The 144,179-nt window shown below is 33.9% G+C and overlaps 3 protein-coding genes across 15 annotated transcripts in view; 1 reads left to right on the top strand and 2 right to left on the bottom strand.

Annotated features, from left to right (window-relative positions):
* Window positions 1-7,997, bottom strand: part of LOC115886812 (glycine receptor subunit alpha-4) — a 440,445-nt gene extending 432,448 nt beyond the window's left edge. For all 11 annotated transcript variants that reach the window (XM_030906104.1, XM_030906106.1, XM_030906108.1 and 8 more), the window contains exon 1: window positions 7,790-7,997. The gene's annotated coding sequence lies outside the window, so the exon portion shown is untranslated. The remainder of the gene's footprint in view (window positions 1-7,789) is intronic.
* Window positions 7,998-38,309: 30,312 nt separating this feature from the next.
* Window positions 38,310-55,738, top strand: LOC115886818 (RNA polymerase-associated protein CTR9 homolog). Of its 2 annotated transcripts, XM_030906121.1 has the most exons (18): window positions 38,310-38,411; window positions 38,469-38,598; window positions 38,665-38,763; window positions 38,866-39,105; window positions 39,161-39,383; window positions 39,446-39,915; window positions 42,159-42,469; window positions 43,307-43,525; window positions 43,920-44,091; window positions 44,152-44,344; window positions 48,157-48,293; window positions 48,353-48,615; window positions 48,667-48,874; window positions 49,291-49,430; window positions 49,491-49,615; window positions 50,920-51,090; window positions 51,627-51,783; window positions 55,105-55,738. In XM_030906121.1, the coding sequence occupies exons 2-18, from the start codon at window positions 38,557-38,559 to the stop codon at window positions 55,601-55,603; spliced, it is 3,669 nt and encodes a 1,222-aa protein (XP_030761981.1). In that variant the 5' UTR covers window positions 38,310-38,411; window positions 38,469-38,556; the 3' UTR covers window positions 55,604-55,738. The 2 variants fall into 2 exon arrangements, with proteins under 2 accessions (XP_030761981.1, XP_030761980.1); XM_030906120.1 differs by having other exon boundaries at window positions 38,385-38,598.
* Window positions 55,739-64,138: 8,400 nt separating this feature from the next.
* On the bottom strand, window positions 64,139-139,296 carry LOC115886869 (fatty acid synthase-like). 2 transcript variants are annotated; one of them, XM_030906194.1, is made up of 28 exons: window positions 139,225-139,296; window positions 138,973-139,140; window positions 134,413-134,562; window positions 134,166-134,333; window positions 133,909-134,109; window positions 122,961-123,199; window positions 122,656-122,903; window positions 114,441-114,612; window positions 114,260-114,388; window positions 113,336-113,566; window positions 112,622-112,811; window positions 111,254-111,785; window positions 110,941-111,199; window positions 107,325-107,424; window positions 104,914-105,248; window positions 102,173-102,412; window positions 97,048-97,200; window positions 96,543-96,767; window positions 92,910-93,551; window positions 90,931-91,110; window positions 90,561-90,726; window positions 88,647-88,857; window positions 75,984-76,111; window positions 71,801-72,346; window positions 69,602-69,861; window positions 68,924-69,157; window positions 66,151-66,384; window positions 64,139-64,295 (listed from the first exon to the last, which is right to left on the bottom strand). In XM_030906194.1, exons 2-28 carry the CDS (start codon window positions 139,115-139,117, stop codon window positions 64,188-64,190), a joined length of 6,426 nt encoding a protein of 2,141 aa, XP_030762054.1. In that variant the 5' UTR covers window positions 139,118-139,140; window positions 139,225-139,296; the 3' UTR covers window positions 64,139-64,187. The 2 variants fall into 2 exon arrangements, with proteins under 2 accessions (XP_030762054.1, XP_030762053.1); XM_030906193.1 differs by having other exon boundaries at window positions 138,973-139,290.
* Between the last annotated feature and the right edge of the window lie 4,883 nt (window positions 139,297-144,179).

Genomic DNA, 144,179 nt, shown 5'->3' with positions numbered 1-144,179 from the left:
CAGAGGAATCGCTGCGACGTTCAATGAGAAGTTTGGGCGTGTCGGAGAACTACGCCGACAGGATCCAGAGGTTGGAAGCGTCTTGAGGCTAACCGACAATGCACATGGTCAAGCAAGGCACATCTTCTACCTGGTCACCAAGGAATGGTCCCCGAGTAAGCCGACTTATCTCAATCTATGGAAGACCCTGATTGAACTGAGAGAAGCCCTGCTAAACAACAACATTGCACGATTAGCCATTCCGAAGCTGGCGTGTGGACTCGATGGTTTGAGTTGGCGTACAATCCGGAACATGATTGAAGTCTTGTTCAGATTTACGGGAATCGAGATCCTCGTTTGCTGCTACAACCCAAAGCTGAGATCGGGAGAGAAAACTGTAGACTGCTATTTCTACCAGACTTCGCAATGTACCAGGGGCCAGCTTTGCAAATACCTTCATTCACCGTATACATCTCGGGACGAGCATGTGCCTAAGAAGGGGGCAGTGTTGCGAGCCGGTGTGGACTCGACCTAACCTCACAATATGGCCCGCCCTCGGATGACCTTAACATCGCATAGACACCGCAATGATTCATTCGTTCGAGAAGAATCGAGACCCACTAGAATGGACTAGTACATACGAGAACATTCGAAAACCTTCTCTATGCGCCTAACGATCTTTGGACTATTCTAGATTTCTTTTACCTGTCGGTATAAAAGCCGGCGGCAGTGGCCTAGAGAGGGCAGTTATAAATATACCAGTGCAGTTGACGCGCTAAAATTCAAAATAAATTCTTAGTTATAAATCGTTTGTAAATAGTTCTATAAGTCTTTTATCGTTATTGTTTTTGTTAATTAGTGTTAAATAAATAGTGTTTAAATAAATTGTGACTTTCTATCCACACGGAACCGACGAAAAACGTAACAGTATTAAGATATTTTTGGAACCAGAATTTTATATTAAATTCACTTCACAAATATAAAGCAGTTCATTTGAAAAACTAAAACTTATTTATAAAAATATATTTGACTCACCCTGTATACCTATAAAAATATTTGTGAAATGTGAACTACCATTAAACACATATTTTGTAAAAGATTTGGAGTGAAAATCTCAAATAGGAATCCTGATACAGAGCTTTTTCGGAACACGGAGCCATCTTGTATGTGTGCATTTGTATATGTGTGTTTATTTAAATACTAAAGTGAAAGCAACGGATTTAAATGGGTAAACTTTGTAATATATCTTATTAACAATACAATGCAAAAAGTTTTATAAAAATTCGTTCACAGTAAATGAATTCCGAGGTTTGTATATCCCATAAGGGCTTAAGGCACTCCACTATATAATTTGGTATTATACACTTCGTAATAAAGTTTTAATACCCATAATATATTGCAGATGTTAAAAAAACTTAAAAACTAAACAACTGATTATTTATTATTAACTCGAACTGTTAAGCTATAAGATATATACACAGACAATTATATACCTAGTACAATATTTAAATATTTAAATTGCAATAGCAGGTTATAGTCGCTGCAATTTAAAAATCGCAATCGCTGTTTCAATTGCGACTGGAGAATCGCAGTTTTGCTCATCTCTAATATTTATTATTACCTTACATACAAAACTATAAATTTTTACATTTTTACAAAAACAAATAATGTATTTCTTTTGAACAAACTAAGTAACCATGTTGTCTATTAATCATCAGCTAAATATTTTTTGAAAAAAGATTGTTCAACTTCTAAAATATACTCTGTTTTTTTTCTCAGGTAGGATTTCGACAGACGATGAAAGAAGAAAAGCAGATGACATCCCATACCAATCTATTTATTTTACTAAAAAAAGTTTCTAATAATTTTTACGTTAACTATGGATGGGGTTTAAATTTAAATCCGTCATGCGTCGTCTCTTGTTGTTTTTAACCAGTTTTATTGGTTTATTTCAAAAATGACAGATCGTATTTCAATTTTATTGGTTTGACGGAACGATGAACGACAAACGGACCCCGATGCGTATGAACTCGCCTTTAGATTTTTTAGATTTTTGACGCTTGTCAAAGTCTTGCCAAATTATGGGTTATAATTTTATGTCAACTTTTGTCAAATACCCTGCGTTTTGGAAGATGGTGCATTTTGATTCGTGTTATTACGTGTGTTTTGTGTCTTTTGAAGTCAAGTAGAGAGAAAATTAACTGTACACCCAGAGCACAGTTTATGGTTAATACTCGCTGCCCAGACAGAAAGTCTTATACACCAATAAAGTTACCATCAATAAAGTTCGTATACCATCTCGTCGTAGATAAGTGCATCTCGAATATGGTAGAAGGATCATACTAAAGACATACCAAAAAACTGGAGTAGCTGTAAAATATCGACATCACACTATAGGTAAATAATGGATTTTAGTACTGCAGAAAAATAATGTCAAAATGTACTGGTTTAAAAAAAATTAGATTAAAGTTAATTAATCAACCTTTAAGGTATAAAATTTGGTAAGTGTTATTATTAATAAAATAGTTTGATTTATTTATGTTGTTTTATTTATTCCTGTGGAATATTACAAATTTGTATTTGTACATAAGTTATATTGATAAATAATATAATCATAAATGCGGGAAGTTTCATAAAGCCTGAAAGTAAGAAATCGTTTTTTTTATATTTTTTTGGTATGTGGTATCTTGTTCCTGTTTGTTTTGTATTAACACATACAATTTTTTATTAAATAAAATAACTCGATTACATTTTTTCAGTTTTATATAGTTTTTTTTTCACAATATATTGAAGTAATCACTTGTCAGTCAAATATCAAAAGTCAGTTTAAATATATTAATTTCCTGCTATGCGTTCCAGTTGTACCAACTTATTTCTTTGTAAAATAAAATAAACTACTTTGAAATTAAAATGACAGACACATCTATCACTGTCAAGGATCTTCTCGTTGGACAGACTTATACCAACTATTGCTATGAATCAAAAGAAGACATCTGTAATTTGTTCAAACTTAAAGAACGTGCGGGCTCTATTTCCGCAATTTCAGTCTAGCAAAACACGCAGCGCCTGAATAAGCGCTAGTTAGACACTAATTAAAAGAACTAGGAAGCTGCTTTACTGAAAATCTTTCAGACTTCACACTGATTTTATTTGGAAAAATATCGGTCGGATTGTAAATTAATATATTTATGGTAAGATCACAAAATTTTATAAGTTATAGCGTTTGTTTTGCCGACTTAAATACCAGTGTGCTGTTCTAATTTCATTCAAAACACGTAAAAATATAATATAGAGTAGACTCAATAATTTGTTTTATTTTACGTTGTCAATAAATGTTAGTAGTTATTAAAATTGATATAAAAATACAGTATGTCCCCGGATTGTCGTTACAAAGGATTTTTTTTATTATTAACATTTTGATACAAATACGCATAAAAATATGGTTGAATTTTTTCTTGATCCTAAAAATCGAAACGCGTTTCTATGATGATGTAGTTTCGTTTTCATTCTTTGACGGATTGTTGTTGATAGAATTTTAATTAACGTCATATTTTCTTTGTTGTTGGTAGAATTTTAATTAACGTCATTTCGTTTCTGTTTTAAAATGTTTAGTTTAGTGTATTATTTTGCTTTTTAACATCAATATGACGTTAATCAAAATTACTAATAACTATCTATCAAAGATTGAAATCGAAGTTATATTACCATAGAAACACGTTTGAAATGAAAAATCAACTATATTTTCATGTTTTTTGTTAATTTTCTCTAAAACGGTATGGAAATTTCGAAGAAAAGTATAAACGGGATTAACCGTTTTAGAACAAGCAAAAATGTTTACGACAAATGCATTTTCCGAAAAAAGTCAATAATTATAAAATGTTTCCTCTTGTAAAGACAATCCAGAGACATACTGTATATATTTCTAATAAAAATAGATTAGTTACATATTAGTTATATTAATTATTTACTAACCACAAACATCAGATACGCTACTGAAGCATGTAAGTCAAATTGACGTCTCTAAATTATTTTTAACTGTTTTTTATTTTATTTTTAAGTAGCAAATAAAAAAATGCAAGAAAATTCAAGATAAAATATCAATTTTAATTAGTCAATTGTGAATTTTGAAAATGATCGGTTTACTACACGTACCTTTATAAAATATAGTCACTTACCAATGAAGTCAGTCCATTATTTCCCTCGATTTTTAACCAAGGTTTACGGCACGCTACACAACCAACAATTTTACACTCATTTTTGATAAATCACAATGGCGTCACTGCTCACTGTTTAATTTTTTCCTGGCATATTTATTTTCTTCTAGATTTACTACCTCTAAACAAAACCAATTTAATTGTAGAATTAATAATAATAAATTGTTTGTCTTAACTCAGTAAAGACAAACAAATTCAGAAATCTCAAATCAAATTCAAACTATTCAATTTGTCAAAAAAAAATCGAAAAAACGCCAAACAGAACTGTCAAATGATGGAGACCGATGATGTTGACTCCGTTCACCATGCATAAATACATAGAGTTCATACCAAATAAATTTGTGTTACGTAATTAAGCTTGACCGGCACAGCGCGGTAGCGTTGCCCATTTTTATATATATTCTTAATTTCTTTATTAAAATATTTTAAGAAACAAATATAAATTAATTATCTACATAAATATCTTATATAAAATGCTAATGTTTATCTGTGTCATCTCTACTGAAATAACGACTTGCTGAAACAAAATCTACATATTATAAAATGCTAATGTTTTTCTCTGTCGTCTCTACTGAAGTAACGACTTGCTCTAGAAAGTTGCTTTTTTAATAAAAGATAGCTAATTGGCTCTTCTAAAATCTGTCGTCGCCGGATTTTTTGTTTTTCATTCAATTAAAAAAAAATAAAAAGTATTTTTTTTCCTCATATCGTGGCGGAGGCGCCAAGCTTCAACTAGTAAAGAATATATAAACAGTTATTATTTACATTAACAAAACTCACCTTCTTGACAGCACTTAAGAGACATAAAGGGCATTACTACCGCTTTCCCGTTCAAAATATTCTAATAAAGTTGCGATGAGTTTTACGGCTAGTAAGCTATTTTTAGCTAGACTGCAAGGTCTGCTAGTAAATATATTTAAGCTTAAAGTATCACAGCACTATTTATTTAAACCAAAAACTCGTAATACAAAACTAAAGTGTCAAAACAAATGACAATGTCAGGAAATAAATAAATGCGGCAACTGGACATTTTTTACAGCAGAGCTACCACCTGAATCCCCAGCGCGAAATTTAAAATCCAGTTAGTCAGTGCGGCGCCGAATATGTCCATGGTTAGCGCGCTCGATTACGTAACTAAAAGTTTAATTGATATCAAATATAAATAGTATTATACTCCTTCCTTAATCTTCTTATTCAAAAGTTAATCTGTCTCAAAGTAGTAAATATAATAGTAAATAAGTTAAAGCTGTATTCCGTTGTAAAACCAGGTTAACCAGGTTAGTAAATTATGGTAAGGATCGGTTCGTGGAAATTATTAGTAAAATACAGAACACTTTGACTTAATTGTAGAAATGTCAAATATTGACGTTTATTGAATATCAGTTTTCTTTATACTCTATACAAATGCGCTTCGTTTGTCCGCTAGAGGGCATCAAACTTTAAAAAAATTCAGATATTTTTTCACCCTTCCCGTACTTTTTTTTTGATTTTTGTGAAAGTCAAGTATTAAAACACTTAGCAAAACATAGAACTACTAGAAATACACCCCAAAATCTCATTCAAACTACGGTTCTTAAAATATCTGAAAAAATGTGTTTATTAAACGGACAAACAAAGCACCTTTGTATAGAGGTAAATTATGTCCAATAAAACTTATTTTGATTGTAAAAAAACATACGTAGTAGTTCTAGATCCACGGAATATTGAGACATCCTGTATATAACATATAAAGGTGGGTCCGACATATAATAATTGATTATTATTTCACTGCGATTAAAACCTGTTAAAAAAAAGACTTGCAGAGTCTTGCAGCAAGACAAAGACTGGACCTGGCAAGACCAAGACCAAGACTACTTATTAACAGCAAGACTAAGACCAAGGGTGATTTAGTCTTGGTCTTGCATTTGTTCATCACTAATCATTATCAGAACAGATACAGCCCGACCAGTGAAAAATATAATGGCAGTGAAATTTACTATCTTTAAAACTGTCTTTAAAACTAAATTGGTTTTACTGTTATTTTTTTATATGTCATCTGTCGAAATTATATGAACTAGCGCGGGAAACAAATTCAAATACCAAGTACAAGTATTATAGGGGTGAGCCACTTTTGAGACGCACCCTATGCATCTCAAAAGTGGCTCACCCCTATAACTTTCTTATTTTTCAGTAAAAAAAACGAGATTTGTTATTTCAGTATATGACATAAATTAGGATTGATTGACGTATTCAATTGTTTTCGGTCATTTCCTGTTTCACCGAAAATTACTATTACTTCTGATTTTTAAATGGCACTCTCGGTATTTTTTTGCTTTATTCGATATAGAAAACGACATTCTGAATAGAGTGTCATATCATATGTCAACTTTTGACATTTTCGCTTAAAAGAAAATTGTATTTTAAATTTCAATCTAGAGTGCCATGCCTGTGTTAAAAACACTATTTTTTAATCAAGGAACCGTGGAAAAATAGATTTGAGTGTCTAATGTTTTTAGTGTCTTGTCCTGGCCGGTTAAAAATGCCCAAATCGTATTTTTAATCATATCTCAATTTTTTCAAATGGAACGAAGGTGGCTCATTAGCATATTTGGAAAAAGCATTTTTTTACGAATAATTTTGTTCCACACACTTGGTATTTCGAGTCAAAGTGTCGTTAGGAACCGCATGTTACAATTTCAAATAAACCATATGCGGAAATATCAAAAGTTGACATATAATATGTCATTCTATCCAGAGTGTCATTTTCCATCGAATAAAATAAAAAAATACAGAGGGTGCTATTTAAAAATCGAAAATTGTAGTCATTTCCGGTGAAACAGGAAGTGATCGAAAACAATTGAATACGTCAATCAATCCGAATTTATGTCATAAAAGTACTAACATACCAAATCTCGTTTTTTATCTCAAAAAATAAAATAAAAACTTATAGAGGTGACTTTTAAGACGCACCAGGTATTTCTTAAATTATTAATTTACTTTTTGTTATGACGAAATTTTGAAGAATTAAATAATATTTTTATCAAGAGGAGCGTATATTAATTAAGTACACTATAAATTTTTATACAAATTTTAAATCAGATAATTAAAATACAATAATATTTAGTACTTTAGTTTCAAAAATTTTAACAAATAAGGGAACAATAATATTAACATTAAAACTGAAGCGCTTAAATTTATTAGAATTTCCTTACTAACCGCAACATTAAATTTCCCAAAGAAACATATTACAACGTTTAGTGCATTTATTTATATAACAGAGCATAGTTGAGTATATAGTACGAACTTTTGTGCTACAATATTTAACTTGTGCGCAACCAACTGCAATGCATGCTAGTGCATAGTAATTTATTCTAAAAAACGCAGATTACTTTCGCTTATATTTATTTAAAAAAATATCAATAATAATTTATTTTTTGTTTATATCTTTATTTAATTTCCTGTAAAAAATTATTGTTTATTGATGATAATATAAAATTAGTTGTTTCTTTGTTTGGAAGTTGTTAAAAGTAACGGTTTTTTTTTCTACAAGGCTAAGGATAAAAAAGATCGTTGAAATGTTTGTTTCGAGGAAGTTTTGAATAATTAATGGTGCCTACCTTTGTCCGTTACGTCACCGGCGCCGCATTAGATCCGAATAAGGGCGAGAGAGCGATTTTGGCGAGAGAATTTCACCGGGAACTACGCGAGTTTTGTTGCTACTGGTGGGAAACTAGGAAACTCGCGTCGCGTCGTCGTCGGCCCGTCGGCGAAGGAAAAGCGCACTTGGACGCGCATCGCGGCCGCACTGTCTCCGCGGTCGGTTCGACTAAGTGCCAGCGCCCAACTTTTTCGATCAGCCGATTAGCGACGCTTTGTTTTTCGGAGACACAATTATTTTCGGTGTCCAGCGCCTATTTTTAGCCAGTTTGCGATAGCTCACTAATTCACAAAACGCAAAATTAGATGCAACATAATTCTTCGATTGTAACTCGTTACTCCTTTTGCGCTTCTTATGCAGTATTGCATATACAGGGTGGCGCCTCTCATATCGACGCGAATACTCGAGGAAGAACGGTAGTTTATAGCGAAATATAATTTTGGGAGCATATGTAGGTTAATTGAAAGCATTTTATAAAAGTACTAGCGTATACCAGCGACTTCGTTCGCCTCGAATTAATCATTTGTAATGGTGATGATAAAGCAAAGCAAGAATTTCCATTAACATACAAACTGGATAAAATTTTCTCACATTTATGTTGGCATGAGAAAAATCAATATGGCGATATTATTATATAACTTGGTAATATTTGAGGGGTAGTTTCATCTCGTTGGAATTTGACTTTCAAAAAATCCGTTTGCCAAAAATAAGCTTTTTACGTCAAGCAGTTTAAACAGAATCGTGGTTAAGAAATTACCCCACTTTTTGGAACAACCTTTATGATTTTTTAAAAAATTTCAAAATATGTAAAAAAACCAAATAAATTATGCTTGTCCAAGCGTTTTCCCGAAAGAGTAACCGTTTTTTAAATTACGAATATTGTAATATTTGAGGGGCGTTTTCACCCTCTTGGAATTTGAGATTCGAAAAACCCCTCCTTATCGAACCTCTACACCCCACAGTCAATCCGTTTGCCAAAAATCAGCTTTAAACGTCAAGCAGTTTAAGCAGAATCGTGATTACTCAATGGTCATATTTTATGAAACAACCTGTATAAATTTATAAAAATCTTAAAATAAAAAAATATGTAAAACAACAAAATAAAATATACGTGTTTAAGAGCTTTTCCGAAAAACTCACCGGTTTTTAAATAAAAAATATTTTAATATTTGAGGGATAGTTTCACCCTCTTAGAATTCGAGTTTCGAAAATCCATTCTTATCGAACCTCTACACCCTAAAGTCAACCTGTTTTCCAAAAATCAGCTTTTTACGTCAAGCGCTTTAAGCAGGATTGTGATTAATCAATGACCAGATTTTTCGAAACACCCTGTAAACATTTTTAAAAATCTTAAAATATGTAAAAAACAAAATAAAATATACGTGTTTAAGCGTTTTTCCGAAACTTGACCGTGTTTTAAATAAAAAATATTGTAATATTTGAGGGGTGGTTTCACCCTCTTGGAACTGGAATTTCGAAAAATCCCTTCTTATCGAACCTCTACACCCTAGAATCAACCTGTATGCCAAAATTGAGCTTCTTACGTTGAGTGGTTTGAGCAGGATCGTGATTAATCAGTATGTCAGTCACTTAAGGATTTTATATATTAGTATAGATATATACCTATATGTATATATAGTTATACAGGGTGTCCCCAAAAAAAGTTACACATCAAAGTTGTGTTTTTTGTAATGGATTGAATTGTGCTTTGACAACTAGTGAACACAATATACAGGGTGGTCCGAATTGTTTCGAAAACTTCGGAAGCATATTCTGCAGACTAAAATAAGTAAAAAAGTTCGTAGAAATGTATTTCCTAAAATGCTTAGTTTCGGAGATACAGGGTGTAGAAATTTCATTTTTATTTCGATTTTTTCCATATAATTTAAGAAGTAACGTCAATATTTGGATGAAAATTGGTGTCTGGCAGTTTTTGGACATGAGAAATTTTATTTTCATGTCAATATGACTCCTATTTGTAGAGGGCGCCACTACATATGCTTTAACTGGTTTGAAGACTAATAACTTTTCATCCATACCTGTATCAAACTACTGAGTAAAAGATATACATTTACAACTTTTTTTACATAAAAAAGGTCTCTTGGTAAAAATCGCTACGAGTAATGGTTCTCGAGATATTTGAAATTGAAATTATCAATACCTGTCATCATTGACAAATTAAACATGTTGACCAAATAATTATTAGACTGAAATCTTAAATTTGAAATCTTTTTGTGCCAAAAGTTCAACAGAAACTGTTTAATCATCATTTTCTCGCAGAAAATTTATGATTAATTTAAAAAAATAAACATTTATTATTTCAGTCAAATAACTATATTCAACGTGTGCTTATGTTTTGTCAATAATGACATGTATTGACTATTTCCATTTTAAATATCTTGAGAACGGTTGCTCGTAGCGATTTTTACCAAGAAACATTTTTTACGTAAAAAGCCATGGAAATGTATATTTTTTCAGTCAGTAGTTTTATACAGGTACCGTCGAAAAGTTATTACTCTTCAAAACAGTCAAAACGCATGTAGGTGGCGCCCCCTACAAATCAAATCAAATTTCTCGTATCACAAAACTCCCAAACACCAATTTTCATCCAGATATTGACGTTACTTCAAAAATTATTTAGAAAAAATCGAAATAAAAATGAAACTTCTACACCCTGTATCTCCGAAACTAAGCATTTTAAGACATACATTTATACGAACTGTTTTACTTATTTTTATCTGCAGAATATGCTGCCGAAGTTTCCGGAATACAGTTCGGACCACCCTGTATTTGGAACAATATCTAGGTCAAATATACCGGTTGCATCTCAAAAGTGGCTCACCGCTATAACTTTTTTATTTTTTCGGATTAAACAACGATATTTGGTATATTAGTATATGACATAAATTGGGATTGATTGACGTATACAGTTGTTTTCGGTCACTTCCGGTTTCACCGGAAATGATTACAATTTCTGATTTTTAAATGGCACCCTCGGTATTTTCTTACTTTATTCGGTAGAAAATGACACTCTGAATCCAATGACATATCATATTCAACTTTTGACATTTTCGCATATGGTTTATTTGAAATTGTAACACGCTCATAACGACAATTTGACTTAAAATACCAACTGTGTGGTATCAAATTATTCGTAAAAAAATGTTTTTTCCAAATATGCTAATGAGCCATCCTCGTTACATTTGAAAAAATTTAGATATGATTAAAAATACGATTTATATACAGGGTGGGGCACCTCATTCGCCTCGGTTGATTATAAGAAAATTGAAAGATGTAGAAACAAAATATTTTATGGGTATATGTGGGAAGGCAATATGCATAATTTAAAATTATTTTGAAATGTACAGGGTGTGTCAGAACTAAGATCCATACCAAAGTTATAATTTTTCTTATGGAACACACACCCGGTGTTATATTTAATCTTTGGATTCTTGGACATAAAATAAGATATTTATTATAAAGGTTTAATATGTTTAAAAGCTTTGATTTTTGAGATTAAAAGATATTTAAATATGCATGTTATAATAAAAAAAGTTTGTCAACACCTTTTACATTACTTTTCAGAATTAATTCTTGTGCTGACTTTCAAGCCAGAGAAATAAACTTTACTAAAAAATGTGGTTGCTTCCTTAAATGTATACAGGGGTATCAGAAATTGCTGGTCTATTTTACATATTTATTTTACATAAAAACTTAGTTATTTCAAATGCAACACTATGTATTTTTTAAATAAGTCGAAGCAATTTTAAATGCCTTTTCAAACTATATTAGAGTTTCCTATACCCATCTGGCTCAGATTTTTAATAAAAAGCGATTTTTCAATAAAACTCTAATCAAGATGGCTGGTGTCGCCATGGTAATTTTCTAGTGAGACTTAGTAGCTATATTTTTAAAATCGACCTTAGTTTATGGACTTTATTTAAATTTATAACAGGTTATTTTTATTTAATTTACCTACAATAATGTTAATAAGTAAGTATTTATTATTTTATCAAGAAAAATGAAGCAGTATCTGCTGGCGGAAGGATTGGATATGTTACTAGTGATTTTATTTTGTGAGGACAATTACTTGTTGGCCTGAAGGGTTTATGCTCAAAGATATCCAAATAGGAATTTTCTTGACAAGCGTTCCTTTGAAAAACTACCTTTCCTATTTCGCAGAGCTGATAGTGTGGTATATGAAAAACCTATTAGGCAGAAACCTGTTGTTGGATGTGAAAAAAATGAATTTGCCTTAATTGGTTCTTTTATAGAAAATCCAATATATCTAAAAGTCATCGTAATAAAAGAACTACTTCTTCATATTTCTTGATAAAATAATAAATTAAATAAAATAAATTGTTATTAATTTAAATAAAGTCCATAAAATATTGTCGCTTTTGAAAATAGCTACTAAATGTCACTAGCAAATTGCCATGGCGACACTAGCCATCTTGATAGCCATTTTATTGAAAAATCGTTTTTCATTCAAAATCTGAACCAGATAGGTATAGAAAAACCCAATATAGTTTGAAAGAGCATTTAAATCTGCTTCAACTTGTTTTAAAAAATACATAGTCTTGTATTTGAGATAACGAAGTTTTTATGTAAAATAAATATTTAAAATAGACAAGCAATTTTTGGTACCCCTGTATACATTTAATGAAGCAATACAATTTTTAGTAAAGTTTATTTCTCTGGCTTCAAAGTCAGCACAAGAATTAACTCTAAAAAATTTAGTACGAGGTGTTGACAAACTTTTTTATTATAGCATGCATATTCAAATATCTAAATATCTTAAAAACCAAAGATTTTAATCATATTAAACCCTTATAATAAATGCCTTATTTTAGGCCCAAGAATCCAAAAATAAAATAAAATACCGGGTGTTCCATAAGAAAAAATATAACTTTGGTATATGGATCTTAGTTCTGAGACACCCTGTACATTTGAACATAATTTTAAATTATGCACATTGCGTTTCTACATATACCCATAAAAAAATTGTTTCTACATCTTTCTGTTTTCGTATAATCAACCGAGGCGAATGAGGTGCGCCACCCTGTATAAAATACAATCTTTTAACCGACCAGGACAAGACACTAAAACATTAAACAATCAAATCTATTTTTGCAAGGATCCTTGATTAAAAATTAGTGTTTTTAACACAGCCATGGCACTCTAGGTTGAAATTTAAAATACAATTTATTTTTAAGTGACTATGTCAAAAATTGACATATGATATGTCATTCGATTCAGAGTTTCATTTTCTATCCAATAAAGTAAAATATGTAGGTACTAAAAAAATACCGAGGGTGCCATTTAAAAATCAAAAGTTCTAGTCATTTCCGGTGAAACCGGAAGTGAGCGAAGACAATTGAATACGTCAATCAATCCCAATTTATGTCATATACTAACATACCAAATCTCGTTGTTTCATCTGAAAAAATAAAAAAGTTATAGGCGGTGAGCCACTTTTGAGACGCACCCGGTATATTAATAATTGATTTTGGGATTCTAGGAAAAAAATAAAGGTGAGTTTTATTAAAGAAGCATATCCCTAAAATGTAAGGATTTTGACATATTTCACATCTTGTGAAAATGAAGAACAAAATTTAAATTTCAAAAACAGCTGTCTAAATTGTAATTTACCTGTATAGCCTGATATTTAGTTACAATAACCATTGTACGTTAAACCAAATTAAAATTTGACTCGAAAAGTTATACAGGATGAGACAAAACTAATATTGAACATTAGTCACTTTTAAAAGCAAGTTACTCCTTTATTTTAAATGGAGTACCCAGTATATTATTCCGGTGTTCAATGGGGACCAAACCAAACTCAAACAAAGATTTTCCTAGATACTTTCATTTTTATGATTTTACGTCAGTAGATCTTCATTGTTTGACAAAATCTAGATGGCTGTGTTAATTTAAAAATTATGATATGAATTATGGATGTAGGGTAAAATCCAAAAATGAAATAAAATACCGGGTGTGTTCCATAAGAAAAAATATAACTTTGGTATGGATCTTAGTTCTGAGACACCCTGTACATTTTAAATTATGCACATTGCCCCTCTACATATACCCACAAAAAAATGTGTTTCTACATCTTTCCGTTTTCGTATAATCAACCCAGGCGAATGAGGTGCGCCACCCTGTACATATATAGTCATGATAGATAGATAGATAGATATTCATTTATTTGTTCCGATTAACAAAAGTTACAAGAGCCCGCAGGCATGGAACATTGTAAAAATAGCAAAAAAAACAAAACTTAAGACTTAATATAAAACACACATAAATACACTTAAATAAGGAAAAACCTAGAATAACACTCGACAACAAAAAAAATATAAAATATATGTTTCGAAAATCATTGTTCAGTTTAAATAATAGTCTTTCTAACCGTACTATATATATATATATATATATATATATATATATATATATATATATATATATATATATATATATATATATATATATATACATATATATATTCCCCTCTGCGGGGAAACTTAAATATTTTTATAATCGAATACTCAGCATTCTTTTGTATATAAGTAAAATTGCATTTCCCAGGTATAAGATTATATCTATTTCTGGTATCATACCTGTGATCACTAACAAAGCCTGCAAAGAGATCTCTATTACCGATCACAAACATATAGGCATCAACATATAGGTAAACATACATGCCTGTCAGCGTCAATATACCCTTCTCTACAAAAACACTCTTGCAACTGTCTAAACGGCTCATCCTAAATATATTACTAATACATTTTTTTTGTAGCAGAAAGATTCTACCTATATAAGTACAATTTCCCCAAATTACCAAGCCATATCTCATTTTAGATTGCATAAAAGCATAATAAGCTGTCAATGCAGCTTCTTCGCCCACATTCTCCGAGACAATGCTCAAACCAAAGCCGTGTCTTGATACCCCCTTTGCAACACCATCAACGTGCGCTTTCCAATCCAATCTGCTGTCAACGACAACACCAAGCAGAGAAACGTTCTTAGTTGTAATAATTTCATCATTTTTATATTGAAGTGTAAACGCATTATCTGCTCTGTTACCAAAAGCTACACACTGCGTTTTAGATGTATTCATAGATAAACCCATTGATGAAAAATATTCTACCAATATATCACACATGTTCTTTTAATTTTAACTCTCATTAATTCTGCATTCACTGCATCAAAGATCAGCGTAGTGTCATCGGCATAGAGAGTTGTATGTTCTCTCGTTACATTAGGTAGCTCGTTCGTATAAATTATATACAATAATGGCCCCAAGATTGAACCCTGAGGGACACCTTTTATTACTTTGGTTTTATTCGACACTATAACTCTACCCTGACTGTCATATTCAAAAACCTGCTGGGTTCTATTAACTAAATAAGATTTTATTAGCTCCAAAGCCATACCCCGGATGCCATACCTATCCAGAACCCGGCATAGTATTTTATGGTTTACACAATCGAACGCCTTTGATAGATCAATACACATTGCTACAGTTAGCTTTGTTTCATTCAATGAATTTAGTACTTTTGTTAGTGATTGGTAAATCGCTCTTACTGACGATTTCCCTTTTCTAAAACCGTTTTGACTATCCGAGATAATGACGAGGCTTTCTAAGAAATCTGATATTCGACATGTATTCATATTTTTTAAACCTAAAGGTACATTCAGGCTGAGATCGTCGAGTGACGCGTCGCCTTTGCGTCGGGTCCGCGTGTCGAAATGGAATCAATTCACTTAACTTAAATTAGACCATTCAGACAGACAACGTCGCGTTTGCGTTGCGCTAGCGTCCGCTGAGCGTCCGCTGAGCGTCCGCTGAGCGTCCGCTGAGCGTCCGCTGAGCGTCGGGGTTCTAATTCAATGGGGCGGACGCGACGCTCTCAACCTGAATGTACCTTTAGGCAACGTTTGCGCGGTATAGCAAGCCGAAATTTCATTTTTGAGATTTTTCGATCCACCCTAGTGTACAAATAAAATACGATAACATTTTTTCTTAATCTGTGTTTATATTGCTAAACCCGAAAATGTTACGGCGATATAAAAACTGGCATAACTTCGATGCGTTATTTCTGACTTAAAATAAATTGAAAATTATTACAAAACCGTTTTTTTACTGTAGTTATCGTTCACTCTCGCAGATATATTCATAACGTGCTTTAATTAACGGAATTATCATCATCTAATATTTTCCTATGAAATTTAGCAATCGCGCCTGGGGGGGGGGGATCAAATGATTAAAACTTATCGCCTAAAACCATATTACATAATAATATGCAATATAAAGTTAAGTCACGTAAAATTTTGTCTAATGGTATCATTTACTTTTACCTTAATAAATTGAATGAGTTTTAAACTCGTTTTAAGGTCTAATAAAGGTTTTAGATTATATTATTCTGTCGACGTATTTTTAATTCGTTATAATAAATAATAAGTATTACTCTTACCCTTATTTGTTTTAATTCTCACAATAAGCGTTGGCTCTCACATACAGGGTAATTGAAATTCGACTCCCATCATCTAAATAACTATAAATGAGATACCAGAATGGTTAAATTACATTTAATGGTTAAACATTTAAAATTCTAAGTAATTCATAATAAAATACTGAAATTGGAGTAGTCATTCAAAATTAAAATTAATTAACTAAAATTTCTTGATAATATGGTGAAACAATTTTATTACTTGTTATAAATTTTTAATATAACGCCACATCGCATAGTTCTTAAGGAAAAAAATTAGAGATTAATTAGAGACCTAAAAAAGCGAGTAAAAAATATACAGGGAGTACCAATATTCCGTGGACCTAGAACAACTACATAATTTTTTAAACAAAATAAGTAAATTTCACACAATTTATCTCTATACAAAAATGCTTCGTTCGGTCCAAAAATAAACCCGAACGTTAATTAACTTAAAAATTATACAGATCTATTGTGTGTCCCCCTTTCTTGAGTTATAACGAGTCATAACTCATCATACAGTCGAAAAGTTATACAGGGCTTTGAGAAAAGCCAGTATCCATCTCCGACATCAGCCGTACCAAAATTTATGGCACAAACGGTTGTCGTCTCGGCGCACTCAGTGATCAGCTGTTCTGATCGTGTTTCCCCAATTTTCCCCATAGAATCTGATGCATTCGCCGTTGATTCTCATCCTTAATCTACAGAGGTGTTTGTTGAGGAGACAGTGTCCTGTTAGAAAACCAGTGACAATCCGAAGATTGTTCTAACTTAAATCAAGGAAAATCTTTGATTTTTCTCGGTGGTAAATTCTGAGAAATTCCTTCGAGTGTCTTAGGGCACAAACATAGTGAGGCATCTCGATGCGATGCTTGCCAAGATGATGGCCGGAATATGGTGGAATAAATCGGGTGGAATAAAATGTTCACAATACTAATATTTAATTTATCACCAACAATGTAGAGGTGTATAGTTCGTGAACGAACTAGTTCCAATGAACTATTCCGACCCCGGAATGAAAGGAACTAGTTCCTGGTTTCTCAAAGAACTAGTTCCTCAGAACCTGTTCCGGGATCGAGACTGTGACCGATATAGAATAATATGCGACGGCAGGAGTGGGGAGTGCCAGCCGTACGTTATCGGATCCGGACCTAGAGGAACTAAACTAAATAAAAGACTAGTTTACGTACGAACGGATAGGGCCATAAAATAATTAACTAGAAAGAAGTGTCAACTCTGTGTTAAATCGTGGAAACACAATACGCCACCGAAAGCCTTCGTTGTCGTCTGGAGAACTAATTTTTCATTTGACAGGTTGACATGATGGCTTCATTTTTATTTCCGTTTCCGGTTATTCAATGGCGGGCCCTCTTTTAGTTTAAATGTATTTTGTACTCTTTCTTATCATAAATAAAACAAAACAAAATTTTATTCAAACATATTTATTTGAAATATGAGACAACGTGACTAAATAAAGATAAAAAATAAAGAATTGAATGATTTCTACAGCAATTACTTAATTATATGCAATTTTAACGTAAATTAGTAAGGTATAAGCACGGCATATAAATCAATCGGCAGGCTAACTCGCTTTGGCGAGAACGCTACGCACATATCCTCGCGCACGCCGCCATTTGCGTTTCCATCAGCAGAAAGTAACCAGTGTCGTAGTTTTTTCAGCGACAACACACAGTTACGGCCATTGTTATGGCAGATTCGAATCAGTAGCGTGCGGCTTAATTTATTTTGATTTTTTCTTGAGTGATATATTTTGTTTTTGTTGTTTTATTTTTGTTTATTATGCGATATATTTGGTTCTTCTAGTTTTATTTTCGTTTCTTATGTAATATGATTTGTTTTAGTAGTTTTATTTTTGTTGTTCAATAAAAGTTTCTTTCTGTTTCCTAGAGATCCTACTATGTATGTATATATGTGATTAATTATTTTAACATATTTTAGTTGTGAAAAAACAGTAGTATACATATTAGGACATTCAGCTAAATATGAAGACCTAATTAAAAATCTTAACAAACTTTAATATTAGTAAGATTTAATGTTAAATATTTAGTAAAATTTAATGTTGTATCTAGACATTAAAAATTAAATTTAAAAATCATTATATTAAGTTAAATATAATTATAAAAGTAAATAAAATGAGTATATCGAAAATAAGTTAACAATACATTTTGAAGATATAAATAAGGCCCACAAAAGGTACAAGTTGTGTTCTGTGTTTTGAATTTAAAATGTTTACCAATTCATTTTGTAACAGTATAAAATACAATGCGGTACCTACTTTGTTTCCTGCCATGAAAAAAATGCCTGTGTGGATTTGTTAATTTGTGAAATTTGAATATTAATAAAATTTGCTACGCCCATTGATGGGCATAATTTGTACGTAGCCTCTTTATATTGTTCAATAAATATTTTATTGGTATTTCTTTAATTCTTGTATTTTTTTAATACGACCCTGTCTAACAATAGTTTATTTTCTGATAAATTTTTTGATATGTTTTAATCCGGCCCTGACTAGGAAACGATAATGGCGCCGTCAAGGTCAAATTTTATAGAAATTTAAAACAATGTAATCTGAGCAGAGTTAGCCTGCCGTGTGATTTATATGCCGTGGTATAAGCATGACTTACAGTAATTTGTAAATAAATACACGTAACTGGGGCAGGAACATGAAAACGGGAGCCTTATACAAAAACGTGAAAACAGAAAAACAATTTTTTTATACTAAAATTAACAATGTAAAAATATCAATATAGGTATAAGGTATAAAATAAAAAGTATAATAAGGTATAAAATATAAATATACTGTTTAAAAAAAGCGTCCATTATTCCCAAAGAGACATGGCTTATAAATCAAAAAGAAGCAAAAAGAGACTTTTAGTCGGATAACATAATCAAATTATCAGTCCGATTTATTGCAATACTGACAATAAATCGCACCTACTGGAGATAACTAATGTTGGCTATAGTTAAAAATGATCTTACCTTGCTGTAAATTGTTTCCATTTTCAAAAAAATCGCCGATCAAAGAGATTATAACACCATTTTCTTGCATCTAAAAATGTAAAAACAGTGTTTATTTACTACCTATTTTTCATTTACATAGGACCAGGGCATAGGACCATAGGACATACCTACTACTGCCGAAACGTCATTTTCTCCAGGATTCTTCATGTAATACATATTTTATATACTTTATTACCTTTATATTTATAAATTTCAGCCGGAATATTAAATTGAACTTCCAAAACGAAACTAACTGGGGCAGTCGAATATTTTCAAATTTGTTCTAGAACAAATCTGAAGTTGTCTCTGAAACTGAAATCTGTCAATTCTAAACTGTGAAGTTAGGCAATAGTTAGACAGAAACATTGCTGTCCTTTTCTAGGCGGCCATACTTGTCGTCAGGAGAATGACAGGAATGACACTAATGACTGTTTCCAATTTTCCTATTTCACTGTCACCCCCCTGGATCGGGCCAGCGCGATCGATGCTAGGCAGGAGTTGGGAGTGCCAGCCGTATGCCGTATGTTATCGGATCCGGACCTAAAGGAACTAGAAGAACTAAATAAAAGACTAGTTTACGTATGGATCAGCCAGCGCAATTGATGCTAGGCAGGCGTGGGGAGTGCCAGCCGTATGTTATCGGATCCGGACATAGAGGAACTATTAAAAGACTAGTTCACGGGAATCTATTCAGTCGGCAGATCCGAGATATAATACAAGGCGACGACGATGTATTCGGCCTTGTCTATTGCCACAGCCGGCGCGGCGCGGCGTAATTACCACAGAAAATTGTCGCGATGATTTTTACTTTTTTTTTAAATATGTTATGGGAATGTTTCACTTTAGATCCCTAAAATTAAGAAATATCTTATAAGATATTCTGAATTTTTAGACAAAAACAAAAAGCTTGAAGTGAGGTAAAATACATTTTTTCGTAAATTTTTCGTATTATTTCCTCCAATTGATTTCTGATATAGTTTTTAAACTCTGATTTGAATTTCTTTAATTTTTTTATCAGCTATAAAACTTACCTATATGTTTTTAACATACGCAATTACACGTCTTCTTATATTTCGTACATTATAAAAATTATAATGATCTGTATAATTTTGAATAGTAAACTGGGGGTGAATAGTTCTGACTGAAAACGAAATCCATTAGCAAGCAACGGGGATGTCAATGTTAGTCGGGAACTATTGTGAACTAAGGACCTAGTTGAAGGAACTATTCCTCTTGAGGAACTAGAACTACGGAACTAGTTCCTCCCAAGGAACTAGAATTCCCACCTCTACAACAATGTAATAACCTTGATTCTTCAGGGTCCGGCAATATAGTGCGTCGGGCATCTGCAGCTCCTATAATAAAAAAACTTAAGAATTTTGTAGTCCAGACATAAAGTATGTATTAGGATGTATTTGGGGAAAATGTAACTTCTAAAGGGTGGCTCAAAAAAGTGTGAGTAGATCGCGAATATTTTTTTTAAATGGAACACATTTACGATGTACTATATACGGGGTGGCGCAACTCATTCGCCTCGGTTGATTATACGAAAACGGAAATATGTAGAAACAAAATATTTTATGGGCATATGTGGGAAAACCATGTGCATCATTTAACATTATTTTGAAATATACAGGGTATGTCAGAACTAAGATTTACACCAAAGTTATATTTTTTCTTATGGAACACCCGGTATTTTATTTCATATCCATATATTTCATAATCCTTGGACACAAAAAAAGGCATTTATTATAAGGGTTATTATATATTAATATGTTTACAAGCTTTGGTTTTTGAGATATTTAAAGATATTTAAATATACATGCTATAATGGAATAGATTATCAACACCCTGTACAGAATTAATTATTGTGCTGAGTTTAAAGATAGAGAAATAAACTTTACTGGAAAATTGTATTGCTCCCTTAAATTTATACAGGAGTACCAAAGATTGATGATTTATTTTAGGGTATCCTATACTTATCTCGCTCAGATTTTGAATAAAGAACAATTTTTCAATAAAATGGCAACAAAGAGGGCTGATGTCGTCATGGCAAGTTTCTAGTGACAGTAGCTATGTTCAAAATCAAAATTAGTTTATGGACTTTATTTATTTATAGCAAGTACTTTAATCGCTAGTTGATTAAAAAAAGTATACCATTAATATTGCAAATTATATTTTATCCTCTCATAGTATTGTTACGTTTTTCGTCGGTTCCGTGTGGATAGAAAGTCACAATTTATTTAAACACTATTTATTTAACACTAATTAACAAAAACAATAACGATAAAAGACTTATAGAACTATTTACAAACGATTTATAACTAAGAATTTATTTTGAATTTTAGCGCGTCAACTGTATATTTATAACTGCCCTCTCTAGGCCACTGCCGCCGGCTTTTATATCTACAGCAAAAGAAATCTAGAATAGTCCATAGATCGTTAGGCGCATAGAGAAGGTTTTCGAATGTTCTCGTATGTACTAGTCCATTCTAGTGGGTCTCGATTCTTCTCGAACGAATGAATCATTGCGGTGTCTATGCGATGTTAAGGTCATCCGAGGGCGGGCCATATATAACGAGGTTAGGTCGAGTCCACACCGGCTCGCAACACTGCCCCCTTCTTAGGCACATGCTCGTCCCGAGATGTATACGGTGAATGAAGGTATTTGCAAAGCTGGCCCCTGGTACATTGCGAAGTCTGGTAGAAATAGCAGTCTACAGTTTTCTCTCCCGATCTCAGCTTTGGGTTGTAGCAGCAAACGAGGATCTCGATTCCCGTAAATCTGAACAAGACTTCAATCATGTTCCGGATTGTACGCCAACTCAAACCATCGAGTCCACACGCCAGCTTCGGAATGGCTAATCGTGCAATGTTGTTGTTTAGCAGGGCTTCTCTCAGTTCAATCAGGGTCTTCCATAGATTGAGATAAGTCGGCTTACTCGGGGACCATTCCTTGGTGACCAGGTAGAAGATGTGCCTTGCTTGACCATGTGCATTGTCGGTTAGCCTCAAGACGCTTCCAACCTCTGGATCCTGTCGGCGTAGTTCTCCGACACGCCCAAACTTCTCATTGAACGTCGCAGCGATTCCTCTGGACATCCGCAAATCTCGAGCCACACAATGAGCGAGCGAATAATCAGGAGGCACGGAAAAGAGGTCTCGTTGATCTTCTTTGGTTACACCATAGCGAGCCTTCTCACTGCTGTTGTATCGGGCCATGAAATCGTCAAAGGACATCTCCGAATCAGGGGGATCAAAGCTGCAGGTTCTCACGGTCCCAGCACGATCTTCTATTTCGCCTTGGTAGGGGCTCAAACGGTTGAAATGGACTACCCTCGGTTTTCCTTTTGGCAATTTTCTGATACGGTATACGACGTCATTAATTCTATCCATGACTTCGTATGGCCCTTCCCACGAGGATTGTAGCTTCGGAGATAACCCACGACGTCTCTGCGGGTTATATAGCCACACCAACTTCCCTGGTTGGTATCCTCCATGCTCAGCTTGAATGTCGTAGTGTTCCTTCATTCGGTCACTAGCACTTTGAATATTTAGGCGGACTCTCTGATGAATGTCGTCCATCCTTTGACGTAGTGTGTGGACATAATCTTCTCCGGCGACTTCTTCTCCCGGTCGGCAACCAAATTTCAGATCACAGGGTAGGCGCACTTCCCGTCCCATAACGATGCTGGCTGGAGTTTGCCCTGTAGATTCTTGGACGGATGAACGGTAGGCCAACAGGAACAGGTGAAGAAATTTGTCCCAGTCTCTTTGGTGGTCAGAGACTACTTTGGCCAGATAACGGTTGATAGTTCTGTTCATGCGTTCAACCATCCCATCGGATTGTGGATGTAGAGCAGTCGTCCTGGTCTTGCGGATGTTCAGGACTTCACAGACGCCTTGGAACAGATTGGACTCAAAGTTTCTTCCCTGATCTGAATGAAGCTCCATGGGAACACCAAACCTGCAGATCCATTCTTTAACAAGGGCATCAGCAATCGTGGACGCTTCTTGATTTGGCAACGCGTAGGCCTCGACCCATTTGCTGAAGTAATCCATTACTACCACAATGTATTTGTTGCCATCGTTCGTCTCCGGGAAAGGACCAGCCACGTCGATCGCTATTCGTTCGAAGGGACTACCAACATTGTACTGGCGCATAGGGGCTTTACCACGCTTTTGTGGCCCATTAATGGCTGCGCAAATGTCACATTTCTTACACCAGGCCCTCACATCTTCTTTGCAGTTCACCCAGTAGAACCGTTCACGCAGCTTGCCAAGTGTCTTGGTAACACCAAGATGTCCTCCGCTGGTTCCATTGTGAACTTCCCCCAAGACTTCTGGGACCCTCTTCTTTGGAATGACGATCTGCCTTCTCTCTTCTTGTCCCTCCGGTCTCTCGATCACACGCCGAAGTAGTCCGTTATCTATTACCAAGGAATTCCACTGGGCCCAGTACGACTTTACGTTCGGCGAATATCTGCAAACTTCTTCCCACGTTGGTCTTTGGCCTGCGTTTTTCCAGTTAATTACTAAACCTAATTCTGGGTCACTGGTTTGGTCATTTGCAAGATCTTCGGGTTGCCAACTATCATTAACCACAGTTGTTCTTAGGAGTTTCGCTTCTTTCTCTTCTGCTCGGGAACAATGCTTACAGTCCTTAGCGCAAGGTCTTCTGGAAAGTGCGTCGGCATTCCGATGGATTGCCCCAGTTCGATGTTCTGTGTCGAAGTCAAATTCTTGTAATCCTTCAATCCATCTAGCTACCTGCCCTTCAGGATTCTTAAACTGCAAAGCCATTTCAAAGCAGCATGGTCTGTTCTTAACAAGAACTTTCTTCCATAGAGATACTTGTAGAAGTGTTCCACTTCTTTAACTACTGCTAGTAATTCTCGTCTGGTTACAGAGTAGTTCCTTTCCGGTTTTGACAAGGTCTTACTAAAATAACCAATGACTTTTTCTTGACCATCCTGGATCTGAGACAGAACAGCGCCTAACGCAACATTGCTAGCGTCGGTATCCAATATTAAGTTTCCGTTGCCTAGAGGGTAGCTAAGTATGGGCGCACTAGTCAGTGCCTTCTTCAATTTTCGGAATGCCTCGTCAGAATCTGAGTCCCAAGAGAAACGCCTCTCGCCTTCGGTAAGTCTGGTCAATGGTTTTGCGATGGTGGCGAAACACTGTACATAGCGGCGATAGTATGTGCATAGTCCCAAAAAGCTTCGTAGTTCATGTTTATCTTTAGGTATTGGCCACTCTTCCACTGTCTTGGTCTTCTGTGGATCTACCGCAACTCCTTGGGAGGAAACTACATGGCCCAAGTAGTGTACCTTTTCTTGACACAGATGACATTTCTTGGGGCTAAGTTAAGTCGTCAAAGGATTTCCCAACCACTATGATGTCATCCAGGTACACCAAACAGGTAGTCCAGGATAGTCCCTTTAACACAGACTCCATTAGTCTTTCAAAGGTAGCTGGCGCGTTACACAATCCAAAAGGCATGACGGTAAATTGCCACAGTCCAGAGCCCACCGAGAACGCTGTCTTCCCTCTGTCTTTCGGCGCCATGTCGACTTGCCAATATCCACTCTTCAGATCTAACGTAGAGAATATCGTTGACCCCGCCAGCGTGTCTAGAGTATCGTCTATTCTCGGCAGGGGATAACTATCCTTCTTGGTAACATTATTGAGCTGCCGATAATCAACACAGAACCTGGTGGTACCGTCTTTCTTCTTTACTAGTACTACCGGCGATGTCCACGGGCTGTTAGATGGTTCGATGACACCCTCTTCTTTCATTTCTCGAAGGATTTTATCAGCTTCTTCACGTTTGGCGAGCGGAAGTCTTCTCGGATTTTGTTTGATTGGTCGTGCATCTCCGGTATCAATTTTGTGTTGTACTAAATTGGTACGACCTCTCTGTCCTGCTTCTCCTTTATCAAACACATCTTGATACTTGATTATCAGGTTTCTCAATTTTCTTCTATTTTCGGGAGATAATCCTTTAACGTTTACTAACTCCTTCACCATTTTGTCCGGAATTTTTGAAGTCGAAACTTTGGAGGCTTCCACGCTTCGAATGACTGAGGAGCCGAACAACAGTACCCTAAAAGGGTTCCCTTCTTCAAGGATACAGAATAATAATTTGTGTTCATTACTCTCGCCGGTACAGTTTTCTTCGCTCGTAGCAGGGCTTTTCCAACAGCGATCCCCCGTCCTATTTCGCTGTCATGGTTCCTTGGCTCCAACAGAATAATACTCCCATTATTCATTTTATCTTCCAGGCAACCATCCAAAAATATCTCACAGCGCTCAGGGATCGAAACATCTTCTGCTACCACCACGCGAAGCGTCTCCTCACATTTTCGATGTAGAACCACTTCTTCTTCATTTATTTTCAAAATTCCCTGTTTGAAGTTTAGTTCAAAACCTCTAGTGGCCATGATGTCCATTCCGAGAATAAGTTCATCTTCGATATCTGCTACTACCACTGGATGTTCAAAACTGGTGCTCCCAATAACAAAATTAAGGTTTACTTCTCCATGGACAGCAGCAGAGCCCCCCGTAGCAGTACGTAGTCGCCATTGTGTTGTTTTAACCTTCTTCGATGTTTTAAGAATGTCCGGTCTGATAATAGTTTTCGTCGCTCCTGTATCCAACAGCATAGTCCGGAACTCTCCATCAACAAAACCATCCACAAACATGCTGTTGAATTTGTGTTGTAGCGAGGCGACTCGAGCAGTTTTCGTTGGGGCATGTTGGGTACAGGTCGACGTGTGCCCCTTCATTTCGACCCTTAGTAGTTTTCCGACCTCGACGAAGCCGGTTCTTCGTTCTTCTCCTTACAACGGCTTCGCACGTGTCCTACCTGTCCGCAGTTCCAGCAATGAATCAGTCCCTTCTTGCCCATGTACTGGTCCATTACTTTCCGAACAATCCCTTCCACGGATTCGTCGGAACATTCGTCGATGGCCCGTACTCTTCCTAAAGACCGAGAACTTTGTTTCGCGGCCTCGAATTCTAGGGCACGTGCTAAGCATCCACCAAGTGCGTTGGGTGGGCTAGGAGAAGTGCTTGTCTTGTCTCGTTGTCACGTAAGCCGTCGGAGAATGCCTGTACTGCCAACCGCTCCATAACATTCTCGGGCGTAGCAGGGTACGCAAGGCGAACGAGGCGGGCTACGTCGGCTTCAAACTCCTGTAGAGACTCATTTGCCTTTTGAATGCGATTTTTTAGTTGGGAATGATAGACATGTTCCAAATGAGCTTGGCCGTACCTCATTTCTAAATGTCGTACCAATTGCTGATAATCTCCCTGTTCCGATGGTGACAGTGTCTGCAGGATATCAGTCGCATCTCCCCGCAGTGCGATAGTCAAAGCGGTAGCTTTTTCAGCGATTGTCCAGCCGTTTGCTTTCGCAGCGGCTTCAAATTGGCAAAAGTAGTTGGCCCAAGCGGTTTTTCCGTCAAACTGCGGAGGTTTCATAACTGATTTTGAGGTATACCTATTTTCGACTAGTTTCGGTCCCTCCGATGTTTCTTGACATTTTGGTGAATTTGACTTCGCTATTTGTTCTTTCAAAATTTCGATTTTTCTATTTACATCTTCCTCAATCTCAGTTATTTTGTCTTGTGTATCTATTATCTTTTCTTCTAATTCCTGTATTTTATTATTAAAGCTGGCCTGTATATCTTTAGAATTTTCGATGATCTTATCTTCTAATGTATTGATTTTAGTATTCAAACTTTCTTCTAAATTAATTATCTTACTGTTCAAATTGTCGTTTAAATTTTCTTGCAAATTCTTCAATGACGAGTCAAGATCACCTTCTAACTCAAAACAAAATGTGTCCGGATCCTCACCTTCCTCGATCAGAACATCTCTTAGTCTTGCTTGTAAAATGCTTTTTTTCCCATCTGTCTCACATTCTCTCTCTTCCAGTATGCATTTTAATTCCGACACTTTCAAGTCCTTCAACAATTTTTTCGAAGCCATTTTCAGTCTTATTTATTTTTTTTTTAGTCTATCACACACGCCACACTTGACACCAATTGTTACGTTTTTCGTCGGTTCCGTGTGGATAGAAAGTCACAATTTATTTAAACACTATTTATTTAACACTAATTAACAAAAACAATAACGATAAAAGACTTATAGAACTATTTACAAACGATTTATGACTAAGAATTTATTTTGAATTTTGCGCGTCAACTGTATATTTATAACTGCCCTCTCTAGGCCACTGCCGCCGGCTTTTATATCTACAGCAAAAGAAATCTAGAATAGTCCATAGATCGTTAGGCGCATAGAGAAGGTTTTCGAATGTTCTCGTATGTACTAGTCCATTCTAGTGGGTCTCGATTCTTCTCGAACGAATGAATCATTGCGGTGTCTATGCGATGTTAAGGTCATCCGAGGGCGGGCCATATGACGAGGTTAGGTCGAGTCCACACCGGCTCGCAACAGTATATATGTCAATGTTAATTTTTTGATGATGTAACGAGCACTTTGTTTACTCACTTGTTTCGTGGAACTGCTTCAATCCATTTTTGCTTTTGATCAAATCGGTGTGAGAAACCTGTGGAGAAACTATGACGCTATATAATTTTGTTTCGGGAGAGTTGAATATCCGGGAAAGTTGAGTTATTGAATGTAATTGCACCCAACAACGCCCTAATTACGCTCTCCTTTACGCGTTAACATTTTTTCGGCAATTTTATTAACATTTGAAATTGCGACAACCACAGCACGACGCCTAGTTCGAATTCTTTTTCATTTATTTTTTACTACCCGAAACAGCGTTACATCACACAAACCTCGGACCTGAGTGTTTTATCTCTTTTTTGTCTCAATAACTGCACTAGCAAAAAACTAAAATACTTAAATATTATAACAAAACCACGATTTCAATATTATTCTGTGCGATCAACATGACGGCGACGTGAAATAGATAGGTATAATTTATGATTTTTGCCATTGAAGCGCTGCGGTAGGAATTTGTTGAAATCAACTGAAATGCACCAAGCCTATACTAATTAATAACTACTATTACATAAACTGGTGCTTAATAAAACGGCGCCGGCGATGGTAAATGCTTCAGTATGCCTACGCGCACCTATTCGCCGTTTTAAAACAGTGCGCGTAGGATGCATCGCGGCTACCATCCTGGCGAGCAGCGCGGCCAGCATCTTGGCGAGCATCGCATCGAGATGCCCCACTATGTAGCCGCGATGCATCATCCTACGCGCACTGTTTTAAAACAGCGAATAGGTGCGCGTAGGCATACTGAAACATTTACCATCGCCGTTTTATTAAGCACCAGTTTATGCAATAGTAGTTAATTAGTATAGGCTTGGTGCATTTCAGTTGATTTCAACAAATTTTTGCGAGTCAATGGCAAAAATCAGAAATTATCCCTATCTATTTCACTTTGCCGTCATGTTGATCGCATAAAATAATATTGAAATCGTGGTTTTTTTTTTATAATATGTAAGTATTTTAGTTTTGGGCTAGTGCAGTTATTGAGAGAAAAAGAGATAAAACACTTAGGTACCAGGTTTGTGTGATGTAACGCTGTTTCGGGTAGTAAAAAATAAATGAAAAAGAATTCGAACTAGGCGTCGGCGTCGTGCTGTGTTGTGACAATGTGAAATGTTAATAAAATTGCCGAAAAAATGTTAACGCATAAAGGAGAGCGCAATTAGGGCGTTGTTGGGTGCAATTACATTCAATAACTCAACTTTCCCGGATATTCAACTCTCCAGAAACAACATTTTATAGCTTCATAGTTTCTCTCACCGATTTGATCAAAAGCAAAAATGGTTTCAAGCAGTTCGACGAAACAAGTGAGTAAACAAAGTGCTCGTTACTTAATCAAAAAATTAAAAAGACATGTACTACGAGAGGATAAAATATAATTTGCAATATTAATGGTATATTTTTTTAATCAACTAGTGATTAAAGTACGTGCTATAAATAAATAAAGTCCATAAACTAATTTCGATTTTGAAAATAGCTACTGTCACTAGAAACTTGCCATGACGACATCAGCCCTCTTTGTTGCAATTTTATTGAAAAATTGCTCTTTATTCAAAATCTGAGCTAGATAGGTATAGGACACCCTAATATATTGTTACGTTTTTCGTCGGTTCCGTGTGGATAGAAAGTCACAATTTATTTAAACACAGTTTGCTAAGGGCCTAAGGCTGAGTTCACACGGCACGGGTCCGCAACAATATGTAGTTTGAAAGAGCATTTGAATCTGTTTCGATTTATTTTAAAAAATAGGTAGTCGTATTTGAAATAACAAAGTTTTTATGTAAAATAAATATTTAAAATAAATCATCAATTTTTGGTACCCCTGTATAAATTTAAGGCAGCAATACAATTTTTCAGTAAAGTTTATTTCACTATCTTTAAACTCAGCACAAGAATTAATTCTAAAAAGTAATGTACAGGGTGTTGATAATCTATTCCATTGTAGCATGCATATTTAAATATCTTTAAATATCTCAAAAACCAAAGCTTGTAAACATATTAATATATAATAACCCTTATAATACATGTCTTATTTTGTGTCCAAGGATCCAAATAAGAAATAAAATATCGGGTGTTCCATAAGAAAAAATATAATTTTGGTGTAAATCTGAGTTCTGACATATCCTGTACATTTTAAAATAATTTTAAATTATGCACATGGTCTTTCCACATATGTCCATAAAATATTTTGTTTCTACATATTTCAGTTTTCGTATAATCAACCGACGCGAATGAGTTGCGCCACCCCGTATATAGGTGTTCCATTTAAAAAAATATTCGCGATCCACTCACACTGTTTTGAGCCACCCTTTAGAAGTTCAAATATTTTCCTCAAATACATCCTAATACATACTTTATGTCTGGACTACAAAAATCATAAGTTTTTTATTATTAGAACTACAGATGCCCGACGCACTATTGCCGGACCCTGTAGAATCAAAAGGTTATTACATTGTTGGTGATAAATTAAATATTAGTATTTTGAACATTTTATTCCACCCGACTCTAGTTCGACATATGCTCAACGAATTGTGATCCTAAACCGACTAATCAAATGTAAAGTTTCAGGCATCCGCGTCCGCTTCTTGCAAAAAAACAAAAATTTTGTTTTTTAGGAAGCATCGCGCTGAACATCTAGGTGCGTGGCGAGGTGCGAGGCTCCAGTATGTTTTGACGCATAAATTTGTACATGTTTGATTCAGCATCGCCGGCCGGCGAGGTGAATGGCGCGCATCGCATCGAGATGAAATGCCCCGCACTATGTTTGTACGATAGTCGCGATGCATCCTACGCGCACTTACTCGCCGTTTTAAAAGAGTGCGCATAGGATGCATCGCCGCTAGCATCCTGGCGAGCAGCGCGGCCAGCATCTTGGCGAGCATCGCATCGAGATGCCTCACTATGTTTGCGCCCTTAGACTGTTGGAGGGGTGAGCCACTTTTGAGACGTACCCGGTATAGGGTACTTCAAAAGTGTTGCTGGTATAATATATATTTTTTAATGGAATACCCTATTTTTTATTTTATTATTAGATTCTGCGTACATTTCGGTAACTTTTTTGCATATGATATTATACAGAGTGTCCCAGAAATAAGTGCAAGTATTTTAAGGGGTGGTGTTTATTTATATTTAAACCCATCTATAGTAAACTAAAAAAATATTAGAAACTTTTTTTACTAAAATAAATAGATTGGTATGGCACGTCATCTGCTTTTCTTCTGTCATCGTTTGTCGAAATCTTACCTGAGAAAAAAAAACAGAGTATAGATCTCGATAAAAGAAACATATTTTCTATCGTTTTTCAAATAAGTCCAAAATAACGTAAGTTATTTTACTTTGAAAATTTTAAAAACTAAAAAAAATCCAAAAAATTCAGAATTATCAAAAAAAAAATTTCGCGAAAAAAGCCTCATAGGCGTGTTTCTGGGGTTGAACTATACCACCAGTTAAAATACTTGCACTAATTACTGGGACACCTCGTATATCTAAAATTAATAGATTTTGTAATAATTCAATTATTGTTTAAAGAAATGTTTGATTTCGGTACGGAAAAATTATCAGTGACACAAAATTTGTAAATTCCTAGTAATTCCTGTAATACCTGGGCGACAAAAGCGAGCGGGTCGACGCGTGTAACAACAGAGATCGATGAGCTCGACTCGCCCGACATATTTCAAACGCCTGCGATGCCGCTTAAAGTCCCGTTCTCAGAACTGCGTCGTGTCGCGGGCGACACAGTTTGACATTTCAAACAACCAATGAGAACTGTACTAAATTTAAAATTGACAGTTATTTGAATTTTGTACAAATCTGATTGGTTCTTTTGTCGTGTCGCTGGCGACAGTCGCAGTTCTGAGAACGGGACTTTAAGTCGCCCGACATCGCGCTCACCTCCTACCTAGGACAGCTAGTTTGATAAATAAGCGCACCGCTCGGCCCGAATCGCGCGCTTTTGTCTTCCATGTAGGACGAAATGTTAGCGAATTTCTTCTTCTTTCACTCTTAGGCTTCGTCCTACGTGGGAGACAAAAGCTCACGATTCGAGCGGTGCGAGCGACGCGTATTTATCAAACAACGTTTTCTTACGAAGCTGTCTTTAAGGTAGGAGATGCGCGCGATGTCGCGCGACTGAAGCGGCATCGGAGGCGATTGAAATATATGGTGCGAGTCGACACGCGTCGCCCGCTCGCTTTTGTCGCCCAGGTTGGACGAAACGTAGCTCTGGTCTCGTCAGATGACGCACCATTAACAAGAGATAGATACTATAAAGAATACATGCAAGGACAAATAACACCCGAGAGCAAATTGTTATCTGTTAACAGTACCGTGGCACATAATTTTCTTAACTTAGCTATTTGAAGAGATATTTATATAGGATAATTATATTTTTTGATAAATGTTTTAACTACGCCTATGGTGTATGCTGGGGTATTATACTAATTAATTACGAAAAAAACGTATTAAAATGTTAACAAAAGGTACAAAACTAGTATTGACGTATAGCACACATCAAGTACATATAAAGGGGCCTCCAGACCAAATGAGCGAGCAGGAGCGAGCAAGAATTCGGGTATGTTCTATGGGAACTGGTATGGACGGCTCTGCGAACGAGCGAATGATTGCTTGCTCGCGTTCGACGCTGTTCCACGCCGTGTCGGTACATCAAAGAAAATTCGCGCTATTGCACGTTCGGTTTGGATGAGATTTTGTTTACCACGTTTGCGATCGAATATCAAAAATGGAATGGCCGAATGAAGTTGTTTTAGAACTAATAGAGGAGTACAAAAATCGCCAAGACCCGTAAGGTTATAGCTAGCCTTTCTCTAGGTGAAATTGCTTTTCGGTAATTCGTATCACTTTTCATTATTTTTATTTTTATGTCAATTAAATCTAATAAGGTATTAAAATCTCTAAGTGACATCCTACAAAAGTTCTTAAATTTTCCAGAATCTTCTGTTTCAACATCGTTTAGTAAATTATTACCACCATGAGAAACTCGATTTTTAAAGAGTTATGTTCCATCATCTCCTCTGCAGTCGTTTTCTCTTTTGACGTTTCAACAATTTATAAAATACAATGAAAGACGCACAAGCAATCATTTTTTCCGACATTATGAACATGAAGTGCCACACACCGTTCAACGCCGAATACACGAATAATCGCTAGGTCTGGACTATGTCTGGACGGAAGCTGATCATGTGCTCGAGAGCGGCAGAAATCACGAGCATCACGAGCGAATTTGAATAAATGTTTGCTCGCCCTCGTTACTGCTTGCTCATCTGGTCTGGACGCCCCTTAATATCAAAAAACAATTATCGAATTCATTAAGAAAACTAAGGAAACACTAAAAAGGTGGAGTGGACTGTTTATTTACCTATGAATCAAAACTCCTGGCTCTTTCTTATCGCTGCGGCTTTTACCCTTGAAAGCTGAACAACTAATCACCATTGTAATAAAATTTATACAAAGTTCACTACACACCAACTATTAAAAATCGCTAAAATTTTTACTGGTGACCAGCTGATGACTCATTCGTTACAACCATAGACTTAAAATAAAATATAGACTGAGCATCTCATTCATAAATAGCTGGAACATGCGGTCAGACAACGTCTTGTTATTGTTGTGTTATTGTTTTAGGTTATAACGAGTGCGACACGAGCGATAGATAGGTTGTCTCTGTCATAACGGTCGTTCCCTAACGACTCTGCCGAGAAACACAACACTGTCCTTCGTTTCTCAAGTACACCTGAACTCTCCGTATCATAGCCGGGTAACTTTTTTATTTTAATGAAGCTATAATTAAATTAAAAATATATCGTATTTAAATATTTTATTAAGATTTAGGACAGGTTTTTTGAATAAAAGTTTAGAAAAAAACGTTTTAATAATAAACACGTTATAGAAGAAATTTTATAATCGAAATTACGTAATTTTTGAAATTAATAATAAATTATTAATTTTAGTCAAACATTTACAACCCCTAATATTAATCAAAACAGGATCTATTTCACAGATATAATAGAATCGGCGACAGGGAGAGAAAAAAAAATATGATTTTTGTAATTTTTTTTCTGGTTAAGTGACGTCTTATTATGTAAATTAGAGAAAACATAAATCTGTTCCATTAAAGCAAGGAAGGTGATAGGAAGTGGATAATATGAAAACTACATTTATTTAACTCGGTACTGTCTTTATTATACCGGGTGCGTTCCAAAAGTGACTCATCCTCATAATTTTTTTATATTTTCAAATAAAAAATTACATAAATTAGGATTGATTGACGCATTCAATTGTTTTTAGTCACTTCCTGTTTCACCGGAAATGAATATAACTTTTAATTTTTAAATGGCACCCTCGGTATATTTCTACTTTATTCGATAGAAAATGATAACAATTTAATTTTTAATAATAATATTGATTTCTGAATAGAATGACATAGCATAATATGTCAACTTTTGACATTTTCGCATATGATTTAATTGTAATTGTAACACGCGGTTCACATAACGACAATTTGACTCGAAATACCAAGTGTGTGGTATCAATATATTCATAAAAAAATGCTTTTTCCAAATATGCTAATGAGTCTCCCTTGTTCCATTTGAAAAAATTGACATATGTATGATTAAAACTACGATTTGTACATCTTTTAACCGGCCAAAACAAGACACGAAACCCATTAGACGATCAAAACTATTTTTCCAAGGCTCCTTGATTAAAACTTAGTGTTTTTAACAACACCATGGCACCCTAGATTGAAATTTAAAATACGATTTGTTTTTAAGCGACAATGTCAAAAGTTGACATATGATAGTCATTCTATTCAGAGTGTCATTTTTTATCGAATAAAGTAGCAATATACCGAGGGTGCCTTTAAAAATCAAAAGATGTAATCATTTCGGTGAAACAGGAAGAGACCAAAAACAATTGAATACGTCAATAAATCCTAATTTATGTCATATACCTACTAACATACATTTTTTTTTGTATCTGAAAAAATAAAAAGTTATAGGGGTGAGCCAATTTTGAGACGACCCGGTATCCTAAAAAATATTGTTTCATAATGAAATATCATTTTAAAATTCTTGTATGTTATTTTAGATTCTGAAGATAATTTTAGAATAAACCGGAATATATTTTTAATAAAAACGTTATTAATTATTAACAGGGTTATAATTATGATTTTGTTACAATGTAAGTAAGTCAATATTGTAATGTAAGAGAAAAAATTCAGATTTTACATTTTACTAAAATATTATCTAAATAAGCGCCTTTCTACAACAACGCCACTGACTCCTAATGGGTAAATTAAGAGTTGCCTAAAGGTCGAAAGTCGTTTCAAGACTTAATTGGATTATTTAAGTCAAATTTCATGCAAATTAGGCACTGGCGAACCATATTTTATAGTTCTTGAACAAAAAAAGTCAATAAAATAAACACTTAAGGACTACAAGCTAAGAAAATGCGTTAATACAGCCGGGGAGATAGCGGCAACAAAGCTTTACCGCACACGTGCAACACGTACTACAAGCAGGGTTCGGAAAACTACATGTTACTTTTAAAAACTACATAAACTACATTACATGTAGTTAATGTAGTTTATGTAGAGGGTGTAGTTTATGTAACGTATGTATGTAACTTTCAAATATCATAGAATTGAGGTGAGGTTATAATAAGTTGAAGCTTTAAAAACACATAATGTATTTAAGAAAACAGAAGAAATATGGCTTTAAATATAATATTTACATCATATTATCTCTATTACACCTCATACAAATGAAAATTATTCATAATATCAATACATAGTTTATTAACGTAGTTTTCATGTAGTTAATCAACGGAAAAAGTCGTAGTTTTTGAAGAAAAACTACACGTAGTTAATCAGGTAAATTACGTCTTAATTAACTACTTCCGAACCCTGACTACAAGGCACGGGGGTGTCACTTGTATGGGAAAACAGGCAACAGTCAAATTTAGACGTGCCAGGACCAGGGTTCGGAAGTAGTTAACTAAGACGTAATTTACCTGATTAACTACGTGTAGTTTTTCTTCAAAAACTACGTCTTTTCCCGTTCATTAACTACATGAAAACTACGTTAATAAACTATGTATTGATATTATGAATATTTTTCCTTTGTATGAAATGTAATAGAGATAATATGATGTAAATATTATATTTAAAGTCATATTTCTTCTGTTTTCTTAAATATATTATGTGTTTTTAAAGCTTCAACTTATTATAACCTCACATCAAACCTTTGACATTTGAAAGTTACATACATAGATTACATAAACTACACCCTCTACATAAACTACATTAACTACATGTGATGTAGTTTATGTAGTTTTTAAAAGTAACATGTAGTTTTCCGAACCCTGGCCAGGACCAACGACAAAGAAAGCAACATCTGCCAGGCATTGGCTTTCTTTGTCACTCACATTGCTTAAATCATGATACCGCGGCCATTTTGTCAACAAAGAAGCTGGCCGGGCTGTCCTGGCAAGTGATTTAAAACAATTTTGCTTTTTTACAATATTAAATTACCATTTGGATGTATTTAATGCGATTATTCAATTAACTGGTAAGTCAGAAATTACACACAAATACTTTATTCGTAAATACAACTAAGATGTAAACGTAGTTTTGTATTTTTAGATTTCAACTTTTGCAAAGACCCGCCGATAGAACTTGCCTGGCAGCGTACCTGTTTAACTAAACGTATTATTTCCTGATAATAATATCAAAACACGTAAGTACCTCTATAATTTATGATGACAAATGATTTTGATTATGTTTTATGTTATTTAAATACTTTCTAACCTCAAATAATAGTAAGATCCTTGTTTATATCGCACAGCCCGTTCAAAACTGTATTGTCTTCAAAAAATGTTTACAAAACAAACAATTATTACAAAAACAATGTCCTTTTAATCTGATTTATACCTCAGAAGGATGCCAGTAAAATTTTATTAAATCAACATTATATTATTTGGCCATTAATATCCAAAAAGGAGCATATTGCCTTAACTTAAATTTTCTTTTACTTCTCTTAACAATGTTCTCTATATTCTCTATTTTGAGTTAGTAAACTTTTGAACGGGATGTGCGATATATAAAATACATAATATATCCAAGGGTATGATCTGATAAAAGTATTTTTTGATGCATTTTTTGGTTTTTTATGCACGTTGGCTTGGTTTATGTTTTATTCAGCTTATATTTATTTGTATAACAGTTTTTTGCCTTTGGAATGGCATGCATTGAGGCTAGATAGTGTTTCATTAGATCATTAAAGGAATTTAAATTAGCATATATTTTTTGTCATATTAGTGTGTTATCATGATACAGGTAGTTGTATCATAGTGCCTTATGCATGTTATTTACCTATTATATACTTATGCAATGTATTATCAGTAAATAGATGATAACATACTACTAAAATGTCTTTTTAATAGTATGTTTATTTATCTTTCCAATTCACTAGTTATTTGCAAAATGTATTTTGAACTAATTTAAGTCATTAATTGATCATCTTTCTTTTTCAGGTTCCGGGATATTCTTTTTCATTCTTAAAAAAATATATATATTTCAATATTATTGTAATATAAATCGCAGCTCTAAAAAATAAATGATATTGTTTACTAATGTGTAATTTATTTACTATGAATTTTCTCTGAAAATAATAAGTCTTTAATAATATCATTGATTTGCTGTGTAAAGTTAATAGACATATTTTTTAATACATTAAATTATATTAAAGTAATAAAAAATATGTTTATTAACTTTAAACAGTAAGTCAGTGATACTTATAAAAATATTTTTTTAAAAATTTCCCCTCTTTTAAGCCCCGCCCCTCCAATTCCCCTCAATTTAGCTAGTACTGCCAGGCGACACCAGGTGGCGTTTGTTTCCATTTTTTAACATGAAGTTAGCATTTCTTTAATGTACCTATTCTCTGCTACAAGGTAATAAATGAATGAATAGGCTCCCTCGCCTCTAATCGGTGTTGTCATATTGTAAAGAACTTATCCTTTTTAAACAGTATCTGACTTATAATTTAGTAGTATAAGGACTATTTAATACATCTCTGGAATATTAAAACCTACTTTATTAAACTGTAGTATTAATATCTCAATATATGTGTATAACAAGAAAAAAAATATTGATAATATTAAAGACGTGACAACATAGGCTAGATGAGGAAGGCTCGGTCGACTGTACCCAGAAGTAAACATGTGTACAAAAAAGGTTGTTTGTCCGCGTTGAGATGTAAATAGTGTAGTCTATATTTCATTTTAAGTCTATGGTTACAACCAAAAAAATGGCCTCAAACGTCACAAATTCTGCTGCAGCCCGTACATGGGCGTTACGTGTTACGTGTCCTTGTATTCTTTAGTCATTGGGACAACGACCATAGATAAAAGAAGTGATCACTACTTTTTGAACAAGTAATCTTGTGAGTAATCTATGGACACTTGTCAAACGTCAACCTGTTGTCAAGTTGTCAACTCATTTTTTGTTTTGTGCGTGCTTGTTTTGTGGTTAACGTTTAAATTAATTTCCAAATAATTGGTTTTTAGATTATTTGCAACAATTATTTCGTTGATTATTTTGTTGAAAATATGAGAATGGGAAGTTAAATCTACAGGAAAGACCAACATATTACAAATGGCGGCCTCAATAGAAATTCCTCTCCGTGATACGGACGAGGTACGTTAAATTTGTTTACTAAAAATTTCATTGAATGTACTATATCGGTTTTATTTGGTATTTTAGGTAATCGAATTATACTCAGATCAACTTCCCGATGGAGAAGAAGTTTTAGGAATTTTACGACAAGAGAATACCCAACTTTCTATTTGGGTTAATCTTGCAGTAAGTAAATTTTTAAAATTAAATACATGAAAAGATCTACGTCTACAGACTAAACTATTATCGGTATACCCTATTATTTATCTCTTCTGTCGTGTTTTTTAGTTAGAATATTATAAGCAAGGAAAAATTGAAGATTTTATAAAAATATTACAAGTATCCAGAGTTGACGCAAATGTTGAGTATCGTGACTATGAGAAGGACCAGATGCGTGCCCTTGATATGCTTGCTGCATACTATGTGCAGGAAGCAAATCGAGAGAAAAACAAAGATAAAAAGAGAGACCTTTTTACTAAGGCAACATTGCTGTATACTACTGCTGATAAAATTATTATGTATGACCAGGTATGTGTTTTGATAAATATGCATATTGGTACCATTGGAAAAATTTGTTTTTTAGAATCATTTACTGGGTCGAGCATATTTTTGTCTTTTGGAAGGAGATAAAATGGAACAAGCTGATGCTCAATTTAACTTTGTTCTTAATCAATCTCCAAATAATATACCATCTCTGCTTGGTAAAGCCTGTATTGCCTACAATAAAAAAGATTTTCGTGGCGCTTTAGCTTTTTATAAGAAAGCATTGAGGACTAATCCTAACTGTCCAGCTGCTGTTCGATTAGGTAATAATATCTTAATATTTTCTAAATGTTATTGAAAATTGTAAATTATCTTATTTTGCTAGGTATGGGACATTGTTTTATGAAACTAAGTAACCAAGACAAAGCTAGGCTTGCATTCGAAAGAGCTTTGCAATTAGACCCTAAATGTGTTGGAGCCTTAGTTGGTTTAGCTATATTAAAGTTAAATTTACAACAACCAGAGTCCATTAAAAACGGGGTGCAGATGTTGTCAAAAGCATACACAATTGATTCCTCAAATCCTATGGTTTTAAACCACCTAGCTAATCATTTCTTTTTCAAAAAGGATTATAATAAAGTTCAACATTTAGCTTTGCATGCGTTCCATAATACAGAGAATGAAGCGATGAGAGCTGAAAGTTGTTATCAGCTTGCTAGAGCATTTCATGTACAAGGAGATTATGACCAAGCATTTCAGTATTACTATCAAGCAACTCAGTTTGCACCTATTGCTTTTGTTTTGCCACATTTTGGTTTGGGACAAATGTATATCTATAGAGGAGATACAGAAAATGTAAGTACCTGAAATTTTTATTTAAAATTCTATTTAAATATTTGCTTTTAAGGGATTTTTTTATTAATCAGTTATTGAATAAAAATTTTATTTAGGTTTTGGTACCTTGGCTTTAAATTTTTTTTAAAGCTTATCAGTGGCATACTTTTTTTTAGGCTGTACTTAAACTGCCGTTAAACGGTAGATTACTAAAATGCCGTTAATAGGTATGACGTCGTTGATGTGACGCACTTGACGGCTTTATGAAATATAGAAATTTTATAAGGACTAACCAACGCTATCCACCCAACCAAATAACCAACGCAACTAACCTCGACACTGATAAAAAAAATATAAAAAACAAATATAAATTAGTAAAAACCAACCAACCCCACCAAATAACTAACTAACCAATGAATTAACACCCTCCAAATATCCACGCTAACCAACCCGCCAAATAACTAAACCAATCCGACCAAAAAGAGTGAAACCAATGCAATAAGATCAAGCTATAAGCAAAAAAAAATATAAAAAAGTCTTGGTCGGCGTGAGATTTGAACCACGGACCATTCGCTCACGAAGTGATAGCCTCACCCACGGAGCCACAGGTGCTGTTGCAAAATGCTTATTGCTAGGCATTACTTTCCGCCGACATGAACGACGTCAGAATATCTATTAACGGCATTTTAGTAGGCTACCGTTTAACGGCTGTTTAAGTACATCGTTTAACAAATTACCCAATGTAAGTATCACATCTACGCCACTAGTTGAAACTAAAACCTCTTCTTTTTATGTTTAAAATGTCTGTTAGGTAGACTCCTATAGTAAAATTTTATAACGATACCTTCAACTGTTAAAGAACTATATTAAAGAATATATTTAATTTTTCAAAACTTTAACACCCAGTATCTTGCGGCGAGAGCTATCAGTGTGCTATATCAAAATTAATATTTCGACGTTCCCGATCGTTCCCCGAAAGCATGACCCACTTACAGGAATCACCCTGTATATCTACACCATTTTGTAGGGAATTTTATGAGCAATAATTTTGGTAACTACCAATTTTTTAATAAAATTGACCGTATTGGAGGTATTTAGCAAAAACTAAAAAATTGTACATTTAGGGGTAGTTTTGGGGTGGTTTGCACGCTCGGAAGGATGGGGACTTTTAGTATGTTAATCTGGATCCTAAGATATGAGCAAATATATTTCGTTAATTTCAGAAATTATTAAATAAATAAAAAACATATACAGGATGGCGCACCTCATTCGCCTGGGTCGGTTATACGAAAAGGGAAAGTTGTAGAACCAAAATATTTTATGGGTATATGTGGGGAGGCAATGTGCACAATTTAAAATTATTTTGAAATATACAGGGGTGTTTCAGAACTAAGATCCATACCAAAGTTATATTTTTTCTTATGGAACACCCGGTATTTTATTTCATTTTTGTCTTAATATCTTTAAATATCTCAAAAATCCAAGATTTTAAACAAATTTAACCCTTATAATAAATGCCCAGGGGGCAAATTTTGAGGTCCAGGAATCCAAAAATCAAATAAAATACCGGGTGTTCCATAAGAAAAATTATAACTTTGGTATGGATCTTAGTTCTAAAATACCCTGTATATTTCAAAATAATTTTAAATCGTGAATATTGCCTCCCCACATATATCCACAAAATATCTTGTTTCTACAACTTTCCGTTTTCATATAATCAACCGAGGCGAATGAGGTGCGCCACCCTGTATTTTTCAACCTTCCTGAATTTTTTTTACAAGTACAAGAACTATCCTGAAATCAAAATTGTTATTAGGTACTTACTTTAGATGGTCTATACTTACTTTGCTATAAAAATCATAATCTTAAATCATACAGGCTGTTGAAAATTCTACACCAAACTTTCTAAAATATAAAATAATTTTTCTTTGTTTTTTTTTTTAACTACCCGCTGTATAATAAGTTAATTTGTTTTCTAAAGAACACCCTGTATAATATTATCTTATTAGATGGAGAGTATGAACATTTTTTGTATTTAAAGTATTTCAGAATTTTTAATGTTTCGACTTTTAATGTTTTCAAATCATTAAGTTTTTCAAGCTGAATGTGCACATCTCAATGCTGATAAACTTCTGCTCTCCTTGCATCTGGAGCACATATTGGAGTTGACACGCCGGCTTTTTATATTTTCAATATCCACAAACTTACCCCACTCTGTCACTATCTTAATGAACATAACTAAATTGGAACGAATATTGTTTTAGGCAGCTCAGTGTTTTGAAAAAGTTTTAAAAGCTCAACCAGGGAATTATGAAACAATGAAAATTCTAGGGTCTCTTTATGCAAATTCATCGTCTCAGTCAAAAAGAGATATTGCAAAAAACCATCTTAAAAAAGTAACTGAACAATTCCCCGACGATATTGAAGCCTGGATTGAGTTGGCACAAATCCTTGAACAATCAGATCTTCAAGGATCATTAAATGCTTACGGAACAGCAATTAACATCTTGAAGAAAGATGTCCAAGCTGAAATACCAACAGAAATTTTAAATAATGTTGCAGCTTTACACTACAGGTATACTTATATTTTAAGTTAGGGATTTGGAGATATATCATCATTTTGAGAAAGTGTACTATCAGAGCAGTCAATATTTGTATTTTGATTATTTTTATACAAGGTGTCCCAATATTCCGTGAACATGAAACTACTACGTATTTTTGAAATCAATAAGTTTATTGGACACAATTTACCTCTATACAAAAGTGCTTCGTTAGTCCGCTAGAGGGCATCGAACTTTAAAAAAATAAATATATTTTCAGATATTTAGACAGTTGTTCCGATTTCATTGAGATTTTGGGTGTTTTTGTATTGCTAAGTGCTTTAACATTTGACTATCACAAAAATCAAGAAAAAGTACGGGAAGGGCAAAAACTACCCGCACCCCTACATAAATTTTAGTATAAATATTTTCCACAATATTTATACTAAAATTTATGTAGGGGTGGGGTAGTTTTCACCCTTCCCGTAGTTTTTCTTGAATTTTGTGGAAGTAAAATTTTAGAGCACTTAGCAAAAAATAGATACCCAAAATCTCATTCAAATCTGAATAACGGTTAATATTTGATGCCCTCTAGCGGACAAACGAAGCACTTATGTATAGAGGTAAACTATGTCCAGTGAACTTATTTTGATTCTATATAATTAGAATATTGGGACACCCTATATAATAATTTTACATTAAAAAAATTAAGCAATAAAATATACAGTTTAATTACCATAACATCATCTAGTTGGACGTGAAATAGGTAAAATAATAAAGTGCCAAGTAATAAATATTGAAAAAACTTAAAGATGCTAAATAAAAAGGGATATGTTTATATACTAAATATATATTTTTTAATTTTACTTTAGGACAAATAACTTGGAAGAAGCTAAGAATACTTTAGAGGAAGCCTTACAAAGGGCAAAAGTCGAAGCAGAACATGATCCTCAGTATTACAATTCAATTTCAGTTACCATAACGTATAATTTAGCTAGACTAAATGAAGCCCTATGTTTATTTGATAAATCAGAAAAATTATATAAGGACATTTTAAAGGAGCATCCAAACTATGTTGATTGTTATTTAAGGTAAATATATAAAATTATATTTTATTGTATCTGCATTAAGATCTTAAATGCCCAGAGGAGACTTGTAGCTAGTTATAGTCTGTCCAACAGGACGACAATGACAGTTTACAAAATAATCTCTGGAGACTATGTTTTACTAAACTTATTTAGCATAGGGGAGGGGGTTATTCTATTTTTTAATAGATATAATAATTTTGTTTACAAATTATATTTGTTATACCCACAATTTATACTTTTTCTACCTTCTACTTCCATTAACTTGCCCCTCCTAGACCTTTGACTGGCGACACCCTTGAATAAATGAGTTATTATTATTATTATAGTTTTTCATAAATCTTAAATCCAAGGACATAAAGAGACTAAAGTAATTTGAATTTTACAATTAATTTTTAAGGTTGGGATGCATGGCTAGAGATAAAGGTCACATATATGAAGCGTCAAATTGGTTTAAGGAAGCCTTAGGTATTAACTCTGAACATCCTGATGCTTGGTCGTTATTAGGAAACCTTCATCTAGCTAAAGCAGAATGTGGGCCTGGTCAAAAGAAATATGAGAGAATATTGAAAGTATACCTAAGGTTGTTTTACCTGTATAGTTTAGTTTTCTAATAAAACATTTCCTTTTAGAACCCTGCTACTTCACAAGATTCATATTCTTTAATAGCTCTTGGAAATGTCTGGCTTCAGACTTCACACCAACCTTCAAAAGACAAAGAAAGAGAAAAAAGACATCAAGAAAGAGCGTTATCCATGTTCAAACAAGTTTTAAAAATTGATCCGAAGAATATTTGGGCTGCTAATGGCATTGGTGCTGTTTTAGGTAAGGCACTAAATGATTTTGTATTTAAAACATTCGAGATACTTCCTTCATACAGTTGTATAAGTAGTTGTCTCCTCATGTTGTGAATATGAAAATTCCAGCGAATATACTTTCCATCAATTTCTCTCATCCGGTTTATTTTATATGTATATTTTATCCAAAAATTGTACGATAAGTAGGTTCTGAGATACAGCCAGCGTCCATTCTTATTTGGGCACTCATTTCCAGTGGCGGCTCGTGACCCGTGTGATTGGGTAGGCGACAAAATTTTAGTTGCGTCTATTTGCCCCCCCCCCCCCCTAATATACATAATACGTTTACAAAATTACATAATAATAATTACCCTAGCCCAGTTTGTAAATATATGTTATCTCGGGGTAAAAATATAGCTCAAAAATATTTAGGACAAAACTAAAGCAAAAATAACAGCATTCAACGTAATGACATAATGATTGACATTATGTTCAAGTATAGTTTTTATTCTTTTTATTAATCTATTTTATCTATTACTATGGAGTCACTATGGAGTACATCATAGAATTTTATTTTATCTTTATTTATTTACGCAAACTTAAAAATTAGTAGTATTGAGAGAAAGAATAATTATGTTTTATATATTAAATTGATGAGTCGGTCTCTTAATAAAGAAAAGTTATTTATTATTGATGAGTCAGTCTCTTAATAAAGAAAAGTTATTTATTATTATATCAGTAAAATCATCAGATTGTTGAAGAGCTGTGAAAAGATCTTTTTAGATTGAAAGTAAGGCAAGTGGCGATAAACGTTTATTTTTCATGGAATCTCTACTATAAATTTTAATGCATTTCAAACATGAAAAATGTCTCTCAACCCAAGTACTTGTAATTGGTGTAGTAACAAACAAAACAAACAATTTGAAAGCCTGTGGAAATATATTTCCAGGATTATTCTCCTTAAATTATTTTATGCTCGAAATTATCATATCTATTATTAATTAACCTGCAATTTATTCATTAATTTATGTTGGTCAATAACATTTTTGTTTGTTAAATCACTATTAAATGCGTTGGAGAAATATTAATATAACAAATTTGTTAATTCAGATGTTAAATGCGTTGGAAATTTTTATAGGATTCTTTAAATTTCGGATCCGCAAGAGATAAATAAAAATAATTGAGACATACGATGAGTACCTATCTGCAAACCTTATTTCTAAATGTATAACAATGTTATCTAATATTTCATGAAATAAAATTCGCAAAAATATTTGACTTTGATAGACCGCTTTTATTAACATATCGAATTGAAATAGCACAGAGATTTTTCTGTAATATCTGTTGTATCGTCTTCTTGCACCGAATAAAATAACGCGCTTTTTTATATATACTCTTTTATTTCTGTGGCGTGTTCTGAAATACAACCGGTTATATCATTTTTAATAATCTCTGACAAGCCCGAAAAAATGTTTTGAATTTGCTTTAAACGTTTTTTGAATTTTCATATAAAAGTTTTAAATGCTACGTATAATGAATCATATGAAATATCCCCTTAACGAAATGTAATATATCTCCTTATGAAATATCTGGAATATCTAAGCCTACCGAGCCTCCACGACTTCATGCGAAGGCGACCGGAAATTTCGCCTAAGCTCCACCTTAATTTGATACAAATCCGACTTACGTCTCGTCGTTACCGCACGATGATTAAAGCTCCGCGCGCACTGAATAGGTATCGGCGAGAGCAAGCGGCACGTAATTTTCAGTTTACGTTGAAATAAATGTAAGCCCGCGCACCGCATCAGATCGGTGCGCTTGGTGCGCTTCGAGCTATCGGCGTTACTCGCGCCATCAGGCGAAATCAGAGAATGCATGGGAGGGGGCGAATAGTCTACGCCGAGCGACTGTTTTTAGTGGAGCGGTTTTACATTAAACATGTCCGATGAATTATTAATCGAAAGTGTACGAGACCATATCATACTTAATATGCGGTTTCTGATAAAAATTTCTTACAAGCACGTAACCTATATTGTTTACTACACTAATTCAATAACTGAATTAGAAAACCTTCCGATTAAACCCATTTATTTCTCATCTCGTTTTGATTATCTCACATTATTTTGAAAATCGAATTTAAATATCGTCAAAAAACTTATCATATTATTTAATTTTTGTGGTTTGTTTTGACGTTAGTAATAACAGCTGATAAATAGTCATCCTATGTTATTATGTTGATCGCTCCGTAAAAGGTACAAATAGAGAAAATAATATTTATGTTTGAATAAAATATTTGTACATATATCTACCGTATGATAGAAAAAAACGACGTCCAGTTGGATGGGAAATGACGATTGATGACATTTCCTATATAAATTTACATATAAAATAGCACCGACCTTCATTTCATGGTCATCGCTGATGCCGTTCCTTTTCAATAATACGGTACTATAAAAACTATTTATATTTTTTATTTTTCAATTTTCTTTGACTTTTTATTCTATTTTAAGTTTTTTAAAATCTTGTTTTTAAGTCAGTAGTGAATAAAACGAAACTTGTTGTTTAATGATTGACGTTTCGACTAATTTTAATTCGGTCTTCTTTAGAATCTATAATATACAATACAATTTTATCACTAACAATGTGTTTAATATATATTTTTTCTTACCACAAACGTAGAAAATTATTTATACGTATATTATAGATTCTGAAGAAGACCGAATTAAAATTGGGCGAAACGTCAATCATTAAACAAAATGTAAACACAAGTTTCGTTTTATTTACTACTGACTTAAAACAAAGATTTTAAAAACCTAAAATAAAAGCTATATATAAATGTTTGTAATGACACTTCTTTAGATTAAAAAACTAAAAATAGAAGTTTTATTTGACTATTTTTCATATCTAGCTTTGTTTTTAAAGAACAAATTAAACCCTTTTGAATTATACCAAATTTGTTAAAATCGGTCAAGCTAAGAGTCATGTAGTATATTTTATCCCCATCTTCCACTCTATTTCATTAATTTTATGTGGTTTCTTAAGATCTAAATATATTAATGTGTTTTTGGTTAAGATCTAAGTAATATTAATTTCCATCATAGAGTAAAAAATATAAAAAGTTGCATAAAAATATAAATAGTAATAATTCTTTATAATTTTTTGAAATGCCGAATGAATTTGACTAAATTTGAATAAACTTTTCCTCGTCTATGCTCAAATTTATGCTGGTGACGTACTCTCGACCGCCGATCGTGCGACTCCAGTGCGCGGCTACAATCGACTTTCCGACCGGTCGTGTCGGTCGCGCCTCTTGCTCTCGCCGATACCTATTTAGTGCGCGCGGAGCTTTAGACAGGGACAGAAGACTGCCGTACGTCGTGCATCGGCTCTGATAGTAGGCGATATAGAAATCGCCGAACAAAGGCACTCCAACGGTCAAAATTATTTTGTTTTCTAACGCAGCGGCCAGCGGCACAATCAGCGGCCAGCGGTAGTGAATATGTATGTTAATATACAAGACCACAAATATTAAAATAATATTGATTATTAAAACACACTTCCGTGTATTAACAGTATTTTTATGTATTGGCAACATTAATAGTAAATAATGTAATGTAATAAATCGCTTAAATTCTGGCAAAATCTTAGGGTAGGCGCCGCCTACCTTGCCTACCCTGACGAGCCGCCACTGCCCGATATATATCGAGTTAGATCAAGAGACGTACATATATACCAATAATTCCAGTCAAGTTGTAGATTTTTAATAATACATGATCATAAAACAATTTGTTTCTATTTATTCCTAATAATAAGTGATATTACATTATGATTTCCTTTTAGCCCATAAAGGTGCTGTAAATGAAGCAAGAGATATATTTGCCCAAGTCCGAGAAGCGACAGCAGATTTTTGCGATGTTTGGCTAAATATTGCCCATGTTTATGTAGAACAAAGACAGTTTGTTAGTGCTATTCAAATGGTAATTGATGTTATTTATTTTTTTTAATCTATATTTTTTTTACCGTCAAATAATTTCAGTATGAAAATTGTCTTCGAAAATTTTTTAAATACAACAATGTCGAAGTCTTACAATATCTTGCCAGGGCTTATTATAAAGCTGGAAAGCTAAAAGAATCCAAGATGGTTCTTTTAAAGGCAAGAAGAGTGGCTCCACAAGATACCGTTTTGTTATACAATATTGCATTAGTTCTGCAAAGACTAGCCACACAAATTCTGAAAGATGAAAAATCAACCTTACAAACTGTCCTGCAAGCTGTTCATGAACTTGGATTATCGTTAAAGTAAATCAAAATATCCGAGTTGACAAGTAAGAGGCTAATATAGATTTTTAGGTATTTTACATATCTGTCAGAATTTGGTGACAAAATGCGATATGATGTTAATCTGGCTGCTTTGGAAGCTAGACAATGTAAGGATTTGTTGTCACAGGCACAGTACCACGTGGCCAGAGCTCGTAGAGTAGATGAAGAGGAAAGATTACTTAGAAGAAAACAAGATGAGGAACGCACAGCATTTAAAATGCGACAAATCGAAGAACAGGTAAGTCAAAAGTTTGATTTCTATAATTTTCCAATTAAAGTTGCAATATCACTAACATTAATAAATTAGTTTCGATTGACTTTTCTTTAGTCAAATTTAAATTTTTGCAAGTTTGTGGCACTTTTCTGTGTTTATTTTATATTAGTAGTTTTTATTAATTTAATAATATATTGGTTTTATGCTGTGTATAATTTTGGAGATACATTGTGTCAGGACTTGAATTACAGTGAGATGATTACGAATCTATTTATAATTTAACAAAAAAATTGAACACCATTGATAAACTGAAGTTTAAGTCAACCACATTGAAATCCCTTTACGGTTTCGCTAATTTTGTTGATAGATAGATTTTTTTAGTGTTCATTGAAATACTTTTTATTTCATATAGTTAGTTAAAAGTTTATATATAATTTTAGAAAAGACGTGAAGAAGAAAGTAGAGTAACAAAGGAAAAAATGTTACAACAACGTCAAGAATATAAGGAAAAAACCAAAAATGCTTTGGTATTCCAAGATATGCCATCTGAAAAGAAATCCAAAGGTGGAAGGGGTAAAAGGTGGGTTTTATTGTTTTATATTGGTGTAGTCCTGTTCATATTTTAATTTGATAATTTTAGAGATGTTTATGTATCAGACTCTGATAGTGGCCAAGAAAACAGAGAGGATGGTGCAGAACCAAGACCCAAGGAGAAGAAGGAAAGAGGAAGGAAGCGTAAAAGAAGTGGAGAAAGGAAAAAGAGAGGTATACATATACAATATGATAAAAATATTATGATCACATTCTTTGTATGAAGACAAAAAAGTAATTCTTATGGGGGAATTACATTATTAATATTTTAATTGTTAACAAATGGGGCATACCAACAGATGCAACAGCCACAAGGTATAGTTAGTTTAAAATAACTATACCAGATAAAGAAGACTGGAAAAATGGTGTACTTATTCAGGCTGAGGCCATCTAGTATGCACATGGCTCAAGAACGTTAGAGGGCGCAGGAGTTGGAATGATGTTAAATAAGTGTTGAAACAAGAAATACCTTGTAAGCCTATCCAAGAATATTATCACTTTCCATGAGGAAATAACGGCAATCTGTTATCATATGGAAGAAATAATAAGGCAGGACAGGACACACTATTGTTGCCATCTTTACAGAGAGTAGGCATTTGATGCCAATGAGTTCTAGACAAGTGTGGAATTGTGTTTGTGCTCTAAATGCATTGAGGGAATGCAGCAATGCTCTATTAAAATGGGTGCTGGGGCATGAGATTATCGAGGTCAACAAAACAACATTGCGCAAGCATATTTTCGGTTTTGGGTCGGGTATTTGGCGTATTCAATTTAAACAAAAAAAAATAACGCCGGAGATAAAAAACACAAACAAACCACGCCTGCGGCATGTTTCGATTTCAATTACCGGCAGCTGTAGAAAAATTTAAAAAATTCTATATTTGTTGAAATCGAACATAGGACCCCTCGGTCCCGAAACAACCGCCTTACCAATGGAGCCACAACTGCTTTTGTAACCAGGCGATAGCTAGGCATTACTTAGTTTCTCCGCAAAAACATTAAAGTAAGGTTATGGCTAATGCCATTCGCACGTATTGCACAAGCCCCAAGCTTTTCGGCATGTATTGTTGGGGTGTATCTAAACGCTCCTCAAAAATGGGCACAAAACAGTAGATAGCCAACAAATTTCTGGTTTGGTGGTAAAGTTTGCCAGGACTGATTGACCAGACAGGCAAAACGGTTGATATTAGAATACACTAAAATTTACGGTAGACCTGATTGGCAAAGACAGTAGAGTAGTAGGTTTACTAACACATTGCAAACTCAATATCCAATTACATCTGTTGGGATTCTCAGAGGAGCGATATACAGATTCTATCCGCCAGAAAGAGAAACGGAAACAGTTGGTGTAATAGGTTTTATCTAAATCTCATAGCCTATTTGATTAAAAAACTTATTCAGAAATCAAAATGTTAAAGCTTAAACTAAAAAATATGTAGTATTTTTATGTTGCAGCTCTAATTTTATCATTTGTATAGGTGGAAGAAAGAAAGGCAGCGATTCTGATGGGAGTGGGGATAGACCCAAGACGAAAAGGAAGAAGAAACCGGAAAAGAAGAAAAATCGGGACGAGGGTCTCACCGCTAAACAAAAAATGCGGATTGTTTCAAAGGCCACTATTTCTACCAGTGAAGATGATAGTGATACTGGTAAGTGTAAAATATTGTCTAAATAACATGTAAATTACTTTTCTTAACATAGTAAAACACGACTCGTCATTCTAAACGTCGAAATCAAAATTGGTATTTTTGTGTTTGAAATAAAGATAAGTTGGTATGCGGAAAAACCGAGTTGAATTATAGAAAATATTTTAATTATTTGAACAATTCTATTTCCATTACTTTTTTAAATGTTATATAACAAGAAATATTTTGCATATACATAGTTCAAAATATCTTAATAAATTTTAAATTTTTTGTCTTTTAAAAAATGGATGAATAATAATTGCATTCTTAATAAAAAAATATTAAGTTAGAGGAATGGAGAAATTTATAGTAAAATTTTATTGACTTAAGAATCCATGAACATAAATTTCTCAGTCACCACTCAAACCTATATTTAATCAACAAAAACACTTAACGCTTAACGTTTCAAGGGGTGTAAGTTATAATTTTTACTGCACATTATTTGGGGAAGGACTCCATTAAGATCTATTTGACGTAGCATAATGTAATTTTATTTATAGAAAAACGGCTTAAAATTGGCAGCAGCGATGAGAGTGATGGCGGAAAAACCAATAAGAAGCGAAGAATTTCATCCGGTTCCGATCGAAGCTCCAGATCAAGGTCTAGGTCCAAAAATAGATCACGGTCAAGGTCATCTAGTAGAAGCGGAAAATCCAAGTAAGTGATAATATAATATTACTACATTTGTAAAGTCTATCCATTGACAACCAAGAAATGACACAAACTAAAATGGAGTCGACTACTGTCACTGTCATATCTTGTTGGACGGGCATTAGTCATATACTGAGTAACAACAAAATTATTGTGCAAAGGTCCAGTGGCTTAATTTTAGTGTGAATATATTTGAAACTGTAATTTTAATTTCAAAATAGTTTATTTAATTTTATAAACAAATAAGTTGGCACAATTGAAACGCATAGTATGAAATTAATATATTAAAATTTGAGTGACAAATGATTACTTCAAAATATTGAAAAGAACTATATAAAACTGAAAAAATATAATCATGTCATTTTTTTTAATTATGCTCTGTATTAGAACAAAACAAACAAGGGTGTATTAAAGAAAACACTACATACCAAAAAAATATTAAAAAGAACTATTCCTTTCTTTCAAACTTCACTGGGCACCATATATTAACTATAAACTGTGCTCTGACTCAACAGTTAATTTTCCCTCGATTTTTCCTCCAAATAACACGAACCAAAATGCAACAGCAATCGTAAAGCAATTCGCAAATATTTGACATAATTTGACACAAATTATAATCTATAATTTGGCAAGAGTTTGACAAGCCTCGAAAATCTAAAGTCGAGTTTATACGCATGTGAGCATGTGCATCGTTCATCATTCCGTCACTCCAATAATATTGAAATAAACCAATAAAACTGGTTAAAAATAAGAAGAGACAACGCTTGAGGGATTTATATATAAATCCAACTATAGTTAACTTAAAACATATTAGAAACTTTTTTTTAGTAAAATAAATGGATTGGTATGGACGTCGTCTGCCTTCTTTCATATCATCGTCTGTCAAACTCTTACCGTAATTAAACACAGTATACTAAAAGATACAGTATGCCAATTACAGCTCTCGAAAGGTTAAATAAAAATAAAATAATTTGTTTATTTTTGAGAACATTGGTTGATATACAGAAAGGTCCACAGACTTCGAGACATAGGAAAAATCAAGTCCATTTAGCGTGTGTTGCAATTTTCACACCTTAAAGAATTAGTTTTGACATTAATGTATGGCCAATTGCACCGCGATATTGAAGATCTTCTTAGCTTAAGTCGAGTTATAACGGTGACTTTTTCTTTAAAAACGTAATGACTATGAAACTATGAAACTAAGAGAATAAAGAGTGTCTCTATTCATTTATTTATGTTTTTTATAGCAACTGCAGCGACTATGAAAAAAGCTGTGTGGTTTTCATAGAAAATAAGGGCACCTGTAATTCATTTCAGAATGTTATAAATCGCTAAAAGAGGTTTCAGATCTATTGGATTTCTATTAATATTAAATAAATTTTATTAAAAATTGAACTAAAATTGTTAGTATCATTAAAAACAATTCAAATTCAAAAATTGTATCAGCCAAATTTCCGCTCATTTAAGGTGAATATTAAAGTAAATATAAATACAGCTCAGTCTAAGTTCTCCTTATCTTTAAGAAAAATTTTAAATAATTGGTGCAATTGGGCCTTAATGCCATTTCAAATGAATAATAGTATTAATAATGTACATACATTATAATAATAATAAATTTTATATCATAGTGTGTATTAAAACTACTAAAACACTTTTAAATTGGTATTATATTAACAACTTTTGTTTTTTTAATCCAAAAAAAATAAAAGTAACAAATTTCTCAATCAAAATATTTGTGGTCCTGAAAAGGACCTTTGTTTTCCCATGTTCGTCAAGGTAGGTAATGGGTAAACGGTAAAAAAAACAGGATAATGAAATTTAAAAAATTACAAAAATTGTTCAAAAATGCCTCCCTCTTGCATTAAACAATAACCCAAACGATCATAAAATCCCCTCCTCACATTGGATAACATATCAGAGGTGACAGTATCAAAGGCATTAAATATTTTCTCTCTTAACTGCTCCACGCTTTGAATTTCTTCATGTCCGTAAATTTTAGATTTTATGTACCCCCATAAAAAGAAATCATTCACCTAGAGGTCAGGTGACCTTGGCGGCCACAAGATGGTTCCATGCCCACTAATTAGTCTATTGCCAAAAGTATTGTTTAAATATTCTTGCACAATACGACCATTGTGTGCTGGACATCCATCTTGTTGCCACCAAATATCACCAAATCTCTCGCCAAATAATCGTCAAATCGCCGGTAGAATTTGCTGTTGCAATAAATCCAAATATTTCGCAGTATTTAAATTGCCCTCAATAAAAAATGGTTCAATAACGTGTTCCCCTACAATACCCGTCCAAACATTTAGTTTTTGTGGATATTGGGTTCGCACATTATAAAACCTATGCAAATTTTCTTTTGACCAATATCGCACTTGCGTGGAGTTTTGCCGATTTAATAAGAAAAAGGACGACTCATCAGTAAAAACAATTCTACTAAGAAAATTTTCGTCAAGATTTACCTTTTCCATCATTATTTCGCAAAACTCTATACGGCGAAATTGATCGTCGGGGAAAATTTCATGAACCTTTCTGGCTTTTCTTGAACGATAACCATGTTTTTTGAGGACCCTTTTAACTGTTGTTGTACTTGAATTTACTGCTTCAGCAACTTGTACACAGCTTCTATTTGGATTTTCCTCAACTGCAGCGCATATTAAGCTTCTGTTTCCTCACGAGAATTTTCTTCAATTTTTAGTTTCTTATGCATGTGGGGAGTAACGCAGCTATATTTTTCAAAATTTTCTTTTATCCTGTGAATGGAGGCTTTTGAAGGCACCAGTCTATTCTGAAGAAAAAAGGAGTCTAAATCGAAAGCTTCTCTGAATCCCGTTTTTATTTCTTCATTCGACTTGTTCTGATAAATCCACTTATTTGATTTTCCTATGTCTCGAAGTCTGTGGACTGTTCATACATATTTACATGTAACCGTTTTTCTTGATATTTGGTACTCTTACACACGTTTTCTATCGCCAAAGCGAATGGCTATGGTGTAAAATTCCGTAATAGCCCTGAAAGGGTACTTTCGAATACGGAATTAGGGTACAGAGTACTACTGGTGGTACTTCTTTTATCCTTATAGATACAGTACCAATACAGTTTACCAATGTCCTTAAAAATAAACAAATATATTATTTTTATTTAACCATTCGACGGCTGTAACTTCTTCAGGAAGCATTTAAGGGCATATGTTCATAGGAACTTTTTGTTTTATTTTTATCTGTAGAACGACCCACTAAAATTAGATACATTATTTTTTGACATCCTGTATTACGTAAAGATTGTATTGGTGTTTTGTAAACTTCATATTTATTTTTTCAGATCACGATCCAAAAGTCGATCAAGATCCAAATCCGGATCTCGTTCAAGTTCCAGATCCAGTTCCAGATCAAGATCTGGTTCCCGATCAAAATCCCGTTCCAAATCGAGATCAAGATCAAAATCTGGATCCCGATCAAAATCCCGCTCCAAATCGAGATCAAGATCAAAATCTGGTTCTCGATCAAAATCCCGCTCTAAATCGAGATCTAGATCAAAATCTGGTTCCCGATCAAAATCCCGCTCCAAATCGAGATCAAGATCGAAATCGGGTTCTCGTTCAAAATCCAGATCAAAATCTCGATCGCGATCCAGATCGGGTTCAAGATCAAAATCCCGTTCCCGATCGAGATCAAAATCTGGCACGCGTAAATCTCATTCGAGATCGAGATCAAAATCAAAATCCAGATCGCGATCTAAGTCTCATTCCAGGAGTAAGTCAAGATCAAGGTCGCGATCTAAATCAGCCTCAAGAAGTAGATCAGGAAGTCCAAAAACTTAAGTTTAGTGTAATTGGTAACAAACCGGGTAACAACAAAATCTTTATTCAAACCATAGCCGCCGTTCAGTTACTTCTAATGTGATTAATTATGTAATAAATTTAAAGCTTCTTTTAAAATGTGTTAGTTTTTTAACATTTCTGTGTTTAAATCAATTGATATCACTTCCTTTTTCTGCGGAAGTAGCACTAGGACGATACTTTTAAATAGTACCTTGTATCTTGTATGTTTTTACATATACAGGGTGTCCCATAAATAAGTACAAATATTTTAAGGGATCTCGATAAAAGAACATATATTTTCTCTTTACTGTTTTTCAAATAAGTTCAAAATAACTAGTTATTTTACTTTAAAAATTTTCAAAAAAAAATATTTTTGCTTATATTTTGAGAACCACTAGATCTTTTCTGGGTTTTCTTTCTTGTAAATTTAATCTACTACCTATGTATCTAGTCATATTATCAAAAAATAATGATTTTTAACTAAAAAAAATTCCAAAATTTTTTCAAGAAATTCCAAATTTAAAAAAAATGTTTGCAAAAGAAACCTCGTAGGCGTGTTTCTGGGGTCGAAATATACTACCAGTCAGAAAAATATCTGTACTTATTTCTGGGACACTCTGTATATACAGTGCACTTAATTTTTTTTTTTCAAATGATGGATTTGAAGTTAGGATTGTTTTTTTGAATATTAGCTTAGAGTGCTTTAATTCCAAATTTCTTATTGTGGAAACTTATGTTTCAACAATATGTATTAGAACAAAACCATTACTTTAAACATATTTCTAAGAATTTAGGAAATTAGACGTGTGCAATTTGATCAAATAGTCGTACAATCGAGCATGCTTTGTATGATAGATAAACAACTGTCAAATTCAAATCCAATTTAATCATAGACTTTTTTGGTCGTACGGTATTAGTTAGCATTACTTCTCGAAAAAAACGGAAATTATGCTCAATTGTTTTTAATAGGGCATACAAATTTCGTCGATAAAAAGCAATTAAATGTCGCTTTATGTTTTATATAACTATTTTGTTAGGCGGTATATACAATATATGAAATTCTATTAGATAAGCTCACATACTATTTTATTAAGTGATTATTTTCAATGGTTGAGCCTTAAAGAAACTACCGTGCGATCAAAATATTTTATAATCAAACGGGCTTTAACTTTGACATAAAAAAATCTGTTTTAATTTCCATAAAAAATATTGATCTATCATAATATAATGCTCGCTTGATCATAAAACTTTTTGATCATATTGTTTTTGACGAAAATACACCATTTGTAACCTTTAAGAGGTTAGGGATTGTGGTAATAAATTTTAATATATTTAAAATATTAGATGTCTTCAATTTAGTAATCATCCTTTTGTTTGCTTAATCGCCAAATAAAACTTCTCGGACTTCCTATTTCTTATTTATTTCATTTTTCAAAACTATTCTGTGCACGAATCACAAACTTATGTAAATCCAATCCAACAAGAGAACGAAAAAAAAAACGGAAAATACTACAGAGTATTGGGGGACCTACTAAGAATGGACGTCGGCTGTATGTCAGAATAAACTACTTATCGTATAACTGGGAAAAAAAATTCTAATAAGTCGGCCAAGAGAAATAGCTGAAAATTATTTTCAAGTTCAAAAAATGCCTGATAGGGGCTCATCAGAAAACGGATTTTTTTTTCAAAAATATGCAGGTGAAGAAGTATTTTAAATATTGCTAATGTAATTAATAGAACATTTGTAATTTTTTTATATAATATATTTGGTTTATCTCGTAAAATAAAAGGGTTGGGGTAGGTTAAACCTGCTTTTATTAAGATAAGGATAACTCTGGTTTCTGGTTACATACCTGCGGTTTAACCGAATTAAACAAATTAAAGCTCGTTTACAAGAGCTTTTTATTCTTAATAATCAACTATATAAACTTTGTTTCTAAATATTTTGCCGTGAAAGCTAGAGTGCGGTGTTTGGCATCATAATAGATATTGTGCGTTTTCATAAAAAAATAAATAGCGGGCTATATTTATTTTTGTACAGTTATAGAGAATAAAGTTTCCAAAAAGTCAGCACAAACCGCAACCAGAGTAAGTAGATCGCCGAGTAGTGACCGAAACCGTCGGCTCTTTTGATGTAGTGGGACCAAATACGTTTAAATTACTTAACTTATTTAACTCAAACTTATTTGGGTGGGACCAAATTTTCTTTCTCTCTCTTTTGACGTGTTTGACAGATAGACTACGTATTTAACTGCTCAACTTATGAAGTGGTCCTATAAACATGGGCAGTGGTCCTATAAACAAATTATGAGCAGTGTAGCTCATAATTTGAAGTGGAATTAATTATCAATAATTATAAAGTTTTATACATATTTTTTTTGTTTTGTTTTATCCTTATTTCTAAATTTGAATGTATAAAATATCTTACAGCTAATAAATAATTAAAAAAATGATTTGTTGCCTGAGGCATACTTGAAATAAAGTATATAGTGTCAACAGTGGCAACTTTGCTTCTTCATATGTCAGATAGACTACTTATTTCGCGCAGCCGCAAAGAAAATTGAAAGCGGAACTGTCGCTACTCGGCGGTTTACTTACTCTGCCGCAACTTTCTATCTTTTCTCTACCGTACAGATATTAAGAGATTAATCATGCGACACTGCCGCCTAGGTCTGTAATGGCCTAAAGATTAGAGTATGTAGGCTAGAAAACAAAAAATTATGTAGGTTACGTCAAAATATTAAAATATTTAAAAATGAATTATTATATTTGAATTTTTACACATCCGAATTTCAGGCTTTTTCTGAGAAAAAAATAGATCAAAAATTTTAAATCATGTTTAACATTTTTATGTATCCACCGCGGTATCCACATATTTTTTTACGAATTTTATTAATTGTATGTCGGTAGTTGTCAGTTAAAACGTCCCAAATTCGGATAATCAATAATTATTCTTTAACTTCCTACGAATTTCGTGCCGCCATATTACTTTTCACAAAAATCGTCCCAATTTCGTATGGGCAGCATATTCGTAATTCGCCGACACATTAGCCGCTCGGATTAGGTCGGGTACAGCGACGGGCGGTTGCTAAAGTACCGACGTATTAGACTAGTTCCAACCCTTATGCGTCGGTGATTTACAAAAACGAAATACTGTTGTCTGCATATTGCATTACAGTATAGGTTATGGTAAATCGCGAGAACTGTTAGAAAATTATACAAAACAGACTTGAACAGAAATTATCTTTAATACTAAAATTAAACTTTACGGTGTATTCCATTTAAAATAAGCAATATGATTTTCAAAAATTTTATGAAGCAATTTTCAATTTGTCATTTTTAGTATAAAATTCTAACTAAAATTTTATTAACTTAAAAAAATACTTTCAGTTAGATAAATATTAATGGCGAAATGATGGTGGATTAGGTACTCTGTTTATAGAAAATACTAAACAACTTAATTCTAAGAAAAACATATTAGCAAAAAAATATATGAATAGAAAAAAATTAAGACATATTTTTATTTTTTGGACTTACTACCTCCTAATCCCATATTTTTTTTTAATTTTGTGTCTGGAAGAAATTGTTTGATAGTTACTAATAATTTTACTGGACAGTCTATATTTCGAGGAAGTTCTTTTGCGGCTCGCTTCCCTATTTTTCTTTTGTTTGCCATCAAAATGGTAGTGATAAAATCTCCTAAATGCTTATTTAGACGTAGTCTCAGAGCCAATTTTAAAATATTTTTGAAACTCTTTCAAAAATTTCTCTTCTAACATTTACCAAAGCAGTTATCCACTCTACAATAAAATAAAAATAAACTAAAATTTACTCGGTAAGCAGTTTTAAGCTTCCATGCCGATAATAGAATGATTTGAGCCTTAATAAAGAGTAAGTTAAGTTTTAAGACTTATCGCAAGTACCGTATGATCGAAAAAAAACAGCGTCTAGTTGGTTTGGAAACGACGATCATTGACATTCCTTATAAAATTTTACATAAAAAATGACAGCTATCTTTATTTCCATGCCAGCTCTGACGCCATTTTTTTCAATCGTATGGTAACTCTAGCATTCACATGAAAGCGCATAAGACTTTAGCGCAGTATAAACAAAAGCTGTGCTATTACTATTTATTTTATATTAATGATACATTAATAACATTACTGTTATTTTTTAATTTCTCTGCAAAAAGCAGCATCTACAATCTAAAATCTGTTTCGATCAGTAATCTGCAACCTCAGTTTATTCGAGACTATTTATTTATCAGGTACAGCCGGTAATGTCTGAAAATCCATGTTTTTGAATTAGCAATCTGCTCGAAATGTGCTAATTACTGGAAAACAATGAAAACCAATACAGACGATTACTGATTGATCATAAAAAATTACGAATACCCATTACAGACGCAAATCAAATTAATCCGATTTACAAACTTGCGAAGAAAGTAACAATATTTTGAGCGCATCGTAAATCGCCGACGTATTAGTCTAATACGTCGGTACTTTACGCAGCACCCGAACTAGTGTCGGCGAATTCCAAACATGCTGCCCGGAAAGTAGGCTTTGGTTTCATCTTAATGTCATTTAGTTACTATTTATTCAAGTTCCTCCTCGATTACGCTTTTTTTCGTATTTTACCAGTTATTTAAATTTGTTGCACGTGTAAAAATTGTACTGAGTAAAAAATCATGGTACAAAGAATACAAGGTATGATATTGCGCAGGTTGGTCGCTACGTCACAGGTGATAACAGGCGCTATTGGTCAGCACGCTCCGCGCGCCAGTTCAAATAGTCAAGATATTGTTATAAACCTGTTCTTTTTGTTTATATACCGTTATTGAATTATCGCTAAGCAAGTGACTGTGGAGCAGTGCATAAGGAGTCGGGCTAGGAAGCGAGAGACCGGAGTTCGAATCTCGGCCGGAACATAACTTTTTATTTATTTTTTTAAATACTGCTGTAGGTATTCTATAGTTTATTTTTGTAGTATAAAAAAAAGAACTATTTATTCTGTTATTTTTTAATCTCCGTTATTAATATAAATTGATTGTTAGTACAATACCTCATTTAATATAAAATAATATTCTACTTTTTGAAATGTATCGGGCCCTAATTGTACCTAAAAGTAATATATTTTTAGTGATATACCATATTGTAAACTATTTAATATTTCAGTCACTTAAAAAGTTAATTTGCATTGAATAATTGCCTACCATTAAAGGAAATTTGAGCTATATAATCCTTGATGGGCATATTCTGGGTATGCAAATACTTCCTTTAAATTTTGGGTGTCGTTCAACCGATTTATTCTCAAAACCAGAAACATCTACATATAAAAAGAAGCACAGGTCACTAATTATAATAAACTTCACCCTTGGTATTACTTCCACTAATTATAATAAACTTCACCCTTAGAATTACTTCTATCACAATTACAATACGTTCATCTGCATTGGCATTTTCTACTTTTCGATGGGAAACAATAAACTTCCCAACATTTTTTAAATGATGTAACAATTCCTCTTGTGGTTACTTTTCCATAGATATCCTCAACTCTGTCCTCATGTGAATTCAGAGGCAATGAAAATGAAAATTATTTACCATAAACATCGCAAACTAAAAACCTAATAAACAATTTTATACCGAATATAGAAATAAATTTAGTAATTTTACCTATTATCGTCCAAATCCATGTTAATAGATAATTATTATTTTTAAATATATTTTTGGAACTGCTGGTTTTAGTAATTATTAAATTAAACGAACTAAAAAGTCTTAAAAATAAACATTCTTAACCATAACCTCAAAAATGCAGATCTCCTGTCAACTTTCTTTATTTTTTATTTATTCATTATTTTCCTAGTGACGTCACAGGTGGTATGCGCGAACTGAACGAAATTGGAGCCGCTATCGATCATACCTTGTATTCTTTGTACCATGGTAAAAAATATACTGAGTAAAAATATATCCCAAACTAAGCATTTTAGGACATACATTTATACGAATTTTTTTACTTATTTTTATCTGCAGAATATGCTGCCGAAGTTTCCCAAATACAATTCGGAGCACCCTGTATAATGTATTAAATTCTATTATTATCTATAATTTTTATTTTAGTGTTTCTATGTGTCTTTTTTTGGTGGCTCTATGTCAATTTTTCCATATGTTAGTAAGATACATCACCAGCTGTTAGTGCTAGTTGAATTCTGCACCGAATTTCATCCTCACAATACAATGTCTCAAACTATTTTCATTGGCTCTTAGGTAAAGACATCAGTTTAATATTTTACAGCGACTAATATATGTTATATCTGCTAATATTTTATTTTTACTATTGTTATTTTTACCATCAACAATCATGACTTTAGTGTTGGTGTAATTATCTCACTGAGCCCGTAATAAACACATAATTTCCACTCTTTCCTGTAATAAAATCTTTACTCCTCATGTTACAAATCCAGTGTTTTTATCTGATTTTGAATCGTAAGTTTAATTATTGTAGCTAATAGCACAGCCTGTTCACTAGAAAGTCAGTCGACCTTTAGTCGTTTACATGGAACTCTGTCGGATTATGAGCTCCATTGAAGCACCGTTTATAAAAACTATCGAGACTCTACTTGCATATGAATACAAGAACATGCGCGGCAATTGAAGTGGGGATACTCAAAAACTAGCGAAGTTGACTTGCTGTCTAATGAATGGGCTGTGCTAATAATAGAATGTCACATAATGAGTGTTGTAAAAGAATATTAATTACGGATAAAAAATTGCACAGGATCCGCATACACTAACGAGTAATAGGCTTGGTGCGCATTCAACCGATTTTCTAAAATTCCGACAGTAGCGCTCGTTACGGCAAAAATCAGAACTGTTCGGCCACTTTATTTCACACTGTCCCGGTACCGTTCATGTTATTGAAATCGTGGCTATGTCATAATATTTAAGTATTTTAGTTTTTACTAGTGATACTGTTTTGCATAGTAAATATTAAGCGAAAAAGAACCCAAACTGGATTTCGTGTTCAAAAAATGTTAACACTAAGAGAAGGGTGTAATTGTGTGGTTGTTGGGTGCAATACAACACGCAATACACGCAATACAACTCTCCCCGAACAACATTTTATCCCTACCTTTATCACTTCGATTTTATCAAAAACAAAAATGGATTCAGAGTGCATCTACACCATCGTAGGCAAAGCAGAACTATTGGCTAAAATTTTTCAAAAATTCAGCTGTCAAAAATTTCTGCCAATAGAATTGCTGGAGCTCGAGATCGATACGCCGATCCGTCGGCGTCGTTCTACATTTCCTGCAGCCACAGTGGATTCGCAGTTCGACGAAACAATTTAGTAAACTAAGTTCCTATTATAGTCAAAAGATTAAATAGACAGTACATAAAAAATCATATTTTCGCAGATTCAGGTCAAAAACCATTTCCTATGGGCTAATAATTGTTCATTTTTTCATATTTTGTATTGATTTTGTAATTTTAACACATATTGAATAATATTTACAAGCAAAATAATTTTTGTGGCCCTTTTTGGACCTCTGTGCGGCGTATTATTACTCATCTAAAAAGTTTTATTAGCTTGAATAATAAATTATTGTAATTTGTTATTCAACGTTAGAACTTCTGAAGATATGGATTTTTTTTGATTATTTTTTATAGAATTTTTCCATCAGTATTATTGACAGTATTTTCAAAAACTGCCAGTAATATTGACCGTGTGAAGGCAAAAATACTGATGGGACTGTCAGTAGACTGATATACTTTGGCAATTCTGAAGTCATTTTGGGATAGTTGGTTGGTTGGTTGTGGCGAGTGCGACAATTAGCAAAATTGCAGTTTTGATACCACTCACTCTGAGACCCTATCCCTAGGGATGGAAAAGTTGGACTGTTAACTGTTTATAACCATTCGATGGCATTAAGGTAACGGGTGACTTCCATTGTGCTCTTCCCGGCAACATCTTCAAGATTTACAATTTACATATTGTATTTTGGGATACTAACAATATCCAATACTGTCAAGAATACTGATCGTGTGAGGCCCGCTTAATACCTTTCAAATAATATTATAACAAATTTTTCGTGTATTTGGTATCTATGTGTTTCGTGTTTTTTGCTGGGTTGTATTATAACTCGGTTGTTTGCGGGATTCTACGATGGTGGCAGCACTAGCGGAGAATGCACCAAGGCTATATATGTTTTTGCAAAACGAATTACTATCACAATATAGTAGGTATTACTATATTTTGCCTGCGACTAATGAAATTAAATGATATTTTATTATTTAGTTTAATGTCAAACGGTTAATTGAATTTGACTGTTGCTCACTTCATTTCTGGGGCAAAAGTTGTCCCCCTCACAAACAAAATTGACGTGTTTTTGGATTTTTTGAGAAAAAAAATATCCTGGCCGTTATGCCTTGCAGAACGTTTTCAATGGGCCACCCTGTATATTGGTAGTATAGTTTTCTCTGCTTTGCATAATTAATACTTTATTTCAAAACACTTAATTCAAATGAAACGCTTTGATATTAAGACATATACTCTTTTATTTTCCCCAAATCATTACTTAATAATCTCATCTTAACTGAAAGGTTTCGTTTATATAATCTGCAGTTTCTCGCCTACTTATTATAGTAAGATGGTCACCTGGAACTAGGAGAACTTGGGGTGTCTGTTTGCAGTACTGAAAATGAAAATAAGAAAACTAGTTAATCGATAAATTTAAAATTTAAAATGGATTCTAACATATCAACTTCATGAGTAGTTTAGTTTTCCCGCTACGTGTGTAAGATTTTTTTTCTGACAAGTATTACTAATTCAGTAATAGAATTAAATTAAAATTGTCATAGTGAGTGGGGGGTTCGGATATGGTAACTTGCAAATACTTCATTAGGTGATTCCTATTCGTCCCCCAATATAGGAGATACGAGAATGGTTAATTCTATGCCGATTAGAATCATTTAAAAACCGAGTACCTAGTTCCAAAAATATTCCAGAAAATCCGAAAATTAATGATATTGTTTTTCTGATGTTATTGGACAAGGTATCCTAAAATGAAAAGCACATCTCCATTGACACTTATTACTTGTTACACAACAGTGTTTACAGATTTGTCATCCGATGTTTCGTCTTTTCACCAACATCATCAACTTTATGTTTTCTTACAAGCGCCATATTAGATTACACAATACACATTACACAATATAAAGAGATAAATTCATTGCGATTCCAGCGATGTACAACAAGTTATGCATAGTAACTTTTAAATGTACTAACGGCGATCAGTTTACTGACCTTACTATAATTTTAGCGTAAATTAAAGGATTGTCTACTATTATGTCTGTTCTAGTCTCCATGTCTTCCATGGCTTTCATGTCATCTTAGTTGGTTTTTAAAAGGCGCAAAACTATACTATATGTTCAGTCACTTTACTATACAGCTTTTCAAATGGTATTCTGTCTTGTTATATTTCCGGATACGTTTGTAAATATATTTTTGATGTTCTTGTGTTATCTCTGTCAAATTTGTAATAAGTTTTAACATATTGCGGTTTTCTAATCTAAAAACTAAAGCCGCCTATTGAAAAAACAATTTTTATAAATTATTGACATTTAAACGCCACTATACATAACTTGTACGTCGTTAAAATCGCAATAATGTAATCTATATGTAAAAATCTAATAAGGCACCTTTATTAAATTATAAAGTTGATGATGGTTGTCAAAAGACGAAACGCCGGATAACAAATCTGAAAACACTGTTGTGCATTACAGGTTTAGATAGCAATGTTAAAAGTAAAGTGTTTTGTGTGTATTGTGGTGAATTAGTGTTGTACAGCCGAAAAAAGTGGCAATGAAAATCTGCTTTTAATTTTAGGATACCTTGTCAAGTAACATCAGAAAAAAATAAAATGGAAATCTTGAATTTTCGATTTTTCTTCAGTATCTCCCGAAATACTCGATATTTTAAATCTTTTTAAACGGCATATTATTGACACATTAATGCACAACTTTACCCTAATTTAACCATCCTCGTAATTCCTATAGTACTTTCGAGATCCCACTGATGGATGGGGTCGAATATGAATTACCTACCTGGACGTGCTTTTCATGATGCATGATGAGAGATAAACAATTCGGATGTGCAATTGCCTTAGTATTTTTTTAATTGTCAAACTCCAGGCCCGCTTCATCATAAATTTTTTTTAAAGAATTTTAAAGTTAATTTTCGATAGTTTATTATATTGATCATATTACTATATTGATCAAACAATATCAGGATCCATTTTTTTTTTATATATATATATATATATATATATATATATATATATATATATATATATATATATATATATATATATATATATATATATATATTATATATATATAGTATTTTTTTATATATAGTATTTTTTATATGTATAAACAAATAATGTAGCTTATTTAACACGTTTTCTGTTACATTCTGCAGTAAAAGCCCGGGAATCGCTTTTGAATGATTCTTAGCTAATAGAGTTGTATAAAAACACAATAACTTACCGAAGTTAATTCACAATTATCAAATTGACTGCAATCTGTTGATCTTATGAGATGAATAGTACCAGTAACTAAATGTTCATCAGGTCCATAAGTTATAACATCCATCAACCTGTTTCTCAGCAACGAAATACTCTCTTTAAGAATGTTATTGTCAATGGCATCGTTTTTATAAATATTTATAAGATAGTTCACTCTCGATACCCAATCAGGAGCCGACTGAAGTTTTGATACCACCTTAAAAACAGGAAGTTTAGAAACAATTAAAAAAATATTGAATGCATTTTGCGAGGTTCTTGTTGAAATGCCGCCTTTTTACAGAAATAGGCATTTCAGTAATATTAAAAATTGCAGCTACAAAACTGTTAAATAATATAAATTTGCTGGAATTTATTGTTGTACCAAGTAGCAGATATTTTTTACTTTTTTGTATAGTTATTCTTGTAATCACATTAGCCTATAAAGCGAGCCTCACACGATCAGCATTATTGACAGTATTTCCAAAAACTGTCCGTAATATTGACCGTGTGAGGGGAAATACTGATGTGCCTGTCAGCAGAGTGATATACTTTTACTCTCCTGAAAGTATTTTAGGCGGAGCCAAAATATTGATGAAAATATTGATCGTTTGTGGGTAAACCATCAGTATTCCATATGCAACCATGGATTAAACGTCATTACCTGTTCTGTCGCTAATAGGTTCATCTGTCGGACAAACACAAATTACTATCAAGAAAATTATCGAAAATAGTTGAGCTTCATTCAGAACCTCGCAATTAGTGGAATAAATTAGTGGTTTTAATTAGCGTAAAAGTTTATTGTTCCTCTAATTTAAATGTAAGCATTCATAACGTGGTAAAATTAGTGGTAGGAATTTTAAATTAGTGGAAAACGTTAACAAACTTTGAAGTTTTCCACTAATTATACTTCAAAAGTTGCGAAGAATTTAATTTTCGTCTGAGGTCTTTGATTATATCATCCGTCAAGAGAAAATGTGGTTAGAAATCAAAAGTTTATTGTTTTATAAGTCAAAGTTTTATAAGCTAAATATTAGGATTTCTCTATGGATACAACTGATTACTGTGAGCTGTTGCTAGGATATTATTTTAATTTTAATTTTGTTTTTTAGATATTGCGAATGATCATAACTAAAAAGTGTGAAGCGGAATTGAAACCACTAATTTATTCTACTAATTGCGATGTTCTGAATAAAGCTTTAAAGTTGATTATCATTATACCTTCCGGTTCCATTCCATATCTGTTCCGTATTTTTTATTGTATTGACGCTATACGTAAGCTTCCGTTCCGTATCAGTTCCATACTTTTTATTGTACTATTTATATCATTACGAAAGTTTTATTTTAAAAATTTGAACCTTTTGGAAAGGTAATATATTTATTAAGAGGTGAAATAACAAAAAAATATCAGCAAAATGTTAACAGAGCTGGTACAAATGTAAGAATTTGACAACGTTTCCAATACGCATCAATCCGTCCGCCAAAATGTATAGAAGGAAAGGATATGGAACGGAACAGATAGTATGCATTGCCCTATTCATTTACATGATATAATATATTTTATGTAAACGGAAGGGAAACGGAAGGTAGCTGATACGGAAGGTATAGTGAGAATCAACTTTTAAGCTTCGTTCAGACTCGAAATTACTGAAATATAATAATCAAAAAAAGGTTTCAGGTTTCAATTATCGTAGAAGCTTGTTCCTCTATCAATGTAAGCATTCACAGCATCAAAATTAGTGGTAGTAATCTTCAATTAGTGGAAAAGGTTAACAAACTTTTAAGTTTTCCACTAATCATACTTCAAAATTTGCGAGGAATGTCATTTTGGCCTTTGATTATCTTTCGTCAAGAGAAATTGTGATTAGAAATTAAAAGTTTATTGTTTTATAAGCCAAATATTAGGCTTTCACTATAGATACAAATAACTACCGCAAGCTATAGCTAGGATATTCTATTAATTTTAATTGTGTTTTTTAGATATTGTGAATGATCGTACACTAAAAAGTATGAAGTGTAATTGAAACCACTAATTTATTCCACTAATTGCGGGGTTCTGAACGAAGCTTTACTTTTAACTTTTTAAAATTTAAGATAAAACTTCTTTAATAAAATTTAAGTAATTTAAATGAGTATACTTTTGACGCTGAACTATATATTCGTAAATTTAACTTTATTTTTTTCTTTCTTGCGTTTCCAAGTTGTACAGTACAATCTAATGGCAATACACGCCTTTTGCTTATTACTGTCTTTTTTTTAATAAAAACTAATAGCTTGTCGCAGTACACACAGTTTAACCTGCCAAAGGCCACAACTATACTGTTGGTTGGTTGGTTTGTTTTGGTTTGAAGTTTGTTAATACTGATGGAATACTGAGTTGTAGTTGGTTTATACTGATGGAATACTGAGAATATTCAATTCTGCCAATAATACTGATCGTGTGAGGCCCGCTTAAAGTGATAATTGAAATAGATAATCTTTCACTCAACGCTATAAGTAAGCAAGATGTCTTATATGATACATTTGTTTTGATTGTTGGCGGATTAAAATTTGGTTAAACAAAGCAAGGAGAGTTGTGTATATTTTTGAAGTTTATTGATATAGGCAATATAATTCTGATTTTTTTTAGAAGTATACTTTATTAATTTTGAACTAAAAATATTGCAAATGCAATATTCTATGTTCCTTAATATTTTTTTTGATGCAACAAACATATGCTAGTATTATTTGTATTAAATAAAATATACAAATAGACTTACTTGTGGATCATCATTGTTAAAAATTCTACTCAATAAATTGACTTCAAAATCAACTCCAGAACCTAAAAGTTTAATTGTGGACTGTAGAGTAAATGGTGCTCCGTCAATGTAATAAACGTATATATTAGCTTTATAACGTCTGTCCAATATCCTAGCAATTTCGGTTACTAAAACTCCTCCCCAAGATACTCCAACAATATTGAAGAAGGTTCTTGGCCAAATTTTATATATTTGCTTAAAAGGAAACCAAGGTTATAAACAATTCTATAATGCTAAATAAATTAATCCTATTTCAAAAGTATATTATTGTTTAAGGCACAGGTTATTCAGTACCCAGCTATGCAATGGAACCCAACTTGGCATGTTTTGGAGTGACTTTTGGAGTGGTAGCTAGTTTTTAAGTAGAATCGCAAGTTTCAACATAAAAATACCATTTGAAGACCAGATAGCAGGCTGGTATTGAATAAGCTGTGGTTTGGTTTGGTAACTAGTTTTTCTTTCACTAAGTAAGTTCTATATTACGCTACAAATAATATACCGTATGATCGAGAAAAAACGGCGTCAACGATGGCTATGAAATGAAGATCGCTGTCATTTTATATGTAAATTTATATGGGAAATGTCATTGATCGTCATTTCCCAGCCAACTGGACGCCGTTTTTTTTGATCATACGGTACCTCTGTAAATATTTCAGCTAAATCTTTAACATTATATGGATCTGATGGTAAAACCGCACAGAAGGCTGGTACAAATAGTTGTCTTGCGAATTTTTCAATTTCTGCTTCTGTATTCAATCCAGGAATGATAAATAGGGGCGCCAACTCTCTGATTTCCATTGGCCCTTCTGTGGTTATTTGTACTATTTCAGGTACTTTGGGGGCGTCTTCAAATTGTTGGTGTAATATATCAGGTGAGTTTGGTAATAATAGAGCTAACTCTGTAAAAATACAGTATCATTAGTTATTATTAAAATTAGTTAATAGATGTTGTTTCAAATAAATCATCTCGTGGAGAAGTGTCAAAGTAAGAAAAAAAGTAGTAAACGATTTTTTAACCCTAAAGGCTAGGTGATATTAGGGAAAATTTTATTGAAAAATTCTTGCTATCTTATCTAATAGTATAAAATTTTGCACAAAGAAGTTATTCTAGATAAAACATTATAGAGAAAATAGAGTAAATTCTATAAAAATTGTTAAATTATGGCTTAGGAGTATGAAATTTTGTGAGAAAGATATCTTAAGTGGGGTAATTGAGCAGTAAGAAGCGGTTTTTGTAAATTCATTTCACAAGGGTGTGAAACTGGAGTTACCACTGACTTTAGTAAGAGTTGATATCACGTCTAGAAAAATAAAAAGGAGTATAAAACACATAAAGTATGCACATGGGTTCTTAAAGTGCCATCATAAGCACGATATATTTTTTGGAAAATAAGCTCTAATAGCGTTGATTGAAGAAATAAGAAGGTGCGCAACCTTATGGGCGATTTCGTGCTATGTCGCCGCTAGTCAATCTGTCCTATATTTAGTTTAGCTCTGCGCAACTGCACGCTGATAGTCGTTTCCAGCGCAGTAGATAAAGAATACTGTACCGTAGTTCTGTTTTCAGTCGACAGAGTGGGTGGTTGCTGGAGACAGTGTTCCCAAAACCACGGATTAATCCGTAGATTTACTGATTTCGGGTACAGTACGTTAATAATACAGATTTTCTATCATTAAACAATTAAATATAATATTATATGTTTAAACAAAAACTTCGTCAGAGTTGGTTTGGAAGATTGCTATTATTTCATATGTAAAATATTAGGGTAATTATTGCCAATAGTCGTAATTTCCAAGCCAACTAAACGACTTCTTTCGATTGTACGAAACATTCAGTACCTATAAAAGAATTTTTATTTTTGTTGTTTATTCTATGTTAATCTATATTAACACGAATAAATTTTCAATACAGAAACGCGGATTTTTCATCCAAAGATATTTTCGTCAAACGTATTACAGATATTACACACTTTATTATGGCAACACTGTCGCTTTCAGTTCCATACCGTCTTCGATATGCATTCGCTAACCGAATTAGAGAAAATGTTTGTTTTATATGTTGACCGCAGAACGAGTAGAGGCTCTAGGTACCGTATAGCACTTGAGACGAAAGGGGAAATCAAATAAGCCTTGCCACGAATTTGCCCATTAGGTTGCGTATCTTCCCAGTTCTGTCAATCAACAATAATGGTCAAATTTTAAACCGATGTCCATGCATTGGTATAAGAACGGAATCGGGTTTTTGAGTAGTAGCAGTCGTAGCAAGCAGAATAATTATCTATAATGGTGCCATAGAATCCCGCATGCTCTCCTACTTTTATATACGGTTACTTTAGGGTTGCCAACCATTCTCTATTCCAGATCCACAGAACAGTCCTATTTTTTATATCACTGTCTTCTTTTCTGTCGCGTATTGAAAAAGTCCTCTTTTTACATACCAAAGTCAAAATCTAAAAAATATTTGTCTATCCTCTGCCTTTTGCTACTCCCACTTGTTTGTACAGAAAAGAAAATGAAGAATTATTTGTATACAAGAAATATCTGTAGAAGCGATAAACATGTTTAACGATTTTATGTTTACTTCAGCTTATGATTTGAAAAATAAAGTTTTGTCGCATACTGTTTACAATACTTTTTGGAATAATTGGGCGAGGTTTAAAAAAATGTTTCGCCTGTGCCTCTTTTTGCCCTCTCGTCTTCTATTTTTTATTTTGAAAGTTGGCAACCCTAGGTTACTTTGTTTTTATTGAGAATCTCACAGTATATGAACTACGTTATTTGACATTCTTTAGATATTTTATGGAATTTAATCCACTAGTAATAAGAAAATTTACTTACTTTTATACAACGCCTGCTGGCTTTCTTGTTTGCTATCATCCAATTGCGCATTGTTAATGAATGCATTCTTTACGTTATAATAAATGACATCGTCCAAATTTTCCAAACTATAACTAAATTCCAAGTCTTCTAGGCACTGTACGTTATACGTAGCGAAGCCTGCATCTGCCCTTCTTTGAGTAGTACCGGCAGCTGCAATGACAAAATTGACAAATATTGCTTTGGGAGCAATTGTCCTCAAGGCGTTGTCGAGATGTTGCACAGCGTTAAAATAACCCACATCGGAGTTTTTATTTACTGGTAGCACAAAGACAGAGTGAATAGGGCCAAGATAATAAACTTCAGAAAGAAGTTCGGCTGCTCCTTCTCGAGTACCCGCTTTGGCTGGTGCAAAAATTAATTCGCAGTTGAAATTATATTCCAGCAAGGACAATCTCCGGTTTATATAGTTTTGTTGGACTTTGGTATTTGTCGAAATAACTATTCGTTTTGCTCCTCTAAGAACCAACCATTCCGTCATGTCGATCCAACTATCCGCTGAATCTCCTGAGTAACAAAAACAAAATACAAATTAGTGATATCGGACAATAAATAGGGTTTATAATTGGGAAAGTAATGGGAATAATTTTAAGCAGCATTTTTTATTCAGAACCTATGCATTATTCCTACAACAATTATATTTGCATAGAATTTTATATATTAGCAGTACCCAACGAGCAGTACCCAAAGGTGACAACGACAACCACGAATGGAATTTGCGCATTAGGCATATTCTGTATATAGCATTGGTATACCGGGACTAAGGACACATATTAACAGAGCTAAGAACAAAGCATGGGATATAAAGTGTGAGCAAATTAATAACTACATAGGTGGAAGAAAATGCTCAGAAATATGGAAATTTATTTCAAATGTTAAGAACCCAGGAAAAAACAAGGCTAATATACACTTAATTAAACCTGAACAATGGTTCGAACATTATAGAGGCAGGCTCCTCCAGGCTATAGAGTACTTAATTGATTCACCAAGAAACATCGACGTACAGGGAGAAGTAGTTGAAATATCGGAAGAAACAATAAGAATGGCTGCCAAGAACTTAAAATCAGGCAAAGCAAGCAGCCCAGAAGGAATATACTCCGAAATGTTGAAAAATGGTACGCAGAAACTATTTAGAAGCTTGGCATTAATTTTCAATATTTGCTTAAACGGACATCCCGTTCCAGAAGACTGGAAGCTGGCTTATATATCTTCGATCCATAAAAAAGGCAATAAGCTGGACTGCAGTAACTACCGTGGTATATCAGTGACGAGCACAATGAGCAGGTTATATGGTAGAATTTTACGTGATCTCATAGAAGAAGATTATAGAGAAAAGGAGGAAGAAGAACAGAATGGTTTTAGAGCAGGAAGGTCGTGTACAGATAACGTGTTCTGTTTAAAACAAGTTATAGAAAAAAGATCGGCAAGAAACTTGGACACACATATAACATTTGTTGACTTACGGAAAGCGTACGACACTGTCCCAATATCAAGACTATGGAGGGTACTAGAACAATCTACGATCAACCATACTTATATAACAGCTCTTAAGGAACTATATGTATAAGGACGCAAAATCAAAAATAAAGGTAGGAAAAGAGCTTACAGAAACATTTATAACCGACAAAGGCTTGCGTCAAGGTTGTTGCATCTCCCCTACTCTCTTTAAAATATACGTTGCAGTCGCTTTAAAAAATTGGAAAAGAAAGATCCGTGGTATGGGCATAGAGATTGACAATGAATGTTTGTTCACACTTCAATTCGCAGACGATCAAACAATAGTTGCCAATGACAAAGACGATATGCAATATATGCTAAGAAAACTTATTGAAGAATACGGAGAATGGGGCTTGACAGTTAACATAGCCAAAACAAAATATCTATGTATAGGCGCACAAGAAGGAAACTTGAACTTGGACAACGGTCACGAAATTAAGCAGTGTAAAGAGTATGAGTACCTGGGAATTACATTTGATAACACTGGACCTGACGGCAGAGAAATAGAGAAAAGGATTATCAACGCGAAAAAAATAATCGGATGTCTAAATGGAATCTTATGGAGCAAATCAATAACAAAGCGAAGAAAATTCAATATATACGAAACCATGATAAAGAGCAACCTCCTGTATGGAGCAGAAACATGGAGAATAACTGAGAGATACAAGAAGGGGATAGAGGCCGTAGAAATGGATGTCATTCGAAGATCAATGGGAATTTCAAGACAACAACGAATAAGAAATAATACCATAAAACAACAAATGGGTATAGAAGGTACGATAACACAGGATATAGAGAAAAAGCAGCTGATCTGGTACGGACATGTAGAGCGAATGAAGGACACTAGATGGCCCAAAAAAATAATCAATTGGCAAGCAAAGGGCAGAAGAAAACAGGGAAGACCAAAACTGGAATGGCAAAAAAGCCTACACAAAGCGATGAGTGAAAGAAACCTGTCAACAGAGGATTGTACGAATAGTACGTTTTTCTACGTTGTCCGATACCCAATTTCCAGCCTGTTCTATTCGTACAATCCTCTGTTGACAGGTTTCTTTCAGAAATATATATATATATATATATATATATATATATATATATATATATATATATATATATATATATATATATATATATATATTTATTATATCGGATTCATTGACGTATTCAATTCTTTTCGGCCACTTCCTGTTTCACCGGAAGTTACTACAACTTTTGATTTTTAAATGGAACTCTAGGTATTTTTTACTTTATTTGATAGAAAATGACACTCTGAATAGAATAACATATCATATGTCAACTTTTGACATTTTCTCTTAAAACAAAATTGTATTTTAAATTTCAATCTAGAGTTTCATGGCTGTGTTAAAAACACTCATTTTTAATCAAGGAGCCTTGGAAAGATTTGATCGTTAATGCTTTTAGTGTCTTGTCCTGGCCGGTTAAAAAATTCCCAAATCATATTTTTAATCATAATCTCAATTTTTTCAAATGCAACGAAGGTGGCTCATTAGCATATTTGAAAAAAGCATTTTTACGAATAATTTGGTATCACACACTTGGTATTGCGAGTCAAATTGTCGTTATGAACCGCATAGTGCAATTTCAAATAAACCATATTCGAAACTGTCAAAAGTTGACATATGATATGTCATTCTATTCTGACTGTCATTTTTTATCGAATAAAGTAACAAAATACCGAGAGTGTCATTTAAAAATCAAAAGTCGTAGTTATTTCCGGTGAAACAGGGAGTGACCGAAAACAGTTGGATACGTCAATCAATCCTAATTTATGTCATATACTAACATACCAAATCTCGTTCTGTAATCTGAAAAAATAAAAAAGTTATAGGAGTGAGCCACTTTTGAGACGCACCCGTTTCGCTTAGAAAGTAATACCGTACGATAAAAAAAAGCGGCGTCGAGTTGGCTTAGAAATGACGATCCATGACATTCCCCATATAATTTTACTTATCTGTACCCCAGAAGCAAACTATATTAGGTAAGTCACAAAAATAGTTTAGAGAAAAACGAATTTAAAGTTCTTTTTTGAAGTTACTTCTTAATTATTCGGTTATTTTTAAACCTATGATTGTAATACCGACTCTTTTATTTATCGTTACAGATAGCGTTAAACGAGAAAGAGCAAAGGGTAGAACATAAAAACTTAAGTAACTTAATTTTGGACTTAACATCATAGTTTGCTTCTAGGGTACAGATGTGGTACAGATATGTAAAATAACAGCGATCTGTATTTCATAGTCATCGCTGACGCCATTTTATTTCGATCATATTGTAGATACCGTATGATCGAATAAAAACGGCGTCCAGTTGGCTTGGAAATGACGATCGATGACATTTCCCATATAAATTTACATATAAAATGACAGCGATCTTCATTTCATAGCCATCGCTGACGCCGTTTTTATTCGATCATACGGTACAAATTCGTTGTGTATAAATTTCAATACTTTGACGAATCGTGTTTGGAATAAAGAGAACAGAAGGGGCATTAAATTTGTTGGTTCACATGCATATGTACTCTTATTGAGGAACCGCCTCTGCCTGTAAAACGTTAAAATCTTCTTGATGATCGAGTATTTCAACATTTAATATTTTTTAATACCGTATATTTATCAATAGTACTTACCATATACCAAATACGATTTTTTAGGGTCACAAATAAATCGATGGGGATATTTCATGTTCAGCTTATTTACTGATAAATTGTTTATTTCAATAAGGGCTTTTCCAATATTACTTGATTTTCCCAGATCTCTGAAATAAATTAATACTCAATTTTTACCAAAGAAAAAAGTTAATTATATTAATAAGATCAATCGGTATGGTAATAGGCCTAGATAAGTGGGCCATAGCAGGGCTTAATTTGCAAGTGGTAGAGATCATATAAATAATATATAACCTATGCGTGTAACCAGTGTCAACAAAATTAAGCATTAGGTGCAGCATCACTTTTCGATAATAATTGGTATCAATAATGCGCGACTCTCAAGGCTGTCTTATTTATGGCCTGTTAGTAACTCATATTCCTGTAGAAAATAGTATTTAGCATTGGGAGAAAATTTCAATTCTGTTGGATTTAGGATTTGCAGTTTTTTTTATTTTAAAGCTTAAAAATACAAAAAGGGAGGTTTTGGTGGACTATTTCGTCATTTTAAGGAATTTTTATTGTACAGGAATTTGCTCTTAGAATCAAAACTTGAGAACTTTGTTTAAGTGCAAACCTAAAGTATTTTTTATAGAGTGGGCTTAAAAAGTGTAAGTGGATCGGGATGATTTTTTTTTAAATGTTACACCCTTATATGGCATTTTTAGCTTCCTTTCTGATCACTAAACTACTAAATAATCCTAAAATATGAGTAAACATATTTTGATAGCTTTAGAGATTAGATATTAATAAATAACTAGAAGATATACATTTTTCAACCTTCCTTAAAAAAATTATTACAAATACAAGAACGCTGTTCTGAAATCAAAACTATATTAGGTATTTAATTTAGATTGTCTATAATAATAATAGCTCCCGTATATAGCGTTTAACGCCTTGGGAGTAGCAAGGTACAGCTTGCAATACTAGAGCCGTTCGGTATACAAGGAAGGTAGTGTGGCTAGCACTACGCTTCAACCGCCTATTATTACCTCAGGAATGTGAATCCCAAGTACTCATTTAAGGCTGAGTCGACCTAGGTACCCAAACTATTTTTATTTTAATAAAAATAGTAGATTGTCTATACTTGCTATAAATATCGAAATCTTAAATAATGCAGGGTGTTTAAAATTCTAGGCCAAACTTAATAAAATATAAGATAATCTTTCTTTGTTTTTTTAAGCGGAACACCCTGTATATTATCTTTTTATTAGATGGACAATTTTTGACCCAATTTGATGGAAATATTTTTTTCGCAGATACACGTAGTATTATTTCATATGGCTCCATCAACGGTAAAATACAAAAGAAATCATTGCGTGGCACTGATAAAAATTTGCTGTGGAAAGTGCCATATGAAATCTGCGAAACCGTTCATAATCTTGAAATACTTTAAATGCAAAAAATGTTCATTCTTTGATTCTCCATCTATTGAAAAAATAATATGTTAACCGTAACTGTTCTATTTAAAAAAAATGAAGAAAAACTATTTTATATTTTAGAAAGTGGCGTAGAATTTTGAACAACCTGTATGCTTTACGACTAACATGTTATAGAGATATACAGAGAAAGTACAGACCATCTAAAATAAATATCTAATATAGTTTTGATTTCATGACAGTTCTTGTATTTTTAATAGTTCTTTTTAGCTGAAAAATATATATTTATTAATATCGCTGACACTATCGAAATATATTTACTCATTACTTAGGATTATATAAAGTGATCTGAAAGGAAGCTAAAACACAATAAAATATAGAATAATAAATAATTTAAAAAAAAATCATCTCGATCCACTCACACTTTTTTGAACCACCCTATAGAAGTTAAAATATTTTCCTGAAATACGTCCCAGTACATATTTTAGGTTTGCACTCGGTTTGCACTTAATCAAAATTCCCAGGTTTTTTTATTCTAGGAGCTACAGATGCCCAACGCACGGACAGGGTGTCCCACTAAGAATAGCTTTCGGCTGTAACTCGGAAACTATTAGCCGTAGGACCGAAAGAAATATTTATAACTAAAAAGGGTATGAGAAATTCCTGGAAATTATTTTCAAGTTTGTGGAACAGCCGCTAGAGGGCGCAACTGCTATGGAAAATAATAAAATATAATTTTTCCAAAATTTTGCCTAGATAAGGGGTTGTAGCGTTTTATTTTTCTTTTTATAAAATTCCAAATTTTAATATTGCTGGCGCCATTATTCGCTAGATGTTAAACTTCATTCAGTACAGGTAGCGGTTCCTTTCCATAAAAACAAATTTCATTCAGTATAGACGATAGAGTTCACTTAATTGCCTTTGGTCATATGACCTGTCAATTCGAAGACTTCCGTTTTGCGAAAAGGAGGAAGGTTGCTTTTTCCGAGAGATTGAGATCAGAAAAAGACGCGTGGTTCAGCGTCTGACGAATCTCAGAGAAAAAGGGCTTTCTGAAACACTTTTCCTAACAGTAAAGGCACGGGTATCCAAAGGTGGAGATTTGAAATCCTGTAGAATATACTGTTCAGAGCCTAGTTCGTGTTTTTTTGGCCTTTTCCTGGAATAAGATCACAGTAAGTGTATCTACCATTTTGTATCGCCATGTCTAACTAAATTTTATTTCAGTTATTCCCGTTTTTATTTATTTTGATAATGTTTGATTGTGCATTACTGGTTTGGATCAGCATATAGTTTGGCTATATTTTGGAATGTGTACAGCTGATTTTCAGACCGTAAGTTATTTTTTTTGGTATTCGGTGACTGTTCTGAGAGTTTTTTTTATATAGAGTAACTGGCGTATAAGAAATTGACGTATAAGTAATTGGCATATGAGTAACCACTTTTGAGACAGTATTTATGACTCTACATTTATTCTACTGATATCGAAGACTCCTGCTACTATCGAAGAGTCTACATCCACTTCCGTTAGTCTGGAGACTGCCAGCCTACCTGTTCACTACGTCAGAAAATAAAAAAAAATACAGATAAGTTCTAAGTTCAACACACAAGGTATTCCCTAAATTCTTTTTACTTTGAGACAATATTTTGAATATCTCTGTAAATTGTTGTCATTTATTCCATATATTATAGTCAAAATTTACCTTTTAGTTAACATTATAAGTCATGCTTTGTCCTTAACGGTACGTTTTACTTCAGTATGATCTTTTATGTGAGAATCGCTAACACGGATTCATTTTTGAAGGTTATTGTACACGACTTGTTTCGAAACATCATCGTATTGGTACTTACATAAATTTCACCTGTTTATATATTACGTAGTATAGTATACTGGAGAGAACTCTAACTAAATTTGAGTTTACTTAAAGTAACTAACGATTTCATTGGGATAATTGAAACTGGGTTTAAACTGATTGATAATTGTGTTCGTCTTTAAATAAATGTTCAACGTAGGATAGTTATATCTGACTTTTATTCTTGATGAACATAATAGACCCTTATTGCTGTTGATTATTTTATTTTAGCTATTTCATGATCAAATTTTCTTACTGGTTTCTTACTTTACCTTTTCATACCCAAAGTAAGTGGCGCCCTTTTTACTGTCTTTGACCATTACTATTTGAATACTTAACATCAATTTTAGAATCTTTGCAGCCTATACATTATTACTTTTATTTTATTATTTAACAACATTATTAAGTCACCACAGGTCACAAGCCTTACCTACGAACCCAGCTCTCCTCTAACCCTGAGCAACGGATACCTTTTTCTTTCTGTTTGAGTGATGACAGAAAAAGTCGTCACACAAATAGAAGAATAAAGAATATGACGCCCTGTCACGTGGGGCTTTACTTGGTTTAATTGGCTCGACTTAGTTTAATTGGCTCAATTTAATTTAATTTGCTTCACTTATTTGGTAGACTTTGTAAAATAATTTTTGTTAGGCTCAGATAAATTTTCTATAAGGCAAAGACTATAGTTTTGAAATTTTATTTTCATTATTTCTGTAATTAAATTCTAATAATTTCAGTTCAACAGCAATTTTTTTGTTTTATAAATTCTTGAGGGTGTTTGTTTATCTATTTAAAACCCAGATAAATAACTTAATACGTATTTCTGACTACATTTTTTATTGACGTTTCGATTTTGATTTAAATATACAGGTATGGTTATATTTTGAATATACAGAGTGGACATAATTTCAGTATACAGGGTAGCACTGTTAGTATTTCATAAAATTTTGGAATTTGTTTCGAATACTTGAATCTTTTTTGGTTTTGACATTGAACATATTTTCTTTCTGATAGTTTGCGCCGAATCATAACAGCTTTTTGTTAAAATTAGTAAGTTTTTCTGAATCATTTAGTCTTTAGTATTTCATATAGCTGAATTACAATGGAGAAAGAATCTTTTAAAGTTAATCATTTACGACAAGTAGAATTAGATTACGAACTTCTTATTAGGGGTATTAAAACATCTAAAAATGTTGACAGTAAACGTAAAATTTTGTCAGGTCTTTTAAGTAGAGAAGTAAATAACCCTTTTTGTTTAGTTAATATGGAAGATTATCCTGTTTCTTTTGATCAAGAAATTTCAGAAATTAAAGCAACTTTAGATTCAATTTCCTTGTCAATTTCTGAATTTGAGGGTGGAGTAAATGATTCAATGTTCAAAGTTATAAGATCTCGTCTTGCGCATTTGGCTGGTAGAATCAAGAGAATAATTTTAGATGAAAATCGTGCTGATGCAGAAACTATTCAAACTGATGTTTATACTAGTTGTTATCAACTTGAAGCTGACCTGCTTGTCAAAACTTCAGACATTAATGAAACTTTAAACGTTAGTTCTGTTCCTTCAGGACCAGTTATTAATGTACCGCCTCCTATTGTTACTTATGTTGCTAAACCTTGTCCAGTGTCAGACTGGCCTATTAAATTTAATGGTAATCCTCAAGATTTATTTTCATTTTTAGAAACTGTTACTGAGCTTTCTGAATCACGTAAAGTTAGTGAACAAGATTTATTTTCTTCTGCAGTAGAACTTTTTACTGGTAATGCTTTTATTTGGTATAGAAGTATTAAACAACATGTCGCAGATTGGAAATCTCTTGTAGAAAGATTAAAGAAAGACTTTTTACCACCAGATAATGATGATAATATTTGGTCACAAATTAAATCTTATAAACAGCGAAAAAATGAAAGTATTTTAATTTTTATAGCAACTTTAGAGAATCTTTTTAGTAGATTAAGTAAATGCCCTAGTGAGGTTACTAAAATAAAAATCATTAGACAAAATTTACTTCCTGAATACATTACTCAGTTAGCTTTAGTTGATGTTTTATCTGTGTCTGAACTGTCTAATTTGTGTAGAAAATTAGAAAATGCTAAACATCAGAATGAAAAACATTCTAGAAATTTAAATGTTTCTGAATTAAATACCACTCCTGATTCTAGCTCGTTTGATTCTCGTCGCGTACAGTTTAGTAAAAAATCTAAGAATGTAAATGCTCAGAACAAAAATAAAAATACTACTGCTAGGTCTCCTTGTTCTGCTGTAGCGTCGTCGTCTTCTGACCCTGATATGGTAAATACTTCGAGTATGCCCCGATCTGTAGAAAATTCAGGTAAGGAAACAGCTTCGCGTTTAGTTTGTTGGAATTGTTCTGGTCCGAATCATACGTTTCATGATTGTCGACAGAAACGTAGGGTTTTTTGTTTTAAATGTGGTAATTTAGGGGTTAAATCACCGGCGTGTCCAAAATGTTCAAAAAACTAATCGGACGAACTCGTGTTTCTGGTCATGTAGTTCAAAAAAAATTCAAACCCAGAAATTTATTTTCAGAATCTGATTGGAAAAAGTGGTTATTATGTGTTAAAAATTTTTATAGATCCACCACTACCAATCATAAAGTTTCTCCTCTTTTTTGTCCTAAGGTATCTGATAACAGACCTTATATTTTAGTAGAAATTCTTGGCGTTGAAATTTGTGGTCTTTTAGATTTTGGAAGTACATCTACAGTTATTGGAGCTGCTGGTATTCCTGTTATTGAGAATCTAAATTTGAATATTAGGGAACCAACTCATTTGTCAATTAGTACTGCAGACAATACTGAAAAGAAAATAGTTGGTGTAGTCGATCTACCTTTAGTCGTTGATGGTTCATGTCAAGTTATCAGTGCTATTGTAGTACCTTCATTGCCTCATAGTTTTATTTTTGGTTGTGATTTTATCTTGCGGTTTGATCTTATGGAAGATCTTAAGAAGAATTGGTGGGAAGTCAACTCTAGATCTCAGCCAAAGTTTTCTTCATTTCCCTATAACACTCATGCAGTAAATATGTTGTGTACCCTTGATGATTTAACACCAAATCAGAGAAAACCAGCTGAACTTCTTATTAACTCTTTTGACAGTATTAACAGTGATCATGGTCTTGGTCGTACCGATAAAATTACTATGTCAATTGACACTGGTGATGCCAAACCATTTCGTCAAAAACCTTTTTTAATGTCACCTTATATGTCAAAAATCTTAAATGAGGAATTAAATGATATGCTTAAACTTGGTGTTGTGGAACCTTCTAATAGTCCGTGGTGTTCCCCAGTGCTTTTAGTTAAAAAACCAACTGGTGAATTTCGTTTTTGTTTCGATGGTCGATCTTTAAATCAGGTTACAAAGTATGACTCCTACCCTATGCCAAATATAGATAGAATTTTAAACTCTCTTCGTGGAGCTACGTATATTTCGAGTATAGATTTGCGTAAAAGTTTCTGGCAAATTCCATTATCAGAGGATTCAAAACCAAAAACTGCTTTCAGTATAGTTGGTAGAGGTCAATTTCAATTCACTACGGTGCCATTTGGTTTGTGCAATGCCGCTCAGACACAACAAAGACTTGTTGATGCTATTTTTGGACCACGTTATGAACCACACATTTTTTGCTATTTGGATGATATAATCATATGTTCACCCAGTTTTGAGGAACATACCAAATTGCTTTCTGAAGTTAGAGACAAGTTAAAAGATGCTAACTTAACTATAAATATAAAGAAGTGTGAGTTTTTCAAGAAATCTTTAAAATTTCTTGGATATATTGTTGGCTCTAATTCATTAAGAACTGATCCAGAAAAAATTTCAGCAATGTTAAACTTTCCTCGCCCTACCACGACGACTGAAATTAAACGATTTATAGGTTTGTGTAGTTGGTACCGTCGTTTTATAAGAAATTTTTCGACATTAGTTTCACCCATTAATGATTTGTTAAAAGGTAAAAAGAAAGGTCAAGGAATTCAGTGGAGTCCTGCCGCTGAAGATTCTTTTTTGAAAATTAAACAACTTCTGGTTTCTGCTCCAATTTTGTCCCAGCCGGATTTTTCTAAACCCTTTATTATAGAAACAGATGCATCTAACACCGGTCTTGGTGGAGTTCTTCTACAAAAAATTAATGACGAAGACCGTGTAATTTCTTATGCTAGCAGATCTCTTACTAGATCCGAGCGGAATTATAGTGTAACTGAGCGAGAATGCTTAGCTGTTATTTTTAGTTTGGAAAAATTTCGTCCTTGGATTGATGGCGTACGTTTTACCGTTTGTACAGATCATTACTCTCTTTTGTGGCTTAATAAATTACAGAATCCTACTGGTCGTCTTGCTAGATGGGCTGTCAGACTTAGACAGTTTACTTTTGATTTAGTTCATCGTAAAGGTTCACATAACGTAGTTCCTGATTTTCTTAGTAGAATACCTGGCGATGATTCTCCTTCAGATATTTCAGATAATGATTCCTTTGTATGTCCACAAATTTCTATTTTGAATATAGATTTAGATCATACTGATGCATGGTATGAGACAATGAAGCGAAAGATTTTAGCTTCGCCTAGTTCATTTCCACAGTGGAAAGTTGAAGATGGTTTTCTTTTTAAGTTTATTCCGGTACAGCTACCATTTTCATCAAATCTTCAAGAATGGAAGAAGGTTGTTCCACGTCCTCAACGTCGTAATATTATCGAATCATGTCATAATCCGCCAACTTGTTCGCATTTGGGTTTCTATAAGACTTTATCAAGACTTCAAGAACAATTTTACTGGCCCAAGATGAGAGCCGATGTTCTTAAATTTGTTAGGAGTTGTCGTGTTTGTGGAGCTCAGAAATCTTCAAATACTATGCCGTTAGGTAGGATGGGAAGAGAAAAACAAGTTAATATGCCTTTTCAGACAATCGCTTTAGATCTTATGGGTCCTTTTCCTAGATCAAAAAAGGGTCATAAGTGGCTTTTAGTTGTTGGCGATTGGTTTTCGAAGTATGTTCTTCTGTGTCCGTTACGTTCATCAAAATCTCCGTATGTTGTGAAGTATCTTGAGAGTGAAGTTTTCCTTACTTATGGAGTACCTCAATATATAATTTGTGATAATGGTCCTCAGTTTGTTGCTAAAGAGTTCAGAGATTTAGCAAAGAAATATCAAGTTCAGAAGATCTGGTATAATGCTGTGTATTCTCCTCAATGTAACTTTGTTGAGCGAATGAATAAAACAATAGGAACAGCTATTAGAACTTATGTTAAACAACATACAGATTGGGATGTTCAACTCTCTAATATTCAGTTTGCTTTAAACACTTCTAAACATGAGGTCACAGGTTTTTCTCCTTCGTTTTTAGTTTTCGGTAGGCATATTCCCATCTCTGGTAATTATTATGGTCAAGTTAAGTTCTCTGAAGATTTTGAAATTATGCCTGGCGATCGCAACTCTTACGCTTCAGAACTCAAAAATCTTTATAGTGTCTTTAGCGAAGTCCGTAAGAAACTTCATGCTGCTTACGAAAGAAACTCAAAGTCTTATAATTTGCGTAGACGTGATCTATCTTTTCAGGTTGGTGATTTGGTTTGGAGACGTAATAAGGTCTTATCAAATGCTGGTGTTAACTTTTCAGCCAAGTTAGCCCCTCGTTTTGTTTTATCTTCAGTACGAAAGAAAATTTCGAATTTAGTTTATGTTTTAGTAGACGAGGATGGTAATAACGCAGGCCGCTGGCATATAAAAGATCTTAAACCATACCAAGGTCACATGATTGACGACGATGATACAGGAAATGTCTCTACTACGTCACAGTAATTTAAATAATCTATTATGTCCGATTCCTTTTTAGGGTTTAGTCTAAAGGATACATAGATTATATTTTAGTTTTTTTAGTTTATATTAAAAAGTTATACAACAATTCGCTTATCGTTTTTACGGATTTGTCGCGAATCAGCATAACTATTGTGTTATTTAGTTTTTTTGCGTATATTTTCAGTATAATATAGTATTTCTATTTAGAAATGCGAGCATATAGCAGTATTTTTCTTTTTCCGAGTATTCTACAGATTACCTAATTTTGAGTAAATATTTTGTGGGATGGTAATTCTGTTAATCACTCATATGGTTTTGTGCCATTTGCTCCATTCTATGACATTCAGTTCACAAGAATCTGAAATTTAAGCAATTCTTGTATTTTGAGAACACGACTTCGTGACAAAACGAAAAGTTGTTATGATTCTGATTGCAACCTAATGGTGAGACATAGCTGACCTCATAACTTCGTAAGTTTACTGTGTATTGGGTATGATTGTGATTTTCTTTCCATATTTGCAATAGCGTTTCATAGGCTGGAATCCTATGTTACGGATATTTTGGGTCATTCGTGACAATCTTTTCTCTCTTCCTTTATATGTTTATCTATTGTGATTTCTATTGTTATTTTCCTTTCTTTTTCTCATACAGGTGAGTTACCTTGAATGGTTAACCGGTGAGCACACAGGTTGTGGCGAAGGTAGTTTGTTTTGGTCACGCCAAACTTACCTCTTATAGTGATCCGTAGCATGGCTTTTGTTGAGGTTCTTTTGTTGTTTGTTTTGTTCTCCGCTTCCTTGGGTGTGAGGGGTCGCATGACTGATTACACGCGATTTGTGAATCTTTCGTTGCCTCACACTAGGTGGGTTGAGTACGGACAATCAGCTTGAGGATTTCTTCAGGAACATCTGCGCTTCCATGGGATTCTTTCTTTCTTTCTTTTCCTATCCCATACTTTTAGGTTTAGATTTAGTTTTAGTTTTCATATATAGTTTATATGAATGTTTTTATTTGGATTATATGGTGATTTGACTTTCCCGATTGTGTAATCTCACTGATTTGACATACCGATTGCGACTTACCAATAGTGACTCCTTTATGGACGTGTGATACACGAAGTTATCATCCACCAAATTTTCATTTGAAAAATCCAAAACCCTGTACAAACTTAGTTTAGTTTTCCTATGTGGTGTTTGGGCGAAAGTCCTCTTTGAGGGCCTTTCTTTTTTTTGGAGGGGGGCAGTGTAGCGTTTTATTTTTCTTTTTATAAAATTCCAAATTTTAATATTGCTGGCGCCATCTATTCGCTAGATGTTAAACTTCATTCAGTACAGGTAGCGGTTCCTTTCCATAAAAACAAATTTCATTCAGTATAGACGATAGAGTTCACTTAATTGCCTTTGGTCATATGACCTGTCAATTCGAAGACTTCCGTTTTGCGAAAAGGAGGAGGTTGCTTTTTTCCGAGAGATTGAGATCAGAAAAAAGACGCGTGGTTCAGCGTCCGACGAATCTCAGAGAAAAGGGCTTTCTGAAACACTTTTCCTAACAGTAAAGGCACAGGTATCCAAAGGTGGAGATTTGAAATCCTGTAGAATATACTGTTCAGAGCCTAGTTCGTGTTTTTTTTGGCCTTTTCCTGGAATAAGATCACAGTAAGTGTATCTACCATTTTGTATCGCCATGTCTAACTAAATTTTATTTCAGTTATTCCCGTTTTTTATTTATTTTGATAATGTTTGATTGTGCATTACTGGTTTGGATCAGCATATAGTTTGGCTATATTTTGGAATGTGTACAGCTGATTTTCAGACCGTAAGTTATTTTTTTTTGGTATTCGGTGACTGTTCTGAGAGTTTTTTTTATATAGAGTAACTGGCGTATAAGAAATTGACGTATAAGTAATTGGCATATGAGTAACCACTTTTGAGACAGTATTTATGACTCTACATTTATTCTACTGATATCGAAGACTCCTGCTACTATCGAAGAGTCTACATCCACTTCCGTTAGTCTGGAGACTGCCAGCCTACCTGTTCACTACGTCAGAAAATAAAAAAAAATACAGATAAGTTCTAAGTTCAACACACAAGGTATTCCCTAAATTCTTTTTACTTTGAGACAATATTTTGAATATCTCTGTAAATTGTTGTCATTTATTCCATATATTATAGTCAAAATTTACCTTTTAGTTAACATTATAAGTCATGCTTTGTCCTTAACGGTACGTTTTACTTCAGTATGATCTTTTATGTGAGAATCGCTAACACGGATTCATTTTTGAAGGTTATTGTACACGACTTGTTTCGAAACATCATCGTATTGGTACTTACATAAATTTCACCTGTTTATATATTACGTAGTATAGTATACTGGAGAGAACTCTAACTAAATTTGAGTTTACTTAAAGTAACTAACGATTTCATTGGGATAATTGAAACTGGGTTTAAACTGATTGATAATTGTGTTCGTCTTTAAATAAATGTTCAACGTAGGATAGTTATATCTGACTTTTATTCTTGATGAACATAATAGACCCTTATTGCTGTTGATTATTTTATTTTAGCTATTTCATGATCAAATTTTCTTACTGGTTTCTTACTTTACCTTTTCATACTCAAAGTAAGTGGCGCCCTTTTTACTGTCTTTGACCATTACTATTTGAATACTTAACATCAATTTTAGAATCTTTGCAGCCTATACATTATTACTTTTATTTTATTATTTAACAACATTATTAAGTCACCACAGGTCACAAGCCTTACCTACGTACCCAGCTCTACTCTAACCCTGAGCAACGGATACCTTTTTCTTTCTGTTTGAGTGATGACAGAAAAAGTCGTCACAGGGTAGTATAAATAATAACTTCGTAATCTTCAGTAAATTTTGGATTTTTTTAGCTAGAACCATTTTCATCTGTCTGCTAAAATAAAGTGGTGGGGAAGGTTATATCTGTTTCTATTTAAATATTAATAACTCCGGACTGCATAATCAGAATCCAACAAACGAGGAGTCGTTTAAAAAGGCGTTCCTTACTCTATATTACACCATAATAATAATAATAAGCGCTGTCTTACAACACTGTGCGTTTTTAAAAAAAAAAAAATCCGATAGTATATGTTATTTTAGCTGATAGTAAAGAGTAATAAAAGCTCAAAAAGTTAGCGAAAACCGCATCTTGATGTCTCCTTTCAAACCGAAGATATTAACAAAATTATAGTAAATACGAAAAAATAAGCCCTTAATTACCTTATTTTTATAACAGGGTATCAGTAGCTTTCGTGGTTATACCCATTCTAATAAAAAAAGGAGATAGAAACGATTAGTTTATTTTAAAATCGACATTATACCTGAATACCATAATACCAGATGTATTAATATCTAATAATTAAGATGTTAATAATAGCGGACAAGAAACGATGCCTCAGTAAAGTCATTTTAGGCTTTGGAAAAAAGTTGCTTTTGACGTAATAGTATTAATGTCAAATTATTATTTTACAGCCGAGAGCTGTTCTTAGTGGGACACCCTGTATAGATTAACGTACGTCGTATCCAGACGTTCTTTATTTTTAAAATAAAAAACAATAAAACTATATACATACCGCAGAATTTTCTCAAAATCTTGTGATTCGTATAAGGTTCTCCATAGAGGTCTTATAAGGTAGTTTTCTAAACCGTCGATGATTGTCTTACGTATCTCTTGTTTAACATCGTCAGATTGTTGTAATAGACTTGTCACATCCACGGTAAAGAACGATACGTTTCTCAGAAAACAGTACATGCCTATACTATTGTCTTCCAAATCGTATTGACCTGTAAATAGATTGTATGAGTAGATATTGATTTAAAAAGCCGTAACATAATATTTACTAGTTAAAACTCTAATTTCGGACTTGCATTTTCTCTATTTTTTGTAACGATGTTTTAATCAGTTTTTAACTGATAGCTAAAACTATAGTGAGTACCTATTTCATTTAAATTTATTTTTCCCATTCTATAAGAAGGCACCAAATATTGGAAGTTTTTATACGCCCAATTAAAGCTTCCTTAACCTTACTCTTCTTTCAATCTAGTTCATTTAATATTGTAATATTTTTGTTCGTGATCAAATCAAGCGGTGATTGTTGATTTTGCGTGGTTTTGCACAATTTTGTTTTATTACCATGTTCCGAGTTCTTATCGTGTTTTTTTTGTTCTTTAATAAGTCGAATGGCCTAGAGTCTCGTTGTACCTCCAATATACGAAAAACCACTCTCATGAAACTTGATAATGTACTGTCTGTTTATATTGGATCTTACTGGTTTGGTGTTTATCAGTCTTCTCAGATATTATTATTTATTTATTCGTGTCAAAAGCGTTGCATATAAAAGAAATGTATAAAAATAAAAAATAGACAAAATGTATAAGAGAAAGACAAAGCGGATAAAAATGTAAAGATAAAATTCGGTATCACATACGTAAAATTATACACAGAGTACAAATATTAAGTATTATGGGACAAAAATTAGCAACACCAACGACATTTTCTCTGGCTAGTTGGTCATCTAGCGTGTAGGAGAAACTAAGTCTACTGAGAAGAGTTGTCTAACTGCCTGGTGGATTGTTCGATGCCACATTCCTATAATGTTGATGGATCGCTAAGATAATTCTATTTGGCTTTGTTATATTTTGTTCCGCGAATCCCACTTCTTAGTCTGTTAGGGACTTCCATGTCTTCCTAAGGGAGGGCTTCAAAAGGTGGGATCCATGATCGATATCTATAGTAATTTTTAGGAAGCCTTTTCTAGATTTTAGTCTATTTAGGGGAGGCTGATGTCCATGCAACGGATAAGCTGCGTTTAGTTCTCTCTTATGCCTCCCTGTATTCGTGGTAGCACCCTTCTTATATATGAGGGGCTATCCCAGCCAAGCTGTAGAGTTTGTAGGTAGGTGTGACTTTCAGGCATCTTGATGTTATTCCAGGTTATTCTATATGTCTCATTCAAGGCAATATCCACATGACTGGCATGAGCAGATCTGTACCAAACAAGACAGGCATACTCTGCAGCATTGTAGCATAATGCAAGTGCCGATGTTCTGAGAACTGTGGGTTGAGCACTCCATAGCCCATCATACACCAGAAGATTTAGCCTGCGGACTTAGTCTACGAATAAAATTTTGTATTTGTGTGGCGGACCAAGTCTGTGGTAGATCAAGACTATTGCGGACCAAGCCACAGGCCACAGGCCAAATCCGGAGACTTGAACTGTCAGATTAGAATTAGTTCGATTGGCTTAAAATCTCTTCATCTCGAATTTCTATAAAACTCTTCCAGTTGGTTTTTAAAGTTAAACCGCCGACAGGGTGAAAGTTCTTCTCAGTCAGTGTGGCGGTTACTACTTATTACAGATAATGTAACTCCGAAATCACAATGTTAATCAAGATCTTACGTTATATACAATAAAAATCATGATTATGTATATGTAATGTACCAGTAAGGTGCCAATTGTTCACAAAAATATACATATTATACATACCTAGCTGGATAAACTTTCCAAAACTAGCAACACAATTTAATGAGGATGAAAGAAGATTTCCAGATAAACAATTGACAATCAGGTTAGCGCCATTTCCACCAGTATAATTCATAATAAATGGTTCAAAGGAAGAATTCTCAGAATTCAAAATCTGATAATCTGTTAGCTAAAATTAAAATAACGCATTGTAGTAACGTATTTTGTGTTTTATAAGATGCGTAAGTTATAACATAAAGATTAGCAGCTTCAACTTTAAATAATTGCAGGCTTTGGACATACCATACATTTGGAAGGTACCATTAATTTTCGGACTAACTTAGTTAATATTGTAGGTAAAGACTTAGTAAGACAAATAATTATTAAAACTTACATTTGGGAAATGTTTCCTAATGACTTCATATTGATAATCTGTAGATATAGTAGTAAATATTTTACAACCATATCCTAATGCCACTGAGATCGTTGCCATGCCAATAGGAGAACATCCAGCATGAATCAATACCGTATCTCCATGTTTAAGTTGACCTTTTACATGAAGAATATACGAAGCCTACAAATGTAAAGGCAGCTCATTATTAGTTAGGTATCAATTTTGGTTAGAGAAAATAAAACACAAGAATAAGAAGAATAAAGAAAGAATCAAATACTATTTTTTTATTCTGTATGAAAGACGGAAGCTACGTCATGAAATATCTATTTTGTCACTTTTGTTTAACATATATGTTGTTGGACATTTCTCGTAACGAATTTGAATTTCGGCGAGTTTGGTGCGCTTTTCTGTGACTTAGATAATTTCTTATTAAAAATTATATAAATCAGAAAAGACATTGAGTTAGAACTTGAATTTTAGTGAAATTATTATAAAATTAAGAGAGAAGATTAAAAAAATATATGCAGTGTGCCATCGTTAGCAGGCAAAAAAATCAAAACAGATAGTTATATGCTACTAGTAGCTATTTAATCGGTTAAAAAATTCGTTTGCAATGAACTAATGTATTTTTATTCTGGTAATTACTACTACTTAAAAATAAATAAGATATGTCAATTTTATGCATTTTACTTAATTATTATATAAATAAACTAATCGCAAAACATTTTCGGATGCACGTCTCCAATCATAGCGAAATTGACACTAAAGCCTATAAACCTGACTAAATGAAATTTTGACAAAATTTTTTAAATTTGCTGTATAATTTAAGATACAGAGAAGCTCTTCATTTTACTTTATAGAGTAAATGATTGTAACTGCTATTTTATTTAGATTAAATTTGGAAAAATTAGTTTAAACCGAATTTTATTATCGCTGTGTTGGTCACATTGCGCCGTGTTCGGCAACGTTATCGTTTATTATTTGACAACTATCATACGTTTTGTCATACTTGTCATTATTTTGTATAATGTCGTGTGGTTGTTGAATCTTTGCGAGTAATTCTGTTTTTTTGCCGATTTTCATAGTATTTTTTTAAATATCTACTTTCAGACACAAACAGTTCTTTTAAGAACTAAATTTTCGAGTTTTTGTATTGCATTTCTTGAAATTGTGTGTTGAAAATATGCCGAAGCATTTAAACAATCGAAGCAAAGAGCTTGTAGCTGCCATCATAAACTATTTTGAACGAAAACGTGACAATAAAGGTCCTTATCCTTGACAGCAGTTAGAGAAGCAAGTTTGATTGGTAAGCTTTCAAAGTTATTTCTCCTTATTTCAATTTGTAGCGAGTAGCTGCTACCTTAAATTTAAATACTTCTACTATAAAGTAGTACATAAATCCATCATAATCTGGCAGCGCTGTCGCCATCGCTTTTCACTCAAAGTTGATAACGTAAATCGGAAATTGTTTTGCGATTACTATATTATGATAATTATTACTATAAATGTGTATTTTTAATAGCTTTTAATTATTATTAATTATTTTTTTTAACGCAGCATTAAATAAATCCAAAAAATATTAAATATAATATAATATATGTTAAAGGAAATCAAACGTTTTGAATAAAAAGATTAAAGAAGAAGCATATATGAAGAAATTTAGATGGAACACGATGGGACATAACGTCACTGTTGCGTCGTGGCAACGTCCATCTCCCATTTACATTTCCTTCATGTTTTATGTGACAGAGCGGCCGGCGTGGTGCGGTGGCTCGACTTACGTTATAGTGAGAAACGCGCCTAATGCGTGCTCCTTCGTTAATATTTTAATTCAAAGTAAACAAGCCCGATTTAAATCCCTTCGCAGTCTCGCCAATTTTGTTGGCGAGACTACAAAGTTTTTCAATTTTAATATGTAAATAAGTAGTGAAAATATTTTCAATATTATCGATAGCATTATTTGATATTTCTGTACTTACCACAGCATACGCGTATGGAATAGTAGCACCATCCTCAAGAGAGTAATAACTTGGTATCTCCCATTTCAATATTGGATCCATTATTAACTTGCTATTGTCTTTATCAAAAGCTGCTAATCCCATAATGTTCTTATTTTCACTGTTTACTCCAGAATAATCCAGTATTCCCAATTCTTCTCTCTCATTTATAACATTCAGAGTTTCGTCACTACGGTTTAGTGCTAAATACGCAACAGTAGTGTCGCTGTCTTTAATCAGATTACTAGTGTTAGTTGGTAAATTCGCATTTTCTTTGAATTTTACTGATATTGGCAAATATGATGTAAATATGCCATTTTTAATAACGGTCAATGTCAAGTCCTTCCTGAAAATTTTGTTTTGGTCTAATTTCAGATTTGTATCTAAATTAAACAGAACTCTCAAACAGTCCATTTTCGGTTGGGATCTTAACATCCGAACAAAATTGCTAAAACCTTCGACCGGAACGACAGATGATATCAAAAATACTCTCTTATTGCTGATCAATGCAGATTGTATAGCACTGTATAGTTCTGAGACCCAAGGAGCTGAGGCCGTTTTAAAGTCTTTGAATGTTAATGTATTATCTTTTACAGCCACTACTATAACTTCCGAATCGTTAGACTAAAAATTAAAGTATATTAATCGCAATTTACAAAAATAAAAAATATATAGAGGTTGATTTGCGGTCGATGGTAGGTTAGATGTTTAAGGAGAAGGTGATAAGATTTTTTTGAAAATTAGGAATGTTACATAAATGTTGTTGTAAGTTAGAGTGTTACCGCTTTTAATTCTTCTACTAAATTGAATACCCAGTACATTATTACGTTTTGAAGACTACGTTAATTTATCATCATTTTTTTATTATACTTTAAGTATAAGTATAAGCTTAAGTATAAGCCTATAATATTTTTCGTGTCTTGTCCTGGACGGTTAAAAGATGCCAAAATCGTATTTTTAATTATAACTCAATTTTTTCAAATGGACCAAGGGTGGCTCATTAGCATATTTGGAAAAAGCATTTTTTACGAATAATTTGATACTACACACTTAGTTTTTCGCGAGTCAAATTGTCGTTATATTTATGGCTAAGGCACCCTAAATTCAAGTTTAAAGTGCTATTTTTCTTAATTGAAAATGTCGAAAGTTGACATATGTTATGCCATTCTATTTAGTCATTTTCTATCAAATGAAGTAAAAAATGCCAAGAGTATCATTTAAAAATCAAAAGTTGTAGTCATTTCCGGTGAAACAGAAAATGACCGAAAATAATTGAATAGGTCAATCAACCCTAATTTATGTGATATACTAACATACCAAATCTGGTTTGTTTTATCCGATAAAAAAAAATGGAGCCACTTTTGAGACCGCCCCCGGTATACATATAAGTTATAAGTTTACTTATGTAGTATAGTGAAATATGTCTTTTGTACACTACTCAAAACAATTATCGTACATTTGAATAAAAGTAATTATTACATATTTCTAAATGAAGCATGGATTTTTCTGCCTTTCTCTCTCTTCCTGAGTTTTTTTAGGATAATTAGAGTACGCACTAGGGTGGGTCGAAAACGCCAAAATTTTTTTTTTATTTTCTTGTAAGGATAATGAAAAAACTTGTTTCGCATATTAAGAAAACTGTACAAAAAAACTGAACATTGTCAATCAACATTTAGCCGCCCCCCTCCCCCTTAAAAGGGGCATTTTTTTTATAAACATAAAAGACGCTCAGGGTAGTAAATAAATATGACTAGGTGTTCTAAAATTCGAAAAATTGGATGATCTACGATCAATTCTAGTTGCGCCCCTTTAACCTCAAAGATCTGTAAATGGCTGCAAAGCTGCGGCTATATAGCATATTGTTATTAAAGAACGGTTCTTTGCGTAATTTGGAACCCTAGACTTTTGAAAATTCTAGACGACTTGGAAAGTAACTCAAGGTTCCAAATTAATGCAGAACTCACCACGGGGAGGTGGCCGTACACCACCCACCGTACACCATCACTTCTTATGCTTATCTTCTGCTTCTCTTGCTTATTTTCAAAACTGGGCAGCTGTTTTTTGGCTTCAAGTTTGGCTCTTATGTAACCGTTACGTGATTCTTAACCGCAGACAGTTTTAGATGCATCGGTTATAATTTTGACCGTCCTTTCCACAGCCTGCGTGTGACATGATAGCTTATCCTCTTGAAATTCTTTTTCACTTTGAATTATTTTCATGTGTTCGTTTTCAAGCAAGTCCATCGTTAAGGGGGGCTCTGAAATATTCATTTCAGACCAGTAGATTAGGTCTATATAGTCGTCGGCATTAAAATTTAGCTTAGGAGTTCTAAAAACTCTTACACTCTGCAACGGAGTTGAATTATCCTTCCTGACTTTTAGGATTCTCTTGATAGCCAGCTGCCTTATGTGTTGTCGCTCATTTGTCATCATTGCAATCAATAAATTTTCACGATAAGCAAAGTACGCATTGTTCTCAAAAACTTTATACACAATGGCTTTAATGTAATCCGGAAAGTCTCGAGATAAACGTCACGAGCTTCACAAATGTGTAATAAATAATTTTGATCAGTGCTAAGATCCTTTTTGACAATTTCAGGTAGTTCTGCATCAACGATTTTAAAGTTTACAACAGGTTTCAGTTCACCGTCACTTAGTAACGTACCAATTGGTCCAGAAAAGCTATACGGTCCTTTTGTATGGCCATCCAAGTGCTGCAACAAGTGTCCAAGAGGCAACTCATATCAACCTTCATATTTTATTGTCTATTGTTATCGGGCAAGGCAATTTGAATTATTATTATAAAATATAAAAGTTATTGGAGTAGAATTGAAAGAAAAGGCGAACCACTATAAAAAGGCTATTTACCACTATAGGACGATTAAAGTTTTTCGATAAGGGGCGCGGTTAAAATTCAAAATACAACGTTCAGTTTTCTTTCAGTGTTCCATAATAATAATTTGAAATTTTAATAACTACCCCGAAAGTTTTTTTTATAACTAAAAAAAAATCTTTTGGGGGTGAGGGGGGCGGCTAAATTTTATTCGATGTTGCCCATCTTTTGAACATAGATTTCTAATCCGGTAAGACAAGTTTTTATCACTATCCCTCCAGCAATAATAAAAAATGGGTTTTTCGACCCACCCTAGTACGCACTGACAGGTAATTTTTAGTAGGCCGACTATTTAGTTACAAAAGTGAAAACAATTCATTTTTATAGAGCCGATCGGCCCAACATTTGATTGCATTGCGTAGCCTTAGGCTATACGCTGACAGGCAATTTTTAATCGACCGACTATTTAGTTGCATATTTATAACCAATATATTCCAATGGAGCCGCGCTCACACGCAAACAGTCGGCCAGTCGGCTCCATAAGTATGTATTGTTTTCACTTTTGCAACTAAATAGTCGGCCAACTAAAAATTACAGGTCAACGCGTAGGCTTATTGTTTCGAATTTCCTCCTTCACAGTATCCAAACTATTTAAAACTGTAAGTCAGGGAATTCAAAGTGTCTTGTTTTTCAAATTAATATTTTTTTAGAAAATATGCGATAATTGTTTTGAGTAGTTCATAACAAAAATTGTAAAATATTGTTCTGCATTTCTTTACTTACCTTTCTTACCACTGCATAATTTTCACCGTTGTATGAAAAATCAAAAATAGATACAACTTTTGGATACGAAATTATTTCCTTATTTGATTTAATTAAGAGGAAAAAGTTTGATTCCACCAAAAGTTCTACAAGTTTATCATTTATGTAATCGTTGAAAACAATCAATGTTGGATTCTCCTGTTTATTAGCTATTTGACTTATATCCTTAAGGCTCGTTACTGATGACTAAAAATAAAATATGGAATATACTATTACATTAATTTCATTTTCTGAAGACGCAAATGCTTAGTAATAAACTGTAATGTTTTGATCTTACTTTTAATTATGTATAGATATTTGGAAATTGTATTAAATAGTATTATGTAAAATAAAAATAATAATAATTAACTGATATTATGTATTTCGGTATCTGAAGTTTAATTTTCATTTATATATTATTATGTATCTTATTGAATAGCATATACATCTCAAATTTATTTTAAAGTGAGAATACTCGTTTACTTACCGATAATTGAGGATATTGAGTCAGGGCATTATTGATATATTTCAAAAGAGACTCTTCAGCTTCAATCTCCGTTATTACAACATCTGTCAAATATTCTTGTGAGAAGTTTGCCAATAGTAATTGTAGGGCCACGTAAATACCTGCCTCTATATTCTAGATGAAAATAGATTAAGTATAGTATTTAATTTTATTAGAAATTTTATTTGTTATTGTATTTTGTACAGGGTGTTTCAAAAGAAATGCGAAAAACTTCAGAGGGTGATTCCTTGTTTAAAATAAAGGGTAGTTTGCTTCATAAACGTTGGGTCAAAAGTCAACCATTAGGGAGATATCGCGGTACAAAGATGGCTGAAAAATAATGTTTTTATTTTTTATCTTGAAAACGAAAAGAGATAGACTAATAAACTTAGACTTAGATTAAGAATCTAGTGATAATAACGATAATAATAATCATCTAGATAATAACGTATTATCTAGTATTATGCAGTAGAGTAATGTCAAATAAAATAATATTAGGAACATCCTAAAAAGTAACAGCGGTCGACTAGATTTTTTCCTAAAAAAATTACAGCAGCCCACTAGATTCTTTATCAGAAAATGTTTTTTGTCCTGGCATGTAATGCTTTACATTTTATTTTTTAATTTCAAATCGGTGAGTTTTATCAAAAAAATACAAGAGATAAAAAAGTTTCTAAACAAACTTAACTATCCAAATTAATTTTTTTGCATGTATTTGATAAGATTTTTCTTTAAATTTCGTTAACAAGAATGATAGGGGTAGTTTATTTCAACCCCTTCCACTCATTTTAAAAAAGTGAAAAAATTACCAGAAAGTGTGTTTTCATAACAGTAATGCTTCCATAAAATTTCATTAGTCTATCTCTTTTCGTTTTCAAGATAAAAAATAAAAACATTATTTTTCCGCCATCTTTGTACAGCGATATCTCCCTAATGGTTCACTTTTAACACAACGTTTATAAAGCAAACTACACTTTATTTTGAACAAGGAATCACCCTCTAAAGTTTTTCGCATTTGTTTTGAAACACCCTGTATAATAAAAGAATATTTTACTATATTCTAGACTATGCTAATTAAATCTGGAATATATTAATAATTCACCTACCTATATTGTGGTAAGGACCAAAGACATAAAAGAAATAATAATAATTAAATAAAATATTTTTTAATTTAATATAATTAAAATAACGATAAAATGTAAATTGTTTTGCCTCCCTTTATTTAGATGTCTTTGGTAAGGACAGCCTACGGCCTGCTACGGCTTAGAAAAACATAGTGACGCGAGGTGTATTTGTGAGCAGTTCACGTGTTTATCAAAAATATTGATATTTTAATACAAATTTTATGAAAGCGAATCAAACTATTACGTGTAAAAAACTATTTGCTAGAAGTAAAAACGATTTTATTATTATTTTTTTTTTGTTTTACGCGTATAAAACTATTTTTACGCGTAAAAATATTTTATTAATTTATTATTTTTTCAACATTTCATATTACACTTTTTCAAGCATGTCCTTCAAATCCTTAATACATATAACAATTTAATAGCTACTAGTAAGAAGTTTCATTTTAAATATGCGCACATAGAGCACACAATTTTTTTTTCTTATCGAGCACACTATTTGCTATTCCTAAAATTATTTGTTTTACGTATTATAATAAAATATCTATATTTTTAAATAATAAATTTTCTTCAATACTTTTTCTCAAAAGTATTCGAATATGAAAAAATTCGAAATGTATTCGATTCTCAAAAGTATTCGAATTCATAAAGATTCGAAATGTGTTCAGTTCTAAAAGTATTCGAATGCAAAATTCAGCAAAAAGCCAGTGTCTAAGACAATTTTACAGAGGGTAGTTCTCCATCTCAGTCGATATCGATAGTAGTTCTCGATATCAGTCGTACCAAAGTTTATGACACGAATGGATGTCGTCTCGGCACACTCAGTAATGACGTGTTTTGGTGTTTCGCCATTCTCCCCACAGAATCTGCATTCTCTGTTGTTTCTTAGCTTCAATCTACTGAGGTGTTCAATGGGGAGACAGTGTCCTGTTAAAAACCTCGTGACAATCCGAAATAGTTCTTATTTAAATCAAGGAAAATCTTTAACTTTTCTCGGTCGGAAGGCTCTTCGAGTGTCTTAGACCGTTGCTGGATTCCCATTCCAGGTTACGGATGGAGTCTTCCAAGTTCTTGAGTTCCACTTTTATTTAGTTTCCACTTGGCAAGCAGAACGGTTCTGGTCCATATAGGGGTTGTATTCGCTCCTATTCTAGCTAGATTATTTGCTTTCTCGTGGTAGTGAAGGGAGAATCAATATAGAGAAATATATATATATATATATATATATATATATATATATATATATATATATATATATATATATATATATATATATATATATATATATATATATATATATATATATATATATATATATATATATATATATATATATATATATATATATATATATATATATATATATATATATATATATATATATATATATATATATATATATATATATATATAATTTTTTTCTTCTATTTCTTTTTTCTTCTTTCATTCTACGATGGCGGGATCAGGTCAAAAGGATGCGTGGCTAGATATAAGTAGTGATAGGAGTACTCGAGCGAATTTTCGCTCGAGTACTCGATTATCGAAATAACCGACATCGCTCGATTATGAACGAGCAATGCAAGTGACGAGTACCAAGCGACGAACGCAAGCGATCCTAGAATGAAATAAATTGAAATCCGATTTTAATGTGACATACTCGATAAAAAGCCGAGCGAATTTTCTACATACATTGCAGGTAGCAAATTTATACGACACCGTATATACCGGGTGCGTCTCAATAGTGGCTCACCCCTATTACTTTTTTATTTTTTTAGATAAAAAAAATGAGATTTGGTATGTTAGTATATGACATAAATTAGGATTGATTGACGTATTCAATTGTTTTCTGTCACTTCCTGTTTCACCGGAAATGACTACAATTTTTGATTTTTAAATGGTACTCTCCTTATTTTTTTACTTTATTCGATAGAAAATGACATTCTAAATAGAATGACGTATCATATGTCAACTTTTGGCATATTCGCTTAAAAACAAATTGTATTTTAAATTTCAATCTAGAGCGCCATGGCTGTGTTAAAAACACTAATTTTTAATCAAGGAGCCTTGAAAAAATAGATTTGATCGTCTAATGTTTTTAGTGTCTTGCCGTGGCCGGTTAAAAGATGCCCAAATCGTATTTTTGATCATATCTCATTTTTTTTTTCAAATGGAACGAGGGTGGCTCATTAGCATATTTCAAAAAAGATTTTTTTACGAATAATTTGATACCACACACTTAGTACTTCGAGTCAAATTGTCGTTATGAACCGCATGTTACAATTTCAAATAAACCATATGCGAAAATGTCAAAAGTTGACATGTGATATGTCATTCTATTTAGAGTGTCATTTTCTACCGAATAAAGTAAAAAAATACCGAGGGTGCGATTTAAAAATCAAAAGTTGCAGAAATGGAAAAACAATTGAATATGTCAATCAATCCTAATTTATGTCATATACTATAACATACCAAATCTCGTTTTTTTATCTAAAAAACTAAAAAAGTTTTAGGGGTGAGCCATTTTTGAGACGCACCCGGTATATTTATCCGTTGCGTATCTGAGGGACAAAATTTTACGACCTACATCAACCCATCCACAATGCTTCGAAATAAACTAAATCAGGCGATCAAGCGAATCGCTCGCCGCTTACTACTTGCCGTTCATTTCATTACCGAAAGAATATGTGCCCTGCGCACGCAGCTTACTGCTTGGCGGTTGGCGTTAACGAGTACTTACAACATGCGACGGACAAGAAACCGTATTTTTAAGTACGAGCGATATTTCGCTCGAGTGATCACTCGGTTATTGCAATCGCTTGATACTCGAGTACTCGATTATTGAAATTAATCGGTTTTTCCCATCACTAGATATAAGACAAGCCTTTACTGGACACCAGTGAGCACCCCATTGTATTTACCCCTTACTTCTACATGCGATGCTCTGTAAAAGTGGACCCGGTGAAGCTCAAGAATCGGCAGATTGGTTGGTGGAAACGGCACCTAAGCTTAAAAATTGGCAGGGGCCGGGAGTGGTTACAATGAAAGAAGAAAACATCCCTAAAGGAACAACCATCGCAGTCTTTCTGCCAAGAAGCAAGGGAAAGACACCACCTACCTGCTGAGCCTTATCCAGGCTCAGAACTCCAATGTAAGAACATCGAGTTGGTGAGTCATCAACTCGAGGGAGGAGGGTCATGGTCAGGTCCTTACAATAGGAATTGACCTCAAATCTAAGGAGGCAATAGAGAAAGAGGAATATATCTTCTATTATAGATACGGGACAACACCGCGGTATCAGGTCTAAGGAGAGACCATGTTAAAGAGATGGAAAAAATGGAGACATATCTACCAGCCTCCACCTCACAGGTACCTCAGCCGGAGGTAAGTTCCTCGAAGTTCCTGTGAAGGGCATGGGGGCCAAACTCCAACCGTGGAAGGGTGTATACCTTCGAAGGAAAATAATATGTATGATGGGTTATAGACTGTATGATATATAACTCAGGGAGGGGGGACACAATAGATAATTAAGGTAGGAGTGATTAACATTCCTCTCACCCATTCTACATTCTACATGGGCCCAATGACCGACAGTTACGAGGGAGTCCAAAATTTCTAGTTACGCCACTGCCGGTAAACCTGCATTTATTTGTATCTCTGTCTATCTAAGGTAATTAAACAAAAACTTCCTAGGAATATTTTTAACTGTACAAACCATAGATTTAGCGAGAACTGTACTAAATTGTTATTGGACTAATGAATTTATCTTTTATAAAATCTGAATGTGTAGTGTGAAAAAATCGCTGTCGATTTGGTTTTAAGATCTGAACTGTGCGATTTGGCCTGCAGATCAAATCGTGTGTAGAGCCCCTTATATTACCTAGTCTAAAATGTTCTTTATAGAATAGAATAAATTACTTAAATTTTCGATTCCTTGTATAGCATCAAAATTATTGCTTGTAAATTATTAAAATTATTATACTTACTAAAGAGATATTTTTATTTAATGGAACGTATTCTAGAGAATCGATGTAACCATTTCCACTCTCCTTTTCGAAAAGGGCGGTTTTCATACCAATGATTTGCAAACCTACGGCTGAAATAACTTTGGTGGAATATTCGTAATTTACAGCCAAATCAGTAGGTTTGCTAGGTACCAAGTTCAGATCTATACAAATCTTTTGAATAAATTTGGGAATGTGAACTTCTTGATATCTTTCTCCAACCTATCAAAACGTTACATAATAAATTTACGTTACAATTTACTGGGCTTCTTTCGAATTGCTACTCAGTTGTTAAACATTGTGTAGGAATTATTTATTATGTCTATTACATTATACTGAGATAACAATATAAGTATATTTTCATTAAATAAAATCTGTTTCTGTCAAATTATTTCCGATTTTCTTTTAAAAAGATTAAACCTTATGTAAACCTTTTTTTACAGGAGATAAGATAATTAATTCCTAATATTTTTTTCAAAAATGCTTCCTCCAAAATATTTAGAAAACATTTTCGAATAATTACACAAATTATACAGGGTGTCCCAGAAATAAGTGCAAGTATTTTAAGGGTTGGTAGAAGTGGTCAAAAGAAACATATTTTCTCTTTATCGTTTTTAAAATAAATTGAAAATAACGGAGTTATTTAACTTTAAAAATTAAAAAGAAACATATTGAGAGCCGCCGCCGCCGCGCCAGAAATCGGCAATTACCCGTAACTCAGCTTGTTCGCGTCCATTATCGCCACATTGACTAGAAAGACTTAAAAACTACTTGCAAGATTCGACATCATCCGTTTTGTAAAGGTGCGTTACTTTTTTGCGGGGCCAGTTGCATTACTTCCTACATTCCACAAAATAAACCTAACCAACACTACACTTAAATACACTTTGATTCTTGACTGCACGCTATTATAATAATTGTTCAAATTGACGACCTCCATTTCTAACACATGCTATCGTTCTTCTGAGCATGGATTTATTAATGTAATATTCACGTAAGTAAAAAGTATTTAAAACTTTGTGCATTTCTCTAGAATTAGTATAGCAATCTACATTAGTATGAATAAAATTAATTTGCGTATTTTTTTGTGTAGAAACTTTAAATTACTGTGAATTTATAAACATGCAGAATGGGTAATGTAGAAGGTGACAACATTGCATTATCTCCGAGATTCTCTCTATGCACCGCTTTGAATAAGAAGACTAAGGAAGGAGCATATTAAAAATCTTAGGTACACCGCGATGGGCCTCAAATATGGCCGACTTAAATTCCGGTTTATCAGTGTCGTTCTAATTTTATTTAAAAAATGTAAAACTATGATGTAGGGTAGACGTGGGGTAGACTCAATAATTTGTTGTTTTATTTTACGTTGTGAATAAATGTTGGTAGTTATTAAAATTGTATAAAAATATATAATTCTAATAAAAATAGATAAGTTATAATAAGTATTTATTAACACAAACATCCGATACGCTACTGAAGCAGGTAAGTCAAATTAGCGTATCTAAATTCTTTGACATCTAATCTTTGACAGTAATAAATAAAAGCTAAAATGCAAGAAAAATATATAATTTAGTTAATTTAAGTGAATTTCATAAATGATCGGTTTACTACACGTAAGTATATTATATAGTCACTTACTAGCGAAAAGTTGTTCCATTATTTCACTCAGTTTTTGCCGAGATTTTACCGCACGCTACACAACCAACTATTTTAGAGTCTTTTTCGATAAATCGCGATAGTGTCACTGTTAATTTAAGTTCTGCCACAATTTCCATCTAGATTTACTACCTTTATACAACTATCAGTAGTAGAATAAATAATAAATAACATAAAATAAGCTCCGTAAAGACTGACAAATCCACAAAATTTCAAATCAAATTCAAATGTGTCAAATGAATCGTCAAACAGAACTGTCAAGGATGCCCACCATACATGAATACATGGATAGCATTATGCTCCTTCCTTAAGCCGGAGTCTCATGCATCCGAAATCCGATGACACGACGATCCGACGGTGCTCCTATTGGTCGAAATATTTTGACAACAATTTTTATCCGATAATTTTAACTAATCATCCGACGTCGTATAAAGTTAAATTTTGTTTAACTTTTGTACGATATCGTGTGTTTTTTAACCTCACTTTTTTTGAAAACATTTGTTTTAAAAACAAGTTTAGTGGGAAGTGGGCAATTTCGGGATATTTGGCGAGGAAGTTATTTTTATAAGTGTTTCTCCAATAAAACATGACATGAATCTCTATTCAGCGCAACAGAAAAATGTTAAAACTGTCAAATTTCGGAACGAACTTTCGGATGTATGTGACAGGCTTTTTTTATTTCACACGATAACTTCAAATTTCGGATGTCGTACCATCGGATTTCGGATGCATGAGACTCCGGCTTTAGTCTTCTTATTCAAAGATGCACCGTAAACGAATTTCCGGAGAATGAACAGTAGCCCTCAAAAGTTTTTCAACATTTTCCGGAAAATGTCAAGAAAAATCTAAAATTTTCAACATTTTTTTTCGCAAAAAATATTATGGGCGTGTTTAGAGGGTCAAACTTTACTACCAATTAAAATACTCGTACTTATTTCTGAGACACGCTGTATATATTGTTCAAAAAAGCAATATTCTAATATTCAAAAGCTTTTAAGAAAATATATTTTTAATAAGTATAATGAACGGTTTGTGCAGCAAATTCGTTGTCGCTCAATATGTACCTTGAAAAATTGTTGTTGCATCATGGAATCTAACAATATGATCCATCTGTTATCCCACTGAACAACAGCAGATGAACCGTCCTCAGTAAGAGTAAGGCTTTTAATGTTCCTAAATGCTCCATCATATTTGTATCCTCTGTGTTGCAATTCGCTGTAGAAATCTTGACTAGAAAGTTCTACAGAGTTTTCTAACACTTCAAGTTCAACAGGTTCAACCATATATTTGTCAGTGGGTTGTGGAAAACTAATTTTACCCGTTACAATAATTTCGCCATTGGATGTGATTTCAAAATCTCCAGAACCCTTTTCTATTAATACGTGAAGAGAAACCAAACCTGAAATTAAAAATAAATTATTTTCAATTTTCCTTTAATTGAAAACATCAATTATTTAACAAATTTAAACCGAAGAGCGCTTAGACTTCGAGTTGATGCAAGAGCGGCGAGTAAAATTACGTTCTTCGGTAACCGGTTCCTTGATTATTTTGGAGCGCGACAAATCACTTCAAGAGAAATACCGTATTTCAACATATAGCATGAGTGGTATACTAACGGCTGGCAAAGGTTAGTTTTGGGTAGAGATTTCCGTATATAAGAAGAGTACCTGAGTACAATGCGTTTATAATGACAAGAAGATATGCGCGCCATACTAATTTCTGTTCTTTATGATTATGGCCCTGTGCGCACATGCAGCAATGATACAAACTGACAAATTACAAACAAATAATAAAGAAAATCACGTTAGGTAAAAACCAACCAACACCACCAAATAACCAACTAACCAATGAATTAACACCCTCCAAATAACCACGCTAACCAACCCGCCAAATAACTGAACCAATCCAACCAAAAAGAGTGAAAAGTGAAACCAATGCAATCAAATCACGCTATAAGCGTTTTTTATATTTTTTTATAAAAAAAAATATAAAAAAGTTTTGGTACGGTGTGAGATTTGAACCACGGACCATTCGCTTACGAAGCAATGACCTCAAGCACGGAGCCACAGGTGCTCTTGCAGAACTGCTATCGCTAGGCGTTACTTTCCGCCGTTTTAGGATGTCTCGGCATGCGTATGCGCACATGCCATAAAGGACGGATTTAGGTATGGCGCGCGTATCTTCTATTTTATAATGTACTAAACAAAGAGAGAACAGTAAAAACGTTGCCAAACGTATGAAATAAACCGAGAATATGTGTGCATTGCTAAGAGACGTTGAAGGGGATACAGCAGATTCATCGCGGTCGACTATACAGAAGGATAATAAAAAAAATATTACTTTCTCGATGGGTCGACCCAATCAGTGCTTAAAATTCTAGAGAAGGGTGTATATCATTCGTTCAGCGTCACGGTTTAATTACGTCTCGTGATACTTTTTTGTTTATTTATCGAGTCGTAATTTTCATTACAGCTTGTAAATTTTTAAGTGCAAGTTAGAAACACTTGCACTTTTGGTTAGGTTATAAGTGGAATTGGTTTGGTGTTCGACAGCGGTCGCGCTATTAGAACTCTGAATTCAAAAACCGATATCTCGAAATCCATTAGAAATAATTGATTGTAGTTATTTTTCAAAAACTTTCGTAATATTTCTGCTATATTTTCTTCACAGTATGTGAAAATCTTTAGAAATAAAAAAGTTACACGATTACTGAAAATTGCTGTGCACTAGAAGTAAATGGACGGGGTTTTTAAAATTTCTGAATGAAAAAAACAAGCCTATCGAATTTTTCTCAATTAAACATCTTGTAATAGATCCGACCTTCAAAATAAAAAGACATTCAATATCTGAAGTGATTCTTGAGTTATCGCGCGTTTTGTGTTAAAAAAATGAGTTTTTAAATTATCGCGATTACTGACGTTTTCTCGTTATAAAAAATATGAACACCATAACAATATCCTTATAAACTCAGATACTCAGAAACATATCTAATGATTTTATCTAGTTATCTTTTCGGAAAAAAAGTATTTTGAAAATAAGCGGTTTGCGATCGTGATTTCACTTTAGTTAATAGGGAAAGGCGTAACAGAGAAATGTGGCAACGCCGCAAAAGCATCTCGTCGGATTTCTCTCACTCCGACTTAATAAGATCCCTATGCGATTTGCTTCCACACATGTAAATACCGACCCAAAAGTAACAGTTGTCAGCACGCTATGTTAAAATGCTACATGACGATATTCACCTTTGAAAGAAATAATATTTCTCAATATTATTATTAGGTATGCAAACAATTTGGTGAATTATTATGACATTTGGCGAATGTCAACATCTGCCAGATTTTTTTTGCCCCAGATTTGCCGAAAATTGGTAAATCATCTAATTCAATAAAAATCAATATATTAAAGTCAAAACTACAATCTCATCCGGTAATTGGATACAAACTTGATAATAATAATTTTGTATATAACAACTTACCAATCTTAGGAATAGTAATTGGTTTCTTAAAATGCAGATTTTCAAATAATATTTGCTTCTGACCTCCAATTACATTTGACATGATCTGGTACACAGTATTCTGAAAAAGTTTGTATTTTAATATAATTATTCTATAAATATTTTATACAGAATATGAAACGAGCATGTAAGTTTTTTAAAACGTACAACTTTACTACCAAAAATTTGTTTATCACGTTTAAGAAATTATCTCATCCCGCAATTTTCGTGGAATGTATATACAGTATGTCCTGTATATCAATTCCACGTTATATGGATGTAGGAAGTAAGAGGAGGAACTTTTTATTATTGATATTTAGAAGAAAATGTCTTCATAAAAAATTTTGCTTCTTCTATAATGGTTAATACCCTTTATACTTTTCCAAATCTCCATATCGTTTTACACAATATTTTAAAAATATGAAAATATGGTTAAGCTATGGTTAAACTTTAGTAAGTCCTAAAAATCCAAAGGTGTTTCTATGGTAATAACATTTCGATTTCATTCTTTGATAGACGATTCTTAATTTTGATTAACGTCATATTTTTTGCTGTTGTTAATCTATCACATTTTCCAGTAACTATAAATCACCCTTTCCTTAGCATTGAACTAAATAAATCTTTCGCTTCTTTAACATTTTAAAATAGCAAAAAATATGACGTTAATTAAAATTGTATAAATAACGATCTATCAAACTAAAATTCAATTATATTTTCTCCTTTTTTTAATTTTTTCTTAAACTGTATGGAAATTGAAATTTACGAAAAAATATAAACGAGACATTTTAGAACAAGCAAAATTTTTTTATGAAGAATGATTTTTTTCGCAAAATGTTAATCATAAAAAGTTGTAAAGACAATCCGGTGATATACTGTATATCACTAAATATGGTTATTCTAAACTGGCAGTTCACAGACCGAAAAGAGAATAGAAGCCTTCGAAATGTATGTGTACAGACGGATGCTGCGAATCTCAGGGGTACAAAGGATCACCAAGGATGAAGTACTCCAGCGCATGCAGAAACAAAAAGAGATACTGATTACTATCAAGGAAAGAAAAATGCAATACTTGGGTCATGTGATGAGAGGTGATAGATACGAAATATTGCGCCTCATAATAGAGGGCAAAGTGCAAGGGAAAAGATCCCAGTAGAAAGACGCCAGAACTCATGGCTAAAAGGTTTAAGGAGATGGTTTGAACGCTCGTCTGCGGAAATCTTCCGGGCTGCAGTTTCCAGAGCCACAATTGCAATTTGGATTGCCAACCTTCGGCAGGAGAGGGTGTGATAAGAAGAAGAAACTGGCAGTATAGACCAATCAAGACTGTATTATATTCTAAAGGACTGTTCGATCCCTGGATCATATATACTTACGTGGATAAATCAACGCCATAAGTTTAGCATTTAAAAATATGTCCCCAACATCTCGACATGCCATTTTCAAACCTTCTTTATTGCACTTATGAAACGTTCAATAGGTTTGTCTTTCTCGAGGACCTGACTTTACGCATGCGCATTAAAAGTGGCACGTATTTCCAAAATAATATCAATTTTATCTGGTTTAGAAAGTACAAATTATACATTGTTATGGAAACCAACTTTTCATTGTCATCATATTGTCATAATCTTGTCATAATCATATGTTGATCATATGTCATAATGTTATTTCCATTGTGTAACGACGCTTGTTTTTTGCGTTTTTTATTTTAAACATTGTATTAATTATTCTTTTATCGATCGCTTTTATATAGCCAAGGATGCAAGTGTGTTCAGTGAGAAGTTAATTTTAAGTTTGTGCAATTATATTTCTATTTTTTATACGTTGGGTTTTAATTTTTGGGTAAATATTCGTAAAAATGACAAGAATGTGTTTGGTGTGTGGAAATTATAATATAAATGTCGCTGAATTATCTTTTCACAGGCAAGTAAAAAGTAAAGTATTCAGGTGTTCTTTTATATATATTTAACCACATGATACTTTCTGGTTAGATTTCCTAAGAATATTGATATTCGTACGGAGTGGCTAATTTATTTTTTGTATAATTTAATTTTTGTGACAGTAACATTCAATTATTGTTCAAATATATGCATTTTACAGATTAAATTTTTAAAATTAATGTTCAAATTTGGCGCGTGGGCGATAGGTCCTCGACAAGGATAGATAGAGTAGAAGCACCGCGTGTGCAACAAAAAAAGAAGATAAATGGAAGTCGTTGATATGTTTGGGACAGTTTCCATAGTGATTTAATAATCCACGTAAGTATATATCATCTAGGGTTCGATCGCGTCAAATCGCCGCTGTCATAGTCGCTGTAGATGCTTACGTCACGCAGGGACCAGCGCTCCACAGTGCGGTGGATGGTTATTCTAGCGGGACAAAATCTCAGGAGCAATGTTTGGGCCTTAAAATCTAAGAACGTAGCAAATGGTCTAATATATAGCAACCATATGGTTAAATTTATTAGTTAAGGTTTCAACAATTACAGCAGCATCCTTACTCCCACTAGCCCTAAAGCTCATAGTACTTGCAAAACCCAATTCTTCTTTTGAATGCTCTTCAATTAACCCTTTAACGAGTCTTTGTTTCGTTTTTATACTATCCGATTGAAATGAAACTTTTGGGCATTCACCTGTTAAGCTTGAACCCCTTGTGACTGTGACTACCTGTGTTGGTAACTATTGGTAACTCAAAAGATCTACATCATTCAATATATCAATATTTGAAAAAAGTGAAAGTGCTGCAGATATCAATGCAGCACAAAGGCAGGAAGGATTTTAACAAATAATTTAACTACAGTAGAAAAGTACATACCTTTGGCAATCTTCAACATAATTTGGCTTTGAAATAAATAAGCACTTTTAAATATTTTGTTTTCGTATGATCTCTGCCTTGCTGAGCAGAAAACGACCAAATTTGGTTGATAAAAATGTATCGAAATACAAAGAATATTCATGCATTTTTATATCAATTGGAATGTCTACTATTTATTCTTATCAGTACACATTTTTTTGCTTATTTCTAACCAAACGGTTTTGTCCCGCTAAATTTATCTTCCACCACACTGTGCGCTCATCCGTCAAACGCAATAACTGTCACTGTCTAAAGTCTTTAGCGCCAACTTCAACTCGGTCCCTAGATAACGTAAAAAAACTGAAAGTGCAGGAATATAGGAATCGAACTATCCTTATCTCTATAGTATCCTTGACCGCAAAACACTCCACCGACTCATCACATTGGCTACTTACAAATTTGTCCAATTTTTATGGCGAGACGCATCGTTTAACGTTTTACGAGAAAGATCGTTTAATACTTTAAACAGCTTGAGGACAGTGATATAGGTAAAATGCTGCGTGATTTTATTAATTTTTTTATTATTTTTCTTCTTAATTTTTTAATTTTTATAAAGATTATGTCTCATTTACGTGGAAAAAAAAATAAACCTGGACATTTTTGAAATGTTCGCATAAAAAAGTAATGCTATTTAAAATATTTATAGCACGCCCATGAATTTCTCTTTAACAGAGAATTTTGTTTCCACCCTTACGGATGCCCCTTAGCTACAGAAAGGATAGACTGTATATAAGAATACTACACTTACAAGATAGAAACTTGAAGGTAAAATAATATTGTTATTCATCTGATGACCAACGCACTCTCTAAACTCCTCACTATTCAAAGTGACTTCGATATCGCTTCTAGTAGAAGATGAATAAAGAGTATCTTCAAATCCAGTTCTCCACGTTTCTATATGACTCCAGTGACAAATCGGTGCCAATGAATGTGTACCTCGTCCCACTGGATAGTCTTTTTTAGGATATATGTTTGACACTTCTATATCCATACCATTTAAATACATTCTACAATCATAAACCATGATAAAAAATGTAACATCATTCTTTCATTTTACTTACTTTCCATACGCTGTTAAAAGAAATTCAACACCGCTCTTACATCCTCTTTGAGTTAAAGGAATATTAATACATGATTTAAGTGAACGTTTTAGAATAGCTTGCAAAAGACCGTGAGGTGCTATTTCAATTAATATAGCATCCTTAGGTATGTGCTTCAGACCTTCTTCAAAGTAGACAGAGCTAAGTAAGTTATTGGTGTGATACTCTGCCGACGAATGTTCCGCCAATTCAGTATTCCAGTCTTTTTCTAGATTAGATGTTGATATCCATTTAGGCGATCGTTTTACAGCATTCGGAATTACATCTTTAAGGTATTTCAACAAATATGGCGCGGCTGGTTTAATGTATCTACTATGATAAGCTATATTAGCTACGTTTACTAATCGGGCAAATGTTCCCTGCTCTTGAAGGGTAGCTACATATTTTTCCATATCTTCTCTCGGTCCTGATAATGTTGCACTGTCTGGACCATTATGACAAGCTACTTCTATCGATGGTGGAAGTTTATCTTTGATAGCATTGTAACCAACACCTGTAAGAAAAATATTGTATTAGATACAATAGGACATTTGAGGAGCAGATTTACTAAATGCATTTGGTTCATTTTTTTACATTTTGAACCAAAGGTGGCATTGCATACTGCGTACACAGAGTTACTATATTAAAAAATGGACATCGTATCTAAAAAAATATTATTTATTTTTTTTTAATTTATTTTTTTATTTGATTTTTTATTTTTTTTTATTTAAATTAAATATAATCATACAGAAAGTTTGAAGATTTTTGGTTTTACCTACCTTATTAAATAATTTTTATCAGGTAGTAATTGTTAATTTTGAAGTATAACTTGATATAATGTCATTTTAACAGAACTTCAACGGTTTTTGTAGACGTATCTGTTTTAAAAAAACTAAAGTATTTTCGAATAGTTGCATTTAAATATTTTAAATAGGTTTTTTTTTCTTTATTCTTTGTATTTTTTGCTTCTGTCGACGGAAAGAGATAAACTTTCCGAAACTTTCAAGCATTTTTTTGTTCGTTAGGCAAATTTGTTTATCAGTAAACCCAACTGCTGACAAGTAGTCTCCGTTGGATTAACGCAGCAATGTTTGCAAAAAATAACTGATAATATTTTATTTTGTAGATTTTCTTGCAGTGACAAAATATCCATATAGGTTTCTTGGAGTTTTTTTTTCAATTTTTTCAGATATCATCAAAACTAGATTTTTCACATGTAGGTGTACTATTTTCTAAATATACTAGTTTCTTGCAAAAAGCGCAGCAGTTTTTCTTTGATTGCCAAAATTCGAAAAAATGGACAAAATGCATCAGAAAATCTGCTCCTCATTTAATGTCATATTTATTAACCTATGGCGGCCATCATTCCAGGTATAAGTTCAGCATCTAAAGAGGCGCGCCCTCTGGAATAAGCACTCAATATCATTTGTTCTGCAGTTAAACAACCATCGGCGTAGGCGCATCCTAACTCTCCTACAGAATGGCCAATGAGACCATCTGGTTCAATGCCAATAGCTCTTAGCAAGTCCGTCAAAGCAATCTTAAAATAATTCAAATTAGTTCAGTTGTCAAGATCCAATTTGACTAATTAAACTAAAAAAATAGCAAATTAAAATATCTGTTTTAGAAATATGTATAGTAGAGTTTTTGAAGCATAATAATGAAGAATATAATTATTATTTATCCTAAAAGACAATAACTATTTTTTCCTTTTATTTATAAAAAATATATCACAAAACAAATTAATTCATTTATATCTGTAATTAATGTTTAACACTGCTTGTTGAATTTTTTACTAAAATTGATGCAGGTCTTTTATTAATGATTCAGTATTAAAACTAAAACAATTCTGGACTTCTATTGTCTTTATTTATTTTGCTCACTGTTTTTTATAGTTAATAATGTTGGAATAGGATAATGTTGGATGGATATAGAACTTTGTTTCCATTATTTACTTTGTACACTTAGTAACTTTGACACTTTATGAAAAGTTTGTAATTGCACAATTTTAAAAGTATATTTTTTATAATTTATAAGTTACACAACAAACATAATTTTACTTACTTGCATAGCAGCAATACCAACAAAGGAATTAAGAATGTTATCAAATATTGTCTTATCATCACTGGAAATAACTTCTAGTAAGTTTACACCCTTTGGAAGCAGAACATTATGGCAATTGTTAATGGCAGAAGCAAAAATAGGAATTTTCATAAAATCACTGACCATACTATTCCATTGTGAACCCATTCCGGAGTATACAAACCAAACAGGACGTTTTGTTCCTTGATGATACTGTTTAAATATGTATTATATGCAATAAGTAACATTAAAACTTCAAAAAATAAAATAGAGGCAAATATAATATAACTATATAGTATTTATAATAATTAGTTGTATGTAAACATCCAACAGTTATAAAATTTAAAAAGAATGTGTATCATATCATCATAGGTTATGCTTACCAGCAATCAAAATGTTATTTTATATCTTATATCTGTATAAAAAGTTCCTATATTGAAGTCTCTAAAAAACAAATACTACCAGAAGTGCTATTTTTTGAAATATTCTTCATATTATATTAAAAATGAGCATAGTATATAAAGCATTAAAAAATTTTAAAAAATCCAAATAATCAAAATAATGAAAATGTAAGTTTTTAATATTGTATGAGAGGCCATTTTTTTACGAAGGAAGAACTGTTTGGAAGTATGTATTTCTTTAAATGTATAATCTGCATCCAAACTTTGAACTCAAAGTTATGGAAATTATAAATGACGAAAAATAATAGAGTAATGTACGAGTCTATAACTAAATATAATATATATCTAGTTCATTAGCCTCTTTTAAATTTCAAACCATTAAAATATTTACATGTATTGTATTACGTGTAGTAAAACATAAGTTTGTTTGTTGAGTGGATGGAAATAAAAATAAATGTTTTCTTTAGGTGAAACTCCTTATTTTTTACACCTCTAGTATACTTACTACAAATTCTTCTTTTGGTTCAGACGCTCCGACCAAAGTGTACCCGCGATATAGATGGCCCAAAATTGGTTTTGCAAAAAGTTCTTGCATTAATTGAAAATACTCGTCGTCATTTTCATACGTCTTTACCTATAAGATGTTAAATTTGAAATATATACATTCCCATATGCATTACTATTACTTTTTCGAGAATATCTTTTATTCCTTCTTCGGTTCTCGTAGATGCGATGGCTAACCTCGGAAAATTATCTGTAACTTTAGATTTTTCTTTTTGGTTTGCTTTTAGAATTACATGTCCGTAAAATGAAGTTACTCCTAAGGCATTTACAGCAGCATATTTTGGTTTCCATTCTCTAAAATTAGATTACGTATTTTTTTTAAATATTAGATATTTTTGTTCCTAGGCATCGATCACCAGGATCATTAGCCATGTACAACTCGTTAATGATAACAATGTAATTACAGGGGTTCCCTCAAAGGATCACCATTACAAGGACAATTCAAAATTTAAAAATGTACCTACATTGATATAAACATTTCAAGTTTAGTGACAAAAAGATCAAGAACAAACATAAACAAAGTAGAGAAAAAAAACAAACAACAAGAAAAATACGTAATTATTACGTACATCACAGTATCACAGTTGGATTTGAGTGTGTCAACTTCCGATCTTGGATCCCGAAAGATCTTCGAACGTACCAAGGTTTTATAGAGCTGGGTAACTATTTCTGTGCTTGCCCCCCATGTGGTATGCGAGAGACCCTTAATAAGATTTTGAACCTTCTTGCACCGTAACACTAATCCTTTTATATGTGGTTTCCACCTAAGTTTTTCGTCAAATATTCAGCCCAGATATTTGGTTTCAGTTTTAAGTTCCAGAGGACAATTGTCCAAGAAAACCAGTGGACGATAGTGTGGCTGAGGCAATTTGCAAAAATGCACCGCATGGGTTTTTTTCTTGGATAGTTTAAAGCCATTAACACTAGCATCTTTACAACTTGGTTTATGGCATCTTGTAGATATCTACTGCTTTCTCCAACAGTTTTTGTGGCAAAGGTTATAGCAAGATCATCCACATATATACACTTTTATTCATTCCTTCAACTAGATCATTGATTGCTATTAGAAACAGATTATTGCTGAGTTATATATATTCCTGGGGGATACCATTTTCCAATGTCTTTATTGTAGAGAGAACACTTCCCAAACGTACCCTAAAAGTCCTTCCAGTTAAAAATGATGTGATATGTATTGGTAAGCTTCCACGAAAACCCTATTTATGTATTTTATTCTATCTATTGATCTCATATCTCTTATCGATCTAATAGATCTTAACAACAATACTCGATGACATTATTTAATACAGATATCGCCTTCATAACATTTCAATTAGTTCTTAAATATACCTTTCAAATATCACTAAATAATTATAGATTATACATTTTTTTTTAGTAAAATAACTTAGTAAAATTAATTATTCTAATCAATAAATAATATTTTTTGTGATGTTTTATCTAAAATAATATAAAATCAGTGATGTTTTCTTAATTTAATATCCAATGGCTTGTTGGTTTCGAGAGAAGAAACGATTTCGACAGACAGTATCTAAAAATTGGTAGGAATAATCTACATCTGAATTTAAATAAAAATTACAACCATTACTCAACCATTTCCAATTATGGTGTAGCCTCCCTCACATATTTAGATACTCTCTTTGTAGTTGGGCCTATTGTTTTCTATTGTTGACTCCGCGGGACCAAGTTATCCCTGCTAATTTCATAATATCATGGTCTCATCTCAGGTTTAGTCTTTCTCTAGGTCTAAGAATTAAAATTCCTTGTGGGTACCATGCCATGCAGTAATTTTTGTGGTCCATCTGTTCTCCGTCCCTCTTACCAGGTGTCCTGCTCATTGCCACTTGAGGGATTTTATTCTGTGGATGACATCTATTACCTGGCTCTTTTGTCGTATCTACTCTATTCTTTTACGATCTTTCTTGGCTATTCCCAGCACATTTCGTTCCATTGAGCGTTATGCGACCTGCAGTTTCCTTATAATGTCCGTTTTAAGTGTCCAGGTTTCGCATGCATAGGTCATGACTGGTAGTACACATTGGTCGAATGTTTTCTTTTTTAGATAAAGTGGCATTCTAGATTTGAATATGATTGAGTTTCGTCCATAATTACTACATGGTAACTTCTTCTTTGGTTAATTTCTGGTAGTAGAGATCCCGAGCTGTGTATTAGTTGTCCCAAATATATGTATTCTCGCTACTTCCAGTTCTGTGTTATTTATTAGAATGTCTTTTCTGTCTACTAGGTGGTTTTACATTGCTTTAGTTTTTGCAAAATTCATATACTATTTACTATATACTATCTTCCCCTAGGAAATGCAAGACCTTGTCGTTGGTGGGGAAGCTCCTGGTCAGGTGCTGAGGGGAATCACCTCTAGCACTTTGGCTTGGTCTAAGAAGCATCTCACTCATTGTCTTGTCTCTGGCTGTAGTGTCGTGGCCAGGGAATTGCACCAAGACATATAATCAGGCACCTTCTACTGTCTGTGGTCAAGTCTCGCGGGTATAGGGTGTGGGAGGGTCTTGGCTTAACCGCCCGGACCAAGAGGAGACAACCTCACCAAAAAACCTAAATCCTACGATGATGGTGGGACCAGGTTAAAGGGATGCGTGGCTAGATAGAGACTAGCCTCTACTGGTCTCAACCTTGGGGCACCAGGGGGCACCCCATTGTATTTACCTCTTACTTCTACATGCGGGGCTCTGTAGAAGTGGACTGACTAACCCTAGCTACTCGTGGGAACACTATGAGATCAAACAATCATAAAAACATCACCGGTGAGGCTGTGGGGAAACCCCCTAGTAACACTGGGAACATTATGAACGAAAGTTCCAAGGGATCAATCCCAAAGGAAACTACAGGAGAGGCGGCTGACACTTGTGCGAGCCCAGCCTCCACAAGTGGTACACAAGCTATCACCTCTTCTAGTAAGGGAACCTCTAGACCCAACAAGCGACACCAGCTACCGTTCCGTCTACCCGGCTTGGGTCAACCAGGCGGGTTAGACGATCCGCTGAGAGTAGGTCTCAGCGGATCGTCTAACCCGCACAAGCAGGGAGATACCTCCGACTGCTCCACGAAGAACTTGCTCCGGAGGAAGCAAAAGCCAAAACTCTCCTTGAAAAAGGAACCAAGAAACAACCTGGCGCATCTCCACCAAAGGGCAAGAGAGGGAGCGAAAACCTCTCCCCTTTGCTCCGACAAGGAGAGAAAAAAGCCAGGATGGAAAGCCGTCCCACACCGAGAGGCAAGCAGGGACGTATCACTAGCTATGCCGCTATTGCTGGACAAGTGAAAATTGCGGTGCTGCCAAAGGAATATCCGGAGGTTGTACTGACTACCGAGCAGCAAACGGCTCTAGAAGAGGCGATACTGGACGAAGTAGTAGCGAGCGGATTGCGACGCAACGATCCACAAAGTGTGGGTCAGCTGCGCTTTGCGGGGATACACTTTAGGGTGGGCATGATCCTCATAGATTGTGCATCTGAAAAATCGGCGGATTGGTTGGTGGAAACGGCACCTAAGCTTAAAAATTGGCAGGGGCCGGGACTGGTTGCAATGAGGGGAGAAAACATCCCTAAAGGGACAACCATCACGGTCTTTCTGCCAAGAAGCAAGGGGAAAGACACCGCCTACCTGCTAGACCTTATCCAAGCTCAGAACGAGAATGTGAGTACATCGAGCTGGCGAGTCCTCAACTCGAAGGAGGAGGGCCATGGTCAGGTCCTCACAATAGGAATTGACCTCAAATCCAAGGAGGCAATAGAGAAAGAAGGATATAACCTCTATTATAGATTCGGGACGGTACCGGTATCAGGTCCAAGAAAAGAACAAGCTAAAGAGGGGGAGAAAATGGAGACAAATACTCCAGCCTCCAACTCACAAGTACCTCAGCCGGAGACAAGCTCCTCGACTGTGAAGGACACGGTTGGCGTAACTCCAGCCGTGAAAGGGTGTATATCCTCGGAGGAGGTTGATGACCACTCCACGGAGGAGGAACATCTGTTGCCAGGGGGGGATGGGAAATACCCTGTCCTCCCTACAACAGGGGGACCCTTACCTACCCCAGAAACCTGATGCATGGGATATCCCAAATAAACCTGCACCATGCAAAAGGGTCTTCTGCCACAATCACAAGACTCTTTGAGAAAAACCAATATGTAATGGTACTAGCCCAGGAACCCTGGGTGTACCAGGGACAAATTAAAGGGTTGTCTGGAAAAAATTCCAGTGTAATATATGATAACAGGCAGGAACTTCCCCGAGCCTGTATTCTTATAAGAAACAACATTAACTACACATGTGTTTCAGAATTTACAACCCGGGATCTTGTTCCAATCATGGTTCAACTTAATATCGAGGGTTGTAGCAAAAATATCGTGATTGCCTCTGCATACTTTCCGGGTGATGGGCAGACACCGCCTCCGGAGGTAGAGGGGCTCGCGCGATTCTGCAGCCAACGGCGACTACCTCTGCTATTGGGATGTGACTCCAATACGCACAATGAGGTATGGGGAAGCACTAATATTAACACTAGAGGTGAGTGTTTACTAGAATTCCTCTTAGCATACAATCTTGAAGTTCTCAATATAGGGTTTGTGACAAAAACGCGGGAGGAAGTATTAGATTTAACAATCGGGAGTGCTAGTGTAACTAGTTACCTGAAAGATTGGAGGGTCTCAACGGAACCTTCCCTATCAGATCACAGAATCATCGAGTTCAAATTAGGAGGAATCATACTCCAAACTGAAATTCGAAGGAATCCAAGAAAAACCGATTGGGAACTATACCACACCAATCTCGTAGACAACCTGGACCAAATAGATGCAGGTAGGGCTAGGAACCACCTGTATCTAGAATGGTACGCAAAGGAAGTCAGTGGTGCAATATTGGATGCATATGAATCTAGTTGCCCCACAAGTAAGGGCATACAAAAAAGTAACAACAATCCCTGGTGGAACAAAAAGCTAGACAATCTTAGATCGGAGGTTCGACGACTCTTCAACAGAGCCAAACCCAGCGGCGAATGGCAGCTCTACGCCGAGAAATTAACTGAGTATAATAAGAAGATTAGAAGGGCAAAGCGGTCTGACTTCAGATGCTTTTGCGAAAACATCACTTCAACTACTTATGCAGCTAGGCTACACAAAGCTATGGCCAAGAGTGGGCCCATCCCCAACATGGCACTTAAGAAACCTGACGGAAGCTACACGGAAGGAGGTGAAGAGAGAGCTAACCTCCTACTTTATACACACTTTCCAGGTAGCATATCTATTGATACGCAAGTAGCTCCGACGAACCCCACAATCCTCACAGGGAAGACTGGGAGATGGCGAAGCTAGTAATAACAGAACAAAAACTGAAATGGGCTATTGACACCTTTCAGCCTTATAAAACAGCAGGAATAGATGGGATTTTTCCTGCCCTTCTAAAGAAGGGTGAGGAAATAGCTACACACCATCTATTAAACATTACAAGAAGCAGCTTAGCTATGGGATATATACCAACCATCTGTAGAAGAGCGAAAGTAATATTCATACCCAAAATAGGCAAACCTGACTGGGCTAACCCCAAATCATTTAGGCCTATTAGTCTCACATCGTTCATATTAAAAACGATGGAGAAAGTAGTGGACAACCATATTAGAGTAAATCATCTAAACCACTGCACGATAGTCAGCATGCATATAGAGCGGGCAGATACACAGAAACTGCTCTGTACCAGTTAACTGAACTAATACAGGCAAGCCTGGATAGCAAAGAAACAGCACTTTGTGCCTTCTTGGACATTGCAGGGGCGTTTGACAATATACCTCACAAGGTGGTCAAGCGATCTCTTGAAACAAGAGGGGTGAACAATACGATAATTCGCTGGTTTTGGGAAATGCTCTCAACACGACAGCAGAGGCTGAGATAGGTACCAAAACTGTAGTTGTTAAAACAACGCAAGGAACTCCACAAGGTGGAGTGACCTCCCCCCTACTGTGGAGCTTGGTAGTGGATGAACTACTGGAAGAATTAACTCTAGCGGGAATACACTGCATAGGGTACGCAGATGACATAGTCATCATTGCACAGGGGAAACATGAAGGCACCCTGTGTGATATTATCCAAAGAGGATTCCGCATCGCTGAGAGATGGTGCAGGACTGTCGGGCTGAGTATTAACTCAGATAAAACCGCAGTAGTGCCATTCACCAGAAAGCGAAGTTTGAAAAACTTGAAAAGAATCCATCTAGATGGAAAGGAAATACTGCCATCACAGGAAGTGAAATATCTGGGAATAACCCTGGATAGTAAACTTCTCTGGAACAGGCATATTAAGAACATTACCAGCAAAGCCACAAAGGCTCTCATGATATGCAGAAGACTGGCGGGAAATAGGTGGGGCTGCGCCCCTAACATTTTGCGCTGGATGTATACCATGATAGTAAGACCCATGATTACTTATGGAGCAGTTGCTTGGTATACAAAACTAGAGCAACGTACAGCAAGGCAAACCCTGTGCAAAGTACAGAGACTGGCATGTATCTGCATCACAGGTGCCATGAGAACATGTCCAACAGCAGCAATGGAGGTCATTCTAGACCTAACACCACTGCATATTGTCGTCGGTAGTTATGCCAATGCGACAATGATTAGAATGGTCATTGACGGAAACAGTACTGGGAGAATTTTCAGGTCAGGGGCTTGGAACACCCTCAAAAAGAAAATTCCACTTCTCCAACTCCCAGTGGATGACATACCAAGAATTTACAACTTTGAGAAACACCTCACTGTAGTATTGAGTAATAAAAAGGATTGGAAGAAAGAAACGCTTACTCAGCATATAAAAGACCATACCATCACGTGGTATACTGATGCTTCCAAAACCAAAGCAGGGACAGGGATAGGAGTATTTGGGCCGAAAACTGAATACTCCGAGCCAATGGGCACCTACCCCAGTATCCTTCAGGCAGAAATTTGCGCTATCGAAAGATGCGTACAATTTATCTTAGATAGGAACTATCGAAAACAGAAAATTGCCATCCTATCCGATAGTCAAGCAGCACTTAACGCGATCAACTCAATAACCATCAATTCGAAGTTGCTCAAAGAATGCCTAGAGAAGCTCAACAAATTAGGCAAAGAAAATAAAGTCCTCCTACTCTGGGTGCCTGCTCACCAAGGGATAGAAGGCAATGAAAAAGCAAGTGATCTAGCTAGAAAAGGAGCGAACACTCCACTAACTGGACCAGAACCGTTCTGTTTTCCAAACGGGAACCAACTGAAAGCGGAACTGAAGAATCTGGAAGACTCCATCCGTAACTTGGAATGGGTGTCCTCCAACGGTCTAAGACACTCGAAAAAGTTCCTTAGAACTTATGACCGAGAAAAATCAAAGGTTTTCCTTGATTTAAGTAAAAACAATCTTCGGATTGTCACGGGGTTTCTAACAGGACACTGTCTCCTCAACGAACACCTCAGTAGGCTGAAACTGAGAAACAACGGCGAATGCAGATTTTGTGGGGAAAATGGGGAAACACCAGAACACCTTATCACTGAGTGCGCCGAGACGACGACCATTCGTGCCATGAACCTTGGTACGTCTGATGTCGAGGATGGAGAGCTGGCCTCTGTGGAGCCGTCTCAGTTACTGGCTTTTCTTAAAGCCCTGAGACTGTATGATGAGTTATAACTCGTTATAACTCAAGAAAGGGGAACACACAATAGATTTATAAGGTCGCCGTGATTAACTCCCCTCCTAAACATTCTACATTCTACATTCTACTATATACTATTCTTTCAATTATCAAAAAATCGAATATGTCATAGTAGTATATGTATAAGAATCAGTGTTGTTATGGTTTAAAGGTTTTGTTTAACAACAAGTGTTGTTAGTGTTGTTAAATGTATTTCAAACATCATTAGTTGTTTTAAACTGGTTTAAATATGTGTGTAAAAAATGTTTAAAACTCGGTTTAAACATTATCTTAACCCTAATAAGAATACCCCCTGAATTATACCATACTATCAAGCAAAACCTTGGTTCGGCGTTTACGTGTTTACGTGTCTAGGAGTGAATCGCTATAGCGATCTAATAGGGCGGAGAGAAAAAAAAAGAGAGAAAAAAAAGAGAAAAATGAGAGAGACAAAAATGTGAAGTATTTATTATATAACCAGTTAATCCGACGCTAGATTTCATGCGCTTGAAAAAATACTTGCTCTTCTTTCTTTATTCAGTACTTATTTTACTGAGTGTATTGACCTTACTTTTCCTGCACACGAAAATCGACACCCAAAGCCAAAAATGTCGACCCTAGTATAGGATGAAATCTACGTACCTGTTTTCAGTAACAACTTCCATCCTTCCCTCCACTAAACCTTTAGCGTTGGGATTGGGTGTCTTAAAATGTAAATTTGCTGGAATCTTATCATGCTCCATTGCTACCAAAACTTTTGCGATTGAGAACATAACAGACGAGGCCTCACTGTGCCCAGCATTTGTTTTCACAGAACCAATAAGAAGTGGTTCTTTACTGTTCTTACCATAAACCTGATCTAGAGCATTAAGTTCCTTTTCGTCCAAATCCTATATTAAATTAATAAATAAAAAAAGTGTAAAGTATAATAATTATCTTAAAAATACCTTTAAACCTGATCCATAGGTTTCTAAAAATTGAATCTCTTCCGGTTTTACTGGAGATGTTTCGTAGAACTCATTTAGAAACTCTACTAAATTTGGAACAGTTGTATTTAAAATATTTCCTTCGCCATTACCATCGAACCTAGTTCCAATATGCTCAATGGAAGCATAAGATCTTCTAGCGGCAGAAGCTTTTTGAAGGAAGAACACGACCACTCCGTCCGCTCTAGCATAGCCATTAGCTAAATTAAAAACAGATTAGATTATAAACTAAACTTTTTTGGAACAGGTCATTGTCACAAGAATAAAAATTTAAATTTTTATCTTCTTTCACTCAACGTTTTTTTGTATAAATATGTAATTCAATCTATAACGCTTGTATGTAAAATGAGTAAGAGGGGGGTTAATCACCGCGACCTTAAAGATCTATTGTGTCCCCCTTTCTTGAGTTATAGCTCATCATATATTCTATAACTCATCATACATGGGGATCTACCTGTTGTAGGGAAGACAAGACAGGTTATTTCCCATCCTCCTCTGACAACATATGCTCATCCTCCGAGGAGTGGGCATCTACCTCCTGCGAATCAGTTCAGTACCCTTTCACGGTTAGGGTTTAGCCCTCCGTGTCCATCACAGTCGAGAAGCTTGTCCCCGGCTGAGGTACCCGTGAGGTGGAGGCTGGAGGGTCTGGTCTCTTTCTCTATTGCCTCCTTGGATATGAGGAGGCCAATTACACTGCAAGGGTTAGTCGGTCCACTTCAACAGAGCCCCGCATGAAAAAGTAAGGGAGACCAATATACAATGGGTTGCCTGGTACCCCAAGGTAGTAGAGGCTAGTCTTCTATCTAGCCACGCATCCCTGTAACCTGGTACCGCCATCATAGGATTTAGGTTTTTGGTGAGGTTGTTAAGCTAAGACCCCCCCCCCACACCCTCTCGCCGTGATACATGACCACAGACAGTGGAGGATACCTGGTATAAGGGACAGGTTAGTCCCATCTGGCATCCGGCATCGTTATACGTCTTGGTGCTTCTCAGTTATCATTTCTCATTAGTCTGTGGCCCTCATAGCTTTATTTATTCCTTCCGTTAGGCTCTCTTTGGTTTTCTCCTCTTTCTACGGTATTATCAACCAGCCACTAAAGTCCACTGTTGGACGCAGGCATCCCTCTTTTGCTTCCATACATCTTAAGTAATTTGCATTCAGTTACTGTGGATGCGTCTTAAGTCGTTATGTCAGTCTGCTCCTGAACTATATCTGCTCCTGCATCGTGTCTTGGTCCCCATTCTATAATTTTCTTTGTCCATCAATCATCGGTTCGCTATGCAATGTGCCCTATCCAATTCCATTTAAAAGTTGTAGTTTTTTTATATGGCGTCTGTGACTTTTGTCCCTTACTCCGGTATTGGGTACTTTATCTCTCAGAGATAGACCCAACATTGACCTTTCCATTGATCTTTGTGTTATTCTGATTCTGTTTGCTGTTTTTTTGTTAATGTTAGGGTCTCCGCTAGAACAGGTAGTACACACTAATTAAAGAAATTCAACTCTTCTACCATATCGGAAGTACTCCTTTGAAAATGTATTTCAGTCGTCCATAGGTGGTCCAAGTCAGTCCTATTCGTCTGGTTATCGCGGTTTATACGTATTACATGACCTCAAGTAACTATACTATATAGGTACGGTTTGAATTGTTAGTAGACCATGCGTTACCATACCATATCAGTTAGCTTACTCCGATTATCATAGTAATACTTAGCAACAGTTCTTTTACCCCCGTCAATGTTCTAATTTCTTCAGTTTTCATCCTCGCCTGTCTAGGTACATCCAAGCACTGTCTCGATATATGTATTCCAATTTTCTTTATTTTTATTTTATTGTCCCTCATTATATGTCACGTTTTTGACCCATATAGCAACTCTCTTTTAATAATTAATATTATAATAATATAATAATAACATATAATTTACGTCAATAACAAATCCTACGGCAAATAAATCTTTGAATAATTAATGATTAAATAGATTAGACAGTAGATTATTTTACATATTCAATACTGTAAGAGTATAAAGCTCTTACTTTTTTTATTATTGAAATATTGACCTATTACTATTCAAATCGATTTTTACTTTTAGTATTTTAAAACGTTTTTTTAAAGGCAAACAAACAAATATGTAAAGAATAACAATTAATATTAAATGCAATATTGAAAAATTCATGAATAATTTAAAATATATTGAACAATAAGGAAGAGTATCCTGCGGAAAATTCCTGTATCAGTAGAAGCCCAGGCAAAATAAGTTAGTCTGTGCCGGGACGTTATTTTACAAAAATAAAATATTTTATATTTTATACAATAACTGTTTAATCAAATTATATTAAAATATACAGGGTGTTTCAAAACAAATGCGAAAAACTTCAGGGGGCGATTCCTTGTTCAAAATAAAGGGTAGTTTGCTTCATAAACGTTGGGTCAAAAGTCAACCATTAGGGAGATATCGCGGTACAAAGATGGCGGAAAAATAATGTTTTTATTTTTTATCTTGAAAAAGAAAAGAGATAGTCTAATGAAATTTTATGGGAGCATTACTGTTACGAAAACACACTTTCTGGTAATTTTTTCACTTTTTTAAAGTGAGTGGAAGGGGTTGAAATAAACTACCCTTATCATTCTTGTTAACGAAATTTAAAGAAAAATCTTATCAAACACATGCAAAAAAATTGATTTGGATAGCTTGGTTTATTTAGAAACTTTTTATCTCTTGTGTTTCTTTGATAAAACTCGCCGATTTGAAATTAAAAAATAACATGTAAAGCATTACATGTCAAGATCAAAAACATTTTTAGATAAAGAATCTAGTGATAATAACGATAATAATAAGAATCTAGATAATAACGTATTGCAGTAGAGTAATGTCAATAAAATAATATTAGAAACATCCTAAAAAGTGACAGCGGCCGACTAGATTTTTCCTAAAAAATTAGAGCAGCCCACTAGATTCTTTATCTAAAAATGTTTTTTGTCCTGATATGTAATGCTTTACATTTTATCCACAATTTCATTTCGGTGAGTTTTATCAAAAACACAAGAGAGAAAAAAGTTTCTAAACAAACTAAACTATCCAAATTAATTTTTGCATGTGTTTGATAATTTTTTTTAATTTCGTTAACAAGAATGATAGGGGTAGTTTATTTCAACACCTTCCACTCATTTTAAAAAAGTGAGAAAATTACCACAAAGTATGTTTTCATAACAGTAATGCTTCCATAAAATTTCATTAGTCTATCGTTTTTCGTTTTCAAGATAAAGAATAAAAACATTATTTTTCCGCCATCTTTGTACCGCGATATCTCCCTAATGGTTGACTTTTGACCCAACGTTTATAAAGCAAACTACCCTTTATTTTGAACAAGGAATCACCCCCTGAAGTTTTTCGCATTTGTTTTGAAACACCCTGTATAATACGGCAATATATTATATAGATTTTGTTTTAAACGTATAACTATAATATTCTTGGTATTACCTGATTTTCTTATAAAAGCCATTTATCAAAATTTGAGAGATGTTACACTTATCTGTTCTGAATTGTGCTATTCTGTTTCTAACATATTCAACATAGTGTGTATTATTTGTACGTAAAAATTAAAAATTGAAGTATTTATTGCTCTCGCTAATATGCATCCTTGATAAATGTTTAAATTATAATGGAAGAAAATCATATACAGAGTGAGTTTCCTACGATGTTCTCTATGGGTATCTCGGAAACTACTGGAGATAGGGAGTCGGTTAAATGGGGAAAGAATTGCAGTTTTGTGGGGTCATAAATATGCGCCTTTCAGATTTTTGAAAAAGTTCATGGTTTACTAGATATTTCGAAAAAAACAAATTTCGGCTATTTTAAAAATTGTCCCTGATTCCATTATAAGCTATTTTAGACAAAAAGTTTTCAGATAAAAGTTGTAGATAATCACATTCGTAAAGAGATCGTGTCCTCCGCTTTTTTCTAAAGCCTGTCATTTTTGACATATGATACAAACATATGTTTTTTTTAAATAGAAACCATAGTTGGCCATGACTTCATAAAAAGCGCCATTTTTAAGCTTTTTTGTGATATAAGCAATAATATCTTTTCTTCGAAAAATTACTGAGTCACAGCCAATTCTTATCATTTTTAAACAATTTCACTTAGTTAGCCATGGAAACAATCGTCTTTGCTCTTATAAATGTGAAGCTGCCACATCCAAACTTTGTAAATTAAATTAAACAAAAATTGTAAATATGAATTTTTCCAATGAAGAAAAACGTGTATATACTCGCGCATCAATAAAGTGGTTCCAATATGACTTTCATTATGGTACACCACCCCCACCCCCCATAATGAAAAAAATGTTAAAAATTATTTATATCATAATTATGCAAACGCAGGGATAGGAAGAGGTGCACTAATTGCATGGGCCTCCTCGATCACATGACCTATCCATTTTAGAATTTTTTATACGGTATGGTTAACAATAAGGTTTACAAAAGAACTTTAGAATTCAGAGAGGCACTTGAAGTGGCGGTACGAGAAAAGTTTAATTAAGTCGACCGGTCCTTCTGTGAGAATAGGTAGTAATTCAGTTTTAAAAAGATGCAACTCGAAACAATGGCGGATTTTTTGAACATAAATCCTAATGAACTAAAATAGTGTTACGTTTTTCGTCGGTTCCGTGTGGATAGAAAGTCACAATTTATTTAAAAAAACACTATTTATTTAACACTAATTAACAAAAACAATAACGATAAAAGACTTAAAGAACTATTTACAAACGATTTATAACTAAGAATTTATTTTTGAATTTTAGCGCGTCAACTGTACTTGTCTATTTATAACTGCCCTCTCTAGGATATCTGAGGGCGGGACATATAGTTAGGTTAGGTCGAATCCACACGGGTCCGCAACACTGCCCCCTTATTAGGTACATGCTCGTCCCGAGATGTACACGGTGAATGAAGGTATTTGCAAAGCTGGCCCCTGGTACATTGAGAAGTCTGGTAGAAATAGCAGTCTACAGTTTTCTCTCCCGATCTCAGTTTTGGGTTGTAGCAGCAAACGAGGATCTCGATTCCCGTAAATCTGAACAAGACTTCAATCATGTTCCGGATTGTACGCCAACTCAAACCATCGAGTCCACACGCCAACTTCGGAATGGCTAATCGTATAATGTTGTTGTTTAGCAGGGCTTCTCTCAGTTCAATCAGGGTCTTCCATAGATTGAGATAAGTCGGCTTACTTGGGAACCATTCCTTGGTGACTAGGTAGAAAATGTGCCTTGCTTGACTATGTTCATTGTCGGTTAGCCTCAAGACGCTTCCAACCTCTGGATCCTGTCGGCGTAGTTCTCCGACTCGCCCAAACTTCTCATTGAACGTCGCAGCGATTCCTCTGGACATCCGCAAATCTCGGGCCACACAGTGAGCGAGCGAATAATCAGAAGGCACGGAAAAGAGGTTTCGTTATTCTTCTTTGGTTACACCATAGCGAGCCTTCTGACTGCTGTTGTATCGGGCCATGAAATCGTCAAAGGACATCTCCGAATCAGGGGGATCAAAGCTGAAGGTTCTCACGGTCCCAGCACGATCTTCTATTTCGCCTTGGTAGGGGCTCAAACCGTTGAAATGGACTACCCTCGGCTTTCCTTTTGGCAATTTTCTGATATGGTATACGACGTCATTAGTCCTATCCATGACTTCGTATGGCCCTTCCCACGAGGATTGTAGCCTCGGAGATAACCCAGGACGTCTCTGCGGGTTGTATAGCTACACCAACTTCCCTGGTTGGTATCCTCCATGCTCAGCTTGAATGTCGTAGTGTTCCTTCATTCGGTCACTAGCAATTTGAATATTTAGGCGGACTCGCTGATGGATATCGTCCATCCTTTGACGTAGTGTGTGGACATAATCTTCTCCGGCGACTTCTTCTCCCGGTCGGCAACCAAATTTCAGATCACAGGGTAGGCGCACTTCCCGTCCCATAACGATGCTGGCTGGGGTTTGCCCTGTAGATTCTTGGATGGATGAACGGTAGGCGAACAGGAACAGGTGAAGGAATTTGTCCCAGTCTCTTTGGTGGTCAAAGACTACTTTGGCCAGATAACGGTTGATAGTTCTGTTCATGTGTTCAACCATACCATCGGATTGTAGATGTAGAGCAGTCGTCCTGGTCTTGCGGATGTTAAGGACCTCACAGACGCCTTGAAACAGATTGGACTCAAAGTTTCTTCCCTGATCTGAATGAAGCTCCATGGGAACACCAAACCTGCATATATCCATTCTTTAACAGGGCATCAGCAATGGTGGACGTTTCTTGATTTGGCAACGCGTAGGCCTCGACCCATTTGCTGAAGTAATCCATTACTACCACAATGTATTTGTTGCCATCGTTCGTCTCCGGACTTTCTTACACAGGCCCTCACGTCTTCTGTGCAGTTCACCCAATAGAACCGTTCACGCAGCTTGCCAAGGGTCTTGCTAACACCAAGATGTTTACCGCTGGTTCCATTGTGAACTTCCGCCAAGACTTCCGGGACCCTCTTCTTTGGAATGACGATTTGCCTTCTCTCTTCTTGTCCCTCTGGTCTCTCAATCACATGGCGAAGTAATCCGTTATCTATTACCAATGAATTCCACTGGGACCAGTACGACTTCACGTTCGGCAAATATCTGCAAACTTCCTCCCACGTTGGTCTCTGGTCCGCGTTTTTCCAGTTAATCACCAAGCCCAACTCTGGATCGCTGATTTGGTCATTTGCAAGATCTTCGGTTTGCTAACTATCACCAACCACGGTCGTCCTTAACACTTTCACTTCTTTCTCTTCTTTGCAACGATTTCCCATCTGTCCGCAATTCCAACAGCGAATCGGTCACCCCTTCTTGCTCATATACTGACCCAGTACTTTCCGCACAATCCTTTCCACTTTGGAATCATCGGAACACTCCTCAACAGCCCGTACAAATCCTAGAGACCTAGAGCATTCTTTCGCGGCCTCAAATTCCAGGGCACGTGCTAGGGCATCTCCCAAATGCGTTGGATGAGCCAAAAGAAGTGTTTGCCTTGTCTCGTTGTCACATAAACCATCAATAAAAGCCTGTACTGTTAAGCACTTCATAACATTTTCGGGCATAGCAGGGTACGCAATGCGTACTATTTCAGTTTGATATTCTCTTAGGGTCTCATTGGTGCTGAACACGATTTTTGAGAGGGAATGGTAGACATGTTCCAAATGAGCTTGGCCGTACCTCATTTCTAAATGTCGTACCAATTGCTGATAATCTCCCTGTTCCGATGGTGACAGTGTCTGCAGGATGTCAGTCGCATCTCCTCGCAGTGCGACAGTCAAAGCGGTAGCCTTTTCAGCGATTGTCCATCCGTTCGCTCTCGCAGAGGCCTCAAACTGGCAAAAATAATTGGCCCAAACGGTTTTTCCGTCAAACTGTGGATGCTTAATAACTGACTTTGATGTACACTTATTTTCGACGAGTGTCGGTCTTCCGACGATTCTTGACGTTATGGTGAAGTCGCCTTCGCTATTTTTTCCTTTAATATTTCTATCTTTCTGTTTACATCGTCCTCAATTTGTGTTATTTTGTCTTGTAGCTCCGTTGAATTCTCTATAATCTTTTCTTCTAATTCCCTGGAGTTTTCTGTTATCTTGTTGTATAAACTTTCTTCTAAATTAAGTATTTTATTATTAAAGCTGGCCTGTATGTCTTTAGAATTTTCTGCAATCTTCTCTTCTAAAATATTCATTTTATCATTTAAAGTTTCTTGCAAATCCAGTGAATTTTCCATAATTTTATCACTAATTTTCTCTTCCAACTTGTGAGAATTTTCCGTTATTTTATCTTCTAATTTTTGTAAGGACGAGTCAAGGTCACCTTCCAGCTCAAAGCAAAATGTGTCAGGATCCTCACCTTCCTCAATCAAAACGTCTCTCAGTCTGGCTTGTAAAATGCTTTTCTTTCCATCTGTTTCGCATTCCCTCTCTTCCAGTACGCATTTTAATTCCGACACTTTCAAGTCAACAATTTTTTCGGAGCCATTGTCTGTCTTTTTATTTTCCTAGTCTATCACACACCCCACACCTGACACCAATTATTACGTTTTTCGTCGGTTCCGTGTGGATAAACAGTCACAATTTATTTAAACACTATTTATTTAATACTAATTAACAAAAACAATAACGATAAAAGACTTAAAGAACTATTTACAAACGATTTTTGGGAAGGTGACGTGGTCGTATTGAAATGAGGCGCGTGTTCTAACAACTTTTATTTAACATTAACATAAATTGGACTGAGATTTAACAGAAACGAAGGAGCACAATCGGACTAGCCGGCGGCCATCTTGACTGACTGACTGAGACTAAGTTCAGTGGCTTCGTTGACGGATGACAGCGCGGACTGTCACTCGGTTCTTCTTTTCTCTGTAGACTTGGCCTTCATGACCGGCAAGAGAAAACTTCTCGAGGTTGGAGTAGCTATTTGCGCCGTCGAACCTCCGGGCCTGATACCGATGGAGGCGGCAATGGCGTAGGCGCCACAGATTTATAACTAAGAATTTATTTTTGAATTTTAGCGCGTCAACTGTACTTGTCTATTTATAACTGCCCTCTCTAGGCCACAGCCGCCGACTTTTATACCGACAGCTAAAGATCTCTAGAATAGTCCATAGATCGTTAGGTGCATAGAGAAGGTTTCGATTGTTCTCGTATGTACTATTCCATTCCAGTGGGACTCGATTCTTCTCGAACGAATGAATCATTACGGTGTCTATTCTTTAATGCGATGTTAAGGTCATCTGAGGGCGGGACATATAGTTAGGTTAGGTCGAATCCACATGGGTCCGCAACAATAGCTTAAAGTGTATGTAGTGATATTATTTTTTTAAGTTTTAGTTTGTGCAATGTAAATTGTAAAAAACCGTTTAGTAATATATTCTGAGTTTTTATAAGTTATAAATCATAACAGAATAAGAATACCATGCAATCTAAGTGAAATTAGCCAAGAAAGATAAGAATTGGCTATAACTAAATTTGACTTTTCTAACATGTCTTGAAAACCGTTCTCTAAAAAACGTAACATTCACCGGTCAACGTATCCTCGAAAATGTATGGTTAAGAAAAGTTGAACCAATGATCGTACACGCTTTTCTTCATTTGAAAAATTCATATTTACAATTTTTGTTTATTTTAATTTGCAAAGTTTGGATGTGACAGCTTCATATTTATGAGAGCAAAGACGATTAACTTGTTCCCATGGCTAACTAAATGAAATTGTTTAAAAATGATTGGCTATAACTCAGTAATTTTTCGAAGAAAACATATTATAGCTTATACCGCTAAAAAGCTTAAAAAATGGCGCTTTTTATGAAGCCATGGTTAACTATGATTTCCATTTAAAAAAACATGTTTGTGTCATATGTCAAAAATGACAGGTTTTAGAAAAACACGGAGGACACAATCTCATTACGGATGTTATTATCTTATCTTATTATATTATATCTATTATCGAACTTTTATCTGAAAACTTTTTGTCTAAAATAGCTTATAATGGAATTAGGGACAATTTTTAAAATAGCCGAAATTTGTTTTTTTCTAAATATCTAGTAAGCCATGAACTTTTTCAAAAATTTGAAAGGCGCATATTTATGACCCCACAAAACTGCAATTCTTTACCCATTTAACCGACTCTCTCTGTCCAGTAGTTTCCGAGATACCCATAGAGAACATCGTAGGAAACTCACCATGTATGTAGATATTATAGGGAATACTAATGTTAGGTATCTACGATGAACACGAGTATATCTACTACTACTGCCATTACTCGCCGACGAGTATTTGACACGCATCAGAAGATGATTACGCAAGGCGTTTCCTTTCATGAGCTTTTCTGTGGCTGAAAAGCCCGATACGTGATGTTATTTCTCTTCCGCACTCCAACATTCAAAAATCTCATTGCTTTTTGGTTGTCGCTGTTAACTGAGTTTACAGTCCTTCTCCATTGCTTTCTATTGTACGCAGCTTCTTTAGACCGATTCTGCATGCTTATCCCCTTCAAGTTTTCGCTGAAAATATCCTTGTACATTTTGAGTTTTTCACCCGGTTTCCTCTTACTGTCTACAAGCTCACCGTAAAGAAAAGATTTCGGTAGGCGGTTTTCTTGCATCCTTGCATCCATATGTGACCAGCCTATCTTAAACGGGATTTAGTAATCATGACTTCAACGCTCTCGCACCTAGCTTTTTCAAGAACCGATACGTTTTAGACGTGGTGGAACCATTTGATTCTTAAGAATTGCCTCTCTGTTGCAACTTGTTTAATGCGTTCATGTGTCGGTGTTACGCACCCAGATTTCGCTTCAATATAATGGAATGGTGGGGATTCTTATTACTTGGTACACTGCAAGTTTCGTTCAAGGTGCTCGTCATGATTGTAGAAAACCTTGTCTTTTAATTTCCAGAATGCTCTTGAGGCGCTGCTAATCCTGTGCTGAATTTTAGAGTCAATATTGGTTTTTCCTGAAATCAATCGTTCCGTCATCTATTCCTGTTCGTCATCTATTCCGTCTTTTGTGAGTCTGACACATGTCTGACACGAGTATATCTAAAGTCTGGCCAACGGGCCAACGCAACAATAGGGTACATGACAGTGACAGTTCAGCCATTTTAATTCGGAAAATTAATTATTAATTCCTGAAAATATGATTTTTTGGATATTCTGTCAAAACCTTCCCTAGTTTTTGGGACAGGTTTAGAATAGTTGATAAAATAAGTCCAATAATTGGCAGTAAACTAACCAATATAGTAGGAATATTGTAAACACATTTGTGCTCGTGTAAAGCATACAATCACAAAAGCATCAAATTAATCTTAATTTGGTTTGATTTTTTATTTTTGATAAACTTACCCTCGACATCAAACGCTCTAGTAACACCGTCAGGAGACAGAAATCCCATGTCGTTGTAAATCCACTGAATTTCACTATTCAGAGATACATTTCCGGTACCTACAATAGCCGCTTCACACTGGCCGGTCTTGATAGATTCATAAGCCATTCGAAGCATTTCCATACCTCCAATCCAGCTGCTATTGTAGGCAACACTGGGACCTAAATAAAATATACATATTTGGATATTTCGACTAAAAATGTAATTCTATTTTTACCGTTTAAATTGAGCCAGTAAGATACTCTGTTAGACATCATAGCCCTGGAATGTCCGACAATTCCAAAACCTGAGACGACAGATTCCATAAAGAGATTGTCACTTTCACCGATACACGATCCCATAAAAACACCAATTCGTTTTCCTCTCACTTCCACTGGATTAACACCTTGAATATAAATTTTAAATATTATAGCAGATTTTATAAAGAAATGGAGTGCTTGAATCACAAAATGTATTTTTTATACCTGCATCTATAAGAGCTTCGAATGTTCTTTCTAGAATAAGACGTTGCATGGGATCCATGTAAGTACATTGTTGACGATGAATTCCAAAATAAGCATTGTCGAAATATTCTTTCTGAATAACACCAAATTTGTTGACAATACCTTTCATACCTAGAAAAGATATTGATGGTCAAAATAACAAATAAGAAATATATCGGGTAGCAACTGATTGCTTAGTTCAACATAATAAATTATTTTAATCCATGTTACATTCTATATTCAAATTAAACATCTTAATCAATTTACAACCGGTATACAGAGTTCGACGAAAACAGTGGAACTGTGGAAAATTGTGGACGAATATTTTGCGTGTAAGAAGTCACTAGCTGTACCAAAAAAGACTGTCATTGGGAACTACTAGGTAATGTGCTGCTGCTTATGCGCATTCTCTATTTGTGCAAACATAAATTCGAAGTTGATCAAAGAATGTCTAGAGAAGCTCAACAAATTGGACAAAGAAAATAAAGTCCTCCTACTCTGGGTGCCTGCTCACCAAGGGATAGAAGGCAATGAAAAAGCAAATGATCTTGCTAGAAATGGAGCGAACACTCCACTAACTGGACCAGAACCGTTCTGTTTTCCAAGCGGGAACCAACTGAAAGCAGAACTGTAGAATCTGGAAGACTCCATCCGTAACCTGGAATGGGTGTCCTCCAACGGTCTAAGACACTCCTCAGAAGAAAACGTTCCTCAGAACTTACGACAGAGAAAAATCAAAGATTTTCCTTGATTTAAGTAAAAACAATCTTCGGATTGTCACAGGTTTTCTAACAGGACACTGTCTCCTCGACAAACACCTCAGTAAGCTGAAGCTGAGAAACAACGGCGAATGCAGATTCTGTAGGGAAAATAGGAAAACACCAGAACACCTTATCACTGAGTGCGCCGAAACGACGACCGTTCGTGCCATGAACTTTGGTACGGCTGATGTCGAGGATGGAGAACTGGCCTCTGTAGATACTGGCTTTTGTTAAAGCCCTTGGAATTCTTTTGGCCACTGTTCGAATTGAATAATACTTGTACAGAATCTTGATTGCCAATGTTATGAACTGATTCCACAATGTGTAATGAATTCATGGTGTATACTGTATAAATCAGGTGACTGTCATTCTTTATGAACTAGAGAGCCATTGTCACTTCATCAACGGTGAATGCGCCAAAGTTGTTCATGTGCAGTAGATGATTCAATTCCTTCTTAATTGTGATTGAATGTTGTTTGTCCTTTTTAGCTCTTGACAAATTAGCTACGTGGTTGGCATTTGATTAGCTGTAATATTGGACGGGTTTCTAACATTATGGGAGTCAGCTCCCAACTTTTTAAGAAGACTCTATGCCTTTCCGCTTTAGTGCCTAAAGTTCAAATTTGTAGTAGTTTCAAACCATTTCTACTTTCTTGCTTCATCAAGGTTCTGTAACAAAGTATCCGCACATCCGATCTGCCATTTTCCACATAATCTTCATAGAGAAGCTGGTTGGTAGATATAATCATCTTCGAGAATCGATGATAGTTTATTGGTAGTGAAACAATGAATATTACTATTTTTATCAAGAGCAGATGAATATCTCTCCCAATCTGCTTTTCCAAAGTTCCATCTTGGATATTCGGAACTTTGATATTATACATAACCGGGATCTGTGTTCCACTTCGTGCTGCACAGGGCGTAGCAGAGAACAACAGCACAAAATCATCAAGAACGCAGCGGTTAACTGGGATAGGTTTCCAGTTTTGGTCAGTGCAGGCAGTCTTTTTCTCAACAGTTGAATGTCTCTGCCAGAATAGTGACAGAATGCATGAAACCGACACCTCTGGGAAACCTGCAGAGAGCATCAGGTTTCAACGATCTAAAATTAAGAAGAGCAGCTTACGAACACACCAAAAAGTTTAAAAAAAATGACAAACATCACCCCTTGTTTGGAAGCTTCCCGGGACTGAAATCTAGACATCGTTTACTACAAGACCCGATGAATGAACGCTTGTCAACTGCTCTCTGCCAGAAGACCCGCCCAGTGGCTTATCAATAAGCAACAATGGTTTAAGAATAATATGGCTTTAGAATGCTAAAATACATCTGAATCCACATTCGTTACGCCAGTAAAAACCAGCTTAATAAAATGTGGTATGTCTGAACAAAACGACGAGTGTGACTGTGGTGCGGTAAGCATGGAACACCTCCTAACGTCTCCAAATTGTCCTACACGGTAGTCCCTCAACGATTTATGGCCAAGCACATCCGAGGCATAGGCGTGGCTCATTACAAGGGCGAAAAACTTATTCAGAACACGAACAAGTAAAGTTTGAGTCTATTTCAATGAATATACAGGGTTGTTCACCACATACGACACGAAGTATTGTAGCTAAACGATTAGATTTTTACAAATTGTAAGTTTTGGGTTCGTTGAAGGACTATTAGAGCTACAATTTAAAAATATTTTTACAAGATACAGAGTGTCCAAAATAAGTAAAAAATATAGTTGTATTTTTTTTTAAATAGAACACCCTGTATATTATTCTATTTTTGGATTCTACGATTGAAATAAAGGTAAATTTGATTAAGGTTTATCACACTTAAACCTTACCGTTTTTGAAATATTTTCAATTTTAAGAAATTGCAGTAAAAATTTTAATGCTTCATTTCTCCAAGGGTATCAAAGTTTTTAATACTAAATATTTACTGAAGATTATCTATTCATCAGATATTGTGTTGCAATAATAAAAATTTTACTACCTTATACAGAGTGTCCAAAAATGTATATTAAATAATTACTAGCTTTAAAGGGCCATAACGTGTTTAAGTTAAATGGAACACCCTGTATATTTTACGTGAATCATATGCACACTTTAATTGTCTATCAAATTTTATTATACCATTTTTTACCTATATCTGCAACTTTTCGTAGAAAATGCATTTTCTTATAATTTAGACCTCATTTATCACTATACCCATGGAATATTGACATTTCAGATTTTTTTTAAGCAACATATATACACAAAATATACAGGTGGTAAATATTGCAAGCCTATTGGTATACCAAAAAAACTATTTCAATCTTTATAAAAGAGTATACGAATTAAATATACCACCATTATTTCCGACCAACGATTAGTTAATTACATACTTTTAAATTGTTTTAATTAATAAAGTATTCTAAATAAATGTGGATTTGGCTCAGAAATCAATATAATAATAAATTATGAAAATAAACGTCTCTGTTTTTATAAATCAGCATTCGTCAAAAAATGAAATAAAATTTATAAGGCCGTTACTTTTTACCACACTGTCTAATACACACACAAAATTCAGTTTTTTAGTATTTGGAGCAATTATTATTAATCAACATAAACAGTCAATTAATGTAGTCTGAATACTGGGATCATATTAATTGGTCCTTTTTAACAAAAATATTTAAACAGTTTTTTTAATTTTTTTTATGAAATAAGCGAGCTATATCGACAATATTAGTATCTGTACTCTTGGAAAATCTAATCGTTTAGCTACAATACTCCGTGTCGTATGTGGTGAACAACCCTGTATAATAAACAATTACTTGTTTTTACATAGAAAATGACAATTGATACTTCCAAGTACTCTTAAAATTGAGCATTTAAGAAAACTCTTTATTTATAAGAGTTTCTTTATTATTAACAAGCCATTGTTGAAAAACGCTGGATCAGGGAAATGAGAAATGCCCACTGATGAAACAGACAGGGGCATAAGCATAGCAAATAGCAAGGCCTTCATCCAAGGACGTAATTCTAAAACACCAAAGGAACCGTTAATGCTTAGCAGGAATAAAGAGCGGATTATAACAGGTCTTTTGATAGGACATACGGTTGTCAAATGCTACCTGAACTAAAGTAAAGTAAAGTAAAGATTTGAAGTTAACGTCTCCTTTTTCCTGCCAGGGCTAATCTGGACGGGGCCTACTTTGTGTACGCGGAATCCGAACCGCGGTACTCGGCCATATCATGGTCAATGACCTACCGATTTGGCAAGTGTCTAAATCGACTCTTACCAGATATCCGATCTCATCCGGCCTCGAACCGGCGTGAATGAGCAGTGTGTGTCAAGAGATTTTACACTTTTGTCTTTTTGGACAACAGCAGGATACAGAGGTTCGAACCGGTCACCCGTCCATCCACTAGTATGTGCTAGTATCGCCTTACGTCGCTTAACTTCTGTGTTCTATGGGAATCGGTGTTTCAACGTAGCTGGGCCGTTGCCCGCTACCTCAACTAACTCAACCTGTATCAAGTAAGACTCTGCGATAAAGATCCTTAAACAGCAGGAGTGGGTGCAGACATAGATAGTTCCGGCGCAGGAGGCCCTCTTATTATTGGAAAAAACTGTTGAATAGGACAGAATAGGATTTCTTCTTGCAGACACAAGAATATGAAAAATTAACTATTAGCTGTCAAAAACAACAAATACAATATGTAACATTTAAGAGTTTCTTTCTTAAATAATATTTTTCTACTAAAAAGCACAAATCATAAACTATAAATTATATATAAAGTTTTACCTTCTTTCCATCTATCTTCTATTAGGTTATCATTGTCCAAAAGGTGTTTTCCAAATTCCTCAAAATTTGTCGATTGAGGAAAATAACCGCCTATACCAGAGATAACCACATCTTCGTCAACTATCTTCATTTCCGGATTGATCATGATGAAATAGTTTTACAAACTTGCTAAAATATATTACTAAAATGTTTTGATACAAATAAATCTAACAATGTTTAAAAAATGTAATAAGAATAGCCGTATAGTTCTACCATTCAAAAATATCTCGTAATAAAGGAAAGAGCAACCGCCACCATTAAGTCAATAAGCGTTATTGACTATCGTATAATACGTTTTATGCATAAATGTGGTATGGTATTATTTAAAAGTTCACTAAAAGATCAATAAATTTAAAATTCTAAATGAATAGTTTAATAGCTGAATTTTAAATACGTGTAAACTAAATGTGTTGTAATAGTATTGTGCTATATACAATATTGTATAAAGTTGTGCATCTTCTACATGTGTATTATGTACAAAATGTTTATTACATTGTTTTATAATTAACACAATCTATCGCATGTGCGGAGTATCCCAATATTAAGTAAAACTAAGTATAAACTACTACGTATTTTTGGAATCAAAATAACTTCGTTGGACACAATTTACCTCTATGCAAAAAGTGCTTTGTTTGTCCGCTAGAGGGCATCAAACTTTAAAAAAATTAACACATTTTTTCGGATATTTTAAGAACCGTTGCTCCGATTTGAATGAGATTTTGGGAGTCTGTGTAGTAGGGGAAGGGTCAAAACTACCCCCATCCCTACATACATTTTAGTATAATTTTTTTCCAACTCCACCGACGCGACGGGCGATTTTCTTTTCGTAAAATGATCCCTCTAGTATTTACTACATTTTTTGTCTCTTGTAAAAAAACGCCACCATGCATACTTTTTGAGGAAAAAATTATTTTTCAAAACCTGACTTAACCTGATTAATGCCTCACATAAGTTATGGTATTAATCTAGTTGGCAAAAATATAGAATTTTATGTTAGTATCATAAATTATGTTTGACGATAAGTTTCGTAAAAAGCTTTAAAAAATTAATAATTTTTAAATTAATTAACGTTCGGGTTTATCTTTGATTGATGCCCTCTAACGGACAAACGAATCACTTTTGTACAAAGGAAAATTATGTATGTACAATTAACTTATTTTGATTAAAAAATACGTAATTGTTCTATGTCCACGAAATATTGAAACTCCTTGTATATTTTGTAAGCCTGCTTTGGAAAAATAAATTCTTTAAAAAAATTTTTCACAAAAACGATGCAAAAAATGTTGTAAATACTAGAGGGACCATTTTACGAAAAGAAAATCTGTTGTCGATGGAGTTGGAAAATATTTATACTAAAATTTATGTAGAGGTGGGGGTGGTTTTCACTCTTCCCGTACTTTTTCTTGAATTTTGTGAATGCCAAATGTTAAAGCACTTAGCAAAACACAGACACCAAAAATCTCATTCAAATCGGAATAAAGGTTCTTAAAATGTCTGAAAAAATGTGTTTATTTCTTTAAAGTTTGATGCCCTTTAGCGGACAAACGAAGCACTTTTATATAGAGGTAAATTGTGTCCAATGAACTTATTTTGATTCCAAAAATACGTAGTAGTTCTATGTCCACGGAATATTGGGACACACTGTAGAATGTTTATAATACAGGGTGGTCCGAACTGTATTCCGGAAACTTCGGCAGCATATTTTGCAGATAAAAATAAGTGAGAAAGTTCGTATAAATGTATGTCCTAAAATACTTAGTTTCGGAGATACAGGGTGTTGAAATTGCATTTTAATTTCGATTTTTTTCAAATAATTTGTTCAGTAACGTCAATATTTAGATGAAAATTGGTGTATGGGAGATTTTTGATATTAGAATTTTGATTTTGATGTCAATATGACTCCTATTTGTAGGGGACGCCACCTACATGTGTTTTAATTGTTTTGAACAGTAATAACTTTTTGTCCGTACCTGTATAAAACTACTGAGTGAAAAAATATACATTTATGGAGTTTTTTACGTAAAAAAGGTCTCTTGGTAAAATCGCTACGAGTAACCGTTATCAAAATATTTAGAATAAAAATAGTCAATACATTATATCATAATTTTATTGACACAAAATAAACACGTTGAGTAGATAGTTATTTGACTGAAATAATAAATTTGAGAAATTTTTATTTTTTTAAATTAATCATAATTTTTTTTGCGAAAAAATGATGATAAAATAGTTTCTGTTGAACTTTTCGCACAAAAACATTTCAAATTTATGATCTCAGTCTAACTGTTTAGTCAACATGTTTAATTATGTCAATGATGACAGGTATTGATAATATCGATTCCAAATATCTTAACCATTACTGGTAGCGATTTTTACCAAAAAACATTTTTTACGTAAAAAACTCCATAAATGTATATTTTTTCACTCAGTAGTTTTATACAGGTACGGACAAAAAGTTATTACTCTTCAAAACAATTAAAACACATGTAGGTGGCGCCCCCTACAAATACGAGTCTTATTGACATCAAAATCCAAAATTCTCATGTCAAAAAACTCCCATACACCAATTTTCATCCAAATGTTGATGTTACTTCAGAAATTATTTGGAAAAAATCGAAATAAAAATGAAACTTCTACACCCTGTATCTTCGAAACTAAGCATTTTAGGACATACATTTATATGAACTTTTTTACATATTTTTATCTGCAGAATATGCTGCCAAAGTTTACGGAATAGAGTTCGGACCACCCTGTATACAGGATCGTCCTTAGTCTAAGGACATTTCAGATTCCATTCTCCCCATATGTGTTCTAAAAAGCTCAGTTTTTCTCCTCTTTAGAAATTGATTCTTCATTTTTATCTGACTCATTTTTAACTGTCTACCTATGTGATCTACTGATTATAAGATGTTGACTACATTTATCTTTCTTTTATCATTAAAATAAAGACAAGGGATTTGGAATGACCAGATCAATATATGTGTAACTAATTTATTTGGCATCAGTGGCGGATACAGAGGGTGCCCATGGGGCACGGGCCTCCCCTAAAATCTATAAAATGGGTTAAATATTAGGCTTTTGGGTTAAAAATGGCTCCCTAAATAACATATTATAAATTACTTTTAATTATAAATTCCTGTATCCGCCCCTGTTTGGCATTACTACATTTTTGATATTTTTAATTCTAAAAATTTTACCAATTATACAAATATGTAAAGCATAGATGGCTAATATCAAAATAGATGAAGTTCATAAAGTCGCAAATGTAGCAATTCAATTTAAATATGGAAATGATGCGAGGTGAATAACTTTGTAAACAAAACACCATTTTCTTCGGAATTTCATAAATTTTTCTTTAAAAAATAAATGAAATCCTAAACCTAAAATAATTATTATCTGTTTAATTATATTGATGATAATATAGTTATATCTAGTAAAATCACAATATTTAACTTTAGAATAATTAATGAATAAAGAAATGTCCAGCATATCATCATTGTTTAATTTGTAGTCTAATTCCTATTAGGCATTTTGCAAAGCGACTGAAAATAGATAGGCTGTTTGTAAAATTTCCTCGTTTTGTTTAAAACGCCGGCGTTTTATAATATGCCTAGTATCTTTGCAAAATGCCGAATTATTCCTTACAGTTGAGGATTGGAACCTTTGGTGTTACACAGCAAAATAAAAACACTAAATCACCACAATACACCAAAACACTTTTACTTTTACACTGGACGCGCGTTTCGCTAACCATGTTAGCATCATCAGCAGATGATGATAAACTAACTTTATAATCATCTGCTAAGAAAAATTAAGCTCAAAAACTAAGTTTATAATCATCTGCTGATGATGCTAACATGGTTAGCGAAACGCGCGTCCAGTGTAAAAGTAAAAGTGTTTTGGTGTATTGTGGTGATTTAGGGTTTTTATTTTGCCGAATTATTCGATATGCCTACAATATATATACAGGGTTCGGTACTAGTGTGTCGGGCATCTGTAGCTCCTAGAATAAAAAAGTTGGGATTTTTTTTAAGTGCAAACCTAAAGTATGCACGAGGATGTTTTTTAGGAAAATATTTTAACTTCTATGAATAGAATGGCCCAAGAAAGTGTGAGTGGATCAGGATGATTTTTTTAATGGAATACCCTGTATATTATTGCTTTTTTGCTTTCTTTCAGGTTACTTTACATAATCATAATCCTAAGATAAGAGTAAATCTATTTCAATAATTTCAGAAATATTAATAAATAAATAAAAAAAATATATTTTTTAACCTGCCTTAAAAAATTATTACAAATACAAGAACTGTCCTGAAGTCATACAGGATGTTCAAAATTCTACGCCAAACTTTCTAATATATAAAATAATTTGTTTTTTTTTGTAATGGAACACTCTGCATATTATTTTTTTCAATAGATGGACAATTAAAAAATTAACATTTTTTGTATATACAGTATTTCAAAAATTTTAATGGTTTCACAGATACAGGCAGTACTTCATACGGCTGTTTCAATGGTAAAATACGAGAGAAAAATCATTGGGTGGCTTTCATAAAAATTTCCTGTGGAAAATGCCGTATGAAATATAAAACCACAAATATGTGCAAAACCGTTAAAATTTTTTAAATACTCTAAATACAAAAAATGTTCATTTTTTAGTTCTCCATTGAAAATATAATATACAGGGTGTTCCGTTTAAAAAAAACAAGAAAAAATATTTTATATTTTAGAAAGCTTGGCGTAGAATTTGAAGAAACAACCTGTATGATTTACGATTACCATATTTACAGCGAAGTAAGTTGAAACTATCTAAAGTAAAAACCTGATATAGTTTTGATCTCAGGACAGGTTTTTGTATTTTTAATAATTTTTTTTAAGGAAGGCTAAAAAATATATATTTTTTATTTATTTTTTATTAACTTCTCTGAAAATATCGAAATATATTTACTCATATCTTAAGATTATGTAAAGTCATCTAAAATGTAGCCAAAAATGTAATAATATACAGGGTGTTCCATTTAAAAAAAGCATCCTGATCCACTCACACTTTTTTGAAGAAGTTAAAATATTTTCCTGAAATACATCCTAGTACATACTTTAGGTCTGCACTTAAACAAAATTCATAAGTTTTTTTATTCTACGAGCTATAGATGCCCGAAACGCTATTACCG

This window comes from Sitophilus oryzae, unplaced genomic scaffold, assembly GCF_002938485.1.
Source record: "Sitophilus oryzae breed Bouriz unplaced genomic scaffold, Soryzae_2.0 scaffold_499_pilon_pilon, whole genome shotgun sequence".
Lineage (NCBI taxonomy): Eukaryota > Metazoa > Arthropoda > Insecta > Coleoptera > Curculionidae > Sitophilus > Sitophilus oryzae.
This window is presented reverse-complemented; position numbering and strand designations above follow the sequence as displayed.

Bases quoted from the DNA above. Each gene is read 5' to 3' on its own strand.
- LOC115886818 (XM_030906121.1), top strand. From the start codon at position 38,557: ATGGCGGCCTCAATAGAAATTCCTCTCCGTGATACGGACGAG. The intron at 49,431-49,490 runs GTGGGTTTTATT...TGATAATTTTAG, and splicing joins AAAGGTGGAAGGGGTAAAAG to AGATGTTTATGTATCAGACT. The intron at 51,091-51,626 runs GTAAGTGTAAAA...TTTTATTTATAG, and splicing joins TGAAGATGATAGTGATACTG to AAAAACGGCTTAAAATTGGC.
- LOC115886869 (XM_030906194.1), bottom strand. From the start codon at position 139,117: ATGATCAATCCGGAAATGAAGATAGTTGACGAAGATGTGGTTATCTCT. The intron at 105,249-107,324 runs GTAAGTTGTTAT...TTTTAATTTCAG, and splicing joins AATTACTATTCCTAAGATTG to GTTTGGTTTCTCTTCACGTA. The intron at 91,111-92,909 runs GTAAGTACAGAA...TTACATTTGTAG, and splicing joins TTCCATACGCGTATGCTGTG to GCTTCGTATATTCTTCATGT.